At 37.5% G+C, this 144,179-nt stretch overlaps 1 protein-coding gene and 1 long non-coding RNA gene across 9 annotated transcripts; one reads left to right on the top strand and one right to left on the bottom strand.

Annotated features, from left to right (window-relative positions):
• Positions 1-38,080: 38,080 nt before the first annotated feature.
• On the bottom strand, positions 38,081-42,527 carry LOC309475239. Of its 4 annotated transcripts, XR_014197561.1 has the most exons (6): positions 41,759-42,527; positions 40,984-41,171; positions 40,207-40,295; positions 39,907-40,104; positions 39,690-39,801; positions 38,081-39,041 (listed from the first exon to the last, which is right to left on the bottom strand). It is a non-coding gene; the product is annotated as an uncharacterized lncRNA (long non-coding RNA). The 4 variants fall into 4 exon arrangements; XR_014197562.1 differs by lacking the exon at positions 40,984-41,171; XR_014197563.1 differs by lacking the exon at positions 41,759-42,527 and having other exon boundaries at positions 40,984-41,420.
• Positions 42,528-47,646: 5,119 nt separating this feature from the next.
• On the top strand, positions 47,647-132,313 carry pcbp4 (poly(rC) binding protein 4). Of its 5 annotated transcripts, none has more exons than XM_082137874.1 (15): positions 47,647-47,775; positions 97,577-97,756; positions 100,406-100,429; positions 104,713-104,745; positions 107,424-107,540; positions 112,612-112,743; positions 113,551-113,679; positions 114,883-114,957; positions 118,713-118,784; positions 123,991-124,032; positions 124,242-124,320; positions 124,956-125,033; positions 125,612-125,664; positions 128,835-129,004; positions 130,767-132,313. In XM_082137874.1, the coding sequence occupies exons 2-15, from the start codon at positions 97,649-97,651 to the stop codon at positions 131,116-131,118; spliced, it is 1,464 nt and encodes a 487-aa protein (XP_081994000.1). In that variant the 5' UTR covers positions 47,647-47,775; positions 97,577-97,648; the 3' UTR covers positions 131,119-132,313. The 5 variants fall into 5 exon arrangements, with proteins under 5 accessions (XP_081994000.1, XP_081994004.1, XP_081994001.1 ...); XM_082137878.1 differs by having other exon boundaries at positions 130,501-130,804; XM_082137875.1 differs by lacking the exon at positions 118,713-118,784.
• The last annotated feature ends 11,866 nt before the right edge of the window (positions 132,314-144,179 follow it).

The raw sequence follows: 144,179 nt of genomic DNA, 5'->3' as shown, positions 1-144,179 counted from the left end.
TTTAAAGTGAAATGATTCCACCCCCTTCTTAGTCCAGCCCAGACCTTAGCCTAAACCCAAGGACGGCCTTCACCGAAAACACATTCTGACATGCAAATAAAACCGCCAGTCAAAGTGCAGTCTGACGCTGCCGACAGAATCCATTGTGAGTGTTTAAAAGTACTTGGTCTCTTTCTTGAGACGATTTTCCACAGTCAAACTCACTTAGATGGGCCAAGCTGCATTTCTTTAGTGTGTGCCGTATTGCGACGGCACTATTTTTAAAACAGCTGATGTATTTCCTCCATCATTTTAAGCAATGAGACAACCATATATATATAAAACAACCTCCCTCTGCTTTACAAATGCCATAGTATCTTCCTCCATACAAATTCATACACGTGTTAAAGGACTATTTCACCCCAAAAAAAATGATCGACTGTCATCATTTACTCCACCTTATGCTTTTGAAAACCTGTACGGACTTTCGTTCTTCTGTGTAACACAAAAGAAGAAACTTTGAAGTATGTGTTGGTCGCTCTTTTACACACATGCTTCGAAAAGGACGCAAAAAAAGTAGTTGAAAATACTCTTGCACTATTCCAAGTCTTCTTAAGTCATACGACAGCTTTTCATGACATTCAGATACAAATTTAAGTCATTATTCAATGGAAACCTTGATGTCTATCTTAGCTCTTCTGGGTACACCAGTCAAAAGTTTTAAATAATAATTATGTATTTGATCAAAAAAGACACTTCATTTTCTTCTTAATTATTCCAGCTTTGGCCAGTAGTGTACAGTCGTTTGAATTGGATCTTATCAATTAATTGTTTTATCGGTAACACTTTATTTTAGGGTTTAAATCTCGCTATTAACTAGTTGCTTATTAGCATGCATATTACTAGCATATTAGCTGTTTATTAGTACTTATGAAGCACATATTAATGCCTTATTCTGCATGAGCATATTCTACATCCCGTGATCCTACCCAATACCTAAACTTAACGACTACCTTACTAACTATTAATAAGCAGTAATTAGGAGTTTATTGAGGCAAAAGTCATAGTTATAGTGATTATGTTCCCCATGCTAAAGTGTTACTGTTTGATCTAATTCACAAAACTGATTTAAACAATTGATTCATGAAAACATCGACCAGCACATTATTCAAACAAAGTCAAACAAGTTTGATTAGAATAACATGAAGGTAAATAATGAGGGAATTTTCATATTTGTGCGAACTGTTTATTTAAGAACCTGCCATTTCAAAAGGATAGATTCATTCTTCAAGTCTCAATCTAATTATAGAAGCTAGACGAGGGTGAGAGGACAGGGAGAGGTAAAGAGATAGAGAGAGGGTTGTTTTTCCTCCTCACGACAGTAATGTCATCTCCCTGAGGACTTGCAGACTGTCTTCTCTTGCCTGCAGCTTCCCAGCTGAGACGAGCCAGACAGACAGACGTAGGTCGATAATAACGGCACAAGCAACTCTCTTCCGTAACGGCAAGCTACGCCTCTGAGAAACGCTGTAGGAGAGACAAAAAACCAAGGGAAGTGGTTAAGATGTGAGAAGACTGTGGCGAAACAGCCTTAGGAGAGAGAACACATCTGTGAGGAGCAGTGACAACACCAAACATCTCAATCCATCCCAGAAGCCCTTCTTTATGGGAGTTTGTTTCCACCATGGAGTAAAAAAAAAAAAAAAAAAAATCCCCACATCCCCACATTTTGACTTTTTTCGCATAATTTCACAATTCTGACTTTTTTTTCTCTGCATTTTGAGTTTACATCTCACAGTTTGTAATTTTTTCTTGGAATACAGAGTTTACACCTCAAAATGTTGTAATTCTTTGTAAAACTTTTTACTTTTTCTGAATCAAAATTCTGAGTTTTTTTCTAGCAATTCTGAGCTTGCATCTCACAATTTTTACTTTTTTTCAAAATTCAGAGTTTACATCTCATTTTTTTATTTTTCATCACAATTCTGAGCTTGCATCTCATAATTTTTACTTTTTTTCAAAATTCAGAGTTTACATCTCATTTTTTTATTTTTCATCACAATTCTGAGCTTGCATCTCATAATTTTTACTTTTTTTCAAAATTCAGAGTTTACATCTCAATTTTTTTATTTTTTTTTATCACAATTCTGAGCTTGCATCTCACAATTCGGAGTTTACATCTCACAATTTTTACTTTTTCTCAAAATTCAGAGTTTACATCTCAAAATTTTTACTTTTTCATCGCAATTCTTACCTTTTCTCAAAATTCAGACCTTTCCCCTTAAAATCTGACTTTTTCTTCATAATTCTGAGTTTACATCTCACAATTCTAACTTTTTTCTCAGAATTCAGAGTTTACATCTCCAAATTTTTACTTTTTCATCCCAATTCTGACTTTTTTTTCTCGGATTTCTGAGTTTACATCTCACAATTTTTACTTTTTCTCAGAATTCAGACCTTTCCCCTTAAAATCTGACTTTTTCTTCAGAATTTTGAGTTTACATCTCACAATTCGGACTTTTTTCTCCGATTTCTGAGTTTACATCTCGCAATTTTTACTTTTTCTCAAAATTCTGAGTTTACACCTCAAAATTTGGACTTTCCTTGCAATTCTGACTTTTTTTCTGGCAATTCTGAGTTTGCATCTCACAATTCTGACTTGTTTCTCAGAATTCAGAGTTTACATGTCAAAATTTTGACTTTTTCTCAGAATTCCATTTACATCTTAATTTGTACTTCTTGCAATTTGGAATTTTGTCTCGAAATTCAGAGTTTACATCTCACAATTTTAACTTTTTCTAGGAATGCAGAGTTTTAATCTTGCAATTTTGACTTTTCTCATCAGAATGGCAATTGTATACCTCACACTTTCCCATTAACATCTCGCAATTCTGACATATTTTTATATAAATAGAGAAAAAATCTAAATTGTGTGGTGGAAATAAGCTTCCAAAAAGAAAGGGAAAATATAAAAGAAATAAGTCTTTATATGAAAATGGTCTGAAATACCATAGTGCACAAAGTACTCTACTCACCTGTGAGTCTGCGATTAGGAAAATGAACAGTTCCCTCCAGACACCTGCTCCAAAACGCTGGCAAGAACTTGAAATAGTCACCTAGCCAGAACCAGCTAAAAGACAGAATGAAAGGGGAAAATGAGGGTGACTTTGGATCCATTATGAGCAATGCTCGATCCCTGCTGGGAAAGATTTGGCCTGACATTTTTACATAGCAATTACCACGTTTTTCTTCTCTTTCATTCTTTCTGTCCAGTGCTGTCATGTGATATTGATGGCCCAGCCTCGCATGGTTTAAATCAGACGTATATCAGGCTCAATCTGGGGAAAACACATGGTGATGGTTTTGATTCAACTCTAATAGAAACTTAATACGTTCATGAATGACAAACAAGATGCCACCTGATCTCTGGCGACGGGAAAAGAAGCCACATCCAATGCAACACTGAAATTGAAAAACTCAGTGAGACTCATTTTCATTTTCAGGATTTGCCCTTTGAGCATTTTGCCATCACATGCCATGAAGATTTTCAACATATTTACAGATTTACCATGTATAGGTTGATGATGCATCATCCAATATATTATTACGGGAAATAAATGGAAACATTTGCTAATTTTGTCATAGCCCAAATTCACAAACCATGAACAGGGGTAAGATGACCCCTCACTCGAGCTAAACTGCCATTTGATTGATGTTTGCAGAGCATGTTACATTTCTGAAAAGGTTAATAATTTAGTATTTTGATGTTTGCAATAATGTGCAATTAATCAATGTAAAGTATTACATAAAATATACTACATCAAGGAAATGAACACTTTGACCATTTATTTGAGCAAAAAAAAAATTAGTCAGGTTATTACAATTAATTATTACAAGGAAGTGAGGTAATCATAATATTTATTGTTAGTAAAATATTAAAACATTTTAAATAAATAAATAAATAAATAAGGTGCAAAAATGTTATTTAAAAATATACAATATTTTACAATAACGTTAACATTATTAATAAATTTAAACAATATTTATAATTTATTTCTTAGATAAGTATTATTGTGTTGTAATATATATATATATATATATATATATATATATATATATATATATATATATATTAATACAATTTATAAATATTTGTATTTAAAAATTGCTAAATATTTGACTATAAAATAACACAGAGGTGGTGATGTTTACCATTTATTAAATACATGTTTAATATTATAATGTATTATATATTAAAACATTTAAAATAAATAACTCATAAATTGGTGAAAATATTTGTATTTATTGTAAAATATTTTACAACAAAATAAAGGAGGTGATTTAATCATATAATATTTATAATATTAGAATTTATTAGATATTAAAATATTTTTAAATAAATAAATACATCAATGCAGAAGGTGAGATGATTGTAATAATTGTTCTTAAATAATTGATGTTTGTTTTATTTATTACCTCCTGCAAACCCTCCTAGATAGTATGTTCAGTGTATGACTGTGTGTAAACTTGAGCTACTGTATAACCTGTGCATTTTATTATCATAGTATGTCTAACTAATGTCTATGTATAACTATCATTACCGTATTTTAACATGTGGCATATTCTCCATCTTTGCTGCAGCTTCTTTGGACTGAGTGGAAATTGAGTTTAGCCGGTTTGTTTAACGATTGCGTTTAATGAGCCTCCTAACTGATTGTTTGTATGCTATATAACACATATTTTTATCGTTTGGTTGGAAGAGAGCGATACTCATGTAAAATCCAATGAAACTTTACCTTTAATTCATTTTTATTTCACATTTTAGTTGAATATACTGTATATGTTGCAGCCACCAAAATGCCAATGGTCCATTGGCATTTAACCACAGTTTTAATTGGCCGCTTCGAAATTGTCCTCGCTGCGGGACACTCTCAGTGCAATTTAGTGGGAATATTCAGAATAGGATCGTTTATAAGCAAGTTTGACTCCAAAAGTAGGCGAATTTATGAATACTGAAAAGGCCTCTTTTGTAAAACGCTGATGTCTCGGTTTACGACCTCACAGAAGCAATTTCATCCCCGTCCTTGTGAATAATATTCCTTGGCTTTCAATCCATATGATTCATAATTATTTGCATGTATCATTTCTTGTTTCTCTATACAGCTAATAGAGTGAGGATTAAAATGACTCATTTCGGATTTCATCCAGTTTATTGCCTGTTAAATGTAGCTGTCAAACCCAAAGGATTCAAAACCAGAGCGGGAATACGATCCCTGACATGCTAATAAATCCCTATTTTAGACGTTATTTATTTTTTTTATTTTTTTTAATCACCTAAACTTGTCAGGCTTCTTGCGAGAATTACCCGTGATTAAAATCCCCTGCAATTTCATATTTTGTTCTACCACGATTGTCACATTATAACACTGTTCGGGCAATTACTGCCTCTTTCACTGGGGAATTATGCTTGCATTTCATTAAAATAAGAGCTGCAGGAATAATTGTGTGTCTCTTTTTCTTCATTTCATCTGTATTCTGCTTCTTGCACTTCTTTCCATCTCTGAGAGACGCTGGAGCAGAGGAACAAACATGCTGATGATAAATGAAATGTGTTTGAAATGACAAAGACAGCGTCGTCAAGGGGAATCCAGGAATCAGCCAGGTTTTTACTGTAAGGAAAGTGAAGTGTGTGTGGTTGTGTGGGAAGAGCTCTACTGTATGTTACCCTGAACAACAGCACTGACAGACTTGATTGGGGAAAGGGAGAGACTGATGGGACGAAAGAGACAAGTCAAACAAAAATACGCCTTAACTATTGTTTCACAATTGTATTGTGTTTCTGTTGGTAAATAGTTCATATGTTTGAAACGTCTTAAAATGCCACCTGGCATGCGGATGCACAAGTGTTGTTTGGTTTTTTTAATCCAAATGTTTGAAAATGGGGTTTGTTACAGTTTGACAATGAAACAAACTAATAAATAACTTTAGGCAAGGTTTTTTTTTTTTTTTTAAACAAACAAAAAATATGCAGGTGATGTAATTATAATAAGAAATAACAATAAAAGAATGCATTATTATTCTATCATAGAATGATAGACAGAATGATAGATAGACAGAATGATAGATAGATAGATAGATAGATAGATAGATAGATAGATAGATAGATAGATAGATAGATAGATAGATAGATAGATAGATAGATAGATAGATAGATAGATAGATAGATAGACAGACAGACAGACAGACAGACAGACAGACACATAGATAGATAGATAGATAGATAGATAGATAGACAGACAGACAGACACATAGATAGATAGATGATAGATAGATAGATAGATAGATAGATAGATAGATAGATAGATAGATAGATAGATAGATAGATAGATAGATAGATAGATAGATAGATAGATAGATAGATAGATAGATAAATAGATAGATAGATAGATAGATAGATGATAGATAGATAGATAGATAGATAGATAGATAGATAGATAGATAGATAGATAGACAGACAGACAGACAGATATAGATAGATAGATAGATAGATAGATAGATAGATAGATAGATAGATAGATAGATAGATAGATAGACAGACAGACAGATATAGATAGATAGATAGATAGATAGATAGATAGATAGATAGATAGATAGATAGATAGATAGATAGATAGATACATAGAGCAATAGAACGATAGATAGAGTGATAGAACGATAGATAGACAGACAGACAGACATATAGATAGATATATAGATAGATAGATAGATAGATAGACAGACATAGATAGATAGATAGATAGATAGATAGATAGATAGATAGATAGATAGATAGATAGATAGATAGATAGATAGATAGATAGATAGATAGATAGATAGATAGATAGATAGATAGATAGATAGATAGACAGACATAGATAGATAGATAGATAGACAGACATAGATAGATAGATAGATAGATAGATAGACAGACAGACAGACAGACAGACAGACAGACAGACAGACAGACAGAAAGACAGACAGACAGACAGACAGATAAATAGATAAATAGATAGATAGATAGATAGATAGATAGATAGATAGACAGACATAGATAGATAGATAGATAGATAGATAGATGACAGACAGATAGATGACAGACAGACAGACAGACATATAGATAGATAGATAGATAGATAGATAGATAGATAGATAGATAGATAGATAGATAGATAGATAGATAGATAGATAGAGCAATAGAATGATAGAGCGATAGAACGATAGATAGAACGATAGATACACAGACAGACAGACAGACAGACAGACAGACAGACAGACAGATAGATAGATAGATAGATAGATAGATAGATAGATAGATAGATAGATAGATAGATAGATAGATAGATAGATAGATAGATAGATAGATAGATAGATAGATAGATAGATAGATAGATGTTTTTTGAATGGGGAATGTATTCAAAATGAAAAATGAAATATTAATAACTTAATATAACTATTATATCAAAAAAGGTGTAAAATGAAAACTGCTGGGTGGAATGATAATATGGTATATAGATGGTGTGACTCTGTGATGGTAGGAATATGAAAACTGGTAGTGATTTCTATTCTCCCTCTCTCTCTCTCTCTCTCTCTCTCTCTCTCTCTCTCTCTCTCACACACACACACACACACACACACACCATCTGTGCTGCCAGAGACCGCTCAGGCCGCCTTGACATGGGAGCAAAACATGCCATCAGAGAGACAGTTTGATTTAGCCCTTAACATGCTGTGCTTTTGTAGACATTAAACGCCGTGAGCCGAGTTTCTATTTATTCATGTTCTGCCGGAAATCAAAATGACATGTGCCTCCCAGAGTCAACACGAGGATCCCGAAACCCTTCCCGCCTTCAACCGCCGGAAACTGGAGACTGTAGAGGATCAGCTCACACAAGACTCGCTGAAACACTGCTATTGTTAACTCAGCCTCAACCCGTGTCTCTGTCGAAGCCACTAACTGCAAACTCGTGGAAAAGAGGAGACACAACGTTCTTCAAAATATCTGAACATAAATGTATAGAGAGGTCAGGAAATGATATTTCTTTGAAAAATATTATAATATTTTGAATGAATGAGTGAATGAATGAATGAATGAGTAGATCAATGCAGGTGATCTAATAATAAACAATATCAATAACACAACAAATAAATAAACAAATGCAAGTGAGTTAATAACAAACAATATCAATAAAACAACAAATAAATAAATGCAAGTGAGTTAATAATAAACGATATCAATAACACAACAAATAAAATAAATAAATGCAAGTGAGTTAATAATAAACAATATCAATAAAACAACAAATAAATAAATAAATAAACGCAGGTAAGGTAATAATAACAATAAATAAACGCAGGTGAGGTAATAATAACAATAAATAAACGCAGGTGAGGTAATAATAACAATAAATAAACGCAGGTGAGGTAATAATAAACAATAAATAAATAAATAAATGCAGGTGAGGTAGCCTAATAATAAACAATATCAATAAGAACGACAAATAAATAAATAAATGCAGGTGAGGTAATAATAAACAATATCAATAAAACAACAAATAAATAATAATACTACAGTAAAATACTGTACGGAAACAAGCTCCGAACAACAGACTGCGGAAACATTAGAGAAGATTTCTGACATCAGTCCTCCTTTTCAATAAACAAAAAGACACATTCTGGTGTAACAAAAAGACAAGTAATCCACGGAAGTGAGGTTAAAAAAATGAATGATTTAATGTAGGCTGTTCACAGGTGAGGCAGTGGGTTCGTCGATGGCATAGCTCCCCCTAGAGGAGAAGATGGGAATTATGGAAATAAATCCATCCATCCATCCCTCCTCCTTCTCTTTCTACGCCATAGAAAAGCTCGAAGCAGTCTTGTCAGTGCATGATCACAGTCTCGCTAAGCAGCCTCGCGGTTTTATTACAAAAAACGAAAGACAGACATTCATTTCGGTACAAAAGCTAAATTGGAAACCCAAAGCTGAGACTTTCCCCTGATTACTGACGCGTCAAGGTGACAGATAGACTCGAGCTCGTTCACTCCATTGAGGACTGGCTATATCAACCGAACAGGCCTTTAGGGGCGAAATGATATAACACGAGGGACTCGGTAACAATTCCCTGCTCTCGTTTGGTGATCAATAATCTGACGCCCTCTTACTTCATCTTCCACAAATCCTGCAATCCCTAATGAGCATGGGAATGTGTGTGGGAATCGGAAATGCTCAGCAAGCCTGCATGCTGCTATATTTGTTTATGGGTCGAGTCAATGACAAATACAATGTCCCGAATCTTCTAAGAAAAAAATGTCTTCTAAAAAACTAGTTTAAAACACAAGAACCAAATACTTGTACAAATGTATCATTTCTATGCGTTTCATATGGCTTCAATTGTTTGTACTAAATAAATAAGTGCATTAATGTATAATCAAATGCATAGATACATTAGCAAACACATAATGCATAAATAAATAAATGCATCAATAAATTAATTAATACATTAATGCATAAATAAGTAAATAAAATGCGTACATAAATGTATGAATAAATAAATAAATAAATAATTTCGAAAAAATGCATAAATAAATAAATCCATAAAAAATAAGTACATAAATAAATGTATAAATACATACATTTGTAAATAAAATTGCATGCACAAATAAAATAAATGACAAAATGCATAAAAAATAAATACGTGCATAAATGTATTTATGCATTTATTAACTTATTTATGCACTTATTTATTTATTTATTTATGCACTTATTTATTTATTCATTTATGCATTTATTAATGCACTTATTTATTTATGCATTTTATGCACTTATTTATTTATCCATTTCACCACTCATTTATGCATTTATTAATGCACTTATTTATTTATGCACTTATTTATTAATGCACTTATTTATTTATGCACTTATTAATGCTCTTATTTATTTATGCACTTATTTATTAATGCACTTATTTATTTATTCATTTATGCACTAATTTATGCATTTATTAATGCACTTATTCATTCATTTATGCATTTATTAATGCACTTATTCATTCATTAATGCATTTATTAAATGTACTTATTTTGCATGTATTTATTTATGCATGCAAAAATTAAGGGCATAAATAAATGCATATATGTACATACATATATACAATATTAATTTACTTTAACCACTTTGAGGTGCATGTGTAAAATATGCATCTTAATTCTCCTTATTGTTATGTATTATTCATTCCCGGATATCATTGTGCTGCTAGGATGCAGAAAGGTGGTGGATGTTGAAATGACAGGGCATCAACGCTGACACTAAACTCTCCAATAAAGTGCAACCTTGATTCACTGATGGAAGCGTTAAAGTTTTCTCAGGTTGAATCTGGCTCGTAAACATCAGTGACAAGCTTTACGCTGAAGGGACGCTCTCATGAGGTCAACGGCATCTTTTTATGGCTTTGTTAAGTTTAATGTTTGCATTGTAAAGCTGGAAATATCTAATAAAGTCTGGGAGCAGACAGAGTAATGCCCTTCTCAACCTTGTGTGTGGCATGGAAACCGACAGCCTAAGACACTGCTTTGTATTGTCTAGAATTGCTTTTCTGTGAATAAGTATCTGAGGTGAATTGGTCTGCAGGAAACATCCACTGAAAGGCCCGTAATGTTATAAGGAGACTGTAACCCTCCTGGTCTATGTTTCCTTGACATTCTTATCTATTCCACGTCCTATGTGTGTGAAATGTATACTGAAATACTTCCTTCGAAAAAGGCAAGTGATGTGAAACTGTTTTGTATATGTCTATTAGATGTTGGACAGGAGTTGTAACAACAAAAGGTTTCAAATGACATTTACAATTGGTTTTGTTGAGAATATAATTTTTTGCCCTTTTTAGCAGCCATTTTTTCTGGAGTCACTGGGATTTAGGAAATAGGAAATTTAGGAAATGTTTTTGTATTTAGGGTAACATATTACAGTTGTGACATAAACTAACTAACTAACTAAATAAATAAATAAATATTTGGGCAATTGCGATAAATAAATAAATAAATAAATAAATAAATAAATAAATAAATAAATAAATAAATAAATAAAATGAGAAAATACCTTCAGGATGAAAAGTGATTAAATATTAATACTTAACTGATTATTTTTTTATATGGTATTAAAGTATTGAATTATGCTCTGAGGACAGGTGGTTGAACTTGTGAGTTATTATATAATGTCTTTTTTTCTGGCGTTACTAGGACAACACAAAACAACACAATACACTCAAAAAAATGCTGGGTTGTTTCTGTAAACAAATTGTTGGGTTGATTGTGCTGGGTCAAAAAGTTGGGTTGTTTGGGGTACTGTAAACACATTATTGGGTTGCGTATGCTGGGTCAAATGAGTTGTAAGGGGGTCATTCACAAATGAACCGCTGGTTGGGTTATTTTAACCCAGCAACTGGTTACCTTTTTCATTCTTTGCGGAACTTTCTGGATTCTTCTTCACTTCTGACTCGAGGAGCACACCACTCGACTCGGAGCAGGCAGTGTTTTATGGTAAGTTAATATGAATGTTTACCTATATTTTTAATAAGTTGTGGTGGTAGCAGCAAGCTAATTTCACTGTTCAACATACAGTCTTTGATATGGAAGTGTGAGGGGTAACGTATTTATTCTGTGAAACATTAATTAGCCACAGCTAGCCGGTTAGAATTTTTGACAACATGCTGCATCGTTAAATCCTTAGTTGAAATTAAACCAGCTATATCAGCAGCCTTTTTGAAAATTTAGATTCTAAATTCATCATGTAATAATCGTAGGCCTATTCATTGTGGACGTTGCATATTTAAAAGTGAGAAAAGCGTTTTGTATGAAATCCCTACGCTCAGTTTCCCTCACAGGGCTCGCACGTAAAATCAGCGGGAAATGAGTCTCTATATAGGCTACGGTAGGCTAGCTAGTGAGTTGTGAGTGAAAAGTCTGCTGGCGTAGTTTTAGAAATACTCGTCTGAAGAAGTGACTGAGGTAAGTTCCAGCACAGTCTGCGTGTGTCTTCTGTAATGTCTCGAACCACCGTTTCTGCCAAAAAAAAAAAAGGCTTTCAAGAGCTTGATGTAGCCTTTTTTTTTTAAGTAAATGTATGACTTTCAATCTTTATAAACATCGACTGAGGAAAGGAGAAATAAATGGACAGGCGCCAGTTTTGAGAAGAAAAGTATACCCGTAGTTGAACGAATGATCGCCAATATTTAAAACTTAGAAAATTGTAAACTTACATGATAGCCTACCCTACCACCATGCATGTCATCTTTCATTTTATTGTGTGCAAGTTAACATCTAAACGAGGCGATCATCAGCGCTGCCAGTCAGGAGATTAAGCAGCTTTGTGGGTTTGTGAGTTTTAATGTTAAAGACACTATATCAACATTACAGTAATATTTTACTTTTAATAATAATGTTTTATTTTAATGCCTTAATGTTGATAATATTTGTCCAAATTACTCTTTTATTACTATTACTATAATTCAGTTTGCAAATACTACACATTTTGTTTGTTTTTCACATTTGGTCATTTGGTAATGTTTGCAATAATTTTAATTGCATATTCAATAATAAATTGATACTTCCACAAAAAAAGCTTAACTTGCATGTCAGTTTTATAGCAAAACTCGAAGTGATTGTCCGGGAAGCAGACACACTCTGTCAGTTTAAATCTAGAAAAACGCATCTCTTTTACCTGGCATTCATATAGAACATTATACATTTCTATTATTCAAATCAGTTAAATGATTATTAGTCTGCATAGGCCAGCCGGAACCGGGGACACTTTCCTATAACACCTGATGTACTCATTATTTAATAAGAAAAATGGCCTCTATGCTAATGTATGTCTTTCTGTTCATTCTAAAGTTTACTGAAGTCAGCCGGATCCAGGCCGTATCCAGATCAGAAGGTGGACCTGCGCCTGGACCCATCCATGACGCATCCCTGAAGGGCCAGCCTCATCAGCCCTGTGAAGGCCTCATCGACACGACTGATCCTCAACAAATTCGTCTCCATACCGGTGTGATGACTCCGACTTCCAACCAGATGGAACTGGATAAATATTCTGAATGTTCTGATCCAATCTGACCTCTGACCTGTAACGCTGCCTGGATCATAATCATACACTGTTCACTCGTTGGCCAGAGGAGAACTGAGCGACTGAGACTGGGTTCTCCCAAGGTTTTTTCCTCCATTCTGTCACTGATGGAGTTTTGAGGGGGACATGTCAGACCTTTGACATTGATTAACATTTGTATTTGATAAAGAAAAGTATTAAAGAAATGTATAAAATAAAAAATGAGATTGAAATCATACAGTGGCCTCTCTGGTTTATTGTATTACAGAGATAATAATTATTTTACATTCATAATATAACAAATATTTGTTAATGGTTCTAATTTTATTAAGGCAATGCAACAAAAAATAACCCAGCACATGAGTAAGACTTAACCCAGCAAGAGGGCTAATTTCACCCACTGGTTGAGTCAAATGAATGACCCAGAAATATGGGTTAAATGGTAAAACCCAGCACTTGGGTCAAACCAACCCAGCGCGTGTTCTGTCCAATAGTGACCCAGCGGCGTGGTTAAGGTTGGGTTATTTTTTAACCCAGCAGTTTTTAGAGTGTAAAACAACAATTTGGGTGATTGAGATGAATGAAACAAAATGAATGAATGAATGAATGAATGAATGAATGAATGAATGAATGAATGCATGAATGAATGAATGCATGAATGCATGAATGAATGAATGAAAGTAATAGGGAAATAACCTTCAGGATGAAGAGTGATTTTTTAATATGGTATTAAAGTATTGAATTATGGTCTGAGGACAGGTGGTTGTATACGTTACACTATAATGTCATATTTCTTTTTTGAAATCATTTAGGTACAATTTGAGTGTTGAGGTTGATATATCAAAAGTTGTGGCAGTTACCCGAAACAAATTATAACAAAACAACAAACAAAAAACAAACAAAAGCATCAAAGATGACATTCAGTTGTGAAAATGAATGAATGAATGAATGAATGAATGAATAAATAAATAAATAAATAAATAAAGTTTTTTTTAAATATGATATTAAAGTATTGAATTATGCTCTGAGGACAGGTGGTTGTGAGTTATAAAATAATGTGACAGTTTTTGGTGAAAGAACTGGGCTGCGTTTCCCAAAAGCATCGTAAGCCTAAGTTGATCGTAAAAACGATCGTACGACTGATCTTAATATTACGGTCTGTTTCCCAAAAGCATCGTAGCTTAAGTAGCACTTGAAAATCTTCGTAGATCTACGAGTGCTCTGGAGTAATCGTACATCACCAAGTTCATCGTAAGAAGACAGATTTATGAGGACACCTGCAGGACAACCGGCAGATTACACCTTTAACTTTATTCAAATGCAATGTGATTATAATATAAGGTTTGATTGTACTTTATTGTTCTTTTTTTGTTGTTGGTTAAATTAATGTATAAATTAAATAATTAAAAAGGTCAGAAAACAAAACAAAAAATAGAAATAATTTAATCTAATAATTTTAATCAAAATTAAATGAATGAACAAAAAATAAATAAAATAAATCCTTTTAATCTGTTAAAAATTACATCTTTGTTTCACTCTATCTCCTCTAAAAGGACATTAATTTCATCTTTTTGAAAGGAATCTTTTTTTATTTATTTTTTTTAGCTATTTTGTCAGTGCCTCCGCCTGTAGGTGCTTTATATAGACTTGTCTTGATTGCTAATCCACAACAGATGACAATTATTAGGTTAAACGTTCCATATAAGGTTATGTTTCAGCACTTCACGAATGGACAGCGACTCTTAAGTAGCACGTAGAGCGCATTCTCGCGCGTTCATGTTAAGTGCATTTTTGGGAAACGCTCGTGGAATTGGCTGCGTTTGTTTCTGCTCTCTTCTCATTGCATTTTGAGTAGAGTTTGCACTGCTCTGCTAAGAGAACGTCTCTCTCTGTCGGTCTGTCTGGATTTAGTGTCGTCTTCTGAAGAGCCAGTGTCTTTGACTCGGATATAAAGCAGGTCATTGGGCAGGCGGCAACATGGGTAGTTCTGCAGAAGGGTTTCGCTTCAAATGCTGGGGGTGGAAAATGTCATGATGGTGAAGGGATATGAATCTCAGAGCTGCCATCCAGGCTTTAGGAGCAGTGGACCAAGAGGAGACACAAGGACCCCAGCCCTCCATCTTCTAATTAACTATTTAACACCTTAGATTAAGAAAACAGTGAATTATTGAAAGCACAGAGCGCTGTGGAATAAGAAGGGCACAGCGGAAAGCCACACTGTACTGTAAAAGAGCTGAATGTGTCGCAGCATGTTAAACGCCGTGAGAAATGAAGCAGTGCTGCGCTACAATGTAATATGCAATATGCAATAAATTAAATACAACCAGCTATCAAAAAGACGAGAAATCACTTATAATGAATGGCAATAAGTGATTCTTAATATAAAACCTCATGCAGAGCAGTGGTTGTCAAAAGGTTTTGCTTTGAAAGACATTTTGCCATGTGGCGACCCAACAAAAAATGTCTAATTGCTCTGAAATTAAACAATTTACTGTACATTTATTGAATAAATAACTTAAAATAAAGAACAGAATAGATCTGCCATCCCCCAGTTGAGGACCACTGATGTAGAGGACTCAAAAAAAAAAAACCAAAAAAAAAAAACATCTGTGACTTTCCCATCATGCTCAAACCAGATGAAAAGAGAGAATGTACAGAAGTTCTTGATTCAATGTGAAATATTATTCTGTTGCCTAAAATGTGTTTTTCAGCAAATATGAAGCTGATTTTGCACATCAATGCTTTTGCATTATAGGGCAGACAGAAATCATACCTGAGCTGTCTATATTTGTGACAGGAGAATATATGGGCAGAATTGAACAGATTTATTTGTAAAGTGGGAATAGTGAGCATTTCATCTTCCCCAAAAAGAGACATATCTTGTTATTTTCCCTTTGCAGTATTGGTTAGCATATGAATCGTTTCATTAATTATTATTATTATGTATCATCATTATTTTAGACAAGGCATGTTCAAATGTTTTTTTTTTTTACAATTTTTTTCCCATGTTTGAAAAATCAACTTACAATGTTTCAAGAATCAAAATGCTGAGCGACAAGCAATGTGCATTTCAGGATCTTTAAAACAAAAACAAAAGACAAAGCAAAGACAAATAACACAAAGCTAAAAAAAAAAAAAAAAAAGCTAAAAAAAAAAAGCTGAAGTAAAACAAATCTAAACAAAAAGCAAAACAAAGCAAAAGTAAAATCCAACAAAAAACAAAACGAAAAAAAAAAGTAAAGGAAAAGCAAATCAAAACAAAATCAAATAGCAAAACAACAAAACAAAAAGAAAAAACAAAACAAAACAACAAAGCAAAGCAAAAGTAAAAAAAAAAAGTAAAAAAAAGTAAAGCAAAAGCAAATCAAAAACACAAACAAAATTGCAAAACAACACAACACAACAAAAAGCAAAGCAAAAACAAAACAAAACAAAACGCAAAGCACATAAAAACTAAAAATAAAACAAGATAAAACAACACAAAAAGCAAAGCGAAAGCAAAGCAAATAGAAAACAAAACAAAAACAACAACACAAAAAGCAAAGCAAAACAAAAAACACAAAAGAAACACAAAAAGCAAAGCAAAAAAAAGTTAAGCAAATCAAAAACAAAAAAGTTAAGCAAATCAAAAACAAACAAAATAGCAAAACAATACAACACAAAAAGCAAAGCAAAAACAAAACAAAACAAAAACAAAAACACAAAAGAAACACAAAAAGCAAAGCAAAAGTAAAAAAATAAAAATAAAATAAAAGTAAAGCAAAAGCAAATAAAAAACATAAACAAAATTGCAAAACAACACAACACAAAAAGCAAAGCAAAAACAAAACGCAAAGCACAGCAAAACAAAAAATAAAACAAGATAAAACAACACAAAAAGCAAAGCGAAACAAAACAAAAAACACAAAAGAAACACAAAAAGCAAAGCAAAAAACAAAAAAGTTAAGCAAATCAAAAACAAACAAAAAGGCAAAACAACACAAAACGCAAAGCACAGCAAAACAAAAAATAAAACAAAAAACACAAAACACAAAAGAAACACAAAAAGCAAAGGTCTATAGCATGTTTCCGGATAACAAACACGCATTAGTGATTCCTGAATATTCGAATCAGTGTTTTTGAACAAATTGGTTGAGTTACTGATTCAGTGACACTGATAAACTTACCTTTACAAGCTGTCATTCATGTCATGTCATACATCGCTTGTCTCCACCTACCAGTGTAACAATGTAATCTGCAGAAAGAGTGACTAAATACATCCCATCCCATCACAAATACACAGACAAGCGTAGAGATATAAAAAAAAATCTGAGTGCTGAATATCAGCAATCCACTTTAAAGACAGGAACTAACTAGTGTATACTTGATGATAATACAGTGAATTAAATACTTAGGACTACTAATGTGAGAAAAGATTCATCCTCAGAGTGCAATTATTGCAATGTTTGTTATCAGCTTGTAATTGCATCTGGATATATGGAGTGCTTAACAGAAAAAGGAGCTTTAGGGGAGCATTCGTAAGCCACCTGCGCATTGCCAAATTCATTGTCGGAGAACATCTGTGCTTTGAAAACAGAAATAAAAATAACGTGGGAGATTATCTTTCCATTCAAACCCCTACTTTGCTAAAGAGAGTTCATAATTACACTGTCAGGGCACATGTGCTGTTTATAATTTTAAAAAAAAAGGCTTATAGATATATCCTGTGATCCACGTTTCTGGCCTCACTGGGTTTAAATATGAGAAATAAGGCAGCACAGGAGGACTTTTAATTGCCTATATGAAAGTGCTTATCACAAATTAAAAGCAGCCGTACATCATAAGCACACACACACACATACGAGCATACAAATACGCACATATGAATAGATCAAACCTGGCAACTCACAGCAACATTAATACTGCTAATTAGACTCTGCTTTTCAAAAGGTTGAGAGTACTGTGGGTTTAATTATGAACTTGAAGCGTACATGTGTGTGTGGTTTTGTGAGAGTTGAACTATTCGTCTCAAATGAAGTGGAATATTCTCCCCAAGTGCAATGCATCTACCTATCTGCCTTTGTAGGTCTTCACAGCAGGGCATTCTTCCATTACGCTAATGAGTGAGGAAATGGATCGCTTCTAAACAGACCTCGCTGCCCCAGGTGAAAGAGAGTTTCCTGTGCGAGAGAGAGACGATCGCTGGGCCCTGTGGCGCCGCAACATGCATTGTTTCCTAAAAAGGAACATTGAGTCCACTGATTTTGCATTGAAGAACCTCTGTAAGACATGGATTGAAAATATTGACCTGACAAAAACAACATTCCCTCCATCAACTAGTGCATTAAGGTTGTTCGCTCATTCGGAACCCAAGAAAATGTGTTTGTTTATTCTCTTTCAATTCGAGGTCTTATTCAAACTGGCTCCTGATAGGCAGAAGTAACATCATACATACATGTAGGGTTAGGAATTTGAACATCAAGAATGTAACTCTTGCACAGTTTGTGCAATGGAAATTAATTATGCCTTAAATCATTTGTTTGTTGAGGAGAGGGTACTTACATTTTTTTGTCAAATCAAGTGAAAAAAATTATCTATAGACTTTAACCCTTTCGCGCGTAGAGGCCACTAGTGGACAGCTATTCAAAAATCTATTTTCTTGCGAATGTATTGGTTTTGATGGCATAGTTGCACATAAAGCACTCCAGTGGACACTAGTGCATCATCCTATACACTGCCACCAAGTGTCAAGCTTTTGTGTGTGGAATTTTGGTTTTCTCCAAGCTAAGATTGCCGATGGAAAATGGAGTTACATTTTCCGAGTATTGATTTTAGATTGGGATGAAATTCTGATTCATTCTCAGTCCACTAAATTGGACATCATGCATCACTAGCTATATTTCAGCCACAATTCATACTATTACTGTGACTGTTGTTCTTGAAAACACTTCATCTGCAGTAACTTTTATTAGATTGTCAAGTCAAGTCAAGTCAAGTTTATTTGTATAGCGCTTTTCACAATACAGATTGTATCAAAGCAGCTTCACAGTATTCAATTAAAATAATACATCAATGTTTATTTCTAGTGGAAAACGTCCACGTTTGGTAATGCTGATAAATAGTATTGTTGATTGATTAATTAAATTAAATATCCCCAAATATCCCCAACTGAGCAAGCCAAAGGCAACAGTGGCAAGGAACCGAAAAACTCCATCAGGTGACCTAATGGAGAAAAAAAAAAACTTGGGAGAACCCAGGCTCAGTCGGCTCAGAATACCATGTCTGACAATAACTCACAAGATTGTAATTTGCAGTTACATTAAAACAATCTGATTATGTAATGCATGTTACTTGTAATTCGTTACTTTACTCGTTACATCAAAAAGTAATCTGATTACATAATGCACGTTACTTGTAATGCGTTACCCCCAGCAATGCTCATTTCAGCTGAGATTTGAAAACACCTGATTGCTAGTTTTTCCACAGTCTGAAAACATCAATAGATCAATGTAAATCTGAGGTTTTCTCAGAGAGGAGCTTAATTTGAGCACATAGGGGGGGAAATCCTGACTGAGGATATCATAATCCATGCATGAAAGGGTTAAAAATGGATGTCAGCCATATTTATCATGGGCAGAATACCATGTCTGACTCACAACACCTAAGGAACATCCTAGCAACCATGTAACAAAACATGCTTGCAACCACATATAAATATTATGGTAACCAACCACAATCCTCAACTATTTAGCAATGCCCTTACAGTCATCTACAAGCCCCTAGCAACAGAATACCAATCCTAGCAACCAATACCATACCAATACACTGGCAACCACACACAGCCCACTAGCACCTGCATTGTAACTCCCTGGCAACCAACCACAACTCCATAGCAACCACATATAAAACACCCTTGCAATCACATAACAACGTTGTGGCAACCACGCAGATACCATATATAAATGCTTTGACACCCACCCACAACCCCATGGCAACCACAAATAAACACAATGGCAACGACTCACAACCCCATAGCAATCTTGAATCAATGTCATGGTAACCACCCACAACCCTCTATTAACCACAAAGAAAAACCCTGGCAGCCATTCACAACCCCCTTGCAACCACATAGCAACTCCCTGGCAACCACCTACACTCATATATCAACCAGATAGGATAAGACAGAGCCACATAGAAACCACATAGAAACACCCTGGCAACCATTTACAGGCCTCTAGCAGCCATATAAAAATGTCCCAGGAACCAGCCACAATCCCATAGCAACTCCCTGGTAAACACCCACACTCCCATAGCAATCACATATAAACACCCTGTCTACCACATACTACCCCATAGCAATTACACTACACTACAATCAAATATCAGATAGAAATAATCTGGCAATCGACTATAAACACCCTGTCAACCACCAACAACCCTATAGCAACTGCAATACACTACAATCGCATATATCAATCAGATAGGAAAAGTCTGACAATCGCATATAAACACCCTGGTAACCACTCACAATCCCATAGCAACCCCATAGCAACTTCCTGGCAAACACCCACACTCCCCTAGCAATCGCATATAAAACACCCTGTCTACTACATACTATCCCATAGCAACTACACTACACTACACTACAATCCGTATATCAATCAGATAGAAATAGTCTGGCAATTGCATACAGTATAAACACCCTGGCAACCACACACAAACCCATAGCAACTCCCTGGCAAACACCCACACTCCCATAGCAATCGCATATAAAAACCCTGTCAACCACATACTACCCCATAGCAACTACACTACACTACAATCCCATATCAGATAGAAATAGACTGGAAATCGCATATAAACACCCTGGCAACCATCCACAACCCCATGGCAACCCCATAGAAACTCCCTGGCAAACACCCACACTCCCATAGCAATCGCATATAAAAACCCTGTCAACCACATAATACCCCATAGCAACTACACTACACTACAATCCTGTATCAGAAAGAAATAGACTGGCAATCGTATATAAACACCCTGGCAACCACACACAAACCCATAGCAACTCCCTGGCAAACACCCACACTCCCATAGCAATCGCATATAAAAACCCTGTCAACCACATACTACCCCATAGCAACTACACTACACTACAATACCATATCAGATAGAAATAGACTGGCAATCGCATATAAACACCCTGGTAACCATCCACAACCCCATGGCAACCCCATAGCAACTCCCTGGCAAACACCCACACTCCCATAGCAATCACATATAAACAACCTGTCAACCACATACTACCCCATAGCAACTACACTACACAACAACCCAGTATATCAGATAGAAATAGTCTGGCAATCACATATAAACACCCTGGCAACCATCCACAACCCCATGGCAACCCCATAGCAACCCCATAGCAACTCCCTGGCAAACACCCACACTCCCATAGCAATCACATATAAACACCCTGTCAACCACATACTACCCCATAGCAACTACACTACACAACAACCCTATATCAGATAGAAATAGTCTGGCAATCACATATAAACAGCCTGGCAACCACCCACAACCACATAGCAACTTCCTGGCAACAACCCACACTCCTGTATCAATCAGACAGAAACATATAAAAAGCCTGGCAACCACCCACAACCGCAAAGCAACCTTCTGGCAAGCATCCACAACATCCAAGCATCATGGCAGGGAGTTTTGCATAGTCACATACAACTGAAAATTTCTTCGCACATTTTTAAAATCAAGTTTTTTTTTTTTAACAATATTTTACCTCATCTTCTACGGTGTTTGATGTTATGCAAGAATATCAGTGTGTTATTTCTCTCATCTCTCCATAAACAAGGCCTACTGTTCAGGAAATCAAATCTAAATTGTAGTTATTGTCCACAGATGAGATGGCAACTGTAGCACTTTCAGTTGAAGTATTTGGACTGTCTAATGCATTCAAAGAGAGGTATGCATGCAGTAGTTTCAAAGGACATCATTTATTGATCTCGTTCTGTGTGGGCTCGTTGTGTCTGGCAGAGTTTCGAATAACACAAGTATGTCTCTCCAGAGAAGACACTTGGCCATGAGTTAATGTTTTCCAGAAGCACAGCGCATTTGGAAAAGAACATGGAACTAATGGCTACAGTGAACAATGAAAAGCACAATGCCAATAACAACAAATTAGACTTCAATGTCCACAACTTTACATGATTTAGACAAAGGGTCAACCATTCTGCATGCGGAATACATTGTGTCATTGTGCCAGAAGAGATCCGATCTTGGAATTTAAAGCTTGATAATGAGATTCTAGAATATAATAACCCTCATCTTATCCTTTTACAGCCCACAAGGAGGCAGGAACAATAGTGAAGGAATGACAAAAGGTCACGTTGAACGATATGCTGGTGTTCGCTAAAAGTAAATGTATCTACTTACCCTCTCTGTTCCAACTTTCAGTATGTGAGAGTCAGTAAAGCTCCCTACACCCCTACAGGCACAATAAGGGAGTGGGTGGACATTACCGATAAAAATCAATTAATACCCGCAGTCCATAATTAGAAGATATGACAAAGTAACAGAACTTTTACAGCAGCCCAAACAAAAGAAGGGCTGAATCTCTTTTAGCATCCCCACCCAAGTGGAATGGACTCTTGCAGAATGCTAGAACAGAACAGAACAGAACAGAACAGAACAGAACAGAACAGAACTACAGAGAAAGAAAAGGTGTATTTCATCAAAGAGCTGAATGTGGTAATAAATTTGACGGCAATAAATTAGCCAGAGGTGCGGCGTTTGATATATGGTCTTTCTGAAACACCTACCCAAGAATAAAAGTCAAGAGAATTTATATGATACTTCCTTTCATCATGTATTTCATCACCCTATGCTAAAAAATATCTATTCTGTTTTTGAACTGTCTGTGTTGTCATTTGCCACAAAACATTTGCATTCTTCATTTCTTAAAAAAAAAAGAAAAAGTTAATCAGTAACTAAAAGTAGTTGTAATTAGGGCATTGTTAGCATATTACTTTACAGTTGCTAGTGCTCTGTTTTTATAACTACCGTTTTTCAGCATGTTTCTACACAGTTTAAGGTATTCTGATGGTGTTTTGTTTTTTAATATAAAAAAAAAATACTACTTTGGCAAATGTAAAGGCCCTTTCACACCAAAAGTGAAATGAATAAGCCTCAGGCTGAAGGAAATGCAAATGTATGCCTGTACAGTAGAGGGCGCTGCTCAAACAAACCTTTCAGCTGTTTTGCCATTCTGGATCACAGAAGAAGAGGACGCAGGAGAAGAAATTATGTTTATGTGATTTTATGTCATTTTTGCTTGTTGGTATGGTTAAATTGGATCATCGAAGGTCAGCAACAAAGACATTCATTAATAAATTGAGATTAAATACATAAAGAAGGCTATATTTGTGTAATTTAACACTTCATTATTGGAGGTTTGTGTAATGATCTGAGTTTGCATTTCACTTTTTTTATTCATCAACACTGATCTGTTTTTGTGAGATGGTAAACGAATGTTCACATTTAGTCTAGAACTACAATGACCATCATGGTCACACGGCCCACACAACGCCTCTGCATTTACTCCTGATTTCTCTCAACATGACGACAGAAAATGTGTCAGTTGATAAATTGGAAAAACAAAGAAACGTGTGTTACTTATTTGAAAAATAAATAAATAATGTTTTACTTTATTGCATTACTTTACTAGTCACTTGAAAAAAGTAATCTGATTACGTAACTCACGTTACTTGTAACGTGTTACCCCAACAATTGTAGTAGAAATAGTGTTGCTTACGTTAGCATCTTATTTAATAATACTAAGAAGAAGATGTATCATAATGAAAAGCAGTAGGGTTGCCATTACTTCACAGCTTGTGCCTCTTAAAAATTGTCCTTGTGCTGATCTGTGGACCTGGCACAAGCTCACATTACCCATCAGTCCTGAGAGACCAAGGCTCCTGCCTGAGCAATTCAACCCGCCACAAGATGTGGATAAATCTCAGTTGGAGGTTAAAAAAGAGCTCCCTTATCCATAATACAGGCCCACGAGATTCCATCTATCCTGTAAATGGCTTTGTTTGGGACCAAGTTGAGATTCACGTCTCATTCAAGCCGGGTATTGTACCTGACCTGTGGCCTGTTGGGTTCTGCAGTTTGTTTGGCTGCTGGCCAATCACTATCCCCTTCCAGGACCTCATTGAAACCGTGAGATGATACATCACACTCATTCTCCAGTGCTGATTCAGGCACTCCATCTTGAAAGATATGACTGCGTATTCAATTTGGATGACCTCTTTGGCTTGGTCCATTTTATTTATTTATTTTAGCTTCTTTGATCCTAATATCAGCAAAAAGTATTTTCCAAAAGATCCACAAGAACCTGTCTGGCAGCTGATGTTGCCTTTTTTTTTTTTTTTAATGGCGGTCCGCCAGCGTATACATTAATGCATGTACAAATCAAATAGACCTTGCACTTGTCAGAAACAATCTCTGTCTACAGCTGATGGGCTTCATACTTCCCAAACGAGGCAACGTAAGGACACTGTCTTTCGAGGTCTCTTGGGGAGGTTTGGGATCAACATTTCTGAACACTGAGTGAAGAAGCTGAACCAAGAAACTAGACGTGAAAATGGAAGAAGAAACAAACGTCAGAGCCTTCTGATGACTTGAGTTAAAGTCTGGGCCGGTGATATAGTGTACCATAAAACTGATCATACAACTGTGGGTATGTTGTAACTTCAAGAAACTCAGAAGGAGGAAAGGATGAGCAGTTTCTAGTGGGAGGTTTGTTGGAAAAGCAGGGCCCATTAATGTCTCATGGTAGTAATTATAGTAACTCTGTTTATGGTGTGTCCAGATGGCTGCTCCTGTACTCTTTCTGAAGTTTAACTTTTCATTTAAAATCTGTTGCTGCTTGGAAGTGCCAGATTTGGAAGCATATTATCTTTTTAGCTAGCATTTCTATTGTTTCTATTCAACGGGCCCAGGTTGCGATTCTATTCGAATGGTGCAGACACCATCATTTTCGAATTTTCACACAGGTGTGAAGCGCTCTCCCTCGTTACCTGGTCCTTTTAGAAAGTGCAGGTGTTACACAAAAGCCTGACCGCATGTAATAATTGTATTTTTTCTGCTTGGGATAACGCCCCTTATTCGCAAGAATGTGTTTAATCCAGTGAAAGGCCAGACAGTCGGCGAGTTGTTTCACTAAATGGATGCTGTAGACTGAGGAATAACAGGTGTACAAAATATCTTTGGCTCTTTGAAATACAGTCAAGCGAGAAGAGGGAATAGCCAGAGACCAAACGCTAGAAAATTCCTCAATGAACAATGGACGAATGCCAGAAACAAAAGGAGCAGTTTTCATCTGGTATCTGGGATGATCCCATCTCAGTGCCAGAAACAGGTGTAAACAGGTTCCAAAAGATCTTGGAAACACTTTGTGTTCTTATCATTCAAATTCTATTTTCGAAATGGTTCAGCCCAGGTATGCAAATAGCCACTTCACATTTTAGGTAAAGTTGCCTTCAAGTCTTCCTAGGAAGTTTGTGCTTATGAGCTTGAATACAACATGGATAAATGGATAAACTCATGGAGAGTTTGGATACTGCACATGACCATTAACTGGATAATGTTTAGCGTAATTTGAGCTAAAGAAGCTCAAATTTGGTTTCATTTCATTATGATGGTCCCTTTAACACATTCTGTTGACTATAAGTAACATTGCACATACATGTCTCAGTGTGGAATGTCTGTTGAGGACCACCACAATAAAGAGTTAGCAAATATTAACCAGATAGTCTACTAATACTCTAATGAGAGTTAGTGAACATGTAGTTGCAAAGTTACTTATAGTCAACAGAACGTTCAAAAGGGACCATCAAAATAAAGTGTCTCCTATAAGGTTGAAATCATTGTTGTCTGATTGAATGGCTAGCATTGTTAAAACAATTTTGACAAATAGAGATTTCAGTCTTTTCACCATTCTGGGAACTGTACTTGTTTCACCTACATAGCAAATAGCTGCCTGAAGTCATTTCCAAGATGGCCGCCAAGTGAACTGACTAGCCTTAAAGGGACCTTGTCCTACCCTTTTGCAAGTGGGCACTGGAGACACATTTGGGAAACATGTTAATACCAGCTCTGAACAGCAATCTGTCTTGGCTGAGCGCTTGTGATCGGATCACCCAAGGTGGGTATTAATACCAGGTGTAAAGAGGCCTATGAGTCTTCAGATATGGGGTTTTGGTGGACAAGCTGGCCATATAATGGACTAGGATGACATACAGGTACTGTTTAATGAAGTACTGGTCCTATTCCCAAGAACCGCTGTCCTTTCCATATTAAGATTGCTCCTAGCACCACTTTGGGGACAGTTAACACACATTATGCCGGCTTGCTGACGTTTATGTTATCCGACTAGTCTCCAGCGCTACCACTTCCCAAATGTTCTAAACTCAGTTCAGAGGATTTTGCCAAGGAGCATTCAATGATACCAAAGCTTCAAATATTAGGAGGAAAAAAGGTCCCAGTATTTCCAAGTGCAGAAAGCACATATGCCGTAGAAGCCCTCTCTTACATACCTGCGGTGCTCTAATGGCTTGTGACAGCTGGGACTTCACAGTTCAATATGATGATGTTTGGGACTAAACATCATCCCTGAGATGCTGCAATGTGCTTGTTGCAGGACAAAATATTCATAGCATGTCAACTCCATTTGCTGTTCCATCAACAAACCATGGGAAGGTAGTCAACAGACTCCTCAGCAAAAGATGGAGGAAAAGGATGACTGTAAAATTAAGATTCAAGAAATTACTACTACATCTGGTAAATGACTACTTGAGCTACAGTACATTTGCAGGGCCTGAAGTAAATAGCAATTCTTGGAAGGTAGCAAAAAAATGGGGCCTAGCGCCTTCTGTCTGGATCCCGTACTGAATGTACCTCAAAGCAGGCCTGGGCCAGCCAGGCAGAGGCATTTCATCATTCCCATCTAAACTATAATGTGGAATTCAGATCTCAGATCAGTGTTACCAAGAAACACCCTGAAAAGCTAAAAAAAAAATGCAGAAAGGATAAGTGTACTAAATGCAGACTCTGCAAAGTTCATCCTGGGTAAGATTTCTGCTAGTTCAAGTGTTCCTTCATTAAAAATGCATTATTTAACTTCAAACTGGACACAAATTCAGAATTGTCTGAAGGAAGAGTGTAGTTCATACTGTAGATGAATGTGTGTGTTCCTGTTTGAACACTCAAAGGCCGCTTTATCAAGAAAAACCTTCACTCTGTAATTAATCCAGTACTGGATTGCTTAAACACATCAAAGCTCACCTTGTGAAGCTATATATCGGTAATGTGACTTCAAAGGGAAGGTATACAACATTTACGTACATCATTCTATGATTAATAAAAAAAAAGTTTTGAGTTTTCATTCATCTTAAAAGTTACAGAAGATGAAAGGCTGACTTTAATGATGCAATAACTAAAATTCAATTAAATATACACATGATATATTTGCACAGAATAGCCTCATGTGACATTTTATTTTGCACAGTAAAGGTTAAAATTTATGTCTTGACTTACGTCTTTCTGATGTCTTGGAAATGGCATTTAAGGACATAAAACATGCCTCCTTATGCAACAACTTAGAGATATAGCTTATATTTTTAGAAATGACTACATCTTGCTACTATGTTTAGCTCTAGACCAAGAATGAGTGTGTTGTCAATAGCCTGAGCCCTATCAGGTGTGATAACAGCGCCCTCTCCTGGAAATGTAGTTACTTACATCTCAGCATTTATTTTTTGTCCAAATTCCGTCCAAATACTGCTCTCATTCTTTAACAAAATACCTTTTGATTTGATTTGGTTTGGGTCATTCTGCATCTGCATCAGTGCTCGTGTGTTCTTCACTGGCTCAAATGTATGTAATTTGGCTTGTGGCTTCTTGTTTACAGCAGTGTGGATGAGCTGGTACCAGCTTCGTTTCGCGAACTACGTTTATAATTGATAGATGGTTATCAAGTGCTTTCTCTTTCACCACAAATCACCACAAGACAGAATTAATGCAACTGTCACATCTGCCACGAAATCTTGGGATTAAGATCCTTGTGCAAACATAATGAGCAACACGCCAATCAAACTTCAACGGAAAACAAGCAGCATAAATCAATATACTCATTTCAACCATGGTCTGCATTTATAACAGGTGGGAGAGTGTTTGAACAATGCACTATTGATTTTGTGTCACCTAATACATCCTTCAGCTGATGAAAGTAAGCAGAAACCCTTAGGCAAATCACAAAAAGCTCACAGAGCTATAATGGCCTCCTATTAATATGACGCTCTCATGGTATCACAAAAAGAGCTGAGAGTTTATTTGAGTGAGAGCAAGTGAAATCTTGATCCGCCCCAACTGGACCCTCTTCTCGTCAATATACCTGTCCCTTCAAATTATAGTGCTGTAGTTACATTTGGACGAATTCTTGTTTCCAACACTGAGAAGGCAAAATTTTATTCTAAAAGCGTTCTAATTGAAATGTCTAACCAATGTGCCTAATGTATTATGAGGGGGTTTGACCCTCTAAGATTTCATCAAAACAAAAGGGTGGGATGTGGGTCACATGCAGGTAAGCAATATATCATGTTCAAGGGGGGTTTCAAACATTTCATTATAACAATAAGATTACAAATTAGTCAGAGTGCATATTTTCATTTGTCAGCAAATAAATGCTATAGCGTACAGAAGTCACAAAGGATGCAACCATAGCAACTGCGTGCTGATCTTGCACTTTTCATTGTGATTCATATTATATAGAATATTTTACCTTTCTTTTCTTCCTTTCCCCCTAAATCAGCATAACAACAAGGCCAGAATACAAGAATTAACTACAGTCTTTTCCCTGGAAGTGGGGAGGGAAGGAAGGAAGGAAGGAAGGAAGGAAGGAAGGAAGGAAGGAAGGAAGGAAGGAAGGAAGGAAGGAAGGAAGGAAGGAAGGAAGGAAGGAAGGAAGGAAGGAAGGAAGGAAGGAAGGAAGGAAGGAAGGAAAGACAGAACCAATGAACCAATGAAGAAAGCAAAGAAGGGCTGCGTTCCAGTACACTTTTAGACACGCACTTGCAAACTTCCCTAAGCATTCCCTAAGGGAATCCCTGCCGCCATTTTGAAGTGCGTTCCACTTTGTGAAGTGGACGAGGGAAGGTTATATGGACAGACCCACAACCCATATTGTGTTTAATATGATATATTAATTATAAAAAAAATTAATAAAAATGTAAACAACTCAAACACACCTTTAGAATGCTGAATTAAACAATTTTGTAAGGAGAAAAAATCAATAATAAATCAACCCCAAAGTGGATTCTAAGTGATCAAGGGCTTAAGCACGTTCCAATTCAGCCTATTGCAAAGGTTCTGCCAGTAGTGGGCACTCATGCAACGTAAGCAATGACGTACATCCGAGTGAACCGAGGGAAGTTAGGGAGTGAAGGGCATGACAATTTTGGACTGGAACACAGCCAAGGAAGCAAGTAAGCAAAGAAGGAAGCATTGAAGAAAGGAAGGATAGAAGCAAAGAAGAAGCAAGGAAGGAAGGAATGAAGCAATGAAAAAAACAAGCAAGGAAGGAAGCAAGAAAGAAAGAAAGAATTCTTGTGTGGTGCATGTTTGTTCAATGTTAGACAATGCATCATTCACTGATACATGGATTATTTGTATTTATACACACAGAAGAACTACTGAAAAAAAAATTCTGCTTAAATCACAAGTGCGCAAGTAAGAACCATAATTTGAATAACAGTAAAGGCATAAATGTTTGAGCAAATATTATATAAAATTGATTATGCATTAAGAAAAGGTAGAAGATGTTTTTTTTTTTTAGGCATTACATTTACATGCATTTGATCGGAAGAGCGAGTTATGAAAATTTGATTAAACATCACGAGGGAAAAAAGCAAAACAAACAGATGATCCATTAGTTTACACGACACCATTTTCAACTTACACAGAATTTATTAATTTTTTAATTTTTATTTTTTGCGTTTTAACCGTTCATTTACACGACAATGGCGTTTTGGGGGCCTGAAAATGCAAACTTTTGAAAACGGGTTTCAAAGTGCACGTTTTTTGAAAACGATACTGATATTTTGTCTCAGTGTAAACTACAAAAACGTGAATTTGTGAAAACAGTGACGTCATGCGCATGTGTATTACGTGTTCAGTCTATAGGTACCGTAGTGTTTCTTTACACTTTACAAAGTGACATCGCCATCTACTGGCCTGGTATGAATAATACAGTGTTTTTAGTCGTTTTCACAGATACGTGTGAACAGGGATCGTTTTGACAATGTTGTCGTCTGTACGTGAAAAACGCAAAGGTAAAACGTTCAGTTTTTAATACATCGCTGTTGTGTAAACGTACCCAAAGGTCTATAATAGCGGTGCCCAATCCTGTTTCTGGAGATCTACCTGCAGTGTTCAGATTCAACCCTGCTCCAACACACCTGACTTTTTATCAAGAGCTCCTGAAGAGCTGGTTCAGGTGTATTTGGATCTCCAGGAACCGTATGGGGTTACACTGATCAATAACAAATGACAGGGGTTAAATTGCACAGCAACTTAAATGAATTTAGGGTATTCTAAATGAGCAACACATATCCAAAGTTAGATTCGTATAAAACACGCCCAAACCGCCTCCATATAAGGGCTTTCCACACACCCTTTCCTTTACAGTCTTTTGTCACTCTTTGCAAACATATCTTTCTTCAGATACTCCATCTGTCCACAGACTCCAGAGCAATTACAGAGGAATCCCATCCACATTTCAAAAACCTCCAGCAGTGTCTCACTTGCTCACGTCTTAAATTAGATCTCACTTTCTTAAGCAGCTGAATCAGTTGTAACACCACTGTGCCGCTGTGTTATTATTTCTAGCAAATGGATTAAATTCTACTCCCATTTCAAATTGCTTCTGCCCTGAACATTATTAGAAAATAGGTGAAAATCCAAACCATGTGACCAGAAGATTCAAGGGCAGAAGCATTTCGACTCTAGCCCATACAGTTTTAGTGTTATAGGCCTATGATGCACATAGACTGTATATGCGTGCTTCGCTGTGTGTGGACCCCTAATGAACACACTAACTCCAAATCATTTATTTAGAGCTGGATGCTAGATTATTTTAACTTTGAGACCTCTAATTAATAGCAACTTGACACAAATTGCAATTACACTGAATAATAATGCATCTGAAGCAAAGGTCACTCTCATTATCGGTATCTCAAATAGACACCTAAGCAACAAGGTGGACCTGAAGATATAAAAAGCTGTTTAATGAAAAACTGCTATTAAGAACCAACCACACACACACACACACACACAACAATATGCTTCACATTAAACGAACATTTAACTTCATATGAGCACATATGATGCTTACCTCAGACACCTACACTGCAAAACACGACTTTTTATCTTATATTTACGTTTTATTCAATTGTCAAACAGATTTGATTGCGTTACGCATAAACCTCAATAAAAGTTGCTGGATTAATGCTTAATCAAGAAAAAAATCCATGGGATTACGGATGGAAATTAGCACTGTGCTAAATCCGGCGTATTTACGTCAATGCATATTGTAATTCATCAATATGCACTGTCCCATCCAAATACATAAAAAATGAATTGAAAGGATAAGAAAAAAAATATATATATATACTGTATATATATATATAGTTCTGCAACAGGTGATTCTGTTTTGGTTTAGTTTGGAGCTAAAATAGACAAATCCATGTGTCTAAATTACACGTCAGTTAACTTCTTGACTTTATAAATGTTGTATAAACAATATTGCACGTGCAAACTCTACAGCAATTTTTTTACAACCTTGCCACTTTGGAGCAAACATGGTAAATATTTACCTCAAGCTCTCAAAGCTCTCCAGTACCTCCAGCGATGTAATAGATATTTACTGTCCTCTTGTTTCTTATTTGGTCCTGTCGCTTTTAGGTCACTTTCTTTGCTTCTGTCTTCCTATTTCTTTTAGAAGCTATCACAGATCTGCTTCCCATATATGCCCACTGTAAATTCACCAAATTGAAGAAAGCGCCTCAAAAGTTGTCTGATCGGCTAAAAAAAATGACCACCGAGTAAATTTTATAAGCGAGTGCTTGATTCATTTCATTTAAACATTATTCATCCTGACTCTTTCAAGAATGGAAAACACCGCTTACTTGTTTTGGCTTTGTTTCTAAAGAACTATTTTCAATGACGGAGGAAAAATACTCTGGGTGTGTATCAATATTGTGTCAGAATCACAGCTCTAAATAGTTTTTACTCTTACGTGATGGTGTTTCAAGTAGCTATATTTGTTTGTTTGTTTGTGTGTTTGTTTGTTTGTTTGTTTGTTTTGCAGTGGTTACGGTTAAGTAAAACACATATGGGGCCCTATTTTAACGATCTGAAACGCAAGCATCAAACGCGAAACGCAAGTAACTTTGTGGGCGGGTCTTGGGCGCTGTTGCTATTATACCGGCGGGATAAATGACTCTTGCGTCCGACGCAAATCTAAAATGGGTTGGTCTGAAGTAGCTTCATTATTCATAGGTGTGGTTTGGGTGTAACGTGAAATAAACCAATCAGAGCGACATCTCACATTCCCTTTAAGAGCAGTCACACTTGTCCCACGGCGGATTGCTATTATAACGGCGGATTTGCCAGGCGCACGCCAGGAGCGGTTCACAGCCGAGGAGACCGACGTTCTCGCCAGGGCCGTAAAACACAGAGAAGTGACATTGGGGATGGAGAAACCCACCCAACTTAGCTTCGGTTAAACAGGTGTATAATAATTTGGGTAAATGTGTAAGCTAGATTTATGCCTATTTTTTCACATCTTCATGGACACCACAATGATTTCCCTCGTGTGGTAATATTTTTCCTTAATGTATGGTTTTCTAAAAATGAAAACTGCTGCGTCTGTGTGTAGATGAGATAGGCAAAGTGTATGCGCGTTGTGCACACGCTACATTGATTATGGCCAAGCATGCGCCCTTAAAATAGCATATGAATATCATGCGCAAAGACAAAATGTGTTTTACTTAGCCGTAACCACTGCAAAACAAACAAACAAACAAACAAACAAACAAACATTTTCTTAACCAGTAAACATATCCAACAACCTTTTAATCAAGACGAAGGGCCCTATCTTGCACCCAGCGCAATTGACTTTGTACACCGACGCATGTATCATTCCTATTTTGCACCCGCGCACAGCGGACTTTTCCCTCCACAGACGCACGTCGGTAAACTAGCAAATGCCTTTGAGCTCCCGGGGGCGGTTCAGACAAGCAGCGTTTTCAAGAATGGACAAGCAGCGTGTTCAACAATTCCGCCACTGACTTTAGACTAGGTTTTTCCTGGACCAGGAAAAACCTAGTCTAAAGTCAGTGGCGGAATTGTTTTCTAAACCTGCAAAATAGCACCAGGGAACGTTTGCGCCGGAACACGCTGCTTGTCTGAACCGCCCCCGGGAGCGCAAAGGCATTTGCTAGTTTACCGACGTGCGTCTGTGGAGGGAAAAGTCCGCTGTGCGCGGGTGCAAAATAGGAATGATACATGCGTCGGTGTACAAAGTCAATTGCGCTGGGTGCAAGATAGGGCCCTTCGTCTTGATTAAAAGGTTGTTGGATATGTTTACTGGTTAAGAAAATGTTTGTTTGTTTGTTTGTTTGTTTGTTTGTTTGTTTGTTTGTTTTGCAGTGGTTACGGCTAAGTAAAACACATTTTGTCTTGATTAAAAAGTAGTTGGATATGTTTACTTTACTGGTTAAGAACATGTTTTGCAGCGATTACAGCCACATATAAAACAAATAGAATAGCTTGAATAGCTCATGTAGCTAACATGAGACAAGTAGTATTAGAATTGCTTGATTATGAAGTTTTCCTTACGTTTTCCAATACAATAAAAAAAGAATAACCTTATGAGACAATTATTCACAAGAAACCCTAAACAAATATATGTTATAAGAAAGTTTTTTTTAACATGTCCATTACGTTATGAAAACGTTTTTTATTATTGTTCTCCGAACGTTGAAAGCGTACAGTTATTTGAAAACTTTTTTTCTTGGTTATGCAAACGTTAAGAGAACTTTCCATTTGATCATTTTGCAAACATTGAATGTTACTTTGGAATGTTCTCCAAAGCTTTTGAAACTAGGTGTACCATTTAAACATTTAAGTAGTAACATTTAGTGAAAGTCCAACTAAATCGTTTTAGGAACATAAATTCCCACTTTTCCAGACAGCAACATAGTGTTGAATCCACATGTACCAGATGTGGCCCGGATCTGGGCCGACACTATGTTGTTATCTGGGTTGCTAAATGTTTTTAAGCCAATTCATTTTTTTTATTTGGTTGAAAATAGTCAAATTAAGAACATTTAGTTTGTTTCTCCAGTTGAAATTAAAGCCATTTGTGAGCATATATCCTTATTTCTTTCTTCTTCGAAGAATATGGGTAACCAAATAGTTGACCATTGACTTCCATAGTATTTTTTTTCTCCATACTATGGAAGTCAATGGGGTCCATCAACTTTTTGGTTACCCATATTCTTCAAAATATCTTCTTTTGTGTTCAGCAGAAGAATAAACTCATACAGGTTTGGAACAACTTTCATTTTTGGGTGAAGAATCCATAAGTGCATTACATGTGACTTTCGTTTGTTTGAATCAAGGAATTAATCAAATCATCTTTGGCAACTGACAGAATGTCCCACTTACTCCCCGAAACATTCCTCTACATCAGACCAAACTACAGAAATGTTGACGTTTCAGTTAGTATGTGTTCTCAGCAGAAGGCAGCGCCACACGACAGATGAGAACATATGCCAGCTCTACAGTCCTGTAATGTCACTGCGTGGCAGATGCCCCTTCACTATAAGGACTGTTAAGACTCGTTTTACAGGGGATAATCAACACCTGCTCGCGTGATAATGAAGATCCTCTCTGATGGAAAAACTGGTGTTATGTAACAGGCCTCAATGAGGTCAGAGCGATGAACATGGGGATTGGATTTAATTTACAGTCTGACCTTCGCTGTTTTGAGGGATGATGTGATTTGGATTGAGAGGTGTGAGAGCATCACTTTCAAATCAACATTTTTGAGGCATCAACAAGCTGACGTTCACGCTCCAGTGAGATCATAACAATAACATGCTAATACGAGAAGACATTTCACTGCAATTCTGAACATTTTCGCCAATATCAGTATATGACCAATATGATTTAGGCTAACGTAGTCTTAATTTTCAGAAAAATATCTAAACACTCACCAGGTCACAATTATTGGAAGAGCAAAATTGTTTTGGATAGTGAGACAGGGATACAATTTAAAGATGTATAAAAAAAAAAAAATTTAAAAAAAAAAGAGATTCCAGTAGGGTAGAAAAAAAATCAATAGTCAAAGCAGTACACAATATCAAAATCAATTAAGGATAAGGATATTTATTAGTGCTGTCAAATCGATTAATCGCGATTAAGCGCATCTAACATAAAAGTTTGTGTTTACATAATATATTTGTGCATACATATATATATATATATATATATATATATATATATATATATATATACACACACACACAAACACACATATACACATTTAAATATTTATATATATATATAAAACATAACTTAGATGCGATTAATCTTGATTAATCAATTTGACAGCACTAATATGTATATATGTTTAAGAAAAACCCAATTAACAAAAATATATTCTAAGAAGGCTTTGCTAAGTTTCCCATTTTAAAAACATTTTTTATGAATATTTTCAGAGCTTTCAAAGCATTTCATTTTTTAAATGTTTTAAAAAAACTTTTATCTTGGTTATGTGAACATTAGAGAAAATATTAAGGGAATGTTTTCTCTATTTCATAATTTTCTAAGCATTATATGATAATTTTTAATGTTCTCCGAATCATGTGGGTGGGAAAAGTAGCTTTTAAAAAAACATTAGACTAACATCCAACTAAAATGTTTCAGAAAAACACCCCATGAATGATGTGTAAATAACACTTTTGTGCGAATGTTTTAATAACGTTATTACATTACTTTGAACGAACGTTCAATTAACGTTACTGGAAGAACGTTTGTTCATAACTTTGAGAGAACCTTTGCCAGAACGTTAGCCAGAGTTCCCAGTGAAAATACGGATTACAATGTTTTGAAGATCTTTGAAAATCAGCTAAATGTGTCGTAAAGCACATTTTAGATAAGATATAGCCTACATACAAGGTATAAAACAGGATTTATTCAATATTGTGCAAAATACAAAATGGTTCACATGGGCTAATCTTGGGGCTCCCCAAATAATCTGGATAACAAGAAAATGAACAGACAAAATGTTCCATCTTAGCAATGAAAGGACAAAATAAACTGCAGAACAACAAATTCCTAATCGAATTCCTAAAAGCTGTTGGAATGGATTGTTGGATGTGCAAACAGAAAAGCTGCATTGCTATAACCACTAGAGGGAGGTATGCTTCCACATCGAGGCTTCTGTTCTGAAGAGTCCTCTTTAAAAGGCATCAACATTTGAATTTGAACATTTGAAATGAACCGAATACTGTGAAACAGAGTCGGACTATAAAGCATTGTCACTTGCTTTATCACCGAAAGAGAATTCAACTACAATCCCTATTGTCATCATGACTATATCTGGGACACTGGAATAGGCCTACCTCTAGACCACTGCATGCCTGTCATGTTGCACTTATGACTGTCTGGATCCCGTTCACACCTCGACACGCTTCCCGCCGTTTACACTCGCTCTGAAATCCCGCGAAATCTCCGGTATTTCCCATTGCTGTTCGCACTCGGGACACCAGCTGGCCTGTCTGTCAATTCTGACACCATTTGATTCACTCAAGATACTTAATTACCCAGATCTGAAATATCATAGACTTTTAAAAGTAAAGACCATCTCCGTTTTGGGATTATGATCGTAGAAGGATTGATATTTCGGCATTGACGCGATGAGAAGTAAATACAGGTGTTCGCTATAAATGACAGAAGGCAGGTACCATAAATCACTCAAGAAAAGCCGTCAAAACCATTTATAGTTGTTTACCAGAGACAAATGCTCGTGTCACTTGAAGTTCATGTCAAAAAGAAGATGGCATACTGGCATATAAAAGGAAACATAGGCTAATCTACTGACCTCCACCTCAGTCTTCCCTTTCACAGTATAGCTAAAAACTGTTGCCTCCAGAGACAAAGGACTTAGAGAAAAACTTCTGTCATCGTTTACTCACCATCATGTCATTCCAAACCTCTTTTATTTGTAAAGAAATAAGGTGAAATTTTGCAGAATGTTGATACTGCTTTTATATGAATTCATATAGCCAGTATGGAAGCTTGTTTCCGCCACAGAATAATACAAAATAAATTCTGATTCAGAATTGCGAGGGAAAACGTCAAAATTGAAAGAAAGATAGAATTGCAAGAAAAATGTCAGAATTGCGAGTTTCACGCAATTATGACTTTATAACTCAGAAAAGTTTATATCAAGCGATCCTGCGGAAAATAAGTCAGAATTACATTTTTATTTTTTATTCAATGGCGGAAACAAGCTTCCATGGTCGAACAAGTATAAACAGCACCATAAAAGTAATTCAAAACAATCTAATAATTGAGACAAACCAATTAAAAATCACCAAAAAATGTACGGCTACAAATAAAAATAATAAACAATTGTTAACTAAACAAACATGTTAACATTTAATTAATTATTCCATTCATTCACTCATTTTGTTTTTATAAAATTCTACTGACAAAATGGATCGTAATATGTTTTTGATTCACTAAAAAAAGAACCGGTTCCTAAGAGTCGTTCGTTCCTGAGTCGAGCTCCACGGATCGCACCCCCAGCTAGCAAAAATTGTGCGGGCCGAGAGCGGCCCGATTAAGGCTAAAACAATCGGCCAATCCTCGGCATGAATCTAGGTCCGATTGCTCTGCGAGCGCTCGGTTTTAACGCGGCCCGATTAAGGCTAAAGACACTCGGCCGAGCGCTCGGTTTTAACGCGGCCCGATTGCGGAAACCCGAGTGAGAGGACGTATAGCTCGCCTCCAATCCCGTTCCTTATTTGGGCTTATTTGAACTTTGATTTCCATTCATATCAGGTTAATACTAAAATTGCTTAGCAGCCGTTATTTATGCAAGATAAACAAAGTAAAACAGCACAAGGAAGACAGGTTTCATGTTTAATGCATTTTTTATTGGACCACACTACAAAAATAGGATAAACACACTTTTTAATAACAGATTTGAATAGAATAGAAATATCACAGCATTAATGTAGAATCAAGGAGTTCAAATACCATTTTCCAATATCAACATTTTTAACTTTGAAACATTTAATTCTGGCCCACTGCATTTGAGTTGTCTACGCACACACACTTTTTAATAACAGATTTGAATTGAAAAGAATAGAATAGAACAGAATAGAATAGAAATAATATCACAGCATTAATGTAGAATCAAGGAGTTCAAATACCATTTTCCAATATCAACATTTTCACTTTGAAACATTTAATTCTGGCCCACTGCGTTTTTGAGTAGTCTACGCACACACTTTTTAATAACAGATTTGAATTGAAAAGAATAGAATAGAAATAATATCACAGCATTAATGTAGAATCAAGGAGTTCAAATACCATTTTCCAATATCAACATTTTTAACTTTGAAACATTTAATTCTGGCCCACCGCGATATTTGAGTTGTCTACGTTGTCTGCCTGTTCGCCCTCTGACTTCGGCCACCATCCCTATCAGAGGCTAACCACAGACACCTGGTGATGAGCAGCTCTGTTTCCTCTTCTGTAGAATCTTTGGTCAGGGCATTGCGGCGGACTGCATCTGAGAAAAACACAAGATAGAAGAGGGCAGCATGACCACGTGATGTTACTCAGCAACAACCAAAACTTAATTTGGATGCAGGGCTCTACACTTACATTTCTTTTTAATTTAAAATGTTTAGGAGCACAGTCAAATTTAGGAGCACCTTCTGATCAATGACAAATTAACCTACCCATTAAAAGGCGGTATTTGATAAAATGACTTGCCGGGGCATTTTTTTTTTTAAAAGCGCATTTTCTTAACTAAATCACAGCCTTTGTGATTTCATGATAGCACTATGCTATATTATGATTGTAAATGGTTTTAAATAGATCGCGTAGCCTTAGAAAACGGTGTAATAATGTTATTCATGGATTCTCGTCTGTGGAATGCGCCACTTCCGGTATTTTGCCGGTTACTCAACACGGGTAAATTGCTATTGAGGATTTTTTTTAATCGAGTGCTCGACTTTAATCGAGGAATCGTTGCAGCTCTAGTTTCAATGGAGGGTGCACCCATAGAACCTGATCAGGTCAGTCGCACTGGTGCTCCTAAATACTTTGTCACCGTCACAGCCAGTAAATAAATAAATAAATAAATAAATAAATAGGTTGCACTGTAGAGCCCTGGGGTGTCACCACAGTGCAGTTATCCAGCACTGACACTCACCCAGAACCACACTTTTAATGAGTCTTGCCAGCGAAGTGTTCATTGCTCTTTTCAGGACCTGCCCCACAGTGTCTTTAAGAGTCATGCCTCCGACCATTCCAAGGAGAACAGTCTGAAACAAAGACATGTAACTCGTTAGTTATTTAAGGAATATAGCATGAGTGAGAGTGGGGACTGACTTTTAGGAATGATCTGATTAATGCATAATTTAACTCACCAAATTCTTCTTCTCCTCTGGATTCTTTAACGTCTCCTCCAAACATTGTAGCTCCTCAATAGTTGAAAGTAGGAGCCCAAAATGTGTTGGGTCTGGCGTGAAGTCTGGAACTGCTGGAGATTTGTAGGAGCTGCATCAGGATGAGCAACTGCTGCTCTCTGATAGAATCAAGCTGGATGAGGATCTCCTTAGCAATTGCTGTAAGACACAAGAAAAAGCAGGCATAACAGATTAGTAGCAAAACATTGTACGTAGATATGTCAGAGTAAACCGAGAGAGTTCACTTTGTAGAATTCCTACCTGTAGGCACAGCCTCCTGAGAAGACCTGTCTTTTGTGTCTTCCATGGTGTTGCTTTCCATGGTTGTGTTGACATTTCTGCCTTTATAACTGAGGGGATTATAATCAGAGGAAGGTTAAGTTTAAAATAAAAATGTTGAATGTAATATATTTTTCTCCTGGTCCTTATTTTAAATAGGTCATAAAAAATATCAATATTATCGACTGATATGAAACGCTTACATCATGATACAGTTTTCAGTCATATCGCCCAGCCCTAGGGTAGCTAATAAACTTTTCAAACCTGTCTGTACAGACCGCATTTAGCCAAAGGTAATGTTGATGTTAGCTATAAAGTGCGATTTCAGTTTGCGCCATAAAAGTACAACTAGAGGCCAATTCACACCGCAGACAAACGCCAGCAAACACCAACAAAAAAAAGTCACCAACAAAAGTTGGTCGTTGTATTCAGAATGTTATGAAAAATAAGTGTCATGTTCACACTGCCCCAACAGAAACCGACAAACTCAAGCACCCACGGAAAAACACGAGATATTCATTCATTTTAACCAATACAAGTAAAAGATTGCAGCTTTCAGACACAACTTTCTTCTCGTTTTATATTGTTAAATGTCGAGAGTGCATCTGTTACAGGCCCCTGTGCAAAAGGCCATTAAATGCACTTCACGACGTCATACACAGCGTTCACAAAATGGCGGACGGTCTGCACATAGATCTTCACAAACCCAGAACATTAATACACAAAATATTTGCAGCATGAACATATGTTGTATCATACCTGTAAAACCAGGAGCAAACGTGTCAGCGTAATCATAATCCCCAGCAACTGTGAGGTCGCCGGCGCAGGCGCAGCTGCTCCTCTACCGTTATAAGAGTCCTCAGTTCATTTTCATAATAAGAGTCCCGATCTCACTCAGCAACAGACATGACCCAGCTTTCAGCAGACCAAAGTCCCACATCATTCCTCTATTTACATAAGTAAAATAAATATTTTCTTACAGGATCAAAATGTGCACATACTTTAGGACAAAACGTGTTTGTTGGCGTTTGTCTGTGCGGTATGAATTGGCCTTAAGCCAGCTAACATTTGTTCCACTTTATTTTCTTCCACAGATCAAAGACTGTGCTCGTAAATATTATTCACGTAAATTGCATTCAATAAAAATGGTGTCTAGCCTAGCAACTAATTCTTTGCCAACTAGCAGAACGAAAAAATGAGCTGCTAGCGCAAAAACAGCGCAGCTAACGTTAGTCAATGTTAGCTTCGTTAACTTCGCGCCATAAAAGCTTTCATATTACCCCCATTTGCACTACTTTACTCAGACAAAAATTGTATATTGTTGTCCTAATTAATAGAATTCGAGTTCTGAATTCTTTCTTTTCGTTTCATCTAGGGAAGCACTGTCAAATGAACATGAACAAAGTTTAAACGGATCGATAATAATCAACATTTAATCAGCAACAGTTCGAAATATGTAGGTCGACGTAACTCGATTGAAACTATGCTCGGCGTGAAATGTTGATGCTTTTTAAGGAAATTGAACACAACTTACCTCAAGTTCACTGTAATGACGCAGGATCGAAAAGGGATGATTTTAAGTCAGGCGTTGAGTTTTATCTCACCGAAAGTTGTGCACACGTCTTGCGTGCTGACGCTCGCTGCAGCAACTGTTGAAATCGGCTTCATACCGGTAAACGCATCTGAGCCGAGCGCCCAGAGTTTAACCGTCACTGCTGGTAAACATTTGAAATAGCCAGTAAAATGAATTTTAGACTCAGTGTTAATTTTAGACTACCCAACTACTCAGCCGATGCGCGACTGCAATCACCGTGACTGTGCGAGTGATGTCGAGCGCCCATGCATTTTTAAAATACACGTAAAGAATCTTCATGACAACTAAATATTTTTGCTATGGTTATAAATATTAAAAATTGCTCTGTGCAAAATGACTCTATTATTATTATTATTTACCGCATATATTTTGTTTTGGACAACGACATTCGACGAGTATAACATACTAAGATACAGTCAGGAATTTACGTCAATTTTAAAATAATTTTTATGTTAATTATTGCTACATTAAAACCATCCTTGATTTAACCTAAGCCGAGTCATTTCCAGAAGTGGTCCAGATCATACAGCAGAGCCGACCAGTTACGGTGAACATGAATCGGCCCAGTGCTTTACAGCCGTAACAAAAATGCATGTGCCAGAGCGAGCTGCGGGCCACAATCGGCCCGGTTAACACACGCCGATGCCGAGTCTGAGCCGCAGGCGCCGCGGGGCAGCCGAGCTCGGGCCGATTATACATGCTATCTGGGCCGTTACTGCGTCTGAATTTTTATACTATATAGTAAGTACTGCATTTGGTTTGAAACTTAATTACTTACTATTACATGGAAGTAGGCCTATATTCGGACGCAGTGCATATGTTTTGGAATCCGCCTTCACTGATCACACTGTATGTTTCTGATTCAATAAAAAGAACCGACTCATTAGAGTCATTGGGAATTGGTTCGATTACACTGGCTGTGTTTTCATTCACTAAAGTCGCTACAGGAATTGGACTACACTTGCTGCACTTTATGATTTGTAATCACTAGAGTAACTCATATAAGCTGCTTGTCTGTAAGGACTACATTGGTCATGCTTTTGCTTCACACACAAAAAAAGAATCAGCTTAAAAGCTTACACAATGATCGTGCTGCTTGTTTTTTATTCACTTAAAAGAACTGACTAATAAGAGTCATTCATTAGGGAATGGACTACCCTGGTCTACAGTAGTTAAAAAATGAAAAAAGAGCTGTGCGAACATTATAGTTCAAATGAAAGAAAGCCATAAAGGTTTGGATCAACATGAGGGCGAATAAATGATGACAGAATTGTGTATTATTTATTTTGGGATTGTGTGCGTGACGCTTTACATGCCGCTTTTGTGTCTCTAACTATTGACTAAACAGCTCTACAACAATGGAAATAGATGACATATGATACCAGATCACCTGTGCCCATTTCTCACTGTCACATGACCATAATTACCACTGCCTTCATTCTACATGAACTCTAATACTAGTGTATCAGTTTCAGCCCAGTTAAATATACACGGATAATTACACTGTTGTAATTAATTCAAAGAACCACGGAATGACAAGCCAAAGCACAGATTAGGTTTTCATACTTAACGTAAGACACATAATAAACAAGTGTACTGTGTGCCACAGTAACAGATTACATACAGGGTACGGAAATAAATAAAATATTTAAAAAAGGTAAACTTATTTTTAACGCATTTAACATTGCAGGGCAATAACTGTGTGATGTAGCCTATAGATTTTTGATGAATGTTGGTAACCAAACTGTTTTGGTTACCATTGACTTCCATTGTATGAACAAAAAGATACTAAGACACTACTAAAATGATCTTCTTTTATGTTTCACACAAGAAATAAGTCAGGTTTGAAACGACATTAGGGTGAGAAAAAGATGACAGAATTTTCATTTTAGGGTGAACTATCCCTTTAATACCCATTTATTAATCTCATGGTATTTTTATGCAGCTGTAATTGCAGTGTAAATGCATTCATGCCACCTCTGAGTTGCAATGAATGCTCTGTAAATATATCTAAATACCAATTTAGATGCAGCTTCTGAAAACAGAACATGGCCATTGTAGCCTAAGGGTACGTTTACACGACAATGATGGACTAAAATGATTTTCCTTTGCGTTTATCGTGCGACAAAGTTATCAAAAAGATCCCCGTTCACGCAGATCCGTGAAAACGACTAAAATCACTGTATTATTCATGCCAGGCCAGTAGATGGCGATGTCACTTTGTAAAGAAACACTACGCGCCTACGTAATATGCATGCGCATGACATCACCGTTTTCACAAATTTAAGTTTTTGTAGTTTACATGAAGTACCGTTTTCAAAAGTTTGTGTTTTCAGGCCCCGAAAACGCCGTTGTCGTGTAATAGAACGGCCAAAACGCATAAAAAGTTTTTCGTTTTTAGTTGAAAACTATGTTGTGTAAACGAACCCTAAAAATGTGTGTAATTTCTCAGCTGAATATGATGTGCGATTAAAATTCATTAATGACTGTGTCTATTAAACCTTTGACAAAATCATACGGTAACATTCAAATATTTCAACCACACAGTATCATTGATTCTGTGTAACAAATATTCAAATGATCATAGAAGTACTGGGATAAAAGTATATAGATCGCTCGGATAAGACACTGATTTCTACTAAATCCTTTTGAAAGTACCTTGGTGCTTCAAATAACGATTGTATCAATTACATCGTTACACCAGTAGGTGGCGACAAATGACTTAAAAATGTATGTCTTTGTATGTCATCAACTTTTTATGCATTTTGCCATTCGTTTACACGACAACGGCGTTTTGGGGGCCCGAAAACGCAAACTTTTGAAAACAGGTTTCAAAGTGCAAGTTTTTGAAAACAACAAAAACGCGAATCTCTGAAAACGATGACGTCATGCACATGCGTATTACGTGTTCAATCTATAGTGTCAATCGCCATCTAATGGCCTTGAGCAGAATACAGCGTTTTAGTCGTTGTCCGCAGATCTGTGTGAATGGGGATCGTTTTGACAATGGTGTCGTCTGAACGCGGAAAACTCAAAGGAAAAACTTCTCAGTTTTAAGCATATCGTTGTTGTGTAAACGTACCCTTAATCATTCATTCAAGAGATTAGTCAAAAACGCTGATTCATCCAGTAATGACACAAGTTTAGTATTTATGAGTGAGTCATTGAATCATTCTTTCAATACAATTAAAAAATATAATCAATTCAAATTAATTAAACATTTTAAATAGACTGCAGCAATTAACATTTAGTCAGAAGCTCTAGTAAATTGTTGTGATTATCAATTTATCAAAAATCGTACAGCTCTATAGATAAAAATTTTAATTGCTTGGACAGCCCTATGAATATTAACTTAGCATCTCTTTGGAACTTAGCATAACGAATATGGCAGCAGACTTCTGGGATCATTAGTAATCAACAGGAAGCCACGTCTAGTGTTCAAATCATCTCTCTCTGGCTGAAATGAAAGATTTCTGTGACCCAGAGTAGCCCTCCGCTGCTCGTTACAAGGCCAACGAATATTGAGAAAGGCAGCTTCAGGCTCCCGCTGACTTTATATCATTTTTACAGCAGGAAAATTAATTAAAACATCCAGAGATGGAGAAAGACTGCCAGTAACACCAATAGATGGCGAGAGACTGTCTGTCCAGAATCACCAAAGAGGAGTTACGTGACATGACCAACGCAAGTTCAAAATTACAAGTACATCTAATTGATTTAATCTGCTATTAATGTGTTTTGAGTTAGGACTTGAATATAAGAAGTAATTTGCATTTAATTGAATAAAATAATTGACAAAAAGTCTCACTCGATTTATCTTCAGTAAATCGTTGTTTGACCAGGTCAATTTATTTGCACTACACCAAAGACTAAGATTAAGTTTAATTAAATCCTTTGAAAATTAATTTACCATAGCCTACAGTGCCTGTGCAGTTCATTGTAATAATACTAATAATACATTTCGGTGTTGATATACAGACGACGTATTGTCACTAGATGGCAGTATTTCTTAGGACATGCCAGTTTGCCCTGTTTATCATGAATTTATTCATTCATCTATTTATTGTTGATCAATATAATGCATAATGCAGTGTCTTCAGTCTGGGTGGTAAGCAGCTGAAGACTGACGAGTCTGTCCACGGGAGCTGAATGGATTTCATTGTGCAAATGGATTTTATAATGCCTGTAAAATCAGGACTATTCTGCAAGCAAATGAGCTGTAAAGTGGATCAACTTGATCACAAAATGAGATGAGACTTTCATTATGATAGTTTCACCATAAAGCTAAAGTTAACCATCGTATGTCCTTAATTTAAATGAAATATAAACATAGATCTATATAGCAGCACTGTATAATGCTTAATTACATTATAAAATAGTGGTTAATATACATTCAAATAAGCACGTTCTGAAGATTCAATATTTTTCGGTGCACTTGAAACACTATTTTGAGGTCATGTCTGGTTTACAAACTAAATGCATCTATAAATGCAACTGACCACAACAAGAAATACTTTTTTTTTCTGTGATTGTTTTTCTTTTGTGATATTTCCTCATTTATGAGGACTTTTGATTTTTTTTTCTTCATCTGTTGACTGTCAAATCAAATGCTCCTGCAGAATCAGAATAAAAAAATAATTGTTCTTGTTTTTCTTTCAGCCCATTACTGAGTTTGAACGAAATATATATATATTTTTTAATTTTTATCAGTCGCTGTGTAATAGAATTCATATGGATTACATTTTTTGAATGAAAGCTAATGTTTTGTTTACAGATAATTACTGTCAAAATTTTGTTTCAACCATGTCGAATTAAATTGAATCCTCTTGAAGAATCCAATCGAATATTTTCCAGTCAGGTGCTGTGGAATCAAATATTTTCCAGTCAGGTGATGTGGAATCGAATATTTTCCAGTCAGGTGCTGTGGAATCGAATATTTTCCAGTCAGGTGATGTGGAATCAAATATTTTCCAGTCAGGTGCTGTGGAATCAAATATTTTCCAGTCAGGTGATGTGGAATCGAATATTTTTCAGTCAGGCTCTGCGGAATCGAATATTTTTCAGTCAGTTTTCCAGTCAGGCGCTGTGGAACCGAATATTTTCCAGTCGCTGTCGAACCGAATATTTTTCAGTCAGGCTCTGCGGAATCAAATATTTTTCAGTCAAGCGCTGTCGAATCGAATATTTTTCAGTCAGGCTCTGCGGAATCGAATATTTTTCAGTCAGGCTCTGCGGAATCGAATATTTTTCAGTCAGGCGGTGTGGAACCTAATATTTTCCACTCAGGCTCTGTCAAATCGAATATTTTCCAGTCAGGCTCTGCGGAATCGAATATTTTCCAGTCAGGCGCTGTCGAATCGAATATTTTCCAGTCAGGCTCTGCGGAATCGAATATTTTCCAGTCAGGCGCTGTCGAATCGAATATTTTCCATTCAGGCTCTGCGGAATCGAGGATTTTCCAGTCAGGCGCTGTTGAATCGAATATTTTCCAGTCAGGCTCTGCAGAATCGAATATTTTCCAGTCAGGCGCTATGGAATAGAATATTTTTCAGTCAGGCACTATCAGATGACTTCTTAATAGCCTAACTTGAGCACTTGCGCGAAGGATAGTGATTTCGAGAAAATGTTCACTAATTTCTTATGAAATAACAGTTGGTTGAAAAGACGAAACCAACACAGTGAGTTTTGCCCTCGGCATATGGTTGTGCATTGTTGTTCCTTTTAACCCTCATTTGTCTTTTTGTAATTGGATAGGATGGTCCTATCTCATTTAGCCCTCCCTCCCTCTCTTTCTCTCTCCCTCTCTCCCTCTCTCTCTCTCTCTCTCACTGACATCGGGGTTTTCTCTCATACAGTAAGCGCCTGGCACTGACAATGTGGACATCAGCGGGGAATATATAGTGTTATCATCTGAATTCGCGTCGTGTTCCAAGCGCATTCAACTTCATTATTACCAGGTAAGACGGAATCATTATGTCAGACATCTTTTTATGTATCCATATGGTGTCTGTATAGCTCTCGGTAAATGCATCCCGATGTAAATCTGATCCGGACAGAAGTGAGAGATGGTTCTCCGGACTCGCGCTGTTATCCCGTAGGAAACCGCTGCTGTTGTTATGGCAATAAAAGCGGAGCGCGTTTGTTTCAGCAGCACTAGTAATACAAGTTGAACAACTAACCGATTGGAACGGTGAAGTTTACAGCTTTATGGACGTTCTGTGGAATAATTTTAACTCGCAGCTTTCTGAACATATATCATTCAAAAGCATAGCGAGCGATGTTGCGTCTGGTATATTGTGTAGATTAGGGGACCCAAGTTGACTTGTGAATTTAGATTAGGTTAGTTAATCTGGTTAAGAAGAGCTAATTTGAGAGAAGAGCTGATTCAAATCTCCTATACGCTTAAAAGAAAGGTTCATCATTATTTATAAAGGTTCTTTATTGGTTGGTATCAAGCAACGTTTTGGTTTTGGACTTGTTTAGATCATCATATTGGTTCCTTAATGATTTAATACTAAAAAGTTATTTGTATCTTCATATGTGGCACCAGGCTTTGGTTCTACTGGAGCCTTTATAACGTGTGGTTTGGGTGAAGTGTAGGAGATACTAATGGTGTCCGGATGCCAGGGGTCTGGGTGATCACTTCTTCTGGACATCTGATTTGATTTTAGATGCTGTAATTGATTAGGTTGACCAGGAGCCGAACCCTCGCAATTAGTGCAAATACTAATTAGCTTGGGTCAGTGACTGAATGACTGAGCATCTTTGTAATTGAACTTATCTAGGAGTGTATTGACTGGTTGTGCTCCAGGAAATGCAGCAATCCTCCAATTTAGACTTGCAACAAATTTGCATACAGATTCAAACCTTTTTGTTTTTCCCCTCAATCTAAAGATGAATCAAACTGATTTAATTTATTTTGTGTACATAATATAGTCTTTATTCTTCTGTCATTCACGGTTATAGTATAATGTAAGAACAACTAGAGCTCTTATACTATCATAAACATATCAGCGCGAGTGATTGAATGACTTAGCATTATTGCTAAGTTATTGAAACCGTGTAGAGAATATATTGAATGTTTGGTTCACAAAATGCTGCTGTTTTCCAATAGGCCTAGATTGAATCTTTGTTTGGAATCAAATTTGTTTTTGTACCATCATTGTCAAAATCAGAATTGAGTTTTTGTTCAATGTCTGTTTGAATAAATCAATCAATCTATCTATCTATCTATCTATCTATCTATCTATCTATCTATCTATCTATCTATCTATCTATCTATCTATCTATCTATCTATCTGTCTGTCTGTCTGTCCGTCCGTCCGTCCGTCCGTCCGTCCGTCCGTCCGTCCGTCCCTCCGTCCGTCCGTCCGTCCGTCCGTCCGTCCGTCCGTCCGTCCATCCATCCATCCATCCATCCACCCATCGTTCTATAGTTCTATTGTTCCTTCTATCTCTCTGTCCATCCACATTATATAATGCATTTCTAAATATTAAGGCATTTGTAGAATAATAGAGTTGATTAGTTATTTTAATTGTTCTCCATCACCTAGAAATTAAGTAAAAGCTTAACTGCACCAGCTGAACTTATGTAGAATAAAAAACCTCATTGTGTTCATGGCATTTTTGCTGCTAAACTGTTTGGCATGTGAGCAGCTAATTCCTGTTCTCTGAATCTCTGAATAGAGATCTTTGTTGCCGTTCTTTTGCCTCTCTGTACAAACTAGCTTTGAAGTTAACTTTGGATTTCAATAGGGTGTACTGAGACATGTTCGTAGCTCTGTCCTTATGAAGAACATTACCATCTATCTATCTATCTATCTATCTATCTATCTATCTATCTATCTATCTATCTATCTATCTATCTATCTATCTATCTATCTATCTATCTATCTATCTATCTCAGAATTTCACAGTGTTGTAATTGTTTATGAATTTTTTTTAGCAATTTATGACTGAAAATTGTTTCCACACCAGTTTTTGGTTCTTTATTGGCATTGATGGTTCCATGAATAACCTTTAACATCCATGGAACCTTTCAATTGCACAAAAGGTTCTTTGTAGTGGAAAAAGGTTCTTTAGATTATTATAATGTTCTTCACATTAGAAAAAAACATGGTTCTTTTAAGAACTGTTGACTGAAAGGTTCATTGGGGAACCAATAAATGGTTCTTCTATGGCATCGCTGCGAAAACCCCAATTTTTTTTAAGAGTGTACGAACCTTGAAATGTCTATTACAAAATAAGTGGTGGTGACGTAATTGTTGCCATTAAATTTTTGACAAATCTGCACCAAAGCACATTAGTTTTGGCTCTTTGATTAAGTCCCTTGTCAACTCAATACCCCTCAAACTGATATTCCCTCAAAGCGAGTTTATAGGAAAACAAATTGCTTCTCTGGTTGAGGAAATGAGAGGAGGCAAAAAAGTGATGAATGACTTAAGAAGGAGAAAAAAAAGAGGGTGAAGTGTAAACATCCTTCTTAAAAAAAAAAAAAAACCCCAGAGATTTCTGAGACCTCCTCATTGAAGTTCACAATGTACGAGGCATCTAACGCACAATGGCATTACGGTCCCGCTTCAATTTGGCATGGCAGACAGGCGATTAACTGCAGTTTAATCTGCACGAGGCCTTATTCTCCTCAACATTCTGATCTACGACACTATTTTTAGCCCCACAAAACAACCCCGCTTCCCCAACCCCCTAAAAACACTGCAGGCGTCTGTGAGGAATCCAGCATTTAAGATAAGAGCACAGGCTCTGCGTGAGGACGCTAAGTTTATCAGCATGACATGCATGTGATTCATGCAAATTCTCCCTTGTTTTTACTGTTTATTTGTTTCCAGTGAGTTTGAGATGGTTCAGCGCGTGGCGCGTCACGAGGTCCTCGAGCAGTTGATCATACGTGGATTCTTTGTTTAAAAAAAAAGATTTGGAGAAGATATCGACTGCTAGTGCAAGTACATTGGCGTCAACAAACCTGGCTCTTGTCCTGCAATGTGACTTCTGACTGTTAAAACTATTACGACTGGGACTTGTAGTTGAAGGCACAGAGTTTTGCCATTATTTGCTCACCCTTGTGTCATTACAAAACCCATATGACTTTCTTTCATCCGTTGAACATGAAAATAGACATTTTGCAGCTCGTATCTATTATATAAAGCGTAGTAGTGACCACATCTTTTTTCGAGCTCCCAAAAATATTGATTAATTTCCCAAAAATCATCATGGAGGAAATTGTTTCTGTTTGCAATTACTATTAAGTTTATTAAGTTTTTATTCGATTTTCAAATCGATGACTATTTCTCTAAATTAACAATTTTACCAAACCAAACGCTTTACTTCTCTTTTACGTCACTCCTTTATTGAATCATTTAATTTAGTCATAGCTCACTATAAAATAAATGACTTTATTGTAGTTACTTTAAGTAATAACAAGTAATTTAAAAATATAAGGGATTTTTGACCAAAGCTTGACCAAAGAACCAAAAATACATCAACATCAGTTATCGACCAATATAAGAGATGTTTTAATGTATTTCTTATTGCCTATTGGTCAATATTTGATATTTTATTGTATTTCTGCCTATTTCCACCTAGTTTTACATTTAAAACATCAATCATTTTTATCGAGCTCTTATTTGTCGTAGTATTAAAATAATAATTCTATTTATATTATGGTTTATTTATGTCTTATTTACATTATGCATATTTATTTATTTATCTATCTATCTATCTATCTATCAATCTATCAATCTATCAATCTATCAATCTATCTATCTATCTATCTATCTATCGGTTTAACCAAAGTAAGTTAATTCATTCAGTCATTCATTCCTGACAGTTACTATGCAAAATATAGAAAAGAGCTGCATGAACATTCTTCAAAGCTTCTCCTTTTGTGTTTCACAGAATAAAATAACAGTATACAGGTTTGGAATGAAATGAGGATACATTTTTGAGTGATCTCTTTAAGTAAAGAAAAAACTGCTTATTGACAGATTGATAGTGTAATAATGGCTTAATGTCTATATCGTATGAGGTAAACAAATTTAAACGGAAAGAGACGAAACTTGCTGTCACAGTGTGTTTAGAGCCGAATCTGATACAATGTTCCATCACACTATAGCACTTCCTCCAGCTAAATTTGTCAACTTACATGAGTATATTGTTCCTGTCTGGTACATTTATAGGTAATGCTATGAATTTTCTTTTTGACAGACAGGATTTGTCATCCGTTTTTCATCTTGTTGGTCCATTGATATCTATTTTTGACAATACAAAGGTTTATTTGATATTTTAGATCTTGCTGTGTGCACATGCACTGTGATTTTATTAAAAAATTTTAAGTTGAAGATTGTTGGAGCATGTTTTATATATTATTGGAGTAAGAAAATACTTTTTCAATCATTGTACTTGGCCTCTATTTGTTAAATTTACTAACAATTTCTAAATGAAAATAGTTTAAAAGTAAATGGTGTCATTTTAAGCCTGTTAGCCTTCCAATTCTTTATGTACAACTAAAGATTGCGTGATCTAGCTTACACAAATATATTCTAAGAATATTTTTCTACAGTTGCCATTAAGTTATGAAAATGTTATTTATGAATGTTCCCCAAATGTTGAAAACATATCTTTTTCTTGGTTAGACGAATGTTGAGGGAACAGTCCATTTTATAATTTTGCAAACATTATGAGAACGTTACTTTTGAATGCTGTCTGAACGTTAGTAACATTAAAAAAAAAGTTAGAGAACAAGGTCAATTAAAACATTTCCGGAAAAAAAACGTTCCAAGAACAATGTATAACATTTAGTGCTGTCAAATCGATTAATCGCGATTAATCGTATCTATCTAATATAAAAGTTTGTAAATATATATTATGTACTGTATGTATACTGTATGTGTGTATGTATGTATGTATATATATATACTGTAAAAATATATATTTACAAACATTTATGTTAGATGCGATTAATCGATTAATCGTTTAAATAATGTTTTGAGAACATTATTAAAGACCACATAACTTTGAACGAACTTTCTATTAGCGTTACTTGAAGAACTTTGAGAGAACGGTAGCTAAAGTTCACTGTTCCCTGTTAGCTGGAATGGTTTCAGGAAAAAAAGGGTTGACAATAATGAAAATAATGGACCTTAATTTCAAACCAATACCATATCTCACTCTTTTGTCAACGTACATTGTCAAGGTTGTTGCTTTTGTCTAGAGACTGTATCTAAACTTAAAAGGTTCTCCGTGGTGCATGTAGTTTGACACTCATACGTTCAGTCGAAGTTTTCTCCCATCAATGTCACAACACCACCCCCCCCTTTCTCGCCCACTGTCAATGTTGTGCTTCCAACTTTTTCAGAGCGTCTTTGATATATTTCTTTGGAAGTGAGGTGTTGCAATTTAGAGCTCTGAGAATTTTTAGATCAAGACGTACAAGACGTATCTCTCCAATTCCCATCGGTATCAAAGCCAGCTGGCAAGGTTGCAATCAAAAAGCTGAAAATGACTTTCAGAAAACGACGACGCGTTTGACCTGCTCGCGAAAAGTGAAGGAACGTTGTCGTTTTGATAAAAGAACGCAGAGCTATTTGATATTTGTGGTTTGCTGCCGTTGATAACGACTGTTAGAGTTAGTGAGGATTGTGTAATTGTTCAGTCAGTTTATACAGGCCTCTTCTGAATAATTTCCAACAGAACGCTTCTTTCATAGAGAGAGAATACATTTGTTTCACGTGTTCTAGCAGGCAGAATGGTAAAAACGCAGCCCACTCCTCCGAACAAGCTTCCCCTTATTTTCCTGCTTTCTGAGAGATTGAGGTCATTGTTAATTGAAACACAGACACATGTTAATTAGTGCGAGATATTTTTCCCCTGAATCTCTCCAACTAACGATGTCCTTCAATTAATTACCGGCTTCTTGTCTCTGCTGCAAGCTAGTGCAAGTCAAGAGAAAAATAAATTAAAGGAATGGTTCAGCCACAAATGAACATTTGCTCGCCCTCGTGTCATTTCCCAAATGACTTTATTTGTTCTGTGGAGCACAAAAGAAGATGTTTAGCAGAAAGTTCCTGCTGCTCTTTTCCATATAATCAGAGCAGTGGCCACAGAATGTCACATAAGGTTTATTTGTACTTCTGCATATTCAAACCCAATGCCATTTGATGTCGTTGATATCAAACCCTAATTCATTCGTAGTTAATTGAAATAGTGATGACTGAAAGTGTGGTCTATTCCTCACACAAAGCTTACTCAAAGTCATATGAACTACTGTTGACACTTTTATGGCCCTTTTTCTCATTTTTGCAGTAGTGTTGTTATTGTAAACTTAAATTAAAACTATTAAGAATTGTTTTTGTTAAAATAATGGCGAAACAATGTATAAATATTAAATAAAAAAAATAAAAAATGAAAAACAAAACTTTGAATTGACAAAAAAACACATAAAATTACTTAAAATTTAGATGAAAACTGATAATAAAATAATAAAAGTTAATAGTATATTATATATTGTACTATAATAGTATATAAATAATGCTAAAAAACACTTTTGGAGTTTGTCAGACATGGCCACTATTAATGGATAAGAGCAGCCGGAACATTCTACTAAACATCTCCTTTTACTTTCCATAGTGAAACATAGTTATTATTTTATATTAGAGATGCTCCTGTATTAAAATTCTAGCCAAAACCGATAAGCTGATCATTTACATCAAAGTTCGTTTACAAACTTTACTCATCTAGTTTTCATATTATGAACGATAACTGGTAAATACCGATATTCTATACTAGTTTGTCTTAATAAAAATAAAAAATCTGTTAAAATCTGTTGTTTTAAAGTGAATTTAGGCAATGTGTACATTATGAAAAAAATATATATATAATTTTAAGATTTGCTAAAGATTACATTTAACTTTATTATATTGTAATTATTATTAATTATATTTAAGTGTAATGAATATAACGTTATTGCATTTATTAGTGTTTTTACAGTGAATCTAAATGTAAAAGCACATACGGCAAATTAAAAATATCAGCCTTAAACTGATATTTGTGCATGCCTTTTATTTATTATACAAGTTAAAATTGACTTATTTTATAGTCAATTAAATGCCTTAATAAGAGTGTAAAATAAATGATTTAGTTGAATTGTTAGTTTGACACTGGCATCAATTTAAACGTAGGCTTGAGAGAAATCTAAATAAAAGCTCACTAGGATACTCTAATAAAGCTTAAGTAATTAATTTCAGACCAGGAGGATTTCCTGACGCCTAACGATTTTTTCCATGGTGATTTTTAGGATATAATCAATCTGACATGTGTATCAAACACCTGTTTTCCCCAAACAGAATGGCTGCCACCTTCCATTTTAATCAGCCACAGGAAAACTGCCATGGTGTGCTTGACTATCCGCCCCAGAAAACCAAACACGGATCCATCGCCGCTCCGCAGAGAGATCCCCCCCTAGCGATATTTATGAGTCGAACTATCCACCTCCTACAAGCGCAAATTATGTCCTTTCCGGAAAGGCACGCGTGTACCTGAGCGTTGTGGGCGCCTTGCCATGACATGTTGCCTTTACATTAAGAGGCAAGCTCTAGTACAATGCTATTTTCTAAAGTAGTACTTAAGAGGAGGGGAGGGACCTCTGGAGTTTCCGCCACTCGTTGGGAGTCTTGATACTGGGAAAGAGGGGTGGAAAAAAGAGTGTTCATTTGAAAGCACTCTGTATCCTCAGAGGGACGGCTAACCGCATAGGGAAGAGTTGAAATCCTCCATTAGACTGAAAGGTTACAGGCTAATAACTGACTGTGGATATAGGATAGGAGAACGAACGCTTTTTGGCATTCGGGCTAAGTGAAAATTGTGTCTCGCAAACATGAGCATATAGCGGAAGGTCTTGCCTGTAATAGCAGGATGTTGGTGGACGTCAATTCAAAATTGACCTTATTTATTAATGTGCTCCTGGAGTCGTTATGATTTATTTTCGAGCATTTTATTCCAAAGAGAAAAAAATTATAATCTTTGCAACATTTCATCAACATTGTCTCTAAAATAACTAGGTCTACATTATTTTTCAGGACCAAAACATTTAATATATAAATATTTTAGTGCTGTCAAATCGATTAATCGCGATTAATCGCATCTAACATAAAAATTTGTGTGTGTGAGTATGTGTGTATATATATATATATATATATATATATATATATATATATATATATATATGTATATGTAAATATGTGTATATATACACATATATACATATATACAAACATAAAAGTTTGTAAATATATAACACTGAATGTGTACACACACACATACAAACATATATATACATATATATATATATGTATATATATGTTTGTATGTGTGTGTGTACACATTCAGTGTTATATATTTACAAACTTTTATGTTAGATGCGATTAATCGATTTGACAGCACTAATTTATTTTATAATAAAATTTTTGATTATGATATTACATTTGAAATACAAAATATTTCTAAAGAAGTATTTTTAGAATTGTATGAGATGAAATCTTCACAAGCACTCAGAGTTCAGAATTTCAGTTTTAGATGAAACTCACAGCTGTCTGATGACACAGGGGAACTGGTTATTAATATACTATTTCCGTACTGCTATGATTCATTACTGTAGCATTTTTTTTCTTTTGTTCACAAATAATTGTTGACAATCTGTTAACCAACAGCAGTCAGTAATATACTATTATAATATATTAACATGATATAATTGATATTATAATAAATAAACATTTTATTAATTATTATTAATATATTCATATTAATATTGTTAATAAATCTAAACATACTATACAAATATATTTATAACACATATATAACATTAATATTTATTCATTATTATATTATGCAAATATAATTTTTGCATCTCTGGTAATCACATATATGGCCATTATGTAGTATCAAATGAAGGCATGGTATTGCTGACAAACACATAAGGCTCTATTTTTAAATGGATAGTTTTGCCAACATTGAAAATACTTCTATCATTGAGGAACTTGAGCTGTTTTTGTATGGAAAATGCCACATCTTTTTTTCTAAATTCTACCCTTGTGCTGACAGGAACAAATAGACGCCTATTGGTTTGGAATGACATGAGGGTGAATAAAGTGACATTCATTTTTGGGCAGTCTACTCAATATAATATGCAGACCTCTTGTTCGATTGTCCAATGCAAATGTGAATGACAGGTTGAATTACACCGCAGTCGAGCAGCCATGGGAAGAAGCGTTTCCGCGTAATCGAGTCGTACAAGAGCATGCTCCACTAATTCACATCTAATGCGCAATTTTTTAGTAAGATCTAGGTCAAATAGTATGTCCATCGAGAGAAAGAAAACTTCCAGCCTGCCTTTTATTTTAAATGAGTCACCCCCCACCCCCCCACACCATGCATTATTCGGCTTCTCCCGCTCAAGCATGGGTGCACAATTATGTCAAGCAATGCCTTGGCTTGAACAAGCGCCTGAATGGTTCGCTTGGTCGTAAAGAAGATCGCAGAAGCACTCAACTGCTTTATTATTTAAAACCCATCATCTGCTCATTTCCGAGACTTGAGCTCTACCGCATCTCCTGAGTTTAGATGAGGTGAATTTGTTTGTGTAATCCCTGTCGACCTCCATCGGTATAGTCGACAGGGAATCTAGATGATCGTGTCCTGTGAATGCAACCAATCCTGGGAAATTGTCACCTTTCTCATGTCTCGTGTAGGAAAGCCTAGGTGGTTTTGAAAAAAGTTTTTTTCTCTCATAAGCTGGGTGGGTTGGCATCGTGAATGAGGTCAAACTGATATGGCAAACAGAGGAAGAGAAAGACGTTGCTTGACAACTTCGCTTGATTATGTTGAAGGGATAGGTAATGTGAAAAGAACTGGAAAGCCTTTTGATGGAATTTAAATGGTATCATGTTGAAATAAGAAATCATAGTAATAATATTGTGTTCTTTGAAGATAACCATTAATACCATGTTATTCACATTGCGACCTAATGTGTGATAAAAAAAAAAAAGTACTTTTTGGACATTTATCATATTACCATGTGATACCATAATGCCATTGCACTTCCTGAGTACTTTTAAGGGATGGTACTCCAAAGTATTGCCATGGTACAAAGATTATGGGATTACCATGCTAACATGTTCAAAAAACATGGTAATACCTTGGTATCTTTTGTATATTTCCTGACTTAAAGAGTTTGATATTCCCATTATCCTATTATACGAATAGGCCTATACCAATTTCTTAAAGTCCCCCTGTGGTGACATAAAGCTTTTAATGTTGTTTCTATGTCTATGTGGTGTTTTTAATATGCTTCAAGACAAACCATGTGCAAATTCATAAGTCAACACCAATGCTGAGTATTTTTTCCTTAAAATTGCAGTGAACCAAAGACAGTCTCTAAAACACGGTTTGAAATCGCTGGTGTTTCTTATGTCACAAACTACCTTATCTACTTTATGCCGATCCAGCATCTTAACCAATCAGGTCAACGTGTGATCGTCAACTAGTGGATCTCTGAGCTGGAGTGAGTGAGTGGAGGCGGGGCTCATTTGCATATTCATAGAACCGCGTTTACTAAATGAGGCAAGGGTGTAGAGTTACATTCATTATAAGGCATGATGAATGTTCAAGGTAAAACGTTTAAATATGTCATTTTGATGGTTAAAGATTAGTTTTAAGGGATAAAATGATTGACCACAGGGGGACTTTAATTAGTGCTATGAACATGACTGATACCTCAAATCATGTAGTCTGTGCATTTTTCTAAACGATTGGACTTTGGGATTTTCGTCTGGCAGACAAAAAAAGCAGAGGACAAACCCTTAAGATTTGCATTGAAGGAAGGCCTCGAGCCATATCTGGGGTCATATTTGGGGTGCGCCTTTGAATTGCACCAGTAAGCATCTACCACCAACCAACCAGAATACCTTAGCAACAGTGGAGCAATCATCCAGAATGCACTTTGGCAGCGAGCTTTGCACAGAAAATGCAACAATTTTTGTTAGTCTAACAGCACAGTTTATTTATTCTCCTTTATCTTTGTGTGTTTTGCCCAACAACAACTGTCTTGCGTCTCTCCAGAAAGCAAGAAAAATACGCCCTTGTTTGTGAAACAGTTTCCCCTAAGTCAAATAAATAACAATGGCGAAGGAGCTGCCATAATGGAAGCTCACATGTCATGAGGAATGCTCCTAAGGCGGCGCGAGAGGGGGTTGTTATGCTGTGTGGGCGCATGCATGCACGTCTTTATCCTCGAACACGTCAGAATGATTCATACGATGACAGAGCAGCCACTGTGCTGGCCCCGCCATCGCTTCCCGCTCACAAGTGGCTGCTTTGTGTCTTCGTCAACCTCGGTACAGAGATGGCAGGACATGACGAGCAGGACCCATTCAGCGAGAGATGCCCGCTCTCTCTGGATCTGACCGGTCCAAGACCGTCGAGGAGGAGAAGGAGCGAGGTTAGGCAGCAATGGGGAGTCTTGCCAAGTCGGCAGGCAGCATCCATTCCCATCCTGAATTTAATATCCTAATGCACTCTTGGAATCGCAGATCTAATAAGATGGAGAGGGAGGGAGGGAGAGAAAGAGGGTGGCCCTTTTCAATAATGAAAACAGGGCAGAAATCTCTCAAGCAGTGAGAGGGGGAGAGTGAAAGAGGCCTACCATAAATTACCGAGTCAGGATGTGACACACACGTCTCCAAAAGCTCTTGGAAATGCCAATATCTGGACTTATTTGCAGTGCAAAGATGCGGCAGTTGCAATCCTGAGCAGTGAAAGGGCTTTGCAGGGTGGAAAATTCAAGACTGAAGCATTGCTGACTGTGATCCCCGATCCAGCCAGTGTAAAAGAAACAGCCGACTGCTCAACTATATCTCCCTCTCCATCACCCGTTCTTTAGTCCTATCTTTTCGTAGAGTTCATGGTTTCGATTATTGCTGCACAGCACACATTTGTCCTTTTAGAAACATATTTAGAAACAGGATTGTAGCCGAGACCAGCTCATTCGAGTCCAGACTGAGACCTGATTAGGGTGTGTCAGAGTAAAGGCTAAAGGCCCGTTCACACCAAGAAAGATGACTATATAGATAGCTATATTAGCGCCCACACCAGCGGACGATAACGTTCTGATTATTCTAAGCACGTGCTTGTCTGTCACTTTAAATGCTCAAGCTCGTTACAGCAGGATGGAATCTGATTGGCTGCCAACGTTTTTATTGTTCATCATCTGGATAAAATTGTTTTGAAAGTGATTCCAACGGTATTGTTTCTCTGTGCCAATATCGTTATAGCTGTGGTGTGAACTCTTTTTAATATTGAGAACCATTTTTAAAACTATATCTTTTAGCGTTATTCTTATAGTTATCATCATTGGTGTGAACGGGCCTTAAGAGTAGAAGAGGGTCAAGTCCGATTCGAGAAAGGACCTGAAGAGGGTTGAGTCAAAGTCGAGACTGAGACTTGAAGTCTGAGTCGATATTGAGACCAAAAGAGGGTTGAGTCAAAGTCGAGACTGAGACTTGAATACGGTCAAGTCTCAGTCGATATTGAGACCAGAAGAGGGTCAAGTCCGAGTATAGACAGAGACCAAAAGAGGGTCAAGTCTGAGTATAGACAGAGACCAAAAGAGGGTCAAGTCCGAGTTGACATGAGACCTGAAGAGGTTTGAGTCCGAGTCAAGACCGAAATGCAAATATTTCTGAGTCTATGATATGAGTCCATTAGTCCAGTCTCGAGTACTACAATACTGATTTTGAAGACCATCAGAATTTCTTTGTTTCGAGAAAAACAGATAAAAAAAAACAACAACACAACCCTACAGGACAAGGAGTTTGTAGAATTGATAATATTGATGTCAATGATCAAATGCTCTCTAAAATTTGATTGGCCCTCCCCTTAATATCACTTGTCACAACTAGCATTAGCAGTTAGCAATCATGTATGACCGTGGCATAAACTAAACTTCATGTTATTCCATTTGTAGGAAAGAAAAATCACTTATTTTATATCGCAATTGTTTCTTTTAGATGACAGAGCTATTAAATGGAGAGCTAATTAATTTCTTCTGTGTAACACAAAAGAAGATATTTTGAAACATGTCTCTGCTTGTCCATACAGTAAAAGTCCAGTGTTGTTTTGGACACCATTGATTTCCATTGTTTTGACAGAAACAATGTTCCACAGAAAAATGTCATACAGGTTTGGAATGACATTAGGGTGAGTAAATGATGTATTAAGACTTTAAAGCTATAAAAGAATAACCTTTGATCAATAAAATATTTATTCGGCTTATTGTGCTCCTTATTCTCTCGCTCTCTCTCCCGATCACCTCCTTGTTTTCTCTTGAATATACATGTCTGCGCTAGTAATTACTGCACAGATCTCTCTGTTATGTAGCGCAGAGGATGTGGTGTCAGTATGAATTAGGAATGAGACAGCCCTGCAGCTGACGTCTGCACTCGTTTTGAAGATATAATCATCCACCCTCGTGGCTCCACCAGCATTTGTTTCCATCCCCACCTACTCTTTACGCTAAAATACAAGCTAATCGCTATTATTAGCTCGCTCGGTTTCTGCAAAATAAATCGATTAGGCTGACCTAGTAGATTTGAGGTTTATAAACGGGATGAGGTTTAGTGTCTCCCATGCTGGTGGGATGATGGGATGCTTGTGGCACTCCGGCTTAGTTTTAGCAGCAGGCATCTAGTCGTTCCAGGATCAAGGCCGTACCCTGCGCAGTCCTCGGAAATAGTCTAATTCTCTTTTCTAATTCTCAGAAATAGTCTAAATCCCACTACCAGTCCGACACAAGCGCGTGATCCAGTGGACAGAACGAGACAGTTATATCCTCATTTCGCCCGTTGTCTTTAGCTTTGTCTCTCTTTTAGTGCATTATCCCAAAATAAAAACGTTAGGCAAATAACTTCATATTCACGCTTATATGCGGTTCACAATGTTGCAGATTAACTTATATTGCAGTATGTTTCAAAGCGTTCAAGACCACATCAAATTACAAATATCCAGTGTATTAAGGACGTAGGATAAAAAGTTGATCACAACCTTTCCAGGACTTTTGAAAAGTTTTGTTTACAATGTAATTGTGCTAATGGGGCGTTCTTGTCTCTTTAGTAAACACTTTACTTTTAAAGAAATATGTGGCAAAAGCATGCCAGCTAGGCGATGTGACTGCATACGTTTTCATGCAGCATCGATTGCTTTGTGAGAGGCGAACAATGCAACTCTGGGTAAAGGAGCTGGCACACTTGCATTTGAGCATGCACTTTTATTTTTACACACTATTCGCTCCAGTGTTTGTGTTCCTCTGCGGCATGCAGCATTTTTTTTTTTACCTCGGCACTGAGCTGCTTATCATTCTAGAGGCTGGTTACCTCTCGCTGGCTTTGATCAAACTCTGTTTCTAGACACCCCTCTGCTCCGCCTTTACTCGGCTTGCCATGAAAGAACCTGACGCCCATTACCTCTGCATCTATCCCAGAAATCCTCTCTGCAATTTCCTGATGGCCTATGGGGGGTTTTGATGGAATGTCATAGGTTGTTAAGAGTGGGTGAGAAGTGCCAAGCTCTCAGAGGTTCCCCCGGCCCGGGTCCTGACGCCTCGCACTAAGCCGTTTGTTGCTGGCGTGACAGTCGCAACCGCTAACCGTTGCTAAAAGTGGCCTGCTTTTCCTAGCACTGGCTAATCTCACTTTGTTTCGCCAAGCTCCTAGTTTCCACAAAGCCAGCACTTAAATAACAGCGTTGGCTTTTAAGAGCCGGCCCAGGCCGAGCTGGAGGGAATTACGGGGGTGAGAGCGGCGCACGGTCCATCGCTGCAGATAAATCGACGACATTCAGTCGCGACACGCTGCTAAACCTATTCATGCACTTATAATGCAAGACGGGATCTTAATCATTCAACACTAGAGTGTTTTTGTTTGTGGCTAGGTTTTTTTTCTTCTTTCTGTCTGCCGAGTGCCTAAAATATTTAACAAGGCTTGTTCTATTTTTGGATGGAAGCTCATTCTCCCCCCACTGCGCGCGTTCCTTTGCTTTTTCTCTTTTCTAACCATGATACGACGACTTCTGAAATTCAGTTGGATGCAGTTTTTAGCTTTGCCAAGAACCAGCAGTGAGTAGGGCTTCGTGTTATGATGGTATTTACCTGCTGACAGTTGAAATGTGTTACTGGGTAGAGATTCAGCTATACCATTTATTCCACAGTATTGCAGTGATGCTACTCTAAAACTCTTCAATTCAAGATGAAAAACACCAAGTAGAATGCTAGAGCTTATTACGGATACGGATGTTTTGTTTGTGAATCTTTTTTTTTAACAAATATATTAAGTTATTGTCTTATTTGTTTGTTTGTTTATTTGTCTGTTTGATTGATTGATTTTAAGACTTATTATTATTATGTAATAGTGTAAAATACAAATAGAACATTTATTTGTTTATCATGTGATTTATTTTTTAAACTAATAATAATAATAATAATAATGAAAATAATAATAATTAGTAGTTTAAAAAATAAAACCCTATAAATAGTAATAATAATAATAACAATAATTGTTTATTATAATTATTATTATCTACAAATGCATAAAAATACAAATAAAATGTATTGTTTTGTTTTATTTGTAATTTTGTAATTTTATTTTTCAGGAAATATATTTTGAATAATTTTTTTTCTTAGTTTCTTACACAGATTTCTTGTACTAAATTCTTTTCCATTTATTTGATACATTTTTTGGTCTTACCACCAGTATATGGAGGCCAAAAACAACAACTGGATCTTTGAAGATATTCTGCATGCAAATTGAATAAGTTGGCAGGTGTCACCATTCACCGAGGACACGTAGCCTATCAGCGTGCATGTTAATCACTTTCATTGCATCCTAGATCTGTCTATTTTCACCTTTTTCTTCCTTCCTCCCCTCCTCTCCCTGCTGTGCATCTGTCCATCACAATGACAGACAGATGGGATGCTCCCTGAAAAAAATAAAAAAAATAAATACATGGAAATCTGCTGTTGTGACAGAGAGAAAGACCAAAGTCCTGTATTTGTAGATGAATCTTAGCTAGAAATGGCTAATCTAAGAGCAGATTTTGTTCGTAATGCTCTTAGCCTTTGTGCCCCAACCAATCAGAAGAACTCATCCTAATACAGTTTGTGTCCTGCTGTATGATTTCCCACAGGCTCGCTGTCAGTTGTCCACATGGGGTTTAATGTGGTCATTACTTCTCAAAGGAGTTTTGACGGATGTCATGAGACGTATGACTAATAATTGAAAGGTTTGAAGTGTCATTCTCAATATCAATGATAAATGTTAAGCACTTAACATTTGATTGGCGGTTGGCGAGACCAACACACCAGCCAGAACCCAAAATATGCTTCACTAATATTCAGAACTGATATAAGATTGTTGTATTCTTGCTTGTCTCGTCTAATTATCTTCTCTGCATGTCTTAAAGCGGGTCCTACAAACCAATCCTCTTGGTTGCATATCACCTCAAGTGTGACCACCAAACATGCTGTCTGGGATTAGACTCAAAGGTCATATGTCCCAGTAAGTGTGCCATTTATGGGGAGATGAAAGCGAGCGGTTTGAGGAATAGCTTTGAATACCTGCCATGACATGTGCCTCTCGAATGAAGAGCAGCATGCAGGATTTTTCCTCGTGTCTCAAGCACACAAGTGGCTTCAAATGAGGTTTTTCCACACATGGCTTCCCAGAGCCAAACACAAAAGACCTTGTTGTAGCTGTTTGATGGTTTCTCATTAGAGAGCTGGCTGCTTTTTTATCCAGTTCTCTGACTTTAGAAAGAGTGCTAAGATGTTTTACATTTTAAGATTTGTTTTTCGGATTACCGCCATGATAGATTATACAACTGGTGGTCGAGACATTTTAGATTGCTTGCTGCTTAATGTCCTAGTTTATTTAGCTTACAAAACAAGTCAGAAAACAACACATCCACACTTTTGTGGTGGTTAAAACCAGGGCTGGGCAGATAAATTGCACATTGTAGTCTGTTACTGTTCTGTACTACGACGAAAATTGTAATCTAGATTACTCAGTTTAGGTAATGTATTCGGACTACTTTTGGATTACTTTTAGATGACTTTTTACCTAACTCCTTTAAAAAGTAAATATTTTAGGTCAAATGGGTTTGTCTGACAAAAAAAAGTTTGGAAATGCCTGCATTACATGAGCACACAATAATAAACATGAAAATAAAAAATTATGAATAATTTACTGCCATTGTGTGAATAATATGTAATCATGTAACTGTAAAAGTGACTGTAATCTGATTATGACCATTTTAAAACTTAATATAATCCAATTACAAGTACTACATTTTTGTAATCTGATTAAGTAATCCAGATTACATGTAATCAGTTACTACCCAGCACTGGTTAAAACATTGTTTTCCTGTAAGGAACCCATTAATTGGAGTATTTTGGCTCCGTCATTTCTAAAGACAGAGGCTCATGAGATAGATGTGGGTTAAAGTAACTTACGGGACAGGAACTGAAGGTCACAGCCCAGACTGGCAGGTCACGTTGGAATCATGCATCAATTATTTTTATTTCTTGTTTTTGCCTGACACTGTGAGTTGCCAATTTGGGTGCCCGTTTTAGAGCGCTGGCATTCCGGGCAAGGTAAGCGCCCACATTTAACCACCGGTTCTGCTGTTTTATTGGTGTGGCTTCACTCCAGCATAAATGAATAGGTGTTCCAGTGCATAGCTCTGTCTCTGCTCTGCGCAATGTGTAAATTTGTGTTTAAAGAGTGTTGAGAGGAGGAGTGACCATACCAAAATGTAAGTATAGAGTAAATATACACGGTTCACTTAAATTTATGCTAAAAATGTATAACCTTGGTAACAATTTATACCCAAGTGAAATGGAATAATAAGTTTGTTTTTCTCTATTTACTATTTTAGGACCAATAAGGTTGGTTGGTTGGTTGGTTTGTGAGTGGGCGAGCGGGTGGGTGAGTTGGTGAGTGAGTGAGTGATTGAGTGAAATGAGTGAGTGCAGTGAGTGAGTGTAATGAGTGAGTAAGGTGAGTGAAATGAGTGAGTGGATGAGTGAGAGTGAAATGAGTGTGTGTATGAGCCGAGTCTCCGGTTGAAAGGGTACGCTGGCGCGTTTGGCTGCCGCTCCTCTCTCCCGTTTTATTTTTAGTAGTTTATTTGGCTATGAGCCAGTGAAGCCAGTTAAGACTATTTGTGTCTTTTTTATTCTACCGTGATGTGGAATCATGCTTCGCATGTTGGACTACTGCTTCTATCCCTGAGTGCTGTTTACTGGAATTTACTCTTCTGTTGCCTGGCCCTGGACGTAAACTGCTTACACCGCTGTGAGGCTGCTGTGGGTGTGGACGTACACTGCTTACACCGCTGTGAGGCTGCTGTTGGTGTGGACGTACACTGCTTACACCGCTGTGAGGCTGCTGTTGGTGTGGACCCTCCCCGAATGGCTCTCAGGTACACTTCTCGCCAGTTGTTGAACCTGAACGGACATTTAGATACGGCGAATGACATACGTGCTCTCTGCAGTCATGTCGGAATACTGCGACCTAAGCGTTACATACATCGCTCTTCAAGGCGTAGTTTTCTATGTTCAACATCTAAATCTGTCGCTTATCCGAGATTTCTGCGCAAACCCCAAAGTCTGCTGTTTAGACCTACAGGGGTTAATTTTAATAACTTATCAGCACTCAAGCGTTTGGAGGTTGCATCGGATTCATCTACTCCCCCGCGGCTGCTGAAATCAGCACTGTTTAACACGCGCTCTGTCAACAATAAAGCTGTTATTTTATCTGACATTATTTTAGACCAAAAGTTGGACCTTGTCTGTTTAACTGAAACATGGCACAAAGAATCTGACGGTCTTCTTTTTAATGAACTGACTCCTGCTGGCTATGGATTATTTGATCTCCCGCGTTCTTCTGGTAGAGGTGGGGGAATCATTGTGCTGCATAGTCAACAGATCAACATGTGTCCCGTGGCTGTTCCCAAATCTGACTCATTTGAATGTCTTGTTCTGAGTGTTTCTGCGCCGCTCTCTACTGCAGTGGCTACAGTCTACAGGCCTCCTAAGACAAATAAAGATTTTCTGTCTGAATTATCAGATATGTTGTCTTTTCTCTGCCTAAGATTTGAAAGAATTCTTCTCCTGGGGGATTTCAACATCCATATGGATGTAAAAGACAACGCAATAACAAAAAACTTTTTGTCCATATTGGAGTGCTTTGAATTAGACCAACTCGTGGACTGTCCTACGCATGACAAAGGCCACACTTTAGACCTTGTGATTACCAATGGTTCATTTGTGTCTCAGTTGTCAACCTCTGATTTGGGTCTGTCTGATCACCGGGCTGTCTACTTTAACATGGAATTACCTGTCATGAACACTACCGTTTCTCGCATCATTAATTATCGCAATTGGAGATCTATTGAGCCCACTGACTTTTCAGATTTTATTGACTCCCTTTTAAGCTGTGATTCTCTATCTGATGATCTGGATGATAACGTTTCTGTGCTGAATTCTGTGCTGTTGTCTGGCCTGGACACGCTGGCTCCCTTGAAATCACGATCTGTTTCTTTTGCACGCTCCGCTCCTTGGTACAATGGTGATCTGCGTGCTATGAAGGCTTTGTGTCGCAAGATGGAGCGTAGATGGCGCATGTCAGGTTTAACTGTTCATCACCAGGCCTGGAAAGACAGCTTACTCGAGTATAAGGCTGAAATTGTGTCAGCTAGATCTGTTTATTTTTCTCAGATAATTGTCAGCAATCAGAGAAACCCTAAACAATTGTTTCACTCAATCAACAAGCTGCTTAAAAATAACAGCTTCTCTAATGTTCCTGCCTCAACTCACCTATGTAATATGTTTTTGGAGTTTTTTAGCACTAAAATTGATAATATACGTGACCACATTGTTACCACTCATACTCTTGCTCCCTCCTCTTCAAATATCTCTGCATTTTCTGGTATTTCTCTCTCTAACTTTGCAATTCATGACCACCAGTCTCTATGTAATGTGGTTTCAAAACTGAAAACCTCAACTTCCAGAGTTGATCCCATACCATCTTGTCTTTTTAAATCATGTTTCGATTCCCTCTCTCCTGTTGTTTTGAGAATTATCAATAACTCCCTGTGCATTGGTGTTGTGCCAGCATCACTTAAAATTGCTGCTGTCACCCCTGTACCAAAAACTAACAACATGGACTTTGATAATCTGAATAATTTTCGTCCCATCTCTAATCTCCCATTCCTCGCCAAAATTTTAGAACAAACAGTGGCTTCTCAATTGCTTTCTCATCTCTCATCTAATGATCTTTTTGAGCCACTTCAGTCTGGATTCCGTAAACTCCACAGCACTGAAACAGCGCTAGTTAAAGTCACTAATGACCTGTTAATGGCTTCTGATTCTGGTCGTCTATCTATACTGATTCTTCTTGATCTTAGTGCCGCTTTTGACACTATAGATCACTCCATTTTAATCACCCGCTTAGAGACTATTTTTGGAGTTTCTGATTCTGCATTAAAGTGGTTTAAGTCCTACCTCTCTGATCGCAAGCAGTTTGTTGTGATGGGTGATTGCAAGTCTGAGGTTGGTGTGGTTCACTCTGGTGTTCCCCAGGGATCAGTTTTGGGCCCTTTGCTTTTTAGTATTTACATATTTCCATTTGGCCAACTTTTAAGAACACTTGGTCTTAATTTTCACTTTTATGCCGATGACACTCAGATCTATATACATTCAAAACCTGATGTCAATATGCCTGTGTCTTTTCTTTCTCAATGTTTTACTGAGATTAAAAAATGGATGTCTGAAAATTTTCTCTGTCTAAACAGTGACAAGACTGAAGTGATGCTTATTGGTTCACCTCATCAGTTGCGTAAAGCAGAGTCCATAACCTTAAGTGTGGATGGCTCTGTTTTACAATTCCAAACTAAACTAAAAAATCTGGGGGTGATATTTGATGCCAATTTAACATTTGACCATCATGTTCGTAACACAGTCAAAACATCATTTTTTCATCTCAGAAACATTGCCAAATTGCGTCCCATGTTGACTTTCTCTGTGGCTGAAAAATTAATCAACACCTTTGTTTTTTCACGTATTGATTATTGTAATGCTTTGCTGGCTGGAGTTTCTAAAGCTACCCTAAGTAAATTACAGTTGGTACAAAATTCAGCTGCTAGAATTCTGACTGGGACCAGTGCAAGGGAGCACATTACACCTGTCCTGGAAAAATTGCACTGGCTTCCTGTTAGTTTTCGTATTGATTTTAAAATTCTCATGCTCACTTATAAGGCCTTGCATAATTTGGCCCCTCAATATTTGTGTGAGCTTTTAACCCCCTACACTCCTACACGTGCTCTACGCTCATCTGAAGCTGGTCTTCTAACTGTCCAAACAACACGGCTAAAAACTATAGGTGATCGGGCTTTTTCTTCTTTGGCACCTAAATTGTGGAATTCCCTGCCCTCTGAGATTAGGAATGTAGAATCCCTTAGTGTTTTTAAATCGTCCCTTAAAACGTACTTTTTTAGGGTAGCGTTTATGTGATTCATGTGATTATTATGTTTGTTATTTTATTGACTTTTTTAATTTTGGTTGTTTGGTTAGTTTATTACATGCACTGTTATGTGTATCTTTTAATTTCATATTGTTATGTAAAGCGCTTTGAGATATTACTTTTAAAGGCGCTATATAAAATAAAGTTTATTATTATTATTATGAGTAAGTGAGTGAGTGAAATGCGTGAGTGAAGTGAGTGAGTGAGTGAGGTGAGTGAGGTGAGTGAGTGAGTGAGTGAGTGAGTGAGTGAGTGAGTGAGTGAGTGAGTGAGTGAAATGAGTGAGTAAGGTGAGTGAGTGAGTGAGTGGAGTGAGTGAGTGTAATGAGTGAGTGAATGAGTGAGTTAGTGTGAGTGTGTGTGAGTGAGTGTGTGTGAGTGAGTGTGAGTGAGTGAGTGAGTGAGTGAGTGAGTGAGTGAGTGAGTGAAATGATCGAGTGAATGGGTTGAGTGACTGTGTGAGTGAGTGAGTGAGTGTGAGTGAGTGAGTGAAATGATCGAGTGAGTGGGTGAGTGAGTGACTGTGTGTGAGTGAGTGTGTGTGAGTGAAATGATTGAGTGAGTGAGTGAGTGAGTGTGAGTGAGTGAGTGACTGTGTATGAGTGAGTGAGTGTGAGTGAGTGAGTGAAATGATCGAGTGAGTGAGTGAGTGACTGTGAGTGAGTGTGAGTGAGTGAAATGATCGAGTAAGTGGGTGAGTGAGTGACTGAGTGAGTGTGTGTGAGTGAAATGATTGATTGAGTGAGTGAGGTGAGTGTGTGTGTGAGTGAGTGAAATGATTGAGTGAATGAGTGAGTGAGTGACTGACTGACTGTGTGTGAGTGAGTGAGTGTGAGTGAGTGAAATGATTGAGTGAGTGAGTGAGTGAGGTGAGTGTGTGTGAGTGAGTGAAATGATCGAGTGAGTGACTGTGTGTGAGTGAGTGTGCGTGAGTGAGTGAAATGATCGAGTGAGTGAGTGTGTGTGAGTGAGTGAGTGAGTGAGTGAGTGAGTGAGTGAGTGAGTGAGTGAGTGAGTGAGTGAGTGAGTGAGTGAAATGAGTGAGTGAAGTGAGTAAGGTGAGTGAGTGAGTGAGAGTGTGAGTGAGTGGAGTGAGTGAGTGTAATGAGTGAGTGAATGAGTGAGTTAGTGTGAGTGTGTGTGTGTGAGTGAGTGTGAGTGAGTGAGTGAAATGATCGAGTGAGTGAGTGAGTGAGTGAGTGAGTGAGTGAGTGACTGTGTGAGTGAGTGAGTGAAATGATCGAGTGAGTGGGTGAGTGACTGTGTGAGTGAGTGAGTGTGAGTGAGTGAGTGAAATGATCGAGTGAGTGGGTGAGTGAGTGACTGTGTGTGAGTGACTGTGTGTGAGTGAGTGTGTGTGAGTGAAATGATTGAGTGAGTGAGTGACTGTGTATGAGTGAGTGAGTGTGAGTGAGTGAAATGATCGAGTGAGTGAGTGAGTGAGTGAGTGACTGTGAGTGAGTGTGAGTGAGTGAAATGATCGAGTAAGTGGGTGAGTGAGTGACTGTGAGTGAGTGTGTGTGAGTGAAATGATTGATTGAGTGAGTGTGAGTGAGTGAAATGATTGAGTGAGTGAGGTGAGTGTGTGTGAGTGAGTGAAATGATCGAGTGAGTGACTGTGTGTGAGTGAGTGTGCGTGAGTGAAATGATCGAGTGAGTGAGTGTGTGTGTGAGTGAGTGAGTGAGTGAGTGAGTGAGGGGAGTGTGTGTGAGTGAGTGAAATGATCGAGTGAGTGAGTGACTGTGTGAGTGAGTGTGAGTGAAATAATCGAGTGAGTGACTGACTGACTGACTGTGTGTGAGTGAAATGATTGAGTGAGTGAGTGAGTGAGTGAGTGAGAGGGAGTGAGTAGGTGGGTTCAGTGAGTGTTAGAATTGTTTTTAATTTTATTGAGCCGTTTAGCAGTGTCCTGTGATGTGATATAATAAATCAAATTATTTTAATAAATGAACTAATCCTCCTATAATTATTTTGATTAAAAAAAGGTTCTGATTACCTCATATTAATTAAGAGACTACATGGCATATTTATAATTTTTCATGCTGCAAATTTACAATAAATGGACATTTAAATTAAATTAAATGAAGGAAAAGGTCATTTTCAGGTCACAAGGTCAAAAGACAAAAACTATCAACATGTCTTAAAAAGAATTACACTTTCTCTTTTTAAAACCCCAAATCTCAAATATATAACTATTCTCAATAGCAATTTCCAGAAATAATAATAATGATAATAATAATTACTTAAACAATAATGATAATGGGGTGTGGGTAGAATGAGGGGGTAAAATGTGCTTAAAAAATTGTGCATAATGGTGCCAAAATAGGCTTCATTTTCTTTAAGACAACTATATACTTTTTCAATTCTTTCCTTTGATTTTTGGGATGAAATAAAATGTATTCCTAAAAGGGTTTAGTGAGATTCAGTTAAACAACAGCTCCTCTGTGCGACACCCGGTTGAAACAGAACAAAATGAAGACAATAAAATACAGTCGGCCCTCTGTCTGCATATTCTGAAGAGAGGGATCTTGACATCCGTGCACCTGCATTTTTAATTTCCACCCTGACCGCTCCACAGGGCTCTAGCTCCTCCACGAGAGATCAGTCAGAGCCAGATGGAGATGTCTTTTCCCGCAAGTCATATATTACTCTTTCATTCCCCTATCTCTCTCTGTCATGAAGCAAAGTACTTCACTGAAGACGTCTCCTGCCATCGCAGGGTCTCAGGCAAGCCGGAGTGCTTCAAATGTAAAAATAGCATGACGTGCTGTCTGCCGATTGGCAAAAAATAAAATGATTTGTTAGCCGTCTCACTCTTTAGTGGCTGGTAAAAAAAAAAAAACACAGGAGCCAAAGAAACAGAGACTTGCGGATATAATCGAATGAAGAATCACTCGGCTCATATTACGGCCAATTTAGGCGCAAGGACAAAACGCACATATCCGTAATGTTTCCTCATTACATTTTCTGGTTAGTGAAGCCATTCAGAGATCAGGTGACGGACGAATCAAGGGAAAGCAGAACGAAACAAAGAAAGAAAGGGCAGAGGACTCCGGTTTGCATTTTGCAAAGGCAAACATCACTGTTACGTTTGCTCATACTTGGGTTGGGAACACTGAAAAAGATTAAAAATCCCATTGTCTTTCATTGATGGAGGGACTTTGATTTAATAAGTGGAGACTAAATGGCATATTCGGTAACATTATGTTACCATTTTCTTTGTTTACCATCTTTATTTAATATACTGAGGGCCGTACATGCATTGAGTATTGCATTTCTCATTTCCAACAATGTCTTCCTCAAAAGTACTAAAAGAACCGTTAAGGAACTTTAATTATTAAAAGATTCCCATTCCTTCTTTGTACTCTTAACATCCTCTACCTTTAATCCTCTGCAAAGTTTATTTCACTAAAAATGATCAGAGTCAAAGTTCAGTAAAGGATTAGTTTATCAGTTACGCCGAGATAATCGGGAGCGAGCCGCAGTAGAGAAATCTTTATTTATTTATTTTGGAACTCTTTGAAAGTCTTATCCCAATCCACCGGAGTTCTTTATCCGTTCTTATCCTGCTCTTAACCTTTGAATCTCGACAGGCTCTCATCAGGCATCTCTGCAGGGAACAAAGCGATCTGAGAGGTCTATATAATGACTGTTATAGATGTGAAACGCCACGCTTCAAATTTATACATTCATCTTGCTTAGGAATATTCTGAAATCTGTATGCTAATTAACAGGTTTATCTTTCCGCTCAAGTCTCACAATGTCCTGTTATTAAAAAAAAAAGGTCTTCTGGCACTTTCAGCGAATAAGGTACAGTATGATGTCATATTACATATTTTGTAAAGCATTAGAGGCACAAACCCCCCCCTTTTTTTTTTTCTTTTTTTTTTTTTTGACATCTGTTTTATTGGATATGAGATACTTTTGTCTACCGTTAACCCGATGATAATACTAATAATAATAATCTCTTAAAACATGTAATTTGACATTTGATTTATTTGTATTAATATCATTATAATAATGAGAATTATGAGAACATTGAAACATAAGAAATGTCTCAAACTTGTAAACGGTGGCAAAAATATAAAACTTTTATTTATTTATTTATTTATTTTAGATACATAAACTATTGTCTTCCCTGTTATTCACAACTCTGTTACTCATTAGCAGTATTTTAATTATATGCAGTATATGTTTATTAATGTATATCTGTAATTTTATTTATTTAATAATATTAGAACATAAGAAATGTCCCAAATTTGTAAACAGGGTTGCAAAAACTGCACAAAAAATAAATAATAATAATTTTAGATAGATAAACTATTGTCTTCCCTGTTATTTACAACCCCGTTACTCATTCTAATAGCTGTATTTTATTTATATATCTGTTTATAAATATATAATGAAAGAAAATGACAGATATGCAATAATAATATACAATTATAATATTAATCAGTGCACACAATATTTTAAACTGTAGTTAACAATATACCAGTTTTGTTTACAAGAGTTGAAAAAATTTCAAACCACATACAAAAATTAGAAATGTAATTTATCTAATTAAAGAAAATATTCCATAATAATTTGTTTGGTGTGCAATCTTCAAATATTTGATTTTCATGTATTTAATGTATTATATTCAAGATATTTGATCTAATTGTGTACCCTATTTTTGGAAAGAACTTCTGTTCTCTATTATCCCTTTGTCTTCTCTACAGTTTCAAGTCTATATTTAAACACTGTGTCATTTATTTTATCCTTTGCATGTTTATGAAAAAAAAAAAAAAAAATCCATGCCCTAATCTGCAGTTCCCGTAAGCAAGCAGCAAGTAATGTGAGTATCCATAACCTGAACCGCCTGACTATTCTAAAACTATTGATCATCGGGCTCCACACCCCCATCCCAGCATCTCTAGTGGGTTCTCGGGTTGCTTGCATCATCCTCATTGTGTGGAACCAGAGTAAAGCGACAGATTGATAGAACGACCCTCAACCCAGACAGAGGTCAAAGGTCCACATAGGCGTTTCTCCTAAATGACAGACCATACATAGTCATTATTCCTTAAGGTCAGAGCTGGAACAAGGACTAGAGAAGGAAGAAAATAAGGGATACTCAACTGTATAATTGAATAAGTGAAAACAATTGAGGTAAGAAATTCATTTTCCATCGTTTAAGAGAGTGTAAGATAAAGCATGCTTAAGTTTTTATGTCTCGAGGGACTCTAGTTACAACTGCGAGATATTTTTTTTTAGTATCACATTTGAAAGCAACTCTATTTTTGTCCTACTTTTTAATTCCATATCTTTAGCCGTAAACAGAACATAAGTTAAATCATTGAATTCAATGGAGGGGGATAAAAAAACAACTAAAAAAACATTAAAAAGCTAGAAATAGCCTGTAATATTTTACAGAAGGGTATGAAACAAATGCACGCTAAATAATTCCCAATAGGACTGCATCGCATATATTTTTAGATGTGCTTTCTAGCTATGATGTGTCTGTCGGCAATGTAACCGAATGCATCCAGAAAATTGGTTGTAATCTGAGAGAATCGGCAGCATATGTAGGGATCTCGCTTGAGGGGCTAATGTGTCCCGTGAGAACAAAGTGGTCCCCGCTGCAGAGCGCCCATTTACCCCTGCGTGAAGAGGATTTTAACTGATGATGGCTCGGTCTGAAGAGGTCTACGTGTCGTTTGAGAGCCTTGGTTCCGTGTCCTGTGAGAAAACTCAGTCTAGATGCTTGGCCTTGTGACGATAAACATGTAAGGTTGTATTTAATCAGTGAAAAGCACATTATCACTCTTAGTCCAAAAACATAATTTGCACAAGCATGCAAATGTGAGCTACTAGCCAATGTAGCCTCATTTACATATACACGACATGGATTTTTTATTTTGACATGTTCCTTGAGGTTCACTTATAATGCTAATAAAGTTAGCACAAAAACAAACAAACAAATAAAAATGATTCTTTTCAACCCTGATTCTGACCCTCTGAAATGATCGGTTTTTAAGGTGTGGCTCCTTTAAGGCTTGTCAGTAAACGGCCATTGTTATGATTGGCTAACATCGCCATTGCATAGGAAACCGTATCGACGGCCACTCGCTATCACACATGTTTTCTGAAAACATCAATATAAGTCATTTACAGATAAAGCATTATGAAATCATTTACTTAAAGGGATAGTTCACCCGAAAATGAACATTCTGCCATCATTTACTCACCCTCAAGTTGTTCCAAACCTGTATAAGTTTCTTTCTTCTGCTGAACACAATAGAAGATGTTTTAAAGAATGTTGGTGAGCAGAAAGTTGACAGCACCCATTGACTTCCATAGTGGGGAAACAAAATACAATGGAAGTCAATGGGGTCCATCAACTCTCTGGTTACCAACATTCTTTAAAATATCTTCTATTGTGTTCAACAGAAGAACGAAATATATCGTCCCCTAATATCAAAATGAGCTGGTTTTGGAGCTTGATTAAATTGGTTTTAAGATAAGATAAGATTTGTTTATAATGAGGAAGACATTTTAATGCCCATTATAGCACTACTTGCGACAGTACTAAGAATTCAACACGCACTTGCGTGAGTTTAGGAATCGTGTTCAGACACATTTTAAAAAGAAACCTGAAATCGAGCTTATATCTAGAAGCATCTGCTTTCATGTACTTGCATTGATTATGTTATGAATTGTGTTGTAGCACATTCCGGAAAACGCATTTAGTTACTCTCACCCTCCCCCCTAAACCTCACTCCCACCTGGGTCACGGCACCAATGTAACCTTTCCAGCGGGATTCAAAGCGGTGTTTCCGGCACTTTAGCAAGACTTTAAAGACTTTAGCATTAAGCGTCAGTCGCTAGTGAGCCTCTTGTGGGCTTTATTTACTCGCACAGCTCGTACAAGCTGGCCTCTGTTTCCTCCCATCTGGGTCACGGCACCAATGTAACCTTTCCAGTTCTACTTGCACTGCTCTGAGCGTTATTCAAAACGGTGTTTCCGGCATGGGAGCCAGGTGAGCAAACAAGGACGCTAAAGACTTTAGCATTAAGCGTCAGTCGCTAGTGAGCCTCTTGTGGGCTTTATTTACTCGCACAGCTCTTACAAGCTGGCCTCTGTTTCCTCCCATCCGGGTCACGGCACCAATGTGACCCCTTTGGTTGTACATGCACCGCTCAAAGTGGGATTTGAACGATGTTTCCCACATGAGAGGCGGGCGTGTTAACAAGGGCGCTAAAGACTGCAGCCTCTAACGACAGTCGCTAGTGTGCCTCTTGAGGCCTGGGGAGTGAGGTTTACTAACACAGCTCTTACTAACTGGCCTCCGTCACATTATGAATTGTACTAAAAGTAAATGGCCTTGAAATTGCCTGTTTTGAAACTAAAGTATTTTAAAGAGCAAAAACTGAACAATGCACCTTAGATCTTTTCTAATAAACAGACCTTTTAAATGACCCTTTAAATGGGCCTGGGAGGAAATTCATTTGGGAAGTGAGAGGAAATGATGACTCGGATCTTAACGGGATTCTGTATTGCTGTGGTGTGTTCTACAATTAGTCTTCTGAGCTCATCGATTTAAGCCCACTATCTAGCAAGAGACGAGACGCGCAGATCCTTTGTGGGTGTTTTTACCCAGAGGGGCCGTCCCGATTGCTGTCCAGATGTCCATTACTTTAATTGAGAGTAAGGAACAGCAGACTGCCTACTTGAGGGAGAAGGAGAGATAAGACAGGGAGAGGTAACGTGCAGGGATGAGAAGCTATTCCTGGTCAAAACATTCCACTTTGCCTCTGTTCTAAGTGGTAGAACTATTCAAGTCTTCTTGTTGGTGCATTAATGTCTCCTTTGTCTATAAAATTATAATGAGATCCCTCTTCTGCGCTGTCCTAAAACATTCTTAGGTGTTCGCGAGCCATACTCTGTGTTCCCTGTTGAAACAATAAGACCACGTGTGAGAATAAATAGGGCCTATTTTAATTGTATGTTGACTTTAAATCATTTTGCTATGACTTTCAGTCATGTACAGCTGCGCAGTTCACATGTTGTTTGATGAGCTCAGAAGTGGTCACCGTCCGTCGAGGCTCGCTTCATTCCAGTGTCATTTAGGATGACAAAAGGGGTATTTTTATGTGACATTGTAGCTCTCACAGGGACTGTAGTCTGGGTTGTGGAGACGCAGAGCTCAGCGACAAAGCCTCGCATTTGTTTTGAAAGGTTTCTGTTTCCCATCCTTTTCATACCAGTGTTTTAGATGTTTCTAGGTTCATAATTGTGTTGTCTGTGGTTTTTAATTTTGCACCAGTTGCTTGTTTGGAGGATATGAGAGAATTTGTCTTAGCTGCATTTTAACTGTGGTTTGTTCTTCTAACATTTATGGGATTAAGCGTTGTGATCAAAAGGAAAATCTGAAATAAATTTGTGAATTTTGTATGCTTTTGTTACAATTTTGGCAGTGTGGTTAGGAATATACCATAGGCTGGAGGCGATGCTTTTTTATGGGCCATTTTTTCCTTAGCAAATAAATCGTACCCCCTTAATTAACTCACAAATTAATCCGCTCAAGACTTTCATATTTTGAGCATTTTTTTCTTTTTTTTTTCTGATTAATAGTCAAAGTGTGGGATTACTTGTTCTAGTAATTATAATGTCCAATATAATAGATGATTTTAATCAAGGAAAATAAAATGAGACAAAAACTTTCATGACCGAATGCAGTAACATGCCATCACTGAATATTACAGCGGCACTTTAACTCGAGTAGCAATGTAACAGAGCAATTTTTGTTTTAGGGCCAGGCGACTGATTTACGGTGGTTATTTTGGGCCTTAAAACAACAGGTGATATAAACAATGAGCTTAATCCATGTGCAACCACTACAACCTGGCAGGGTTTGCATTGAATTTAGCCTGTGTTGAATTGAATTTTGGAATACATTTTACATTATTATTAGTACTAAGTGAAATAAAAAGGCAATTTTACTCAATTTATTCAATCTTTAGACTGGAACACTGAACTGGAAAATACGCTTTTGCGGTCTCAGCACAAAACCAACAGATGGCTAAATTATCTTGACTTATCGTCTTGATGGATTGCAGCAGACACAGGAAGCCCAGTATTATATTATCCCTTGTTGTTTGGAATTAGCACAATGGCTGTGGAAAGCTTGAGGATCCTTAAAATCATGGGGGGTAAAAAAAATCAATAGGTGCTGTAGGGGTTAATGAGGCAGATGTGCGTTATGTAGAAGAGTTTGCATGCTATCTGGACAGCTTAGCCATAGGTTAGCTGGATAGTGGCCCAGACTGTGTTCTAGTACTCGACGGACCCCCTTGGAGACGGAGACACTGTGTTCACTCAATAGACGAAACATGGACTGACATGCTCTCGCCATCCAGACACGGACGGCTGAGCTCAGCGCTAGTCAATCGAGTCAACATCGCGACGCAGTTTTATTTTTAACAACGCTGGAATGTAACACTGCAAGTTAGGATTTTATACCAAGCAATGTGTAAATTAACAAGGGCTAACACCACGTGAACTTCTTAACAAGCCGCCCATGCGCTGAAGCATGTGGTCCAGCACTACTTCACGCTTCTGTGAGGACCAAATTTACCTGCTTCGTCGGCACTGATAATTGCTGACAAAACCAACAGTGCATCCAGTCCTTGCCCAGCCCCTAGGATGGTTAAACGACACCGCACATATAGCGGTCAGCGCTTTCTATTCTTTGGTACCAACGAAGGGAGACATTTACTAATGAGAGCAGGCCATTCAGCCCGTCAGACGCCTCCATCACACACTCATACACACGCATTGACTGAACAGAGCTGTAAATCACAATTAAAATGACATGGCTTAACAAGCCTGTCTGTCGTCCCCGCTTCTTCGCCCGTCATAGCATAAACCCCCAGAATGACGATTATATAATTAGATCATTTGTCCCTTTACCTAATTGGTACTGTGTTGCGTTGGGTTATTATGCTGCTCCTCATTTAGGACTAATATTTTGTTGTTATACTAATAAGATAAAGATGCGTAAATGTCAGCAGTGCATTTATTAAATCACGACGGGATCCAGGATATTAGTATATGGATATTGCAACCTGGGTTTACCATTTGTCATCTGAAGGAATAATGAGACTCGCCTGTGACGATACATTCATTTGCGACATTATTTAAAGATGATTTTTAATCAGACGTATCTGTTTGTAAGATATCTATTTATGTTTCTCCAAAGCAATCTTTCTGAACACCAGGAGTGCAAGATTCGATGGGGCGCAGGTCTTTTAAAGCCGTAATTTTGTTTATCTGAAGAATGCTTTTCGGAGAATCAGATTGCCTGGTTTTGATGGATTACAGTCGGTCTTTGTGCCTGCTTTGTAATGCAAATAAATCAAAAGGCCATCTCTGTCTCATTAATGCACACACACACTTGCTCGTTGTACGTGCAAACTCAAGTAGCATGCTTGTTGCATCATGTTTATGCATTGATTTGTTAGAAAGATCAATGAATTATCTATATTTAAAGATGAAGGTGTATAATTCCTACACTGTTAGTGTCACTACACTGAATAACAGCAAAAAAAAGAGGGAACACTCCCTGTCTGTCTTTGGTCTGTCAAATAGATAGCCCCGCCCCAAACTCACCCCATTGGTTGAGTCAATTCTGCTGTTGTCAGGCTACTCAATCAAACAGAGAAATGTTTTGAAAACATCAAAGAAGCAGAACTTGCACTTTCTGTGAATCAATATACTGATTACATGATTTAACTTTATATTTTTTTTAATGAGAAGGTAATTTTAACATGGAAGAAATGAATACCTCACTTTTAAGGCGTATTCTTCATGGCAAAACACTGCAAATGAAAGGACGATGCTTGAACGTAGATTATAGGACAGATGGTTGTGTGGCAAAAATAGCTTCTTTTACCATAAAGTTTGATCATTAAAGGAGATTAAGTAAGATTAGTCATCAAAATGGCTATGATATAGAGTAAAAATATCTCTGGATGAATTAAATGGTAAGCCAGTTATCAAGAACAGGGCCGAATGTAACCTTTAACATCTGTGACATTTTATCAGTCGGGATAATTATCATCACCTCCATGTGACTGAACATTAATCAGCCTGGCTAATCTTTGAACAAAATTGAGAAATAAACAGCGGCAAGCCAACATGTACACTGAACGGATCATTAGCGGCGCAAGTTTCGCAACTTGTTTTTCATTTCTCATTTGGTTTTAATAGTTCTTGGGTCTCTTATGACACAGTTTGACAGTATGATGGGGCAGGAGGTCAGCGCTCTTACAGAGTGTTAGGGCACGGCGAGCAGGCTGCTTTGCTCCCCGCGGACCTCATTAAAACCTTGAGGAGAAGTGGTGTGAGTCTGACCACTGTTCAATTGAAGAGTAGTCCTTGGTTGAAGTTATAGTGGCCAAGCCTTCAAATAAGCAAATATTAGAGGGGATAGTTATTAATTTATTGTGTTCTTTGTCACCCCTGTGGTGCAGTTAAGGATGTAGGCATTGTGTCTTTGAAACTGCTTCATACAATTACAACTTTATGAAGATAATTCTTCGAACAACATTCCTATAAACTAATGGGATTAGTGTTTTTACAGTTACTGTAGGGACTTCCACCCCTGTGAATCAGTATCAAAATCAGTATTGATTGTGGAGGTAGGGTTTGGGATAAGATTAGGCACCGGGGTGTCTACAACTAAGGCCCTGTTTACACCTGGTATTAAGATGTGTTTTGGTCGATCGAATCACAAGTAGACATGGGAGACATATTCCTTTTTACATCTGATGTTTTCATCTTAAAAGTCTCTTTTGTCCATTTTCAACCACTTCTGTCCTGATTTATTTAAGGGGAGGGTCTATGAGCGGGTAAATTAATAGGCTTTTTCCGATCTTTCGATCTAATGGATGAAATAAGCTTACGCAATTTACATATGAATGCACGGAGACGACGGAAAAACGTACGGGAAGCATCAGCTTTAATTTCTGCTCTGATTGCCGCAAGATCACACCGAACACTGAGTGTGTGTTAGAAATAGGGACTGGTTAGATAACATTGTGCTTGGCACGTTTTTCATCTTCAGACCAAACTTGGGTCTTCAGTCGACAAAGTCTGAATCTTGTCTGGCTAGAGCGCGCACATAATGTTTACGCGTTAGGTCAGTTGGCGGAAAGTAGGCGTTTTTTGTGGCTTTTCGAACACATTCGACCACATGAGCGTTTACGCTACGAAAGCAATCCGGTTGAATGTGTTTTCGACTACCTCTGGAAGTGGTTGAAAGCGGGCAAGCTCAAAATGTTTTAGACTCATTTACATCTGTATTAAGCTTCGTCCACTTGTGATCCGATCGACCAAAACAGATCTTAATACTAGGTGTAAACAGGGCCTAGGATTGCTATGTATTGATTGGATGTAGTAGACCCAACTGTTAGACTTTTTATGGTTTACTTGGTTTTGTAAGCTTCCAACTTCAATTTTACAGGTTGCATGGTATCCAATTAAAATAATCTGTTAAAATATAAAGATAATTTCATGATTTTATTTTCTAAGAAATTATACTAGAAGAGTATATCAAGCTACTTGAGCTTTAATTTAAAAACTAAATTCTTTATGATATCAGGACAGTTGTCTCACTCTGGCAATTATGACTTTATGCCCCCCGCCCCTAAATGTTTAATACAGAACTTGGTCATCGTCATTGAATGTGTAAACTGCTTTTTTAATAATAATAATAATTCATTACATTTATATAGCGCTTTTCTCGGCACTCAAATCGCTTTACATGGAAGGGGGAATCTCCTCAACCACCACCAATGTGCAGCATCCACTTGGATGATGCGACGGCAGCCATATTGCGCCAGAACGCCCACCACACACCAGATTACTGGTGGAGAGGAGACAGTGATGAAGCCAATCAGTATATGAGGATGATTAGGAGGCCATGATGGACAGAGGCCACAGGGCAAATTTGGCCAGGATGCCGGGGTTAAACCCCTACTCTTTCGAAAGACATCCTGGGATTTTTAATGACCACAGAGAGTCAGGACCTCGGTTTAACGTCTCATCCGAAGGACGGACGGGATTTTTGAAAGGGATAGTTCACCCCCAAAAAAATTTAACTTGGAAACCTGTATTACTTTCTTTTCTTATGTGGAACACTAATGAAGGTACAGTATTTTGAATAATGTTGGTAACCAAACCATTTCGGTGACCATTCACTTCCACTGTATAAAAAAAACAAAAAACATTGAGACATTTCTTACATTTTTGGGGGTAAACTATCCATGTAATAAACATTTTTAATTAAATAATAGAGGATAACATCATTGTTTCAGGAATGTTAGTCCAAAGGATATTGATCCAGCAATAGGTCCTACTTGGTGGCATCACCTAGTTCACAATTATACACTTTGAATAATTAAAAATGTGGTTATTGGTGGAATTTGTGCAGTTGTGTGTAGCATAAGCAAGACATGTTTTCACAAGGGAAATGCATCGAGTCCTGTCGCCTGTACTCTAATTTGAGCAGGCTGTCTGGATCCCTCAGGGGTCCAGCTGTCCAGCAGGGAACAGCTGAGGAGCTTCCCAAAGATCACAGGCACACGCCCGAACCGCTCTGCTTGTGCAGCTGACAAAAGCCCTACCCTGTCCCTCCGCCCAGCCCCACTCAGTTTGCTTTGTGCAGCAGCCCTGGAATCCACCCCTGTGTGAAGGGTGGGTGGCACGCCGTGTTGTTTTAGCACCATGCTCCACTGGGCTCAGGCGTCAAGTCTCTAAACCTACCACATATCTGTCATTGGAAGGGCTGGCTGACACAGACCTCTAATAGCAAGGATATCACAAGCCACCCCTTGAAAAAAAGAGAAGCCTGAGTCATGATGGCAACTGAAGGCGTCAGTTGCATGTTCAAATGGAAGATGCACTGCAGTGCTGGTATATTATGTATTTGGGTCAGTTTGTGTCAGGAAGGCTGGGGTTGGCTCATCAAGAGCGAAGTTTCCCATAATCTCTGTGTATGGCAAGCAACAAGATAGGAGTTCTCAAGTCTGCTACTGTGGAAGACTTCCAAAGAGAAATTGTCAAATTAATCCGGCACTTTATTCCAGACTGTTTCTGAAAGCAATCACAAGTTTATGCAGTATGGCTGTGGTCAAGAGGAAGCACTTACGGATGTCCAACTAATGGCAGATTACCCACTCCTCGTGATCTCAGTGTAGTTTCACGGGAAGCAAATGGGAACTCTGAAAATCCAATAACTCATTTAAGTTGCTTCTCTGGTCCTTTCTTTCCAATCTCCGTTGTATTTACACCACCATCCTTTGGTATGCGAGTAATCCTTTGCCACTTCAGAAACGGGGTCAGAGATAGAAAATAAGAAAAGAAGCTGGTGTAATTTTCCTCTGCCAATATTCTCGGCCGGTGACCTTCACCCAGACTTAAGTGGCGGCCAAGAAACCAAGGGGTAAGAAATGAAAGCTAAGAAAAGAGAAGTGGAAATGGAGTTACCTGCCGGGTACGCCAAACCCATCGGCACAGCCTCAGGAAGGATAAATAACTCTGCTGCCTTTGCGGAGCATCTAATTAAATCAAAATAGGGCAGTTTCAGTTTATTGCCTACACTCATTAAGTACCTACCCAGTCCTCGTACTCAAAGCTTTGCTTGGAGTCTGAGATCACTGAACAAATTTAATTCAGCACCACCACTCAGCTAGAGCCTTTTGCACAAAAGGAGAAAAAATGATGAGTAGAATTGCATTTGGTTTGAACATTAGGGAAATCGCTGAAACCTTAATATGCCAGGCACAGCGGTTGGATTAGTGGTCATGTGTTTGACTTTGTTAACTACTTCTATTATGTGCAAAATTACAATTTTACTTCAGGGTTTAAGTGCTTCATTTGCAATAAGAGAGTATGCTGCCCTCAACAATTTCACAAGCAACCAATTTGGAGTTATTCACACAGTTTCATTTCTGCTTAACTAGAAATAGACCATCTTAATAATCAGATTTCTATAGATGCATGCTTATGTCGTTCTGTAATTTGAATGACCAAACAACGTGTGCTAGATTAGAAAGGCCATGATGGCACACTCCATGCTCACCACGTGGGCTACTCTCACACACATTATAATCCGCCATCGGACTGATTGAATCATGACTTGAGCCTGATCCGTGCTAAACCTGTAATTCCACAGCCAGGATACTGAGAGGTAATTTAGGTGGCGGCACTATCCATGAAGTCTCTCTGAACCCTGTCCCTTTCTGACTTTTCTTCTTTTTTAGGAGGGATCCTGACACAATAAAACCATAAAGGATGAAATCTAAGGATCTGTCATTAGCATACACTTTAATCTAAGTATAGCTTTAGATTGTATGTGGTAAAAATCTATTTATTTTGTAGTTCATGAATAGAAAATAACTATAAATGCAATAAGAGAATGTGATTTAGATGGCGGTACTTGGCAAGAAAAAGTATTCCTGACTTTTTTTCTTACAAGTGGTTCTGACACAAGAAACCTATCAGAGGCAAAAATATTACCCAGAAAATTCAAATAGGATGAGAACCAGACACAGACAAACAATAAGCAAAAACAGCAACCTTGTTGTTAGCATTAAGCTAACTTGATACAACCTCGCATTAAAAAAGCAATGAAAAGCACACGGCGACAATCGCACACACTTGAGCAGTAATAAACAAAACATTAACCTTGCTGATAGCATTAGCATTTAAGCTAAGTAGCTTGCTGAAGCTTTAGATTTTACATGGTGAACATTTGTGATTGTCATTTCCACAAAAGATGCAAAGAGAAAGTCCCACATGACACACTATACACTATAAACTTAAACTACGCACTATGTACCCTTGAAGTATTTTAATTGGGACACACTCCATTTAATTTAGGTGGCGGCGCTAATCACACAGGCTTTCTGATAGGCTAATTTTCTTTATGACGAGAGACTCTGACAGAAGAAGCCTATCAGAGGTCAAATCTAATGCTAAGCAATATAAATAGGATGACAATCTGACACAATCAGTAAGCAAAGAATAAATATGTCATTAGCATTAGCATCTAAGCTAACTAATTTGCTAGCAACTTTAGATCTTGTTTTAAGGTTTGTGTCTTGTACAGCTTATGCAGTCCATGATTAGGCTACATTTGTGCTGGTAAAATGTCCTTAAATGCAGTAAGAGACTGTAAAGGAAGTAGAGGTCATTTTGGCGCAGACGATCAATAGCATCAGATCCACAGTCCTTGTAAAACTACACGGGTTTAATTTAGAATGAGATGACATTATCCCTATGAACTAGTCCTTTTATTTATGTGCAGAAGCTGAAGTACGTTGATCATGGCTTTCCAGTGCTGAGATTCAAATGTTTGGTGTCCATAATTTGAATTTGACCCAGCATTTTGTTTCTCTTTCTCCTTGTGCAAACAGCGGTGCAGATTCTATGCTCTTGTTCACTGATCTGAGGTCAGGGGTATGTTTACTACTCCTCCTCTACCACATGTGTTTGTTTTTTCCTTTAGAGGAGGCTGATTCCAGATCAGCACTATGTGGAAAACTCAGCGTGGCTGTGATCTCATGAGTCATGTCCCCTTTGGCACAGATTTACTCACTCTCTTTTTTTGCTCTAGTTTTTGGGAATGTTTAGATGGCGACACACATCTATATGTGTACGCAAATAATAATAATAATAATATTACAGTAATTTTATTTAATAACAATGAATAATAACAATAATATTGATATATTAAATATATAAATATTAAATATATATATATATATATATATATATATATATATAGTGTATTATAATTATTATTAATAATAATTATGTATATATATATATAAATAAAATACTTTTTGCAACCTCCTTTTTCACGGATAGCAGCTCTGAGACTTCTCCTATAATGTCTGATGAGTTTGGAGAACACCTGACAAGAGATCAGAGACCATTCCTCCATACAGAATCTCTCCAGATCCTTCAGATTCCCAGATCCATGTTGGTGCTTCTTCTCTTCAGTTCAGCCCACTCATTTTCTATAGGGTTCAGGTCTGGGATTGGGATGGCTATTGCAGATGCTTGGTTTTGTGCTCTTGTTCAAAAAATGTATCTTGTTCAGAGACATTGCATCATGGATTCCATCAAATACCAACAGATAAAAAAATCTAAACCTGACAACCTGTGCTAGAAATCTTATAACGGGCCATGTTTGGATCTTCCAACAGGACAGTGGTCCAAAAACAAACACTGGGGTCACTTTCCCCCCACCTTCAATTATTATACTTCAATAAAAGGTTAGATTTGTGCAATTTTTTAAATAAAATATCAAAAAGATTAACAATGCAGATTTATTTTCTTTTACAGTCATCTTTGATCATATTTACCAAGGGGACAAATAATTCTGACCAGCACTATATATATATATATATATATATATATATATATATATATATATATATATATATATATATATATATATATTAGTGTAGCATAATTATTAATGTACATTTGTATTAATGTTGTTATTATTTTATCAGCATCATATTATTAGTAATAGGGCTAGTATTATTAACAGTAGCAGTAATAATAATATTAATAATAATATAACAGTCCTTTTATTTAATAACAATAAAAACTAATGATATTGATTTACTAATATTGCATTATATATAAATTTTATATTATTTTATAATTATTCTATATATTCTATATTAGAGTTGTTGTTATTAATGTACATTTTTATTAAACTAAGTAAAAGTAAGAATTATTATTATTATTAATAATATGGATGCTTTTATGGTGCTTTATGTTTTTGGGATTGTATAGAAATAAGCTGCTCGAAAATATTTTAATGTATCACAAAGTCCCGTACATAATGACTTTGTTCACTTTTTTAAGTATTCTTTTTGCAACTGAGTGTGACATTTTCAGTTGGTTTGTGTCTGTATACACAGTGGCATTCTGTGTATTCTGTGCTCTTCTGCACATTTGCCCCTTGTGGCGTGGAGGTGCCGTCAGCGGCATGCAGGATTCCTCCTCTGGTCCCGGTCCCTTCGCCGAGTTGTTTTCAGACCTGTCACATAAATCTCAGACGGCCGGAGCCCCTCGGCGGCCAAGGTCACCGACGCCGTTTAGCTGTCAGTCATCCGGCAGAGCTGCTTTCACAGAAAAAAAAGCAACATTACCCCGAGCTGCACACTCAGCTCTCTGCCGAGAACAAGAGAGAGGGACGTAAAGACACGGAGCGAGAGAGTAAATAATATCACAGCGACAAAAGTACTGTCACTTCAGTTCGCGTTTAAAGTCAGATCTCCACAGCGCAGTAATTATGCTAAGTCTTTGACGGTAAAATCGCTCTCGGCTTCCTGATAACGTGGTGTTATCTTTACCTCAGGGGCTTGTGAATGCATTTATTGACCTTTAAGTTGTTGCAGAGCATGAGCTGTCAGTGAAGGAAATTGATTCAGAAAAGAGAGCAATCAGAAAATCCTCCCATCAGGAGAAATTCATCTCGCTCTCGCAGTCCGCGCCGTCACTCGCGGCAATTATCGTAACAAAACGTATTAATGCACGATTGTGATGCAACTGTCACAAAAGAAATCAGCCTAAATTGAGTCTGACTGCTTTGCACTTAAGCACGTGCACTTCTTTCGAGAGCTCTTCAACGCCCCTGCTATCCCACTCAGCATAATTATAGTGATCATGAGCGCGGGATGAGTGATGGAAGGAGAGGGAGGGCGAGACGTGAGGATGGATGGAGTGGGTGGAGGGAGGAAAGGCGAAACTGCATGATCTTGTTTTGTCTTTGTGTTCTGCCCTACACTTCGGCGAGTTACATAGTGTGAATACTCCTCTCTGCAAGATATATGCGGAGAAAAGCGTATGTTAGGTGTGATTTTTTTCTTTTTAATAAATTTTTTTTTAAATAATTTTTTTGGCAAATCCATTTCGCTTACATTGGCAATCAGTTCCAAATTACCACTGATTGGATCTCGTTTGTGTGTAAACAGCAAAAAAACATTTGAGATTAGGTATTTGGCATTCACGTTCATAACTGCCACTGATTTATGGTTATATATTTGTGTCAGATTTGGGATAATGTGATGGATGACAGATAAGAGTAATATACAAAATCCAATAAATAAACATATGCATTGAATAAACAACTACATAGGTGAGGGTAGTTTTTATGTATTTTTTTAGATATATTTTTATGTAATACATAAGTGTGTTTTTATGTAATTTTCATGTATTTATTTATTTTTATTAAGTAATTTCCACTTATTTTTTTGTCCATGAATTTTTTTCTCCCACTGATTGGATGTTGTTCCATGTGCGTACATGGCAAAACACATTTGAGATTAGATATTTGGCATTCACATTCATAATTGGGACACTTATGCAATATGTATATTTGACTTGTTTGATTTTTCCTTTTAATTCAAGATATTTACAGATCAATGTAGTATACAAGGATTACATTAAAAAATACATTAAATAAACATGTATTAAATAAATATGCATAAAATCTGGAGCAGTGAGCACAGTATATATATATATATATATATATATATATTACATAATTGTGTGTTAATGTATTTTTTTTTTTTAATGAGTATTTCCACTTTTTTTTCCTATGCATTCATTATTACATGATCTCCGAATACATTTTCTAATCAATGTTCCGTTTTTAAGAATCTGTTTCTGAAAACTGATTAACAAGTTGATTAACAAGTTGATTTATGACAATCAGTGCACTGCTAATTGGAGCCAAAAAAATATCTGCTGTATAAAAATCATAAAATAAAACATGAGTTATTTTATTATATATAATACACTCTCTGCATGCATTTTAATGCTTCAGACTTCAGACAGTTTTGCAATGGGTTCATGCGGGGATTTTTTTAGCAAATTTAAATAACCACAAATGCTTTTTTCCCCGCAGAGAAAATATTATTTACCCAAGGCCTGCTGGCTCATTGTTGTCCTGCTTTAAAGATTAGACCCAGTGCTTTTAAACAGTCTCTTTTCATATCGTCAATGTAAGTCACCCAACAATAACATTAACACAGCCCTTGTGTGATGTTAATAAAGCGTCTAGTCCAAGGACAGCACAGCGTTTAAAGAGACAGAAGCTTGTATGATTTGGTGGAATAATGGCGATATTGCCGAACAACCCTTGGGACAGGCCGTGAATCAGTCATCCGTGGGTCACTGGGAAAGAGGGAGGGAATTGGGGGTCGACAGGGATCCAAAGAATGGTTTTAACCCCACCTTACAAGTATTCAAAATCAGTTCCATAATTCATGTACACTGAGACGAAATGTCATTGGGTGTAATAGAAATTCTGTTGTGTGCTGATGGACGTCCGAGAAAGTCCTTTGAATTTGAGATTATTCCAGTTCAGTTTATCTCAAATCAGGTCTGGATGAAACATCCCACTACTTTTATAGCTTTGTTGTAGCTTGAAATACATAATGGAGTTTGCAGTTGCAGTAAAGGCGCAGTCAGATTAGTGAAATTTCGTGGGCCACTTCTAAATAGTGGTCAATCGATATTGATTTATTTTTTTGATGACCGATGGCGATATCTGGGAGAGCAGGGTTGTAAAGATTATATAACAGCATAGTTTGAAATCAAGGGTTTAACGTTTGTTCATCTCCAGTAAATTTGAAGTCTACTGTCCGCAAGTCTTCAAGGTTTATGAAATGAATGACGGCAAGTGTCGGCCCAGATCCGAGCCACATCTGGTACATGTGGATTCAACGCGTAGATGTGGGCCGACACTGTGTTGCTGTCTGGGAAATGTTTATTAGATATTCAAAGATTAGTTTAAATGATATGAATGCGTAATTGCTGACAGTAAATGAGAGAGTATTATAGTGTTTGCCTTTTATTACAAATAATATAAAAGTAAATGCTATAATACTTGTTTCGTATACCATTTACTTTCTTTGTTTAACAGTTTTTTTCTAATAACGTATTAGACACAACTATTAAACAGATCGTGAACTAATGAAGATGGAGAATGGAATGGGATATTGGCCTTGGCGATACATTGGTCGATCACTTCTTTTAAAACATGCTGCTTTCTGTTGGTCAACACTGCGAATTTGCGTAACCAACTTGAACCCGTTGCGAAATCTGCTTGGGGAAAACCTTTTCCCTCACGCGAAATTACAGATTGTGTGGATGACTATTAAAATGACTGGATTTCACCCATGAAAATTTGCCAAACAACATTCAATATGGTTGCCTTTTGATCGCAAACTTGGTATCTCGACAAATCTTAGCGCAATTTGAGAAACTGGGAAACTCTAGACGAGATTACTGAGACCTTTTCCACCGGATATTTAAGCACAAGTCTCAGTTTGCTTTCCATTTAATCTCATTGATGTCTAGGAGATACATTTGAGATATTAAAGAGATTTTATTCGATTTTTATTTCCTATAGGATGCTGAAGGGATCAGATTTTTGTATTTTTATTTTTTTTATTTTTTTTACTAAACCTCCAATCAATAGGAAAGTGTTAGTCATTTCATATGCAAAGAGGTTTGCTAATCACAACCCAGCTTATTAACATATATACATTTAAAGGTAGAGCAGCAAAAGCTTGTTTTTGGTGCAGTAAACCTTTACCATAAGTGGATTTTTTTTTTTCAGGAAAGAAAACTACAATGGCTCATTTAAACAACAAAGCATGTAAAACAATAATGCCTCATATTTAATAAAGTTGACGTCATTATTATTTCCCTGTTTATTATTGTGAAGCTGCTTTGAAACAATCTGTATTGTATTAAGCGCTATATAAATAAAGGTGACTTGACAATGCAGAATGAAATTAATTCCAAGTATTCACCAAGGTCCTAGAGTCTAGGGCTCCCCTTCCCTTCTCAGTTTGGTGGTTTCCTGTAACAGCTCTCGTATTCATGGAATGCGCCATTATGAATGTTGACGGGGGTGAAGGTGGGGGGGCTGCAGGACAAGCACGCAGTGAACCGACACATTAGCGTGTGCGGCCTTGACTGGCAGGGTGTGTATTTGAGCTGCGTGTCAAACATGGAAAGAAGAGAGAGAGAGAGAGAGAGAAAACCAGACCAATGCAAATATCAGCGCTCTGCCGTGACCTAGAACACCTCCCTGCATACAGATGCTTTGAATGAATCCTGAGTTTGTGTTCATATCCAAACCCTCCCCAGCGTGAGGACAGGTGCTTCTTAATGTCAGTGCAAGAGCATGTATCAATCTCAAGCTGTGCTATGAAATGCACTCAATTCTTGTGCATTTCGGATACTAGCTCACGGCATGTGGTCAATGTTACATGTTAAATTTATATAAAGACACGTGAGGTGTTTTATTTATAAGGTTTAGACATGCTTATCATGATAATGTTTTCCTTGGGGTACCATGTAAATACAATGGAATTGCTTATAGTATTACGTTCTGATATCATCACTGGTTGCATTTGCATGCGCAAGGATATTAATCAGAATTTGGTCATATTCCGATTATGTAGGAATCATGTACATTTCTTTATTTGATCACTATAACCAGATTAAGTAAACATTCAGATTTCTAGAATCTGAATAACACATGTATATTTTTGTTTTAATCAGAATTTGGTCATATTCCGATTATGTAAGCATCATATAAATGCATTGATAAACCAGATTAAGCCAATTTTCTGGTTTCTTGAATCGGAATACCCAACGCTATCTCACAACCAATTCGTATGAATTCGTGCGAGTGAGTACGAGATGGCTAATTCGTACAAATTCGTACGACCTCACTCTTACGATATCGTACGATTTGTCTGAACCCCTGTGATGGGTTGGTTTAGGGTCGGGGTCAGGGGGAGGTCATTCGTACAAATTCATACGAATTGGGCAACTCGTAAAAATATGTACGATTTAGCAAAGATCTTACGAATTCGTACGAGTGAGGTTGTATGATTTCGTACGAATTAGCCACCTCGTAAAATTGCCGTGAGATCGTGTTGGAATAACGCGGGTGTATAGTTGCTTTAATCAGAATTGTAGGCCATGCAAACACCGTTTTCAAGAAAATCCATCATAAATGCTTATTATTAAAATCCATGCATGTCCAAACAAGGATAAATCTGGGTGATGATAAAGAGCTAATATCTTCAGATATTGAAGAAGTTAATATTTGTTTGATGGCGTGGCCACAGTAGCGAAATTTCCCCAAAAATTGATGGGGAAAAATCTATTTTATATTATCAATAGTGTAGAGATGCATTAAGATGCATAGAACATAGAGCTCTTCTGTAATAGACTGTGGCCAGTCTTGACAATCCATATTTTCACACACCACAGGGCGGCGAAGCGTCAATTAGCACTGCTAATTAATCTTCCTTTGATGTGTGTGTGTGTGTGTATTACACATAAAGAGTAGAGAGATTTACAGGTGATTAGCATTAATTAGATGAGAGATTGTGTTCCAACAGAAATATTGCTACATGTTCTTATATATACAGGTGTAAATAATCTTACAGTATAGGAAGATAAACAGTAGGATGCATAAACATTGTTGTTGGTCCAGGAACAACATTTGGCTTCATTTTAGTGGTTGTGGGTGGACGGGGGCAGGGAACACCCAAAAGCGTCTTTGCCAAAGTCATAGAAAACTAAGTTAGAATGGCTTTGACACTTTTATGTAATTGATTATTGGCTAGCAGGGAGCCTTAACTGTCAGCACTGAACAAGTTCAGGCAGTTGTTTTAATACCTACCGACATAATTTGCGTATATTTCTTGGTTGAATTTCTGGTGAAATTGATAGGAACACAGACAACTTCAACGTTGACATCAGTAGAAGTGTCTGTGGATTTTAAACTACAAAATGGCTGCTATTTACATATAAAGTCTGTCTCTGAATTATACTCAAGAACATGTGACGCTCATGGTGTTTTCAGCGCTGTCTTATAAGGACATGCATTTCATATCCAGAGCTGCTCTGAGAGTGCAAGTATTCACTATTTCATTTGATAAAAACTATCATTTGAGACACACAGATACAAACCACAACCCGCCAAAATAAAAGTTTGGTTTAGTTTAAAGAAATTATGACAGACATGTAATATTGTGCACTATAATGTACTTCTTAAAGTGATAATACTAATAATACCATTTATTAAAACAATTATTTTAAAGAATTTTATAAAAAAAATATAATCTTATGTTTTATTTTAAACAGCAAACCTCTGTTGTGCTGTACTTTGTTTGGCAAAAAAGAAAAAAGGGAGTGTTCAAATTTCATTTAATGAAAAAAAAATTCAAAAAAGTTTTATGAATTATCACTAACATTTTTGATACTAAATTTGTATTAAATCATAAAACTCTGAATCCAGACAAAATATCCTCCAAAAAATTCTTAAAATTATAGATAACACAACCAATTTCTGAAAAAAGAAAATACATGTAATAGAGCACTATTGTTAAACTTAAAAAAGAAAAATAAATAATAATAAAATTGTTATAGTATTAAGATATTAATTAATTAGACATCCTTTCTGACTAATACAATTGATTTAAACCATTAAAACAGAATCCAGAGAAATTGAAATAGAAAGCATTTCACTGTAAAATATTTCTAACCCTCCCAAATCAAACATTTCAAGTGACCGATAACATCTACATTTTTCAATTGGCCCAAGTGAAATTCTTGTTGCAATAGTCTGTTAACATTGGCTCAATGAGAAATAATACGTCAGACTAATTGAAAAATTTAGATGTTATCAGTCACTTGAAATTTTTGACTTGGGGATGTATTTTTTTTTTTACAGTGTTGGAATTTGGAATTTGAAAAAATAAAACAGAATTTGGGAAAAAATTAAACAAATGTCATAGCAGTGTTATTTTAGTATTACTGGGATATTATTATAGATTTAATTAATATTTTAATATTAATATTTATCATATTAGGTTTTTTTTTTTATAAAATTGGCAAAATACACACTTTTTTCAGTTTTAGTTATTTTAGTACATCAAGTCAAACTAAATAAAAATTAGAAATGTTGCCTTGGAACGAAAAAATATGTGTAAGTAGTTTTGTATTGTATTTTATTTCAGTTAATGTTTATATTTTTTAAGTATTTAAAGTAACAAAAATATAATATTTTAGTTTTAGTTAATGACAGCCGTGTTAGGGCCCTAGTTTATAGGGCTTTAGGGGTTGCTTGACAGGATGTTGTGACAGGACCAACAGAAGATCCAGAAACACATTCAACTTGGCAAAATCCCTGCGACCACAGGTGCAAACCAGTGGGCACGTTCTCTCTCCTGTTCATCTCGCCGTCTCTTCTTCTAATAGGTTGGTGGATCGCCTTGAGGGAAGAGAAGAAAACGAGACAGGCACAAGTAGCGATCGCTTTGCACTAATGACATGCATATGCCAGCACCACCCGTGGACATGAGCGTCCAAATGACTCACTGCCAAACTCCTACACGACGGCCTCATGGATGCCTCTCGTGTGCTTCTGCTTTTCTTTTTGGATTTCTGACCTATTTTTTTCTGAGCCCCGATTGACGTTGAAATCGTGGATGTCTTCCAGTGTTATCTGAAAACACACACCCACACCTGTAATTGAGCGGCCGCATCAACGGCAGCTTTAATTAACCTGTCGGCAGTTTTCAGAAAACCGCAATGTGGGTGAATCTGAGTGGCGTTACGACGAGCAGATGCTGGTGCGTTTGGTTCTCAGAATCATCAACTGCTCAACCAAGTTTTCCATTAGCATGCTGTGACATCGCTGTTTTAGCACTCGTGACGTCTGATGTAGCAGTTCCTCGGAGAGTTGAGAGCTTGTTTCATTCAGCCCGAAGCTTCAACAACACTTGCCAATCAGGTTTTAAATTATGACTCATGCAATCTAATTTTGAGGACGTTTAGAAGCTGACTGAAATTTGTGAGTGCTAAGTAAGCTTGATTCCGATCTCTCAGGAGATGTAGGTTACGAGCATAACATTTTGCAACGCTTTTTCTTTCTTTATTTCTCAACATCAACTCTTTTTTACATTTTGTGGAGAGTGCACCACATGACATTTTACAACCTGAGCTAACCTTGCCTTGTCATTAGGGTAAAATGATCTGACATGTTTGACCTCTACATAGTCATAAGGGTCTATAATATAATTTCTTGTTTGTTTATTTATTTATTTAGTTAGTTATTCAGAGTGTTGGTTGGTTTAGATTTGCTATCTTGAATATCTCCCACTGCTCTTTACACACAACTGCCTAAAAAAGCCATCAGATGGTCTCAATCGAGCCTGTGGTTTTTCTTTCATGTAGAGGCAGGGATGCACAAAAACTGCAATTTCTTGTATCAAAAAGAACAAAATTGCCAAAACCAGCTTCACCTCTTACTCCACTTCTGGGCCTTCACCAAAAAACGTGGAGCATGCAGTGGGGATCATTTCAACAAGCACTTACAGTCGTCCTCTCCTGCTTTGTGAGATTGGCTAAATTGGTGATGCTGACTTTGGTGCCACTGTAACAGAACACCTCATTGTCATCATTCAGCTGCTGAGGCATTGTTGGATTCACTTGTCATGGTTGTCCTCACTTAACTGAATACTTTGCACATAAGAGCAGATGGTGTGGCTATTACAGATCGTCTTATTTACCGCTGTGAGACACGCAGACTCCTGTCAAGGCAAACAGAAACCAACACCAGGTTTGAATCTGGGTTGGGGTCGTTTTCCAATCCCACCCATCCTTTCAAGTCCCAATGAAGGCAAAATGCACATAAATATAGAAGTAGTTGACATTTCTGGAACAGGTTGAACAAAACTAAAGTATATTTTATTCTAGTGGTAAAGTTTTTTGGACATTACCTTTCATGCAGTGTGTAATATAGTAGTTTGTGAATGTAAAAGTTCTGCAAAGTTTCAAAGATCAAAGTCCATGACAAATAAAGTTGTCTCCTAGAAGAAATAATTGATTCTGATCTGCCAAAATTAGCCGTCAGCAATTGTGGTTGGTTTGTGTTGTCAACATGTCGAGAAGGCGCTGTTTTCAGCGCTGTGAATCCACTTTGCATGCACTTCTGAAAGAATGAGGACTCTGGCTGGAACTGATACAGAATAAACAATGCCATTGTTACTGTTTGTATCACTGTGTATAAAAGCTCCAGAGCTAAAATTCAGGTATGGTAATGGGCATTTTGTTTCTGGAACATGCTGTAAGCAGTAAACCAATCACAACAGACTGGGCCATCTGACCAATCACAGCAGAGTAGACCAATCACAACAGACTGGGCCATCTGACCAATCACAGCAGAGTAGATCAATCACAACAGACTGGGTTAACTGACCAATCAGAGCAGAGTAGACCAATCACAACAGACTGGGCCATCTGACCAATCAGAGCAGAGTAGACCAATCACAACAGACTGGGTTATCTGACCAATCAGAGCAGAGTAGACAAATCACAACAGTCTGGGTCATCTGACCAATCAGAGCAGAGTAGACTAATCACAACAGACTGGCCATCTGACCAATGAGAGTAGAGTAGATCAATCACAACAGACTGGGTTATCTGACCAATCAGAGCAGAGTACACAATCACAACAAACTGGGTCATCTGACCAATCAGAGCAGAGTAGACCAATAACAACAGACTGGCCATCTGACCAATCAGAGCAGAGTAGATCAATCACAACAGACTGGGCATCTGACCAATCAGAGCAGAATAGAGCAATCACAACAGACTGGCCATCTGACCAATAACAGCAGAGTAGAGGCAGAGTAGAGCAATCACAACAGACTGGCCATCTGACCAATAACAGCAGAGTAGAGCAATCACAACAGACTGGCCATCTGACCAATCACAGCAGAGTAGACTCAGAAAGGAGGAGTTTAGAGAGACTTCTTTGAACGAACCGTTTTTAAACGCTTTGAGAAATGAGGTGATGTGCAATGCATATTATGAGAAAATGAAAGTGTATTTTAACCATTGATGCATGTAAATCTATTGTAGGAGACCTTCAAAACCAAATGATCAACATTTAAAATAGCCTTATATGGGCACTTTGAGTTATTGACACATGTTTTGTGTTGTCTTTCCAGAGTGGTGAGTGGAAGGAGAGAGTCCTGCTTCCCCCCCTCCCTGCCCATTCCATCATCCGTAGAGCATCTTTCATGCGTCTCCCTGGGTCTGAATCCCACGTCAGGATGAACTGTGAGCAGGATTTTGGAGATGGAGGCATGAATGTCACTCTAACTCTCCGGCTGCTCATGCACGGAAAGGTAAACACACATAGACACCACAAACGTTTAGTATTTTCAGTGCAAGACGACACTGGGAGTACAAACCCGACATCGACATGCACATTTCAAAATGATACTGCTTTGTACCAAAACTTCTAATGAAAACATCTTAAACTCAGTGTCAGCAGACTAGTTTCACACCTACTCTCAGCGGCTCAACCTGTCAATACAGAGATGTACAATCTCTGACTTAACCTGAATTGGATAAAATTAATGCATCATATATTGCTTTTTATTACTGTGTATTGATACATTGGTGCAAGTACATTTATTAAATATCAACATTTCTGATTAACTATTAATTCGATTATTCTTTACAGATGTTCGTTTAGTGTAAAACAGTGTGGGAATCACGCCATGATTATTTGCAACTAGATTCTTCGGGAGCGTGTCTATGTTCCCACAGCCCTATGTTCCCACAGCCCTATGTTCCAACAGCCCTATGTTCCCACAGCCTTATGTTCCCACAGCCCTAACCCTAACCCTAACATACCTAAACCTACCCCTCACAGGAGGGAGACTTGTCTGGGATGTTATTGGGCTATCCCTGTACCAGTACAAGCACTAAAACCTACCCTTCGTGGGGGAATTAGGCTTGATTGTTTGACATACCTAAAACCTACCCCTCACAGGAGGGACACTTGTCTGGGATGTAATTGGGCTATCCCTGTACCAGCACAAGCACTAAAACCTACCCTTCATAGGGGACATAGTTAAATGAGAGAACATAGGACTGTGGGAACATAGGGCTGTGAGAATATATGGTTGTAGGAACATAGGGCTGTGGGAACATAGGGCCTAATTTTCAAAATTTTCAGTAAAAAAAAATTCTTAGAAATGTGGGAACATAGGGCCGTGGGAACATATGGCTGTGGGAACATAGGGCTGACCCCGATTCTTCAGTGTATTTTACTTCTTCCAAATGTATTGAATCTACTTGAATTCAAATTTTTAGTAAACAAATGGTTGTAGATTTCATTGCCATGTCATTACAGTGTTGTCAACATGTTCGTTTAACTGTCAGCCAGCTGCCAGTGACAGATTTCCTACCACGTGCCTAAAACTCCTTGATATTTCTCATTTGCATATCTCTAAAAAGGAATGAGTCATTAAAAAGAGTCATGAAAAACCAATGAAAACATAATGAACCGTTAATAAACTGCCACATTTATATGATTTATGTGCCAATTTATTTTACCTTAATTCTCATCAACAGATTGTAACTTGATCTTTCAATGAGGATAAACAGAGATCCTTCAAGACTTAAGTGATCCCTTACATTCTTGGCAGCTCAAAGCACATATCCTTGCTGAAAACTTTTCCAGAAACATTCGCACATGATGTCACAGCTTAATAAGTGGTGCATGACATCATCCTTCAAACTTTTTTCAGCCAGTTATAACAAAAATCAAAAGAAACCCAACCCAATCTCATGAGAAAACATAACTGGTTTATGGGGTACAGATTGGGTAGGAATTTGTAGAATAGATTTGTACAGAAAAGTATGATTTTTAGAAAATAAAGGTCCTTCATAAGCATTGACGTCCCCTAAAGAATCTATAACATCCATGGAGCCTTTCCAATGCACAAAAGTCTCTTTATAGTGGAAAAAAGTTCTTTAGATTATCAAAATGTTGTTCATAACATAAGAAAAACATGGTTTTAAGAGTGCATGAAGGTCCACCCTAATACTATCAGTGAGTCGTAACCAGATCGCACGAAAACGCATGAATGAGATTGTACAAATTTATACGAATTTGCCACCAATTCACCAAAAGTTTAAATAGCTCAATTGCGATAAGAGGGTGTTGAGCCACCAGACAATCTAAAATGTGCTATCACACTCTTTGGGTGTGATTTTTATGCCCATTTGTCAAGCATACTTTAAAGGGATTATTCACCAAAAAATTTAAATTCTGTCATTAATTACTCCACCCCCATGTCGTTCCAAACCCGTAAGACATTAGTTCATCTTCGGAACACACATGAAGATATTTTTGATGAAATCTGAGAGATCTCTGAGAGAATTTAATGAAATTTCACGTCTCAATTGAGGTTACACCACTGGAGTCACATGGATTACTTTTATGATGTCTTTACTACCTCTCTGGGTCTTGAAAGTGGTAGTTGCGGTAGACTGTCAATGGAGGGACGTAAAGCTCTCAGATTTCATCAGAAAGATCTTCATTTGTGTTCCGAAGATGAACGAAAGTCTAAGAAAGACATGGAGGTGAGTAATTAACGACAGCATTTATATTTTTGGGTGAACTAACCCTTTAACTCAAGTCAACATGAAATCAATACAAATTCTGATCATCACTACGGTGACAACTTTCACAATCCAATTCGTACCTGAAAGATTTGTTCATAGATATCGCACTTTTTGGTAACATTAATCAAATGGGTTATCAACACCATCTTGTGCTGACTTTAAACCTGAGATGGGACATTTAAAAGCTACAGAGTGCTTCCGGAGCCTGGAAGGCCCTGATCTAATATGGTTCCATGTGATCCCGAGTGCACAGATACTCCAGACCCAGCCTACCTCATCAAAACCCACAGACAGATGAGCGGGGAGTGAGCTCGCTAATCAATAAGCTGACATTTGCTTTGTTTCTCTTTTCACAGGAGGTCGGCAGCATCATAGGCAAGGTGAGCGATTCTTTTTGTTCCCGTTGTCCCTGCTGTTGACTTACTAGATTTTGTGGATGCGTCTTGAGATTTTATGTCACTATTGGGTTTTTTTTTTTTCCCTCTGTATTAGATTGTTCTTGCAATCTTTCTCACAAACCTTTAGGTTACAATCCAAAAACCGCAGATTAGAAACCCCCAGAGTGTAACACTACAAGAGTTGATGTTTCCTAGCAAATGGATTGTTAAATGCGACTAGTCGTAAATCATATGTATTAATGATCTGGCTATATTGCATTGTTAAATTCTACATCTAGCTCTGTTTATCCCCAGAGCGAGTGCAATTGTCTAAACATGGCACAATTTCTTGGAGAGGCCCAATGTAGATGTCACAATGATTAGTAAACAGTGTGTCAGCTACTGATGAGATGATTTTTGTGGGATTTTTGTTCCCTACTTCGGCCAACTCTAGGTCCTGGAGCGACAAAACACAAATACACACAGTTGTTGGCATTTATTTGGCTCTAAATTAATCTCTTGCGATACAAAGCTCTCTTCAGAACTGGCCTGCTAATAGGTCTCTAGGCCTTTGCCAGAGCTTGGCCTCAGGACCAGAGCCAGACAGAAGGACACAGACCCGCTCTGAGCTCCACAGGGGTCTCTGCTGCTGCAAATACGTCTTCTCGAAAACACAGTGCACTCTGTTGTCTAGCACAAAAAGAATCGAAAAGTAAACAAAGTATGTTGCAATGTCCTAAACGTGGAATCTTCAGATCACAACATCCAAACAATAAATCAAGAACAAGCTTGGCTGCACTTTCTGTTGCAGGGATCTGATCGATCGATAAAATAGAGCCTAGCTGCAACAAGTAGAGCCCAAACATATTCTAACGCAAATATGTGAATGGAAATGTCCTTGCCACGCAAATTCGATTTCATATTGTGTTCTGACACTTTTGGGAAGGCAGTATCTCAACCTGTGCGTTTCATTCTCAGCGCTGCCACAAGTGCTAGAGTGCTAATATAGCTTTATAGGTAGCTAACTGAATCATAACTCGTTGATAACTCTATCGCCCTTGAGTAATCGTCCTTGTTAGACAAACTTTATGTGTTTAATTTTCAGCGTTGCCACAAGGGGTTCTTTAGTTGTTGTTGTTAGAGTAAAATATGTTCTGCTACAGTCGGTTTTCGATTTCAGATCAACTACTTTTATGCTAGAACAACAGTTTAAAGACAATCTGGCTGAGCAAGTTTGCTAAAGTTAGCTAATCCGTCAACATGCTAACTATATCATAACATGTTGATAACTATTGGCCGCTTGAGTAAATGTTCCTTGATACATATTTCATTCTGACACTTTTGGAATTGCAGTGAACCAAAAACATCGAGTTTGTGTAACTTATCGTGTGCATTTCATTTTCAGCGTTACCACAGGGGGTGCTATAGTTGTAGTTAGCTTAATTTATATTCTACTTTTTGATTTAAGATCAATTACTATCATGGCGAAGCAAAACACCTAAGTATGAAGGTCCACTCCTAAACCTATGTATCCATCAGGGGGGCGTAACCAGATACAAATGAGATTGCACGAATTTATACGAAATTGCCTGCATTTCGAACAGTAACGTACAGTAGTTACAAGTTGCAAGTAAACATTCCTTGGTACACAACCTATATTTTATATTGTGTTCTGACACTTTTGGAAATGTTGTTGTGGGAAGAAGGAGGCGGGACCGGCGAACATTCAACAGACTTTTAATAACAAAATAAAACAAACACAAAACGAAAGTAAAGGCAGCAGGACGACTGCTGCCACATAATAAAATATAAACAAAACACAACGTAAAATCCAGGCCTGGCCTCTCTCGTCCTTCACTGCCGTCGCTCCTCCTTTTATGCTTCCGCTCCTCCGTGAGAGATACGAGACCGGTGCGTCACGCATCATTAATCACGCCACCGGCCTCGTCCTGCTCACCACAGCAGCGAAGCAAAAAATGTAGTTAGCATCACTCATCCTGTGCGTTTCATTTTCAGCATTGCCACAAGGGGCGCTATAGTTGTCGTTAGCTCTTACGTTAGATTCTACTACATCCAGTTTTTTGTTTTTTTTAGACCAACTACTATCATGGCAGAGCAATAATTTAATCTGTTGACAAAAATAAACCGTGTTTATATCTAGCTAGCTGAGTCATAACACATTGATAACTCTATCACCCCTTGAGTATCGAGGTTATGCGCCGTTTCTGTTCGTTGGCCAGGCATTTGTGTCTGCATTTAAATACTTGTGTAGAGTATCTTTCTGGCAGTAGTTCCCAGTACTGGCAAATTTCCTAAATCAAAGTGTAACATTGCTGTATCAAAAAGAAAAAGTTAAAAAGCCCTCATCTGTTTGATGCATTAATTTATGCCACAGTTAGTCATTTCATTGGGCTAATTTAAATGGTACGTCTCTCATCGTGGGTTGAATTAATATGCAGCTGTCCCAAGGCTTTTGGGTGACATTTGTGGAATGATGATCATGTAATGCTTAATCACGTTCCAGTATAAGATCAGCTAAACGATGACTTTGACATCCTCTGTTGTCTTCTTTTTCCCCTCTCTTGTTTTTTCTCTGAAGCATAGTAAATGAATGAAGGCCTGTGGTGTAAATCTCCTCACTGTGAAATCAATATACCAAGGCTTGGTTTCCCGGACAAAGATTAAACACAGTCCTAGACTAAATCTGTGCCGTTAACCGGTGGTTCTCCATCACAAATCTTCATTGGAGAAATTCGTGGGGGAGGGCTATCTAGAGTCGATCACTATTCGTAATGCGTCTTCAGGAGAAAGAAATGAAAGTTAATTGTGTATTATAAGGAGAAAGAGAGCTCGGCCACAGTTGACGATGTTTTATATGACATGAATAAAAAAAGAGTAACAGATGTAGTCGTTCAGTTGGCGTCCTTCATGAAACGCAAGGCATCTTCCGCAGCCTTGTTTTTGTTCATGCTAGCTTCTTTGTTCGTAAATCATTCTTGCATAAATTGTTGCAATGAATTGAATTATTTAAATATTAACGTTATGCATGGAAACACTTATTTTTCATTTTATTATTTGTTGTAGTCATAGATTTAGACGAAAAGGTCTAAAATTCTACATTTTGTTGACAAAAATACATTTTATGTTCAAAATTATGAAAAACTTAAAGGTAGATTTTAGTATCATTGAGATACTATTATAGTTTATATTAATATTTTGAATTATTTTTTTCTCTTATATTTTTCAGTTTCATTTACATTTTTGTTAAAGTTTTAGTCATTTTATTTTGTGTTTGTCCTTTATATAATTTTTTTACTATGTACATATAGTTATTTTTTTGTTATTTTAGTACATCAAGGTAAACTAAATGAAAATGAGAAATGAAATAAGTCTAAATATTATTATAAATATTTTTTTTTATTTATTTATTTATTTATTAATTTATTTTTATTATTTTTATTTATTAATTCAAGTAGCAAAAAAAATTTTTTTATATATTTTTTTTTTATATGGTTTTAGTTTTGGTTAACTATAACAACCCTACATTGATGAATACCAAAAACTAAAATACAAAAAAGTAATTTTGTTATTAAAGTTTCATTGGCCAAATGATCAACACACAAGTACGCAACCGTGCAACATATTGTAACAAATTGTACTTGTGTTCTTCCACTGCCTTGTTTTTGTTCAAATCAAATGAAATATGGTAACAGCAGTTTTAAAGAACTTTGTGGCATGACATTTTTATTGGCATTAAGGGTAGATTTATAAGGTGGGTGGTCTCGAAAACATCTCATGTGAAATTTCAATTTCCTTGATAAATTAAAACCACCCAAGTCCCACTTCACCTCTGTTATGACATATCCAATCATCCTTTTAGCCCATCTAAAGACAATGAAACGCCAGTCAAGCGTGTTAAAGCAGATTTTCGGATCTGCAGTCATGACTATGCCGTACACGTTAGCGTCTGTGTCTGAGATAGCGAGACACTATCTGGGGCTATCTAAGTGATTCATGGACTATTGATTCCCTAGTCAGTCCAATTGCAGAGCCTTCGATTGGAAAACCTGTTCCCCTGAGGCCTATGCATGCAGATGCCATATTGCTGTGTAGCGAAGCAGAATTGATATTAATTTCAGCTATCTGTTCAACTAGTCAAACTCACTTTATCCTCCACTATAAGCCATAGTGAAAGACAGTCACTCTGGGGAAACAACATATCACACAAACAAACATGAGAGAAAGGCAATGAGTGCTTTATGATCTTCTTTTTTCTCCCCCTACAGAAAGGAGAGACGGTGAAAAGGATACGAGAGGAGGTAAGCCACATGCTACTCATAGATGTTGTCTTTCTCAGCTTCCCAGCATGCATCATGCATGCAGAACATACGGCGTTCCTTTGAAGCTAGCGCCACATGGAATTCTAAGCATAAATGTGGTTTGGTGCTGGAAAAAAGACACCGAAACGTCCTTTTTTCCCACATACGTCCTCAAAACAGTTGATGTCCGCCACATTAAAGCTGAAAGACTGCAGAAGACATGAATATATAAATGAAGCCTTTCATCTCAAGGGCGCATGACAGCGCACACGCTGCGAACACTAATTCATTAGTTTGATATGAAAGCGTTGGTATTTTCAAGGTAGCTGCTAATAACAATAGCTCCCGGATAAAGATTGAAGTGGGTTACCAGGGAGAAAAACCCAGGCGTGGGTGAGCTTGTCCCTCGGCGAATATACTTTTTTTTTTTTTTGACACTGATGATCAGTAGAAATTCTTCATGAGCTAACAAAAGCACATATCGTCTTTTATTCTCTAGCTCGCTTGCACCCTTACCTAAAGGTTTTTGCTTCCTTACAACATAAAATGACAAAAAGACTGTTTTCTTCAACCTAATTAATGGTTTGAGGGTGGAAATTGTGAACGCAAGCCTGCACATGAGCCATTTTCTATTGCATTAGTTGGGACACCACAGGGGTCAATCCTGGGCCCGATAGATGTCATAAACAGAAGATATTGCAATTGGATGTTTTTCTCTGCTGTTCAGTGCTATAACTAGGAAAAGGAATAGCTCTTCCTGAAAAGAAAGTCTGTCATGATGTACTCGCCCCATGTCACACCGATTCCAAATGATTTTCTTTCTTCTGTGGAATGCAAAAGGAGACATTTTGAAGAATGTTCACACTTCTGTATTCCATACAACAAAAACATATAGTTACCAAAAAAGCACAAGAAAAGTGCACTATAATTCAAATCTTCTAAAGAAACAGGTTTAGAATGACATGAGGGTGAGTAAAATATGACAATACTGTAGTTTTTGAGGTAAATTACTTGTATGTATATATATATATATATATATATACTGTATATATACTATATATATATATTTATAAAAATACCTTGTCTTTTTGTTCAAACCACAAACAGCCCAACATTATATTACTAAAATATTTTCTGGAAAAAAGTCATACCTGAACTATAGTTTAAGTCACAGCAGGTTAAAATTATTGTTGAATAAATCACAGTTTATTATTACATTCAGAAATAAAGCAAAAATTACCGGTAAATTAAGTGAAACATTTACAAACTCTATTAACACTAAACATTTGTTCTAGGTCCCCTGGCTAACAAATCATTTTAATGTAACGGTATTCAGAACAGAGCAGGAATGAAAAATAAAGTATAAAACAAACATAAATTCTAGTCAACAACAATTATTATTAATGCCAAGCCTAAACAAATGTATTTAAAGCGAAACTAAAACTGCTGTTTCTACAACTACACAAATTAACTTGGGCTCACGCACAGCTCTCATCTGGCTTAAATCCATAGACGTTAATTGCATTATATACTGTTAAGTGATATATATATATATATTTTTTTTTTTATAATTACACTAAATAATAACACTAATAAATTTAGTAAAGATATAAATGTCTATACACTTGATAAATATATATGTATACTGTACATTATACATAAATTGCATTAAATATGTAAATTATACCACCGATAAACAGTTGCATTTGCATGCATTTGTGCATGATTGATAGAGAGATCAGTTTAAGTGAAGCTGAGAGTCAAAGCTCTGCAGGAAAATGAATCACTCAGCCCAGTCCAGATCTCTGCTGGAGATCCACACATTTGGACAGAACACACGCGATATGCACACCTAACAGAAGGCCTATGTGGGCAGAACTAGTTTCCCTGAGGAGGTCAGGTAAATTTGTGTTTCATAGACGTACTTTGAGTTTAATCCCATCCGAATCGAACACGCCTGTGTTTTTCTCACACAAAAACAGAACAAATTGCCTACTATTTTCTCGAGCATCCTCTGAGAAATCTAATCTTGTCTGGATAGGAATGTGCTGTGGTTTATTATTTTTTCGCAAGGTTGAATACCGAAACTAAAACTAAATTTCTTGTTGCGTTGCCTAGTGCACCTTCATTATGGATTAAGGTGTATTTCCCAATTTGCAGTGTAAAATAACAGTTGGTGGTTCAAGAACTGCTGGCATCTCCCCTGATGTAGAAAGAAAATACATTTTTGTTAATATTTTATGTGCTGAAAAATGCAGAAAATGCACACACAAAAACGTTTCTAAGGCACATATTTCAAAAGGCCCACTTTAAACACACACACACTTTCAGCATATTATATTTTAGAGGACAAAAAATGCAAGGCCACTGCTTCACCTACTGTATGTATTTGAGCAAAACTATGCTTTAGAGAATGAGTTGAGAGGAAAAGCATAATGTTTAGGTTTCTCTTATTATGATGATGATTTTTCGAAGTTGTAAGTCAAATTTAACAGAGATCATTGGAGTATGTTTTACAAGAAAATGTATACTTAAGAATTGTATACTTAATTCAATGTGTTACTAATTATTTGTGAAATGTCTAGCAATTTCTGAGTAGAAAATTTCTACACATTTTTTTTTTTTTTTTTTGTGTACACCCCATTAATTTATGTGCTTTTACTATTCCATCCATACAGAGCAGTGCACGTATCAACATCTCAGAAGGCTCGTGCCCAGAGAGAATCATCACCATCACGGGCGCCACAGAATGTGTGTTTAGAGCCTTCACTATGATCACAATCAAACTGGAAGAGGTCAGTACAACAAAACTGCTCTTGCATATACAATCATGCAGAGCAATAACCATAAAACATGACATAAACATGGATGTTAATGTACCAACATTAAAGAAATGTTCCCATGAAAAAATGTATTTTGCTTCGTTAAAACGTGTACCTATTCTTATGTTATTGTGTATCTTTTTTTAAATAACATTATATCAAATTATTTTTAAAAAATGGATGTTAATCCCAATGTATAATTACTTTGCCAGCAGTCTCTGCAAATATCCGACTTCCGCTAAAAATGGATAATTTCTGTTAGATGTGCAGCAATGAAGCTGTCAGGATTAACTTCTTTGAACTATTTGAACTGTAGCAATTTTGAGAGATGGTTTGTAAGAGCAGCTGTATGAAACGTGTGGGTAGTTTTCTTATATCGTCAGTCGGTCCCATAGCAGTGGGGTGCCTATCTGTTGTAGGATAGCCTGAGAAATGTTATTTGAACCCCTACACGTTACTTTCCCTTGGTGATGCCAGTGAACGTTTACTGAAAAGAGACATACAGCTCTCTGAAAAACGCTAGACGTCCTAGAATGTGATGGGACTAAAAAAAAAACATTTGAAGCTGATGTGTATCATATACTTCAAATAATTCTTGCCTGACGCCAACATTAACTCAACCAATGGTATGAGTTTGGGGGCGGGATCTGTTTTTCCGAGCAATGGCAGTCTTAACCCTTTCCCCGCCATTGACAAGTTTTTCGGGCAGTCCATGTTTTCACTGTTATACGGTAGGGGGCGCTATTTGAAATCTTCTGAAAGAGTACAGAATCTCCGGATCCAAAAAGAAAGCGAAGAAAAAGATCTTCATAAACCAGTTGTGTGTTCGAAATCGCCCCCTATACCCTCATTCACTATTCCCTTCATTACTCAACTAATATAGTCCACTTGAAGGAGTGAATGAAAACGAGTGAGTGAATCCGGACACTGAGTGCATGTGTGCCGGTGTTTGCTGTTTAATAATCATTTGAAACTTAACAAACTGGCAGCTCCAGTAGTAATGAAAAGATTTATCTTGAACTCTGTCATGGAAACTAGCTTATTAAATTATTAAATAATCTATTAAAGGAATTTATACCTGTATGATATTACGCTGTACCCACCTTGGACCAGCGGTTTGTAAAATGAATGGATGGATGATTCAGCTGCGGCGCCATCTTCTGGTCAGACGTGGGAATTCATTCGGAGCTACCGTCACAGTGCATTATGGGTATTCTCTAGCTGTTGAGCATACATTGGTTGTACACACGTTATTGCAGTGCATTATTGGATTGAATGAGTGCACTCGATAACGTCCACTATGGTTTTGGACACCACTAGAAATGGCCGTCCCCTCAAATAGTGCCCTATTTAAGGGTATGGGGGTGATTTAGGACACGGTGGAGAAAAGTTGTTTATGCACAAATAAGCTAATGCGATTATCATACATTCAACAGCGTAGAAATCAAAACTGCCTAAATTTACCGGATAAAAAGTCAAACCCAAGTGTTGATAAAAAAAAGAATGAATGAAGCTAGAATATAGCAGACTCTTCTTTCTTTTGATATACTGAGTGTAATATTCTGTGGACCATGACAATTTTGTGAATATGATCAAAAATGCTGCCTCTGACTGGCAACTATTTTAGTAAACACTGGTGGGGAAAGAGTTAAGCTTTAAGTAAATTTGGAGGAAATTGTAAAATTAAAAAGTCAATTTACCGCACGCATTATGATAGACCTATAGAAATAAATATTTGACGAGACAGTGGCAAGGAAATGAACACAAAGAGTATGTTGCCATATAGCCACACCATGCGGATTAAAGGTAAATACAAATGCACACCTGAAAACACACAGTCATTTATAGAAACACATATAGATGCATCACACATTCATATATGTATTAATAGCATCAGTAGAGTTATATAACTGGCAGTCAATGAGGTGTGTCTGTCTGCCTGAAGCAAGTCAGCTCTACACCCACCAAGTAATAATGGATCTTCTCACTCCTGCAAAATCCATTATGTATTTGATATCCTTTCATAGAAGGCATGGAGCCATTCATTAAACATCTGTTAGGAATCTCCCTGTCCGCCGCACAAGTCCGTGTGAAGAGTCTGAAGAGTCACCATAGAAACCCCTAAGGTGGCGGTGGGGTTCGTTTATGCCAAGAATGTCATGTGTATTACTGGTAGAATTTTACAAGAAGCTCTATTGAGGTCTGGCCCGGCTTTGATCCGGAATGTTTTCGCTGCTCTTGCAGTCAGCTGATAACACGGATGACATCTAAAAGCCACGTCTCACAGAGTTGTGGATGATATACGATAGAATAGACAGCTGGGAGAAGACTGTGAAAGTCTAGACTTGACACAAAATTATGTTATCTAAAAATGTAATGAGATACTAGATTCCATTCAATAATAATTGCACAAGGTTCTTTTGTGTGGAAATGTTTGCACATTATATTATCTGAAAGTCAAATTGCCGCTGTTGTTTTTTTGCATGCTTTCAACCCAGTCACTGTGATTTTGCCAAGTAAGACATGTTCCTGGGTCCACATATTTTTTGATCCTGGAACAAAATTCTTGTCTGAAAATGTAGTCCTAACCCTATCCCTATCCCTATCCCTACCCCTTAACCTAACCCTACCTATAAGTTATCCCTAAAATGAGAGGGAAATGGTAGGTGAATTACACTGATGTAGAAGCACCTAACCCTGGTTGTAAGCCTAAACTTGACATAAACTGTAAAATTGTCCTTCAAATCTGATTGGTTGATTGAAATGTTGTTCCAGGATCAAAAAATATGTTGATCTAAGAACATGTTGCACTTGGTGAAATCAGGTTCTGCGTCACAGTGATTTTGCCAAGTAAGACATGTTCCTGGTTCAACATATTGTGTTGATCCTGGAACTACATTCTTGTCTGAAAATTTAGTCCTAACCCTATCCCTACCTCTAAACCTAACCCTACCTATAACTTATTCCTAAAATCAGAGGGAAATGATAGGTGAATAACTCTGATGTAGAAGCTCCTAACCCTGGTTGCAAGCCTAAACTTGACATAAACTGTAAACTTGTCACTCAAATCTGATCCAGTTACATGTTGTACTATCAGGTTCACCTTTTCAACCCTGAGTTGTTGTTGCTGCATATGCTTTAGATTGCCGCTTTAAAACAGCTCCTTAGTTGCATCAGATCAAGAGCCCTTATACTGTAAATTGTCATAAATTCTGGGCCAGGACCTGCTTACTCAACAGATAATATGCAAATAAGACAGAGTAAATCTGCTGAGTGTAATATCTAAATTGATATTTTATTATGGAGAGTTGTTAAATGAGACGAGAGGTATGACCGGTAAAGGGTTTGTGTGACCCCCAACATTAACAATGAATCAGGGGATTTAGTCACCGTTATTAAGACTGGGGCATTTTAATATCTCTACTAATTCTGCAGAGAAAAGACTACAGAAAGCCACAAAGAAGGATAAGATAGAAATGGAGAATATAATTTGGATATTCGTTCTCTTATTTTCCCCCTGAAACTCCAGCAAGAAAAGATGCACGGTTTTCTTTTTTCCACCTCCCCTTCGTTCTCTGGAGGTTTCAGGGCGAGACGTTGAAAGAACACAACAACAGCGTCTTCAAACCCCTAGCGCTGATGGAAACACTAAACAGAGAAGAAAAAGACTCGCTGGCTCTACTTTCCGAGACGCCACTCGAGGCGTATTCATTCTGCTCACGTAGGTGAGGTCTGGGTTGATGGGCAGAGAGACAGCACACGCCACACGCTATTTACATTTCAAACTCTGCAAGATTCCTGCTTCCCCCTAATTGATTGCAGCAGTGGTGGGCCACGATTCAGGCTGATATTTATTACCTGGTTTAATTAAAGAGAAAGCCTCTGAATCTGCACTGGCTGAATAATGGACGTTGAAGCTGATTTCTTGTAGTGCCAGGAATATAAGAGTGGAACACAAGTTGTCCTCCTCTGCTTAAAGGGATAGATCAGCTAAAAATGAATAATTTTGGCATTCGGATTGTTGAGTTAAATGAAGGTTTTCATGTCATTTAAATCTTAATGCTGCTGTTTTTTCATTGAATGATTGTGTGACCACATGACTTAAAGCTCTGAAAGGGACCAAATAACAATAAAAATGGACTATAAAAGTATCATAAAATTGGTTCATACAACTTGTCTTATGCAGACATTCAGAAAACTTATTGACAGGTTTTTTTATGTATCCCACCTTACAAATACAAGTCACACCTTGATAGAGACAAGTGGGGATGACAGGTGGGTAAATATCATTTAATTCGGTCATAAAAATCAATGGGTGTCTTCGATGGCGGTGCAGTCGGCTATAACCTGTTGTTAGCGGGGACATCGATCTGCAAACTCTGAATAGAGAAATTGATTAAAGTGGCTTTGGTAAAGAACGTTTCATCAGATTGCAATCAAAAGCCATGAAGGGTCAGTGGTGCACAATGGCATTTTCAAACCTGGGAACAAAGAATGTACTTTAACGATCCTTGTGAATTATGAGGACATCATTCAAATGGGAATCACCAGATTAACTCATGGTGTGCCTCAAATCTTGTTGAAGAATGTCAGGCTCAATACTAAGGATTTTTTTTTTTCTGCCCAGTGGTTCTAATAAATAAGATAATGAGACAACATTTTAGATAGTGAAATGTCACAACTCTCAACTCCAATTTCGATGGCTCAGCAAAAATACTATATTGCATATATTGCACCTTTGTTTGATCCCATCTGGAAAATCCAGGTTAAGCCAGTAGCAGCAGTCTTGGTAGAAGAAGCATATCAAATGGCCAGTTCCCTCAGGGAGTAACCTGGGGTTCAATCTCTTGTTCAAAGGGGAATAATGGTGATAGATTATGGATCACTGCTTGCAGGTTTAAACCTGAAACGTTCTAGTTACCCAACCAGATCTTTAGCTGGTTTCAAACCACCCTGAATAACATTTGCTCTTTTGAAAGATCCTTTACAAGTCACACCACAACTTTCAGTTAACACGTCATCCATTCTATGTTTGGCCCTCAAGGACTTGGCTGCTCTTGTGGCGAATGGCACAGTCACTAGTAAGCCTCCAGTTACGCTGCGGCTGGTCATCCCGGCCAGTCAGTGCGGTTCCCTCATCGGCAAGGGCGGCTCCAAAATCAAAGAGATCCGAGAGGTGAGTGCTTTTCCATATCCCTATCTTTCTTTTCTCTGCCCCATGACGTCCATGTTAGGACTACTTGCGCTGTTGCATATTTCATGGGTTTGGATGCCAGTAAAAGCCCATTTATTTTACATTTATGGTCTCTAGGCTGTCAGGATGGTATGAGGTAATGGTGAATGGTCTGTCACGCTAAATTTGGAGTGTTCTGTAATGCAGTTGAAGGGGAGTGTGGGCAATGGGAAGGTTGTTTGAGTTAGGGGAATATCAAGTGCGTTCAAATAATCAAAGCAATAGAGTAAGTTTTAAAACTGGGTATGTTTGGTTGGTTATTTGGTTGGAGGCTTTCAAGTTAGCAGCACCAGGTAAACAGTTTTTGTTGACGACCAGCTTACATCTTCTTTTAAAAGTGACCCATATCCGATATCTTCATTTTCATTATAAACTTGGTGAAACAACCAAAGATAGATGTACTGGCCCGGAAAAGATTAGGCTGAAAAGGAAGTAAAAACGGCGTGATTTGCAATGGACGCAGACGAAATGATAAGACAAGCGTTTGCTTTCCGCACAATCTTTAAAGGTCAGCAAAACTTTGGGTTGAGCTTTCGTGCAGGAGCCAATCCTGCTCTTGGTGGACCACCAACCCTAAATAAAGACTCCTGAACTTAAACATGCTAATCAAGGTCTTAAGGATTACTCGAAACTTTCAGACAGGTGTGTGGGAGCCAAACTCTGCATGAAACTGGCTCTTCAGGAGCAAGATTTGACACCTGACCTATGTAAAACAGTGTACTAATGATCTGTTCTTCCGTTGTGTGGCAGAAAACAGGGGCTCAGGTACAGGTGGCAGGAGATCTGCTCCCTAACTCTACAGAGAGAGGCGTGACGATATCTGGCAGTCAGGACGCCATCATCCAGTGTGTCAAGCTCATCTGCACTGTAATACTGGAGGTAATTTGACTCCAAGCAAATCCATTTGGCTTCATTAACACATTTTAATGCATGCACCGGCCTTGAAAAACTGTTGTGGATGACTATTGTGTGATATTCTTAATCTACAAGACTTCAAAGGCTTCTGTACTTCAAAGACGGCATACTGGTTTTCAGTAGAAGTTTTAGTGGCATTGAAAAGAATGGGTACGATACATTTCTGTAGCCTAAACAGATATTTTTATTGCTTTTTGCAGCTGTCAAATACTTTTTTCAAAGATACTTGATCTAACTAACTGCACGTTAAAAATCATTACAGTAATGATTATTGAATGTGTTCTCTCAGATCTCCCACAGCATGAAATGCATTTCCTCTCAAATGGTTTTCTTTTGCTCATAAATGGTTCAGAAAAAGATTTTAGCTTTTTTATTCAGTGGATTGTAATGCATGCGTCCTGGTCGTTCTGTTTAATTTTTAATGGACCGGATGAGGGCCAGATTGTTGACTGCGACACTGCCCATTTTAGGAATCCTCAACTGTCTGCTCGCTCCAGGATGCAAATTATGCAAAGTAACCCAATGAATATTTAAAAAGATTCTTCTTGTTTGGTTGAGCAAGCATGGGGGATGTGCTTCATTGGGTTTTCATTTTATCTTTCTTAGGGTTTGGCCTTATTCTGACCTCTTGTATTTTGGCATTTTAATCAAATTACTTTGTATGAACAGATATAGTTAGTTAACAATAGTTATCTGTTGTTGTTTTGTGTAAGATGTGTTGTAAGATATTCTTCAGGCCCAGATGACACCTTGTTTCAGAGGGCCAAGAGACATTTAACAGTCATTTTGTAAATGTATTTTTATTATTTTTTGAAGTTATAATCTGGGTTTGAACAACAGGCTCGTAGAGTAGCATCATCAAAATAAAAAACAAAGTTCAGATGCATTTTCTGCATTGCAAGTTTTCCATCTGAGGATATCATGAGCAAGCATTAATAGCATTCTGAAATTATCTAGCCAAATGACTTCCTGTGAGAGGATAATGGTATGCTTTTAAGTGATCCGATGAAGAGCTGATCGATACATGTTGCATTTGTGCACCGTGTCAGCATTTCCAGTCATTAAGATAATATGACCAAATGACTCTGCTTTAGGTAAGAGAAACCTATGGGTGAATCTGTATAGTCCTGATTTAAAGTTACAAATTGCTTTATTTTATGTTTGCAGTCTCCTCCAAAGGGTGCTACAATTCCGTACCGCCCCAGTCCTGCTCCAGGTGCAGTTCTTCTGGCTGGAAATCAGGTAAAAATACACATCAACATGGCAAAATGTGGTTCTTTCATCAACAATACTAAGTGTCCCACTTTTCTTCTCATAAAAATCGCAACATTTAAAGGTGCACTATGAAAGATGTTTTTATTATTTATTTATTTTTATTCAAATGAACAAACTGTATTTGAGCAAGTACATAAAACAAACACAATCTCCTTGCCTTACCCTGATTCACAATGAATCTTCTTATAATAATGAAATATAATTTAAGCTGTCGGGTCAGATTTTGCAGGAAGTGTCAGCTTGACATTATTTGTCTTTGTGTGGTTGTCAAATTCATAATTTTTTTTAACATTATCTATTTTAAAACAATTGTTTTCAACGAGTTAAAACAACAGTGGAAAACTCACATACTCGAGGTATTATTTATGCAAATTTTGACATTCACTGTGATAAACTGAGCGCCTGTAACCACTGGTAACCTGGTAAACCTCAATCCATCATATCCTCAGCTGAAACCAAACTAATGTGATCACCTATACAATTCTCCGTGATTAACTTGCAGTTTTAAAGGGGTCATGAACTGCATTTTAAAATTATTTTATGTTTCCTGAGGTGCAGTTGTCAAGATTTAGAAATAAAAGGCTATTTTCGACCCTGATTTCAGCCCTCTATTTTGAAGTGGCATGTCTGCTGTGAGATTTATATGTAAATGCCCACTGCTGTGATTGGCTAACATCTTTACATTTGAAATAAGTATTACATGTGGAACTCATCCGCATCTTGAAACTTTTACTACGTTTTTACTATAACAGCTGTCGAGATTGACGAATCATGAAAAGTGTTGATTATAGCATTATATATAGATCTACTCCCCTGGCATTGAAAGGTTGCAGCGACGAGCTTGTAGCCGATGACAGACATGACTGTTGAGCGCATGAATGCAGTAACCTCATCATTGCAGCTCGATTTCTGCACTCTCACGAATGCTTTCATCATAAGTCGTTGATTATGATGGGTATATAATATAATCTTTCTGTATATAATTTAATCACAATTTAAATAACAGATTTTTTTTCATGCTACTAAGAGAAACAATGTGAAGTTGTCCGTTTAGTCACTGCCTTGATCTACGAATCGATAAACAGCTTTAAACGATTTTGAGACAAAGAACGTCTGACTGTACATAAATTACATCGGAATTCACTGATCACAGATCATGAAATAAAATTAACACTGTTATTTACATGTGGCATTACTGTCAGGTCCATGTCTTACAGTAAAAGTCTGTTTGCAAAGCCTGCGCCGAAATTACGACTGATTTACCAAAGAATCCACAGTGAAATGTACCGAACAAACAAATAAAAGACATTCACATAGTTGAAAATAAATAAGTAACCCTCATTAATAAATAATCCTTTGGAAGGCAATGTTATTTTTAGTAAAGTGATCCTGTATCACTCTTCTCTTCTCATCTCACTAACGCTCCATTGGGCGGGGCCAAAGATGTGATGATGTAGAAGTAGGCGTTGATTTGATTCTGTAGAGGCGGTCTTTCGTGACACTATTAGATCCTAATGTGAATTCGAAATAAGTCATTTTTTGAGCTTGGTTTCAATTAAAATTTTAATTGAAATTTACAGGATGTTTTTTTTTTTTTTTTTATAATTTATTTATTTATTTTTATTCATGACCCATTTAAGCTTCAACTGGGCAAACCTTTCATAGTGCACCTTTAATAAGCATTAAATGAATAGTTCACTCAAAAAAACCAAACACTTTTTTTCATAATTGACTCACCCTCATGTAGTTTCATAACTGCATGACTTTTTCCTTCTGTGGAAAATAGATGAAATTTTGAATATCCCAGAGCTCTTTTTCCAGAGTACTGAAAGTGAATGACTGAAAAATGACAAACCAATCACAAAAAGTGGTCCAGAAATCGTGTACTATATTCCAAGTCAAATTTAATTTTGGGGCAAAACTATATTCCTTCAAGGCCTTGTTCTCACAGCACACAAATCTGATTTGTTTTTGATTTGTTTCAAACTGACATTTTGCAAGGTATGAAATTGGAATCTATTTGTTCAGACAGTGTCGTCAATGTCTGCTACAGCTACAGCGATTGTGACAGTCATGACGTAGGTGTCACCATGATTCCAAGATAGGTACTTCTTCTACAGAGGAAATTAGCAAGTTGTCTCTGTGCATGTCAATTATGGCTTCTCACCATGGCATAAAACTTATTACAGTATTGCATTACAGTATTTTACCAAGCATGAATGTAGTCTAGTCTACAAAATAAAAAAATATTTTTTGATGCCTGTGGGAACAAGGCCTAATTGTCTCAAATATAATTAATGGGATTAAACAGATCCAAAAACATAAAACCCACCTGTAAATATGCTGCGTGCAATGAAAATACTTTAGATTAATTTGATTCTTAATACAGTAGAGTTTCATAAAGCCCCACACAGCTGACAGCATGTTGCCTCTATTTCCTTTAATAAAACGAGTCTGTCCATCAATGAAGGGTGTTGGTGGGGGGGCAGTCTGTGTTTATGAAATATTTCTGAAGCTTGCTTGTTGTGTGTGCTATTATTAATGTCATGGAGTGAAGTCATGTAAGTATTGCAAACATGTATAAAGATGTTTAGTTACATTTATTAGTTTACACGCTTTCAAATGTGGCATGTTCGAATTTAAACCTGAAGCTAATATACTAATACATATTGCAAAAAACCTCAATAGACCTTATTCAGTGTGAACGGCATATTTAATCTGACACAAACGAAAGCGAGGCTGAGGGATGGAAGTACATTTATTGTCTATTCAAAGAACGTCATATGTGTAACACAAGTTGAACTAATTTGTGTGCAAATAATTGAGTTAATGATTGAATAAGTCCCAATTTGAACGAAATCCTTCGTAAAACTATTTGGCTACACTTTATTTTAAGGTGTCATTGTTACAGTGTAAATATACATTTAAGTTCTGAGAAATATTAGTTAACAACATGCACTTACTATGGGGTTAGGGTTCGGATTAGGGTTAGTTGCAAGACATTATGCATAATCTACTGTAAGTACATGTGTAACAAGGACACTGTACATTAAAGTGTTACTAGCTATTCCTAACGAGGCTGTCAGATTTAATTGAATGGCCATTGAACAAACTGTGCTTCCATCCTTCACAGCCTTGTTTTCGTCCCTGTCAAATGAAGTATGCCGTCTACCCGGACTAAGGTCTATTGTTTCACTCTTTAATCTATTGTTTTGCCTGTTATTCACTTCACATAATTCTCTAACACGTCTCCAGAAGAGAGTAGAGAGGCCGTTATGTTTATTCATGTTGACACGGCTATTCATTATCAACACTCCTATGCACGAATAACAGTAGCATTAAGATCAATCAGGCTCATGAATATTCCTCACCATTAAAAGTGCTTTGGAGTCATTTGCCAATGGTGTAATTAATCGCAGTGGTAGAAACTTTGACGTGCATACTTATGATACATCGTCTGTTTGATATATTTATGTGTATGTCGTAAAAAGTGCAAGATTAATGTCTAATAATTAATGTTCATTGCTTCGTATCAGAGAACATCTTTTTTCCCCTTATTAACCCTTTTCTGTCTGTATTCAAATCACGCTTGGTAATGACAGCAGTAACAGCAAAATTGCCGCTGATGTACATGCGAAATATGCATATTCGTAAGACTAATGAGTAATGACATGCGAATGAAGCCTTGGTTTGTGTCTCTGTCCCCTATTTGCCTTTTTAAGGTTTTCGAAACGTCAGAGTTTGCGTCTCACCCGCTTTTCTCAGTGGCTCAGGGAGGGCTGGATCTGCAACAAGTGAGTATTATTTATCCATGACGGATAATATAGGGAGCTGTGCTTCCCACTCTTTCTTTATTTGCCTCTTCCGCCCCTGCATGGAGATGGGAATTCTGTTCCCCTCTGTCATTCCTCTTGCCGCATGTTGCAGCCAGTGTCCTGCCCACTTGAGCAAGGGAGCGAGACTATACAGCAATTACTGTTTTTAGATATGAGATCTAAGATACGTTCCATTTGGGCATGGCTTTACCCTCGACCCACTGCAATTGTCTTGATTTTTGCTGAGCATTGTGTTTTGACTTGACTTTGTAAAGTTGTGTAAACTTTACAGGTATTAGGTAAACGGTGTCCCCCAAGGCTATGTCTTTGGTCCTATTGTATTTACAAAATTTAAGATTCACTATTTAAGAAATTGTTTACCCCAAAACAGTTAGCTCTTTTCCATACAACTATAAGTCCAAACCTCCCCCCATGCTATGTAAAACATAAACATACATAATCCATAGTTTGAGTGAGGAACTGAGCTCAATTTAAATTGTCTTGATTTTTCATCTCACTCCCCAACTTGGCTTTGAAGTGTGTAATTACAGGGCAGAAAAATATCACACTTTAAGAGGTGTTTATCACTGACGTTTCTGTTAGGAATAAACATCTATTCTTGATGTTTTACAATTACAGGATTCTCTGCCAATGTGGAAAGTTCATTTGAGGACACTATGATGGTGTGAATGACTGTTAATCCCTCGACTTAATGTTGAGGTCTTTTAGGCAGACAATCATCAGTGTATATGCGCATGTTTTACTATGAAGATTAACAGGAACGGTTGATAGCATCACCCATCCCCAAGTCAGCAGTTAAACATACTGATGAAAGAATGTTTATCATAGCCTAGAGACGCAAAATATCAAGGCCAAAACTGTTAAGCATGTGTTAAAAGGAAAATATCCTCAAAAATGATCATTGCCTTCTGCTGTGAAACCCAAAAGGAGATGTTTAGCAGAATGCTGCTTTTATGCATATAAAAAAAACATGTGAGAACCAGTGGCATTTGTTGTAAAAAAAAAAAAAAAAAAAAATTGTTAGCATAATGCATATAATATTCCAATTTTGAATTCAGAAAAACATTTTTAGTAAAAAAAAAAAAAATTGTTCTCTTCCTCACACAAATATTTAGTTGGATGGAAAGCAACTGCATACATATTAAATAAATCATCCAGTGTGTTTGAGAGTGAAGTAATAATGACAGAATTTTCATTTTTCGGTGAACTATTCCTTTAAGTGTCAGTCTCCTCTGACTAATGCTGATGTGAAGGCTAAAACGGGGAATCATGTGACCTTCCAATACACGCACTCTACCTCGAGAGCTGTAAGGACGAGGTGTCAGGCCCGAGCAGTGACATTCTCTTAAACGAGCGGAGATAAATGCTGTCTGCCAGGAGACGGGACTGACAACATCACCGCGGCTCTCGCTAATGAAGGTCCCACGTATGTGTGTGTGTGCATAAGGATTACGCAGCGTTAAGTGGCTCAGCCAGGCGATTAATGCTTTTCTACATTATTTACGAGCGTTCTGAGCTCGGTGAACAGGAAGGAAAGAAGTAATAAGGAAATTACTAAAAATGATGGAAGCTCCGCCTTCTCCTTTTTCGCCCCCCTTAAAGGGATAGTTCACTTTGAAATTAATTTTTGGTATGTTTTAGCTTACCTCAAGGGCATCCAAGATGTAGGTGTCTTTTTTTCCGCTGTAGTTTCAATTTTGATATTTTTAGGTCAAACCGTTCTTGTCTGTCAGTCATATAATGCAGGTCTATGGTCACTGTCTCAAAGAGCATGCACAGAGTCCAAATTAAAACAATTCCCCGTCGTCCAAATTAAACAATTCCCCATCGTAAGTACACATTGATGGCCTAAGACACGAAACGAGCGGTTTGTGTGAGAAAACGAACAGTATTTATATCGTTTTTAACACTTATACACAGCCATGTCCAAGTGATCTGATCTGACGTGTACGCAGACTGGTGCATAGACTTCGTGTCTTAGGCCATCAATGTGTACTTATGATGGGGAATTGTTTAATTTGGACGACGGGGAATTGTTTTAATTTGGACTCTGTGCGTGCTCTTTGAGACAGTGACCATCGACCTGCATTATATGACTGACAGACAAGAACGGTTTGACCTAAAAATATCAAAATTGAAACTACTGCGGAAAAAAAGACACCTACATCTTGGATGCCCTTGAGGTAAGCTAAAACATACCAAAAATGTATTTCAAAGTGAACTATCCCTTTAAGTCCTATCCCGGGAAGCACATGTACGTTGCCAAGCATTTGGAAGCATTGTGTTATATTTTAAAGTAATAGTTTACCCCCAAATAAATTCATGTTTATTATTATTATTATCATTATTTGCTCACCCTCATTTTGTTTCAAACTTGTATGAGGGCCGCAGAAAGAAATAGCTAATAAAGGCCATTATGCATTATATTCCAAGTCTCCTGAAGTAAATGATAGCTTTGCGTAAGAAATAGACCAAAATTTAAGTCATTGTTCGCTCTTTTCTTCTGTATTGTGAAGTACATCCGAATGTAATAGATTGTCAAAAAAAGAAAATGTTAGGCAGGGATTTGGTTCTATCCATCGGTGTATTGATTGGATTTTGAGATGTGGATGTTGCACTCAAACATAGAGCCTGGCATACGTCACCAAAGAAAAGTAATTTTCACTGAAAGATCCATTTATGACAGTTTGATTTAAAATAACGAGGTCAAAATTTTGGTACAAAATTAAAGGTATGCACAGATGAACTGTTCAAAGTAGGATCTAACTATATAGAGTGAATTTAAACATATCTGCTCTCAAATCTCATTTGCATTCAAATGATGCGTCAAGATGCGTTGTCAGGTTTGAACTTAAATTGCGGACTATCCTGACACAAAGCTGTTGTGACTTCAGAAGACTTGAAATACAGCGCACATCTTGGTTTTCTATTTTCTTTTTTGTTTTAAGATGGGCTCCGACTACAGGAGTTTTAGGCCGATTTATGACTGATTTACCCCTCCCAGCATTCGGAGAAAAACAATCGTGTCCAGGGCACTGGTTGGTTCCTATGTTCGGTCCAGATTATCTAGTAAATGTGAGGCGTTAACAGATCAAATCTTAAACCTCCCGTTCTGCTTGTGGACACATCGGGGCTGCCCCGATAATATCAAACACGTTTGATACTTGGGATTTTAAATTGAGGTGATTACGACTATGATTACGTCAGTACTTCCACAATAGCCAATCAGAGACAAGTCTACAAGGAGACGGAGTGACAGAACTTTTGAAATGGCGACCATGAAACAACAAGCAGCTGGACAACGGAGATGAAAGAAACCGATGGTCAAAATGTAGTAACAACACGACTGCCTTTATAATGTCTCCTCATGTGATGTCCACAGCAAGTTGCCGCGACACAGTATCTATTTTGTTTACATCCGCTTCTTCGTGAGATTGCCTGAGGTGCTAAATCTGACATGATGATCTCAAGAATATCTTGTAGTGTGTAATAACACCACGATTTTCAAGTCTTCTTGTGTGTGCAGGTTTGAGATCTGAAAGATGAAAATCTGTGAAGATTCTCCATATGTGCGTGATGCAACCAGATTTCACAATCGGTTAAGATTTAAAAACTCCTGTAGTGTGAGCCCGGCTATAGCTGGACCTTCTGATCTTCAAACTTCCTTTTTGTGCTCCATGGAAACAAGCAATTCATATTTATTTATTTTTTAGCACACATTGAAAAGGAGGCTAAACAATAGAGATAGCAAAACAAAATAGGAGTATATCAGAGACATTGAAGGGTAGGGGTGGCAGTCACGTAGAAGATTCTGAGCTCACCTCCGGAGACAAGCTAAATCCGTCCTGACAAAGAAAGGTCATGTTTTGCCCCCTAAACAACATTTTCTTTGAGAACTGTGACCAATCATTTTCATTAACGTGGCTGCCAGAGACACAAACTAGGGTTGCTCTTCAACATGGACTGCCATTTCTGCATCACTGATCTTTTTATTTTATTTTCCATTTTATCCTCCCTCGGTTTCTTTCTCTCCATCTCTCTTCCACGTGTTTAAACTTTTAAACAGGCTTATGCAAGAGAACCTCTGGGACTAGCACGTAGCATTCTCTGTAGCTTTTGCGTCTGGGTATTTGGCTTCTTATTCTCTTTGATGCAGAAGCCTTGATTCAGAGATCTTCTAGTTTCACATCTGTCCCTTTCAACAGTTTCTGAACTATGAGAGTGAGTGTAGTGGGGGCGCGCAGAGACCCCCTAGTTCTGGCCTAACCAGATGACAAATGCCCGAAAACCCTCTAGAATCATCCAACAGATCAGCAAAGACAAGCAAACAACTTCAGGCTGTAATGTGCATATATCTTAATGCATATTCATAATTTAGTTACTCATCCCGCCTTGAGGAACAACAGTATGAAAAGTATATAAATGTTAAGTTGTTAGCCAATAATAATATTTCAATTACAAATTGAAGTCAATGTCAACATGAAATAGCAGGTCTAACCCATCTATTATTTAATTTGTGTCATTTCTGAGTAAGAAAATGGTATTCTGTGAAAGAAAACAATGTTGGGTGAAATGTTTTATATTTTAGTAAATTCTGATTTCATGTTGAGTTTAAAGACAGAGAACAAACAACCCTATTAATGATTTGGGTCAGAGAGAAAAAAGTTTTAGTTTTTATATTTTAAAGTCGTCATGAAATCAAAACTGACCCTATTTACTTTGTAGCATACATTACTAGTCTTGTGGTGAACAAAAATTAGCTTGTCGTGGTAATCTTTAATCAAAACCTGAAAAATTGCTTCCCCTTTGGAATGGCATTCCTTCTCTGATGATGTCAGTTTGACAGCTTGGGTTGTATATCTTTAACAACTCCCCTCCAACCGTCACTCTGCTGGGAGCAAGGGATGGAGAGGTGTGCTAAAATAAAACCCTGCCCTCTATTCAATATTCTGTTTAACTTGGAAATACGTCACAACATTGAAGTTAATTCGGTTTCAACTTCCGGTTCACAGGGACTTCGGTTCAAAGAAAACTACAAAACACTGCAACAGAATTACCCTGTTTCTAGTTTTGTAGTCGTTTAAAATAATTATGAGGAGCTTTAAAAGAGAATGGTTGAATAAGATGTTCTCCATTTTAACACTCTTCACTATTTCTTTTTCAGGCTTATAGTGTACAAAACCAATATGGCATTCCACACTCAGAGGTAAGAAGCTTTAGAGAGAATTTCTGAGTACCATCATCATACTGCATAACTTTCATTAGATGAGTGTCCTTTTGTGAAGTAAATGAGCCTGTTTTACACTTGTGAATTAATTAAATGATTCAATACTCAGCTGTGTCTTCTGATAAGAGTAATAAAACCTTTTCGTAAGAATGAAGTGACATTTCCCTTACGTTTTTCTTTTATCTCAGTTGGCCAAGTTGCACCAGTTGTCCATGCAGCAGGGTCTTGCCCCCATGGCTCAGCCCACGGCCTCCCAAGTTCTGTCCGGTATGTTTTGCCCATCCAAGTCTCTTTGAAGAGGAAGATAAGGGTTGGGATGGGTTATTATGGGTTAGACAGTGGCTTAGACTTGTCGCCACCTTACTCACACATGCAGGACTTACCTTTTTCAAGCTTCACATGAATTAGTAATTTGGTCAACGATCAGAATTAATTCTTTGAAAAAGATCAAAAGTGATCTGACTCGGTTTCAAGGCCAGGAACAGTGTGAATGAAAAGAGACGTAGTTTTTTTTATCACTCAGTCAAGTTTGTAGTATACTGAAGTGATTTATAAAGAGAACTTAAGTGTGAAAACACCCTATATTTACCCAGAAGCACAAGTCTGCTTTAGCAGTGCTAAATCTCTGTGTACAGCGATTGTGGATGTGACACAATTCCACCGGAGAATTCAAGCTAGTAGATTCAAACAAACCTCCCAAAGACCCATAGGCCACCCATGTTCAAGGTAATACACCTGAGCTCCATGGAGCATATGGCACATGCAGATTACAGCTGCAAAAACGGGGCCAAACATTACAAGGCTCCACAGTCAGCTCCTGGGGCTTCTCAGAGCTGTGATAAATGTCCAGCTAAAGCTCTCCTTTTCTTGTTCCCTTTCTTTTTTTTCTTGCTCACAACCAGACATCCAATTATACAGCCACCCCAAGTTTTTCAGTGATGTCTTTCAAGCTGCCCGGAGATTCCCAACATTTGTGAAAGGTTTGTTGTGTAGGATCTCTTAAAGCCAACAGACTGTTGAACATTATGGTAAATAAGCACTTTCGGTGCAAATGTGAGAATCAAAAAGCCCGTTCGAGGAATTGAAGGGTCGAAACAAATGTAATAGTTGCCCCCCGCCGCTAAAATTACAAGACCACATCCTATCATGATATGGCTGGGGAATTCGATTATGTCGGAGGTAAAAACCTCATCAGTCAAGGCAATGTTTCAGTCTATTAAATAGGCCCCTGTTGGGCTGGGAGGCACTGCTGGATCTGGGCCTCCTGCTGAGACAGGAAGTAAAGGGAAAGAGATACAGGCTAGCTCTGTGCACGTTATTAGCGATTAGGTGATAGCATCCAGCTAACAGATAGGAGATCGCTTAAAAGAATATTCTGGGTTCAATAAGTTAAATCTCTCTCGAGAATTTGTGGCCCAATGCAGATCAAGAGAAGATAATTTTGGGTCAGAAATAGGCCTACGTTGAGACCATTGAAGAAAGGGAAAGAAGAAAGCAAACAAACTACAGTGAATTATTCTATGGTTTGTTAACGTGGTATCTGTTCCTCTTCCCGCAGGCATTGACTCCAGTTCCCAGACAGCATCACAAGAACTTCTCATTCCAAATGACGTAAGGAAAACTTATTTTTTGCAAGTATCGCATTGCTCAAGATACTCATTGATATTTCTGTAAAGAAACACTTTTCTTTTGTAATAATGCTTAATTTTATGTCTTACATGAAGACTTTATTAAGCCTTTGAGAATGGTCAGATATGCGCTTTAGAAAAGTCATGTTCTTGATATTCTTGAGAGCACCAATCATGGCACACTTTGGCCTTGCAGAAATCCTGAAACTTTTTATTTCAATCTGTCCACCCCCTGCTCTGAAGAGAGCTTCACAAGATCCAGTTCAATCCTGTCATGGCGTCTGACATGCTTAGCACTCCTTTGCTGTCAAAACAGAGACGGTAAATAAAGCCAGAGCCTTTTGTCAGAGCTCGAGGTTGCACCCCGGGGGCAAATGGGACGTTCCCTTCATGCCAGCTGACCAGGGCTCCCTCCCGCCTCCACGTCTCCCTGAGATCACAGGATTAATCGACTGGCGAAGGGCCCAGCTGTGGACTCAGTCCTCAATACATATTTTCAACTCCCATTGTTTTGTTATTTTAAGGCTTCATGCCCGACTCTATTCTTTGACTTTTTCCCATGATCTGATTGTTTTTTGTCTCACACCAGGTCTCAAAACATGTATTTACAAGTAAAACTGTGTTGTTCCATGCTGTTTTACTTTGTTAAACTTTTTTTGAACAAAAGTATGTGCCCGATGTGAACTACTGTACTATACTGTGCTGTTTGTCTCAGTAAATGTAGTATCAATAGAACTAACCTACACATAGAATGAAAACAATAAGATATACTACTTGTACTGTAAATTAATGTGTCAAAATTGGATGGTTTTAGATAATTTTACATGCATACATTTATATCCTTTTGACATAGCAAAATTAAATACATAAAATAATGAGAATAATATATATATTCAATGAGAACAGCAAGTGAGTGAAATTTGGAACATTTGCAACACATAAAAGCTTCATGTAAATATTTATATATCCTCAGCATTTCAAAAAAAAAAAATGTTTAGTTATACAAGCTGACTTGTATACTAAACAGGTTTGAGTTTTTACGCTTACGGAGTGTATCAGCATTTTTTATTTCTTGTACAGCTGACAAATTAAGTGACTGCATTATCTAGAGTGATTCTGTACAAGTGAAGTCATTGACTACCTTGAAGCACATGAACAGAAAAAGAGTCAGCTCTTGTCAAATTGACACTAGCTTCAAATAAAACTTGACTTACTGAATGGTTCTTAACCTCTTCATACATGATAAACTTCAAAGCAACTTCAACCATTTCTCCAATCAAGAGCTAATTTAGCATGCTTGTTCATATTCCTGCATAAAGCAGGGTGATGGAAAGCATGTATTATTGAAATTCCCTCGCAGCGATGCAATTCCAAGGCAAGGCGACATCAAACAGACATCAAACGGCTGGCAGGCTAAGTTGTTTATCATTCGCAATCAGGTTTCTCTCTATAGAGGAGCAGTTTCTCCATGGTGAACCATCCCCCCTTATATCTCCTGAAACATGCTACAATTAGATTGGGATCGGATCTGTGCTCGAGAGCACAGCAGTGGCAGCGGATGAAGCTGGGTCAGAACTGTACCTGTTTAAAGATTGCCCTGTGAGAGGTGGACGAACCCGTCAGTGACACCAGTTTTTGCTGGCAGGAGATGTGTCCTCGCTCCTCAGACTTTCAAAACTAAGACCCAAGAAGTAGATTCACCTAAAATAGGCCTGTCTCCAGCTTGGCTAGGTTATATATACCTGTATCTTGCTTTAGACAGATTTGAGCCATAGATTGCACCTTGATTTCAGTGGATACAAAGAAATCAATAAAACAAACCAAACTGAACTTTTTTCTTTGGTTGACTTGAAGGTTGGAGGAGGCTGTGTGGGTGACGGTACTTTGTTTCATTATCCTATTGCTTGAGGATATATAATTCATAGATTTCTAAAAATGAAGGATGTCAGTGGGCAAATATGTGGTGCAGTGCAAAGGACATGCTGGAATCCTCTATGTCAGGGCGGCAGCGAGACCTGGCGGTCGACTGCAAGCACTTAGCCACAATCAGCTGAGCCATTAATAGCCCCTGGGCACCAGGGAGAGCGGTGTGACAAATCAGGAGCTTTGACGTCCATATGACTCGTGAGGAAAGGAATGCTTTGTGGAGCAATTCTTGCCCACATAATCCAACTCACACTCAAAGTGAGGGTTGGGGGCTGGGATGCAGGGTGGACAAAAGACAAGCTGTCAGACATATGAATGATAAACTGTTAACTCATCCCAGTCGGGGTGACTTCACTTTATCATTGTTCAGGCTTGACACCAAGCCCTAGGGTCAACCAACCCCCGTGGTCCTTTTTCCTTCAAGCTTTGGACACCTTCCACAGAATGTACAGGAACCACTGTATACATCATCTGGATTCACACAATAAGTTTTTAAGGAGCTGCACGCCCACAACCTTTTTTAAAACTTGATGCTGTCACAGTAGGATGAATTAGTTCAGCACCACCTGTTGTTGGTTTAAACTGGCCGTCTAGATCCACAGAACTATTAGCAGACGCTTGTTACAGAGACAATGCTATGCACAGACACAGCCTTGTCATCTTAGGTCCAGATGAACAAACACATAAACTGGCATTTCAGAGTCAACCATGATGACATGCTCACAAAGAGAGATTGAAGTGTTTGTCAAGGAACACATTAGATACGGGCATGAGGGTGCAAACACTGTCCCTGAAATCAATTGTTACTTAACCACGCATGGGCGGTTGGGCTGTATGTCATGCTTTATGAATTTCAGTATTGCTGTTGACCAAGTGACGGAAATGATCCAGATGTAAAATTCGAGCAACATAAATTTGGCTTTCTTTAAACCGATCATGTTGTCAATGTTTATCATGCTGCAATTTTGTACTATGAGCTATGATATCCAATCCTACTCCCGGAGGGCCACTGTCCTGCAGAGTTTAGCTCCAACCTGAATTAAGCACACTTGATCCAGCTAATTGAGATTTCAAGAAACCTCCAGGCCGGTATGTTGGAGATAAACTCTGCAGGACTTTGGCCCACCAGAAGCAGGACTGGACACCCTTGTTTTGGAGGGAAATAGTGTCATAGAATAGCTGTTTAAATCTATTATTGATCTGATTGGTCTTGTACTTTCCTTTCAGCTGATTGGTTCAATCATCGGCAGGCAGGGTACCAAAATCAACGAGATCCGCCAGGTGTCGGGGGCTCAGATCAAGATTGGCAGTCAACTGGACAGCACTAGTGACCGACACGTCACCATCACAGGCTCCCCAATCAGCATCAACTTGGCCCAGTATCTAATCACATCCTGGTAAGAAGCCATCCCATCCCACTAACAGATACAGGGTGTTTGTACTTGACCACTCCATGTGTTTATGTGGCATATTTTACACCATAATGCTCTAGAGGACCCTGAAGTAGGAGACCCTGACAAAACCTCTGGGAATATTCAATCAGGGGTCTCTCCAATCCATAGTTGCTGGCAAAAAAAGAAGCACTGAGCAAAGGCATTGAACAACTAAAAAGCAAGAAGATGGGGCAGAAAGAAGCCAGGCTGAGGGATTAATTGGCCAAGTTTCAAGCCAGAATCTTGTTAAAGCTTAAAGGCAGAGCATTTTGGCCGCCTCATAGACAAACTGTATTTTTCTCCCACGTGATCTATGCGGTTGCAATTTGATCAAATGTTGTGTCAGGCAAGAAAGCAGTAAATTCCTGACAGCTCAGTTCCTCAGCAAAGATTTCTCCGTCAATGCTGGGGCAAAATTTAATTTGCTAATGTAACAAAATTAATAGTTCTATTCTTTATTCAGGCTAATGAAAATGATCGTTGAATACTTATAACGGCAGTTCAATTAACCTAAGGTAGAATTTGCAAAACACACATAAACAATTCAAACCACAAGAACATTTTTATAGTTCTTGTTAGTAAAGATCAGTTATTCTGTTGACCGGAGCATTTGCGTTAATGAATACTAATGAAGAAACAGAATAAGACCACACTCCAAATTAGTGGCTTTAACAATCAGTTATTGCGTTTTTCTGTATTGACTAGCAAATAAATTAAGATTTCGAACAGATGCAGTGTCATGTACAAAGTTATATATTAATTCATCTAGCATATTATGACTCAGCAAGTCGACAAGAGAGCAATAATTGGGTCTTGAATGAAATATTTATGCTTGTCTCAGGTGTGTTCAACAAGCAGACCGGTGCAGAATGTCAAACTCACTCTGAGAAGCCCCTCATTATTTTATTTGAAATATGTTACTCAGGCTTCCTGCATGGAAAAATTACTATTTTGATTTCAAGATATTTTAAGAAAGCTTTTGTTGTTTTGCTTCTGTCTTAATATTATTGATTTTACTGGTTTCTCATCAGTTGAATTCCTATCAGTTTGGTTTTTGCCAAGTGACGGCAACAAATGGCAATCTCGGAGCAACCCAAGGCACTCTAGCGTCAGAATATTTCCTTAACTAGTCAGCTCCAAACCATTAAAAATCAAAAATGATTATTCATGTCCTAAGAAGTCTGGAGACGTCACCCCCAATCAGTGTCACTCTCGAAGAATACTTCCTATGAGACAGACGTCTCGTTTCAATGCATTGCATCAGAACGTTCTGCATATTGAACACACCCCCTATACGTGATAATGAGAAATCAGTTCTACGCCCTCGAAATACATTAATGGCAGAGCACGTTTGATTACATGCATTTGCAATGAGTACCATGTTGACAAATGCATCTTTTTGATAAAAGATAAAGGAAATGCTACTAAAAATTGAAATCATTTTGTTTCTTTTCCCAAAGCCCCTACCCAAGCCATCACCCTGAATTAAACAGCTCCTTTCCCATGAGTGCCAAGGTCCCCCCTCAAATAATCTGTTGCAACCACCAGCAAAACACACCTCTCTTATGATTTTTTTGTTTCTGTTTTTTGATTATTTTTTTTTATCTCTCTCAATTTTTGTTTAACATGTCTTTTATTTAACCTTCTAACCCTTCTCCATCCGGCTCCCCTCCCTTGTCCCTCCACCCTCCTCTCCTCCACCTCCTTCCTTCCCTCCCTCGTACAGTTTAGAGACCGCCAAATCCACTGCCCAGTCCTCCTCCATGTCGACCCCTGTAGACCTCAACATGAGCTTCACCCAGACTGCTCCCCCTGCATCGTCCTCTGCCGCAGCCCTGGCAGCGATGGGCGGCCTGCCCCACGCTCCAATCTTGGGCGCCCCCTATACCCTCCCCCTCTCCAGCCTCCTGGGAATCAAATCCGTCCCTTTCCTGGCACTCTCGGCCCCTGCTGCCCAAGCTGCCGCCGCTGCCGCCGCCGGTGCCCCTGCCCACGGCACCTTGGCTTCCTACACCGCCAAGATCTCCTCCGCCAACGGCATCAAGAAACCAGAGCGACAGAAGTTTGCGCCCTACTGAAGTTCACTGAGAGGAACTAGCCAGTACCTCTTTTGTTTCCGAGACAACAAACCGGAGAGGAATACTTTGAGGGTTATTCTCTTCTAGCCTGATGTAGCTGTGTAGAAACAGACGGTACCAATTTGTTTTCTTTTTGGTTTAGTAGCTCGTCCTGAAAAACGGTAGGAAAATAATGGCATCAATTTTAAGGTTTTTTTTGTTGTTGTTTGTTGATGTTTTTTGGCTGAGGTAGCCGCTAAAGCCATAGACTATTCCTAATCTCCTATTTTCCCGAAATCTTTACACGCGTTTATTGTCTACTCATATTTATTGATAACAATGAAATATTCCCGCAAAGAGTTTATAACGTAGAACACTGTTGACTGATGCTAATCTCTTACGTATCAGCTTTTATACAATGATGTCTGTGAATGCCTCTGTATACAACTTCCTGATTTTTTTAGAAATCTTTAAATGATGTATTAAAACAAAAATATGAAAAAAAAAAAGAAGAAATGTTTTTAAAATGACAACAGATCTAAACCTTGCTTTTGTGTTACATTTTTACGTTTTGTTCACATTCGTTTTGAAATGTTATTTATTTTATTTATTGTGCAGAGTGTTTCTTTTACAGTCAATGTTTGTTTTCTGTAACGGCTGCAGAAATTTCTTCCACTCGATCATGGTTACATACGTCCTGAAAAAGACACACGTCTGAGTAACCTCGAACAAGACATTAGTTTAGGTAGTGGGTTTCTTTACTTTATATGGGAAGTGAATGGTGCCACGGTGAATTCTGGTATAAATATCCAAATACTAAACGGCTAACAAATTCATTTCAAAACTTGGCTAGCCATGGCTGAGTATGAACATTATTGTTTCAGGGGGGTTCTTTCACCATTTCTAATGGCATAAAATGACTACTATGCATGGTGACTGCCCTTGTTGGAACCTAATGCTGCATGTTGACTTGGCCCCTCACACATACACACTAGCAAAGATAGCTAACGCGTAGGTCTCTTTGTTGATGGCGTTAAAAATAGGCAGTGCTGCAGAAGAGCAATATTTGTCTGAAAGTACTAAAATATACACATATAGCAGATCTACACATAAACATGCTTCAAGTGTAGCTACAGTAATCATTATGCTCAATCACAGAGTATATTACGTGGACTGACTTTTTTTTTTCTTTTTCTTTTTTTAATATAGAAATAATCACACTTATTTTTCTAAAACTAGAGTCCTAAAAAATTGAATGTGACCACTCACACAATTCATTCATGTGGTAGATGTAGTATAACCTTGACTCGTGTTTGTCATTTTTTTCTTTATCGTGACGTTTTTTTGTTTTGTTTAGATCTTTTCAAACGTCTGTCCCATACTCATTTGCATGAATTTAACTTGGCGTCTATGCAAAACATCTCGGGGGCGGTTCAGTGAGGTATCCTGTGTCATGCTTCATAGATGGCCCTAAATAAACCACCAGTGGGAAAGGGCTATTGGCAAAGACGGAATTCAAGGACACCGATGCTCTCAAATTTATGAACCATGCTATGTATAATATATATACATAAATATATAAATATATGTTATATTATATTCATATTTCCCATTCCAAAGCCTAACACATAACCACCCTCTCTTACACACTCTACGAAATGACACCGTGTGGCTTTGAAACGCACTGTCACTCTTCACCGTGATAATTCCACGATAGCCGGACAAGGTTTGAAAACTGTGCAGATGCTTGAATTATCCAAAGTCTGGTTTTTGGATTCACACGAGGTTTCGTTTGACAGCCTTGGCATAAATGCAACTCTTGTTTTAGTTTTATTCATCAATGCCATAAAAATGAATAAAAACAATACTGTATTAACGTAATCCAGTCTCTTTTGTTCTTTTTCAGCTGCGTGAAATGGAACAACATTATCATTAATAGCTAAGTGTGTGCATGCTGGGATAGTCACAGTGACGAACAATGCACAGTCTTTTTAAATATTTATTTATTATAGTTCATTTTTGTCATTTGGATCTTTAGACCTGAAACGAGTTTAAACTTAAGACATCAAATAAACAAGCAATTAAAACTAAGCTCTAAGGTACAATGTGTGTTTTATTAAAGCAATAATCCACTCAAGGCCATTAGATTGCAGTGATCTTATCATGGGTAAGGGTGTTTGACCCTTAACTATGGTAAAATCAGTGTACTGGATAACCTCCAGTGCCATGTTGCTTGCATGAAACAGCAGCAGCAGTAATATAATACAAGACAGCAATATTAATTAACGTCAAAATCATTAAAGACTGGAGTGATGTAGAGTACCAAACCAACCAGCATCTCAAAACTTAGCTTTTAAGCAAAAAAAAAAAAAAAAAAATGGTAATGATATAATTGAATCAGAAACTATAACATTTCAGACATAGGCCTGGTTTCACAGACGGGGCATAGATTAAGCCAGAATTAGGCCTTAGTTCAATTAAGACATTTGAGTAGCTTTTATAAATGTGCATTAGAAAAAGAAAACATTACCGGTGTGCATCTTGAGAAAAAACAATGGCACTGCACTTACATATTTGAAGATATCAGTGCAAGTTGCTTTCAGTTAAAACAGCTCAAACATGCATTTTAGTCTGGAACTAGGGTTAAGCCTTGTCTGTGAAACCAGGGGATTGTAATTGCTTACATCAGAAAGGATATTCTCCAAGGCTGGATTTAGCTTCAGGAAAACCATGATCGCACTTCTGCCGGCCAACGTTAACATGTTTCACGCATAGACTGCGTTTCACGTTAGAATGTATTTTATCCGCGCGCACAATTTGAAAAGACTCCCAACGGACAGACAGAGTGAAAGACTTTCAGGATTTGTTCTCTCGATCAGGTACAAGTGATTTCAAAACTTTTCAGCCGGTTCTAATTTTATTTTTGGATGTTGTGAACATTTTTAGCTAAAAAGACTGCCTCTCCAGTTTAGCATTTATTGTTGTTTCTGCAGTTAAAAAGACAAAGTTGAAAATTCTGGCTACTATCGTTATTTTAATAATTTATTTATTTTAATTTTATTTATTAATCTGTCAGGGTTATCTAATCTAACTATTTGTGGCTTGTGTTTTGAATATATGTTCCCCTGCACTTTAGGCATTTTGCACACAATTGCTCCTCATCCTGTGACTTGATTCTGATTTATTTCGTTTTGTATTTTTATTTATTAGAAAGGTATATTCTGTTCTAATTTAATTTAGTAAATTAATTGTTTATTTTTTCGGTGCATCGATGTTGTGCTGTAGGCTGGCCTGCTCGCATAGGTAATTTAGCCGAATTAATTTGATTTGCATGTGAAATGCAAATCTGCAGTGTGGCCTTTCTGGAGTTATTTATGTTATTTCTTAGTTTTATTGATCAAAAATGTTTTTATACATTTTCTTCTATATCTTTGTGTGATTTTCTGTACATCGCGGCTTTGAAACGTTAAAGCCCCGCCCCCAGCCCCACCCCCACCCCCATACACATGATTCGACTATTAGTCGACTATAGGCAAGACATGACGATTCTGATTCGACTATGAAAATCCATAGTCGGGGACACCCCTAATTAAAATTTTAAATTTAAAGTTGCCATGAAATAGGCTAGATTTTCTAAATGCATGTTATAGATCTTTTTGTGAATGATTCATGCATGCATGCGTTTCATTAATTAACTTTTTTTGACATTGCAATTCTTAATCAAAATGTAATAACTCAGATCTTCCAGTTAAATAACACACTTTTCTGGTGATGTATAATGGACTTCTCCAATCATTTAATTTGCTTAAACCCCCGCCCCTTTCTTACAAAGTTCGAATTCAGGAGTGCGTTTCCCGACAACGACGTAACTCGCTGCTTCACTACCATAGACGAAATCAACTAGCTAGTCCCGAAATTGTATTGTACATTCCCTTAGCATTACACTACTGATGCCTGACTGCTACATTGCACATCTTTTGCATAGTTTTCCTATTGTTTAAAAAAAAAAATCTTTAAAGTTCGGCTTTCTCGTGTGTCCCAATTTTGATTGCGTCCCTTTTGAGCCATGGGTCGTAACAAATGGGGGCTCGTCCGGGATCTGAACCTGGGACCTCTCAGCTCAAAAGGGAAGGAACAATCGTTCTTATGTACTAGAACACGTATGCACATGCTCACTCTTTAAAAATGGCACTTTGTCTGACATTTGTAAATATCCTAAATAAAAGATATAGGTTGTCCTGAATGTCAGATTACTTATTTTGCTCAAGATAAGGATTTATTGAGTCCACATGTCATATGCAAACCAGAAACTATGCTTCTAACCACAGTTGGAGAGCTGTCGTTCCAAACACACAACTTTGCGATGCTGTTTGCGAATGTTTGTTAGAACGATGGTTTCGGGAAACAGACTCGTTTAACTATGCTGATAACGACAGATCTTGCAGCCATAGTTGCTTTCGAAAAATGCACCCCAGATCTGCCTCCACCCAATCAACAACTGACGGACAGAACCAAATCCCCGCCCTACATTTTTTTTCCTTTTTCCATAATCTGTTACACTCTGATGTACGCCACAATACAGAAGAACAGATCTGTCGCTACTTCCGTTACATCGTAAATTTTATGCAAAATATTTAGATTTTTTCAACAAGTAATTTGAGACTGACTAGATTACATCTAGTCAAGTCAAGTATATTTGTATAGCGCTTTTCACAATACAGATTGTATCAAAGCAGCTTCACAGTATTAAATTAAAATAATACAACAAGGTTTGTTTCTAGTGGAATTTATTGATTGATAAAATTCAATTCAATATCCCCAAAATATCCCCAACTGAGCAAGCCAAAGGCAACAGTGGCAAGGAACCGAAAAACTCCATCAAGTGACCTAATGGTGTCCTAAAACTCCATCAGGTGACCTAATGGAGAGAAAAAAACATTGGGAGAACCTAGGCTCAGTCGGGGGCCAGTTCTCCTCTGGCATTTATGAACTAGAGGCCGCATTGTAGTTTGAACTGTAAGATTAAAAATATTATATGAATGCCTGGCTGAAGAGATGCGACTTTAATCTAGTTTTAAACTGGGAGAGCGAGTCTGAGCAACGAACAGTATCAGGAAGACTATTCCAGAGTTTTGGAGCCAAATGTGAAAATGCTCTCCCTCCTTTGGTGGTTCTGGATATCCTAGGTATGACCAAAAGCCTTGAATTTAGTGATCTTAAAGAGCGCGATGGATTATAGGGTGATAGAAGATTCCGTTAAATAGACTGGAGCTAAGCCGTTTAAGGCTTTATAAGTCAGTAGCAATACCTTGTAATTAATACGTAACTTTATAGGTAACCAATGCAGAATCTAGAATGCTTCATGAAAGTGGACAATCATCTTTTCACACAATCTTCATCTTTTTACTTAAATTGTAAGAATATGACTAATACATACTGATAAATAAACAGTAGGCCTATGAGGTAAAGCTATTAAATAGCAGTCCCAAACTAGTTTTTGTTGTATTTTGGGGTTATGGAAACAACATTTACCATGGAGAACACACAATACTAACATGAACTGTTAATGAAACATGGAAACTGCTCCTGATATATAGAATGAACATCATACCAGCATGCAGATCCTTCTCAGCTAACACATGACGTACCAGTAATGTGATTTATTGGTATTTTACTTTTAAGTGAAGTGAAGTGATATACAGCGTGTGCCGCCACATTTGCGTGTCCAATTGAAGAGTGAGCGCTACTAGCACAGTATAACGTCTGACCGGAAAATAACTTTTTATTTTGTAACAAGCTACGGAAATAACATATAGCCTGACAACATCTCATTTGACAGCAGCTACTGAATCAGGACAACGCGTTTTTCTCAGGCATTTAGGTAAGATTACATTTGAAAGTAAGTCTTTCAAAATAAAAGTCCTGCATCAGCAAAACATTTAGAATTACGTTTTTTGTTGTTGATGTAGTTTCTTTGACTGCACACTCCACGACACACTCAGAACGGTCTCGCGACCCACCAGTTGAGAAACACTGCATTATGCAGTATTAATGCCAACACACTGTCATTAAAAGATTTGCCTGGCCTGTCAACATTGAGGTTACGTTTTTACAAGGTTAGCATCCTCTCAAAAGCTAATTAAAAAGCCATAGCGCAGTTCGCCGTTGAAATAAGCAGTCTAAAATAAGACATCCCACTTTGTTTGAACAAGTCTCTATTGTGTCACTCAGTGCAGACGGTGTATTTTCATTTCTGAGGAAGGGACCCTTGAGAGTAGTACAGCTGAATCTCAACAGAGATTGCCGAAATTCATCTGTATAATAAACAAACTCAGCTATAATAACATGCTGACACATCAGCCACCCCTCTATCTAACTATCCCAGTGCAACCTGGGCTGAGAGTGCCGCCCATGGCGGTTTGCCATCACGCCAATGAATGCAACGACGCCAGAGATGAAAGCAGTCTATGAATAAAGCTTACACCTCACAGCAGCTGCTCTAACACAAACAAATTCTTACAGGCGGGGTTTATCTGTCCCGAACGGGTGGGGGTGTGTGTAATGACAGCCTAAACACAGTCTACATCTCTCACAAAGGAACTCGCTGATGCCCACACACGGCAATCCATGACATCTCGAGCAGGAAAAACCCACCAGGTTTGGTGTCCTCCAATTGATGTCCACGGTCTGAGACGCACACTTTACAAGAGTAATTATGTAACAATAACCTCCTACAGCCAGTGAGTGGAATAATACTTGCAATTTACCAACAATTAAAGACAATCTGGAGACAAAGCAGTTTGAAACGGAAGCCAGTAATTATGTGGTGATGGCCATTTGGCTGTGGTGGGAACTAACACCAGTGGGTTTGGCATGCGAATAAAAGCTCATGCTCTGTGCCATGTATTGGGGGGGAAAAAACATGAAAATTGGAATGGAATTCACAGGAAACTGAAATCCAGCTCAGCCCATTAAAAAGAAACTAGAGTGTATTTTTAGCCTTAAGCTATCTAGAATGATTTAGGGCCACTGTGACCTTCCCTAGAGGCAATGTGAAAGCCTGTAAAATATTATGAAACTGAAAACAGCAACTTCACCATTTTCTATTAACAGGCCAAATCTCCCATTGTAACGTGAAAATATTGATTTTCTATATACATATTGCCCTGGATTTGGCCTTGGTTACCAAGTTGTAGCATATATGCAAGTCTGATCTAGTGATGTCGATAACCAAGGTCATGTCTACCAAATTTAAAATCTTGTATTTTAAAGGCAAATGTCTAATTTCTGTATTCTGGCAATGCAAGATGAAAACAGAAACAAATATGGAACAGTTTATGCATTATAAAGTTGATAATAGTTTAAAGTTTTCCAGTTTAAACCATTATAAAGTTGGAAAATAGCTGTAATTTTGTAGAAAATTCCATTGTTAGAGCATCACTGTAAATGTGATTATTAAGTGTTTTTACAAAAAGGGTTATTATACTTAAATCATTAAAAAAAAACTTTTAGTAAAATAAAACTTTCACTGAAATAAAATCTTAAAAACTTACAATTATTAAAATATTTGATTATTTTTACACTTATTTTTTACATAAAATTACTAAAAACTATAGTAATGATACTATAATAGTTTTAAAAAGTAAAAACTATAATAGTATCTCAATGGGGTTCAAAAAAAGTAAGCTTACTGAGGAAAGACGTAATCGAGAAAAGTCATCTTAGACAAGAATATGCATATTGTTTTAGCAATGTACGCAATGACAACTTTAATGTCAAAAACAGGAGGGTTTGCATTAAACTGTTATCGTTACAGGGTTATTATCGTTAACTAAAACTGCTTAAAACATTTCTGTTAATTGAAATAAAGCTGAAAGAAATAGAGATTTGTTAAAAAAAACATAGCCTACTAAACTAAACGAATATTAGAAATGTTGCTTTGGCACAATATAAGCACTAAAATTATTCACTGGAAATAAAAAAAACTAAAACTAAAATGTAATAAACAAATTAAACCTAAATAGCAATATATATATATATATATATTTATACAATAACTAAAAATGTATCTAAAATGAACAAAAACAAAAAATATATAAAAATACAATCTAATTCAAAATAAAACTCAATTAACACTGTACCGTCATTCCTGGTCGGTCCTATACTGACGCCCCTGTTGAAATCGCAAAATGGTCACAAGAGTTCTGTGACTAATATATTTGATGTCCTTCACATTAGACTGATCTTTTGCCTCCAATGCTACACACACAGCCATTCATTTGTCCAAGGCCAGGGCAAGAGGCATCATGGGATACACAATTACAAGTCATTATCCATGTGGACTCGGTCTGTTTTGAGGTTCAATGAAAAAAATTAAAGTTTGTATAATAGCCTCATTCCTCCAAGATCAAAAAGACGATCAAAGGCAACGAGGCCTCGGGTGACCCGTTAATGAATGATGAAATTTTGCAGTGTGCTAATGTGATTCAAACTGGTACATAGTGAAAAGAAAAAAAAAATCAAATATTGAATGAAGAAGAAAGTGGGATGACAAACCAAATTGTTTAATACATTTGAGGAAGACTTTCCTTTTTTAGTGTTTTTGAAAATTTCATAAAACACCTCCTCATTCAAGATTTTGCTATCCTGTTATGTTAAGATTTGGTACTCTGTCGTCAAAATGCAACAATGAAATACTAATTAATCATACACTTCATGAATGATTAGGATTGAAATAAAATATCAGATGACTAACAGTAAATAAGCTAAATAAACTGTCTTTAATATGAGCCTCTAGGGCTAGGCGATTTATTTTACGCAATAACTTTAAAGATGCCATGAAATAAAAATGGTCAAATAGTTGACCAATCACAACAGACTGGGCCATCTGACCAATCAGAACAGAGTAGATCAATCACAACAGACTGGGCCATCTGACCAATCAGAACAGAGTAGACCAATCACAACAGACTGGGTCATCTGACCAATCAGAGCAGAGTAGACCAATCACCACAGACTGGGTCATCTGACCAATCAGAGCAGAGTAGACCAACCATAACAGACTGGGTCATCTGACCAATCATAACAGACTGGGTCATCTGACCAATCAGAGCAGAGTAGACCAATCATAACAGATTGGGTTATCTGACCAATCAGAGCAGAGTAGACCAATCACAACAGACTGAGCTATCTGACCAATCAGAGCAGAGTAGACCAATCACAACAGACTGAGCTATCTGACCAATCAGAGCAGAGTAGACCAATCACAACAGACTGAGCCATCTGACCAATCAGAGCAGATCTAGGCAGTTGGAAAAGAGACTGAATCCTCTATTGAACAATTTCAGACACTGTGAGAAATGAGGTGATGCTGCAAATGTATATAATGAGAAACTGAAAGTGTTTTATGACCTTGGATGCATGTAAACCTACTGTATTGTAGTAGCGAGACCTTCAAAACAAAATAAAGAGCCTTTAACACAGCATAATAGCAGCACTTTAATACCACCTGCTGCAAATTAAGGCTATAAAAACAATGATGAGCTCTTCAAATATGTTTAGCTCGTACCTCCCGTTTCGACAGGGAATGCTGAACACGGGTTAAGATGTTAAAGTGGCTGCAGTTTTAACTGAGTAGAATTCTCCCCCTTCCTAACCATTATTTGGATCCACGAGACGTCACAAAGGCGCGTGGGTTCGTTCTCAGTCCCTGTAATTACGCGTCTATGAGAGTGAGTCACACTGGCAGATCTGAAACTTATACAGCAATCCTACAATCAGCGACAATGAGGGTTTTCAGCACAGACAGAGGTCTGCGTGTTAAGCGATTAAACACAGGGTCGGTCCCTCACGCTCATTCACCAGTGCGTTGAGCACACAGCCTATTTATCAAGCTATGCACACATGTCATGTACAAACTGCCTTCCCATTCACTATATGCAAAATAAACTGTGAAAGGCTCCACTGAATGACCTGGTTATCAACACAACCCTTCTGAAGAACTAAAGCTTTGCAGAGGAAGAGGCTGAATGACATTTCATTGTGCCGAACCACCAAACCCTCTCCGTAATGGTGATCCTCAATCCAATACTGTAAACTCCTCACCTCAGATCAAAGGCCTCTGAAATTTTCTCTCCCAGTGTCCCAGAGGATGGTTCAGGAGGACCATCAGAAAACGGGATCAATCACAGGGTCTGAAACAGGAGGAGGTGAAGAACCTGGACCCCCCCCCCCCCCCCCCCCCCCCCCCCCCCCCTCCCCCGTCACCATCTGCACATCTACAGGGGGGGGGGGGGGCAGCTGAGAACAACTCTAACATGTACAGATGCGCTGGTGTCTGCACTCGATTATACATCTGATGTATGGATATATGCAAATCTCAGGCCTTTTAATAAATAAAATCCAAATCAATCAGCAGAAGTGTTGGGTAGTGTTTAAATCTATTTGTTTGTTGTACACTAAATAAGAAAAAGTATGATTTTTGTTTTTATTGTTTTTGAAAGAAGTCTCTTCTGCTCATTTATTTGATCTAAAAGACAGTAAAAACGGTAATATTATGAAATATTAACTAACTGTTTTCTATTTGAATACATTTTAAGATGCATAACTGTCACTTTCGATCAATTTAATGCATCCTCGCTGGAGAAAAGTATTAATTTCTTGATTTTCTTTAATCTTACTATTACATTTGAATGGTAAAATATGAAGCAGCACAACTGTTTTCAACATTGATAATCAGAAAAGTTTATTGATCATGAAATCAGCATATTAGAAGGATTTCTGAAGGATCATGTGACACTGAAGACTGGAGTAATGATGCTGCAAATTCAGCTTTGATCACAGGAATAAATTACATTTGAACATACATTACAATAAAAAACAATTATTTTAAATTGAAATAATATTTCACTCCATTACTGTTTTTTTTTTATCAAACAAATGCAGCCTTGGTGAGCAGAAGAGACTTTTCTAAAACATTTAAACATCTTAATTATTTCAAACTTTGTACTGGTAGAGTATTTGTGTATTATCATGTATTTGTATGTGGAGAGATCAATGTACAATGGCAGAGAGAGCACTAAATTGCAGTTAATAACTGCTTTATAGACTGCCTATGCTTGTTAATGGAAAATGCTGTATCATAAGTTCAAACAGCTCCCCTCAGACAATCTCCCTGCTGTACACCATGCTCTTTATTAACATTTACTTCTAATTAGAAATGGGATACATGCCCTTCCCCTAAGGCAAATTAATAAAAGTGTTAGACTGGTGTTAAAAAATCTTCAAATCTAATGTATTGCTTCATGTTTTCTTAAATTTGATGGTGTCTTAATTGAAGCCTTTGAGACAATACCACAAAATCATATCCATATCACATTTAAATTAAATGTATTGAAATGATATAATATACACACACACACACACGTATATATATATAAAATTGCAATACATTTAATTTAAATGTGTATACATACATACATATAAAGTGTATAAAGTGCATATGAAGTGTGCCATTTGGGACAGGTCCTTTAAAATGCTCACGCGCTCACCTGTGCGAGAGACGGAGCCGGACATTGAAAATGACATATACCCACTCCTTAAGACCACAAGTACACATGAGGTATGTCTTCTGGGACAGAGCCTGAATGATTTCTGAAGGATCATGTGACACTGAAGACTGCAGTAATGATGCTGAAAATTCAGCTTTGATCACAGGAATAAATTACATTTGAAAATATATCAAAATAGAAAAGAGTTCTTTTAAATCGTTTAGACTTACTGACCGCACACTTTTAAAGGGATATTTCACTGATGGAAAGATGAATGTGTATTTAAATTGGGTCATTTATGTAGTAGAAATGTGCATTTATTTTATTATTGCCTTCTAGACTGAGAAAAGCCAGAAAATGTATTTTTAGCTCATGTGGATGAAAGACAACAACTCCCAGAATGCACTTGCTTCGCTGCCCTACGAGGCCACTCCCAAGCCACGCCTACCGGTTACAGAGGGCAGTATCGGAAGAAATGATACAACTAGGCTACTAGTCGACTCGAAACTGAAAAGACGCCATTTTATCGTGAGATCCCCCTATGGGCGGGTTGAAGACATGCGGAACGAGCTCCTCCTACTGGCTGGAGTCTCTCGCCTCTGGACAAAAAAGCCTCAGATGATGCAAAATAAAGATTTTTGCATCATCTGAGTTTTTTTTCCAGACACACAATACATAAATCTCTCGTCTCAGGGGGACATGAGGGAGGGAAGCACAGTCATTTGAAAATACTATCGAGTTTCTACTGATACAAAGCTTAATGCTAATCGGTGAAGTATCCCTTTAAAGAGTCGCCTTGATTTTGTCACGCAAGACATGTTCTTAGAGCAACAACTTAAAATTCCTGTCTAAAAACATAGTCCTACCCCTAAACCTAACCCTAAAATCAGAGGGAAATGATAGGTAAATAAGAATGGAGTAGAAGCCCCTAACCCTTTTTGTAAGCCTAAACTTGACATAAACTATAAACCTATCCCTCAAATCTAACTGGCTGATTGGAATGTTGTTCCCGGGTCAACAAGGATATTGATCCAGGACCATGTTCTACTTTTGAACGGTAGTGTGTACATTATGGGGTGCGACGTTTTCTTGATGCGTTTATTGAGATTCACCCATCTGCATTGAGAGAGAGCATTGTTTAGTCACGTCTCCACAGGCTTGCACTGCCTGTTCTATTGTGCTGCTTCATGGTTTAAAAATACACCCGCAATCTTATCTGGACAAAACAGTTGACAATTGTTCCTGGGAGATTCCTGCTCCTGTCCCTGACTTAACGGAGTCGGATTTGCGAGACAGGGCCATAAGCTCCCGACAGCGATGAGCAGCTTTCTTTGTAGTCGTGTAACAATGCCTAAAGCTATATGGTAGGTATGTCACAGATACTTGTGACGGCCAAAAGCCACAACGCCACATGTCTGCCTGACAGAATGCAAAGCCCAGGCTCAGCTGACATCATCTGCCAGGCCTTTTGGGACTGCTGGTGATGTGTGGTTGCACCATATCCTGCAAGCTTTACTAGGAATCCATGTTCAT

The sequence above is a fragment of the Leuciscus leuciscus genome, assembly GCF_965113295.1.
Source record: "Leuciscus leuciscus genome assembly, chromosome: 15".
Classification (NCBI taxonomy): Eukaryota; Metazoa; Chordata; class Actinopteri; order Cypriniformes; family Leuciscidae; genus Leuciscus; species Leuciscus leuciscus.
This window is presented reverse-complemented; position numbering and strand designations above follow the sequence as displayed.

Coding starts and splice junctions, on each gene's coding strand:
- pcbp4 (XM_082137874.1), top strand. CDS start 97,649: ATGCGTCTCCCTGGGTCTGAATCCCACGTCAGGATGAACTGTGAGCAG. Junction 100,430..104,712: donor TCGGCAGCATCATAGGCAAG/GTGAGCGATTCT, acceptor CTCCCCCTACAG/AAAGGAGAGACGGTGAAAAG. Junction 107,541..112,611: donor TCACAATCAAACTGGAAGAG/GTCAGTACAACA, acceptor TTGGCCCTCAAG/GACTTGGCTGCTCTTGTGGC.